Source organism: Ornithodoros turicata, chromosome 3 (assembly GCF_037126465.1).
Source record: "Ornithodoros turicata isolate Travis chromosome 3, ASM3712646v1, whole genome shotgun sequence".
Lineage (NCBI taxonomy): Eukaryota > Metazoa > Arthropoda > Arachnida > Ixodida > Argasidae > Ornithodoros > Ornithodoros turicata.
The window spans coordinates 19,035,596-19,157,491 of record NC_088203.1 but is presented as its reverse complement, the minus strand read 5'-3'; the positions used below and the strand labels follow the sequence as shown (position 1 = coordinate 19,157,491).

Genomic DNA, 121,896 nt, shown 5'->3' with positions numbered 1-121,896 from the left:
GATGATGATCGTCTGTTGACCATACCGATGGCACTTCACAAACCCAAAACGAAATCAAAACTATATGGTTGCTAGACACTACACCGCTTAATTCTTTATTCCGTCATTTCGTTCATCTCTTCATGTCAACGTTTTTCATAGCCTCTAAATGAACCCACCCATCTCCGCCATCTCCGTGGTCAATTGCCCTTGGGCTATGCGCCACCCATTTAAAGCAGAAGAAGTAGTAGAAGAAGCTGTTCTTTCGGTATCACTGTAAGGAAGAAGACGAAGAAGAAGTACAATTTTCTTCCTTGCAGTAGCCAGCCATACTTGCAGCTTCAACCGACTTAGGCTCGCAAGAGCATATCCGTTAGACCTTCAAGATGGGTAAGTCTTGCTGGTTTCACAAAGGGCGTCAAGGGCAAATTGAATGGCATTCCCAGCGAATAACATTCGCACAGAACGTCATTCGTTTGTATTGCTTCTTGCTACACGAAGAAACAATGTCATACGCAAATTACGTCACTATCGATGATTCAGACACCAGGGACGAACATACGGAGCTATATACCAAGTACATTCGCTATATTCTTATTTCTTTTTCTCGAAATTAACGAAACTATATCATTCGTAATCATATCAAACGTATCAAACGTAACTATATCAAACGTAACTATTTTGTAGAATAATAAAGTATATCCTATTATTCTACAAAATAGTTACGTTTCGGACGATTTTAAGTTGGCTAAATATGCCAAGGAAGATGTCAATCACACGGGCGTGAGAGTCGATTGCGAATGGGAGCAGTTCTCCGAAAAAGTGTTCAGTCTTCCTTCCTTCCTTCGTGTCAAAAGTAATTCAATTCGTGACAAACAAAAACGGAATACAACTTTCATTCGTGTTTAATTTCTCCGAATGGTTTATCGTTGTTTGTTTTGCTACCTCCCTACTGACGAGAGTACGCAATAGGTGCGAGAGGGTAAAGCAAATGAGTTCCTCGACCTTATTCGCTGGGCGAATGCCATTCGCATGTATTCCCATTTGGTTTCGCCGTGTGACACGGAACGAATGTCATTCAGTGCGAACGTCATTCGCTGGCAATGCCATTCAATTTACCGCGTTTCAGTGGTATAACCTATTATATCATGCTGTTTTAATCGACCCAGATTGCCGTTGTTGCGGAATGTGTGAAGAAAGTCACACTGTACCGCCACCGTTACTCACTTAGCGTTACCATTACACCAGCAATTTCTCACCATTGTTCTCAGTTCTTTCGTGAGTGATATCATGCGACTATACGTGACGCGAACGTGGAGAGGCACAAGTTCTCTCGAAACGGCGATTACTTCACAGTATAGCACGTGCTCTGCGGCTCTGAGCTTTAGCCGCTCCACGCAGTGCAGATTCTTCTTAAGTCATATTACCCTCTGGCAAACACGTAGTCCAGCGATATTGAACTGGACCAGTCCGAACGAAAACTAAAGCAAAACAGACACTAGCACACGATTCCTGGCGGCGCTCAGTCGTCGTGCTAAATAAGCATCTAAATAAGTTCGGACCCAATTATTTCTAATTGATTTTTTAGCCGGCATTTTCGGTGCCTTGTGACCCCTGTATCTTATGAATCTTTTACAGTACGCGGTATATTCATACGAGGTCAGCCAAGTTGGGCTCTCTGACGTGTACGTGGGCATACAGTGTTTGCCTGCTCTTACTTTTCCTGTGAAGGTACAAAGTTTAATTCTCTCAATTCTTTTCAGGTGAAAATCCGCATGCCAGCGCAATGACTTCTTCGGCACATGGTAAGAACGCAGTTTATGGAGCACACATTGTACTAAATGTAATGTTCATTTTCGCTCTCTTTACACAATCATCAATAAACAACGTAAACTTAAACAATGGGTATCGTGAAAGAAAAGCTGGCTTTAAACCCTTCACTTTTACTGGCACGAACCGCTTTTCCAATCTCTCCGAATGCATCAATCTACAATAACCTATTGTTTCGTAAAAGTAACTAACGCGTAAAAGTTTCGTGAATTTGGCAGCCGTGAGCGAAGAAAAATATTTTTTTTTGTGTGTGATGAAAACGTCGAAATTTTGACTTCGCGTTTCCCGCGATCGCAATTCTTTTGATCCATAGCACAACATGTCCCTTCGTTAGACCTGTCATGGAAATAGTCCTAATGCTGGGTACTGACATCTTTCATGGGTATATACACCGGCACAGCAACGAAAAAAGTTTGACGTTTCGAAACTCATTCGAGTTTCATCATCAGGATAACGTACCACAAGCTACAGGCCCCTTTTTATGTATCACGGGTGTGTAGCATTCTGGCAGGTGGCACGGATATGCCTATTGATAGCCTCTTTGGTTATCTTTATGTGCCAGAATTCCAATTGTTTCCTTACCCCCCAACGACCCCCACGAGCTAAAGTTACTAGATTATGGAGACCTAATCTATGACCAGTGTTTACCGCTTGTTCACATAGTTCAGTTTGCTTCTATGCGGCGTTATCAACATCTCATTGTGTTCCTTCATTCTGGTTTTTGTCCTTCTCCCGGTTTCCGCGATGTACATCGCCGGACATTCTTTGGCATGATATTTTGTAGACGACACCACGTCGATCGTTCAGTGTTGTCTTATCTTTTGGATGGTTGAGCAGATTCCTGAGTGTGGGTTGAGGCTTACTCTACTAGGCTACGTCCCAAGCAGCACAATGTACTGAAAGTCGAGTGCAATAAGGGTGGACGGAAGACCTGTGTCTTATCAACCCAAGCAGCACAATGTACCGAACGTCGAGTGCAATAGGGGTGGACGGGTAGGTGGAAGGCCTTGAACAGACTGGTGAAACTAAAGGTAAATTGATAAGACACATACCGTCCACCCCTATTGCACTCGACTTTCAGTACATTGTGCTGCTTGGGAATGTTCTTTAGTGTCACGGGTCTGTTCAAGGCCTTCCACCTACCCGTCCACCCCTAATGCACTCGACTTTCAGTACATTGTGCTGCTTGGGGTGTCATGGTCACGGAACACATGCTGATGCCATTGAAGACACTTCCGACGTCTGGGCCCGTTTGCATAAAAGTTGAGTGCGAGTCTCAGACTCAATCGCAATAGCCTTAGCTGCGCATTGGGCACGCGCTCGCTGCTCCTGCAGGAAGCGCTGCCAAAGCTATTGAGAATGAGTCTGAGATTCGTACTCAACTTTCTTGCAAACGGGTCCGGAAGTCACTCTGAGCGAACAAAGAGAACGCAAAAAACAACGTGGCTTGTGGATGCGGACATTAGTAGGGTGCCTGAATACGAGCTTCCTGATTTGACTCCGCACGCGGTTTGAAAGTCCCGCGTAAAAGTACTTATGCACGATGTTAAAGGGCCCATGAAGAGATCCCGAAAACTTTTGCAAGAATGTGTAATGCATTCCTTGCCGCTAACCCATTCACTATGTGGAGTATGAGCCCACCATTGGTTAGAATAACGGATATATTAACTAAAAACCACGGGCAAAAAAAGGCGACTGCTTCGATGCACACTGCTGCCGACACGACGGAGAAACTTGCTGTGACGTCAAAAGCAGGCGACCTTGGCCACTGGTGGGCTAGCTTGGTGCAACCTTGGAGTGAGCAAAGGATATGTAAGTGACGTCAGTTACTTACAGTGTCACAGTGTCACAGTCACTGTGGCGACCGCTCGACGCTTTTTCTTGTGCGTGAACTGCACCCGCGTTGAATTGCAATATGGCAAAAAATAGGATATATTTCAGATAATAAGCCTCCTTGCGAGCCGTTCTCCACTGAGAACCCATATTTTGTGGAAATCTCTTCGTGCTCCCTTTAATATGACGGCAATGTAATGGTGTTCTCTTGTCTCCTTTTCACTTGACCTCACCTTGACTTTCTTCGGTCGCGCATGCCATGGAATTCTCCGCGTCCCGCTACAGAGAATACATGAGGATCGGAATTTGGAATTGGCTGTTTATTTCGATTATGAACAATGGTACAAATACCGAACACGTGCAGACCCATAGCAGTCTGCTAGTAGTGGGTCTGCTACTATAATTTACATAAGCAATTTCACGTGCAACGGCATGAAAAACTTAAGAACGGCGAAGCATCTAAAAAAAAAAAAGAAGACTCAAGGACAGAGTTATCAACTAAAAAGAAAACTCAACAGCGAAACAACTAAAAATCAATACGAACAACAAGTGAGAGCAGGTTTAAAGTTACGCGCTCTTTTTGTGTCTAGGGGAAGAGAGTTCCTAAAGAAATGTGAGATATGAAATGATGAAATGCGAGAGATCACAAGAGAGGGAATAAGTCCCCATTCGGACTTAAGTCCATTTCGGACGAAAGGTCTTCCAGGGAAGTTGTTTGGGGATAAGCGGTCCCGCTAAACATGTTTATGGACCTTTTTCACACTCGCGCCGTATCCTAGCGGCTGTGCAACGAAACACGCTCGACGCGCGCAGTCGGCGACATCTATTGAATATGTAGGGAACCCTCTCCGCGCCGTCAGGGTCACAGAGCATGCGCAGAAGCGTTGCGAAAAAGGCCCATTTCGGTTGCACAGAGAACTCTCACTCAATGTGCAACACTCCCAGAATAATGAGTTATTATTACAGGAACTGGTTTGCCTGGAGCCCTTGAATACAGTGCGGGTGAGTGATCATTCGCCCTATCACTTCACACTGATGGTAATTCATGCGCACTTTTCCCAGACGCGACCAAAACCGACCATGGCAGCTTCACCGCAGGTAGAGCCGGTAAGCTCTGCAGCATAGCATAGATAAAGCTATGAGTGAATACTGTAGAAGTGGTTTTTTTCGCGCGGAATTATTTTTCGCGTTTTTCGCGCACACCTCCAAATTTAAGTTCCCGCGAATAACTCTGGCCATATGAGGGCGAAAATCGTTCAGCGTTCGACGCTATACCGCGACTACCTGATACGTTCTACTCCATGCAGCATAGGCAGTTTAAGCAAGCGCAGAAGATTGTTTTATCCCATCAGGCAAGTTGAAAAGAAATGAAAATTCATCGTGCTTTTGTTACTCCTATAAACGCTTTGCACTATACATGCAATATACCACTATACCACGAAGTCAAAACATGCCTTTCCCCGCATTCTCAAAACCAGCTTGAATGATAGTACCACTTCTCAACCGAACTGGTCAGTGTCCCGAGTGATAATTAATAAGAACTGCTAAAATAAACTGGCTAACTTGCACACGGCCAGTACTATGGCCTCCTACAGGGTCCCTAAAGGCCATTTGACAGGACCTTTCCTCCTATGTCTGTGAGGAGAAGAAAGGAATAGACCTAGAATGCCGCAATCCACGTGAACAACGGATGTCTTAGTACGTGCCGAAATATGCTCGAGTATTGACGGCGGCACGATATGCAAGAGCAAAGCACTCCCGGAAACCTGTGTCGCGAATTTAAGTTCTCGCGAATCAATCCTCAAAGCAGCTCTGCTCGAAAACGCGAAAATATTTTCCACGCGGAAAAAACCACTTCTACAGTATACAAAGCTGTCCGTTGTCGTGCTATATGGTGCACACTGCGCTGAGGTGTTTTCATGCGAACAGCGAATGTGAAATTTTCTTTGGGAAGGATTGAAAGCTTAACTATGGCATTTGTTTTTCGTTATTGGTGACAAGCAACTATGAACCAAGCAAGAAAAATTGTATTCTTTCAGCACATCCTTCAAGGGCCGAATTTCTCGGTCCCTGTTCTTTTCGCTGGTCAAGCACTGCAAACTTCTCAACCGGCTCGACACCGCCTCTGTACCGCTTAATAAAAGTACACAAGCGCGATTTTTTAGTTCAAATTCGCAAGAGTTAGCCTGATTTAGCGTCTGTACTCACATACAGCGCTTTGCTTCAGTGCGCTGGATATAGTAACACTTTTTCCACCTTCGTGTTCTCACTTGCAAAGCACAGAGCAGTATATAGAGAGAGTTTGGCCATGTTTTGATCCTTTGCTGCTTCGGAGGCGGAGCCTGTTTTGACCTCAGAGTCGTTGCACTGCCCAAAAAGCCTGAATCCAAGTGGAATCCGCTTTTCAGCCAGCAGGTGGGCGCCATTGTAATGCAGTCCGCCAGCTGGTCGACACGCCCTTTGTCGCGCTCAATGTAATCTACCAGTGACTCTATCTACCAGGATCAGCGACTTATGACTCACAATCGCCTGCGATAGTGGGGCCTTCGAAGGACGCATACGCACGTGGCTTCCCCCTTGCATTGTAAACAGCGCTCTGCATCAACATGGCGTCGGCGACCGGCTGACGACGGGATAACAATAGAGCGCGGCGAGGGAGGTCGTTCAGCCGTGACGTCTCATGACGCGCGTCAAGTTAGGCTCCTCCTAACGGCCCACCTCTCTCGATATACGGCTCGGCAGGCTTGGCAGCTCAAGCCTTGCGGAACCTCATTGGTGACGTGACACAGCACCGTTTGGACTGTGTTGATTTTTAACTCCCGTAACCTATGAGGACCAGCAAGCTCAAATAGCTGGGCAAGCCGGAAATAAGACACCATGTTCAATTCACCACAACACAACCACAAAACCGCAAAAACCCGGAAGCAAAACAATCCCACAGCTTCCGCGACGTCATTGATAAAACAGCCTCTTGATTCGCCATCACAAACCAGCGCTGGAAATGTGATCGAAAAACCAAAAGGGCTGCCAGGCACACGTACACAGAGAGAAAAAAAGAGGGGAACTGGTGTACCGAAGAGGGGAGCAAAGAAATGGGGGGGGGGGGGGGGGTGACGTTTCGAGCGAAACCCTTCTCCAGACTAGACGGACGGAAAGTTTTCCGAAAGTCATTCCGTCCATCTAGTCCGAAGAAGAGCCTTCGCTCGAAACGTCACCCCCCATTTCTTTGCTCCCCTCTTCGGTACACCAGTTCCCCCCTTTTTTTCTCTCTGGAAACGTGATGGTCGCTTTAAAAGTTAGAGGAGCTCAACCCTGATAGGTGCTGCTTTCTAGCGCTGTGGAGCAAAGTCGTATGTGTGAACAGGCCTTTACACCGATATGTGGGAGCAAGTGAACATAGAGGACATGTGACATACAGGAAAGCTCCCACATGACAAGAAAAAAAAAGAAAAGAAAACTCGGGATAATTTTGAATTGCCCTTCGTCAATAAAAAAAAAGAAAGAAGAAAAAAACAAGAAAAACGAAGGAAATGATGCCTCGTTGCAAAGCAGTTTTTGCGTAACTCATGATCCCAAATCAACGTAGTCCGTCATGTTCGTACGGAAGTGTCGGAAATACTGTGATTATGCTTGTATAAGCATTAGAGCGTTGAACGGTTCGGCAGCGATAGTTGAGGTATAATCGTATGATTTAACGCAAAGTGACCATGGAATTATCGAAGAACATTCCTGCTATTTCAATGCTGGATTCGGAGCTGTAACAGCAGAAAAGAGCGGGTTAATAGAGTAGCAGCGCGCGTTTACGATTTACTACTATAATTTGTTGTAACTTCTCTGTTAGACAGCCTCATGTATTGCCGTTACATGGCCGTTCTTCTCATGTTGCCTTGCAGGTAGGTATGTATGTCATATTTTTACTACGTTACCAGACTGCCCTGTTCGCTTGAAAACAATCATCTCCAGGGTGAATGAGCAAGGTACTGCTTCCGACACACTTGTCTAGAATCTGGAATTTTGGCGCGGCGATTCCCCTATAGAGCCGGGTCGCGCGCGGGTAAGCGGGATCAAGGTAGGGTGTGCTAGGGAGTGCAAGCCGTGAACGCCTCAAGCGGCACCCATCGGGGCAGCGGGCGTCATCTGCTACATGACGTGGACATGGACATGAGGTTGCTGTGGACTGTCCTTCTTCAGCACGCGTACCCATGTTGAAGCAGACATGTGTGCATGCTGCTTCATTTTGCTGTACAGTTCGGTTCCTGCTGAATTCAATGAGAAACAACGGAAAACATGGCAGTGTAATTAACAGTAAGAGATAGGGAAATAGGGGAGGGAGAGAAAGAGAGACAGAGATAGGGAACAGGTTCACCCGTGACCTGTCAACAGGAACGCTTTGGAGACATGCTGGATGTGACAGGATGTAAACGTACAATCCCAGGCAGCACACAATACTGGGCCCATATTGGCTGGGCATTAGCGATACCGGTCCAATATGGGACCAGTTTTGCAAGGATTTCCCCCATATTGGCTCAAACTTGGCAATATGGGCCCCATATTGCCAAGTTTGAACCAATATGGGGAAAATGTCGGCAGTATGGGTCCCATATTGCCCGTGTGCAACCCATATTGACTGAAAATGGAGAAAATGGGACGTACGCGTATTGCTACTTGTAGCAAGTGCCCAAGCAGCACGGCAAGATTGAACGTTGAAGCGCGTGAAATGCCCAACTCAAAACGTCGTTACATCCGACAATACGCAATACATGATACACATTATCAAACCGTGAAACAGTCAACATATCTGTCAATCCCACAGTAACATGCACTGCAACTCCACTTTCCACTTAACTTTCCACTTAACTGTAACTTTCCACTTGCTGCAAATAGCCACCATCTTGCTTCGCGATGCCAATCGGTCGAACAGACTCCAGAGCGTGGTCGTTTGAGCGAGATCACGCGTCCTACAACTAATGCGCATGCGCGACACTCGGATCGGATGTTTCATTCGGGCTAAAATGTCGCTGGTTTCTCTAATGCCAACGGAAGCTGCAGGTCAAGTAAAAAACTCTTATCTTTGATTGGAAGGGATATCTGTTCTGTAATGCTAGGTGCTTCCGGCAGTTCCGGCAGTTCCGGAAGTTCCGGAAGTTCCGGCAGGCAGTGTGAGTTGCTGAGGAGTCTGTCCGTCATTGTCACGAAAGTGTTTCGCTCCGTTGTACTCTAGGAGCGTGTTGGCAGTTACTGAGCCATATATGCTAGTGCAATCCCAATGAGGGATGTCTGCCATTGGCAGTTCTTGGGACTGCCCGGATCCTTGAGCAAGACGTGCACGGCGCCCGTTTGTGTTTAGGACGAGGCAGTGTTGTTTTTAACGCGATGCAACTGGATCAATTAAAAAATCTACAGAAAAAGAAAAATAAGACGCATAGATATTACCGTTAGCAGTGGATATTATGCCGAATAATGCTTTGTTATTACCCGGTCTCATCGTTCGCATTATCACAGAAAAATTGGTGCAGTATTGGCGTTCCAATGTAGGCAGCCAATATTAGTCCAATTGGGGCCTGGTTGCACTTTTCATATTGCACCAATATTGGCAGCCCATATGGGACCTCTATTGGCCAACCTGGCAGCGCACATTGGTCCAATGGTACCTTGAAATTGGTACCTTGAATCAAGGCACCTAGCTTTACAGAACAGATGTCCGTTTTTATGAGACATTGTGTTTTTTACTTGATGTGCCGCTTCCATTGTCATTAGAGAAACCACCGACATTTTCGCTCTAATGAAACCACCGATCCGAGTGTCGCGCATACGCATTAGTTGTAGGACGTGCGATTTCGCTGAAACGACCACACGCTCCTAGTGGTTTTGTTTTATTCTGCAGCTATGACCGATTGGCATCGTGAAGCAAGATGGCAGCTGTTTGCAGCAGGTGTTCCAGCTGAGTTATAGGGCGTGTTACAGTGGGATCGCCAGATATGTTGACTGTTTACAACAATGTGTATCCTCTGCGGGAAGCTGTTGGATGTAACGACGTATTCAGTAGGGCGTTTCACATGCTTCCACGTCCAATCTTGCCGTGCTGCTTCGGTATTTGGTACAAGTCCCCATACGGGTTCGTTCCATTTTCCTGATTATCAGCCAATATGTGGTGCACATAGGCCAATATGGGGCTGATATTGCCGACATTTTCCTTATTACTGGCTCAAACTTGGCAATATGGGGCACATATTGCCAAGTTTGAGCCAATATGGGGAAAATCCTGGCAAAACTGGTCCCATATTGGACCCCTATCGCCAACGCCCAGCTAATATAGACCCAATATTGTGTGCTGCCTATAGGGTATCTGCGGCATTCGAAGCAATCGGAGCTGCTTGTTTCGCCAACTTGCTTACAACAGAGTCAGCCAACGGCGCCAGCAGAGCAGTGATGCGCTTACGCGGTGCACATTCGCTCATTGGTCAGCTGCATAGCCGGAGGTAACCCGTACCGCATGGAGCTTGCTCATGCAGTCTGCGGTCCGTGCGCTCTTACGGTTCGTGTGCTTTTCGGTTCGCCACGCTTCGTTACCGTGACAACAACCGTGCCGTACCGCATCCCTAACGCATGAAAATGCAACATTGTGAACCAGGCATAATGCTAAATTGTTCCTTATCGTGTTTCAGCAACAACGACCGCAATGCCAAGGTTCTGGTCATTGTTATCGTGATCGTTCTACTTCAGGCACTGGCGTTCACTTTTGTCTTCTTTCGTAAGCCCGTTGTTTGCATCTTGCTATGCCTTAAGTGGGAGTCGACAGTACAGCTCGAGTCGAAGTTAACTGGAACAGTGCTCCAGCCTGCGAAGCGGGAAGAAAGCCACCCTGGCAGCCCCTAGAACAAAACGACTTCATAACGAGGGTCACCCCCTCTATCTCTAAACAGACGACTACCACGCCGTTATTTCTCCAAAGCACCACAAAGGTCCGCAGGGCGGAATGGCGTTCAAGTTGACTCTGATGCGAGCTGTACTAGTAGGGCGATGATAGCGTGGCAACTAACGCGTAAAATTCCTGGTCGCGAATGCTGCCATTGGCTGCCGGTTGGTACGACACATTGTCAGTTCAGTATTCCGCCATCTGCTTGCGTTGGTGTTCAGTCGTTAGGGCCGTGCAATTAACTACGGTAGGCATATTTACTAAAAGTGACACGACAATGTTATGTACATTATTATGTTTCGAGTTTGACAATCAGCACAAAGGAAAAACTAAACTTCAACAAACGAAAGCTTGGGAGCACAGTCGTCATTTGAGGTAAAATGCTTCGAATTTCTTCGAAGGTAGCAAAGTAAACTTTGTAATATTGTTTTCTTTTTGAAAGTTTTCGAAACTAAGCAAACTTACAGACACACGATGCTTTCCAGGCGGCTTAGGCTATTGGGCATTTTATGCAGCGGTATTTGACTAAACGCGCAACTAATTCTTCAAACTCTGCGAGGCGTTGCGACGATTTCTAGGACCAGGGCGGCCAACGAAAAACTTACAAAGCGTTCTCTTCATAATATGAAGTTTGCATTTCGATAACGTGCAGGTGGAACCCTCGGTGGGAGAGGAAGCGACGACGACGGCGACGACGATGGTCAAGAAAGTACTACGGACAGCTACGACTTTTGGGATGACAGTGGAAGCAAGACCAACGAAGAAGAGGACACTACAGGTAAGCTTCGTGAAGAATAAGACTCGTAAGCAGCCACGTCCATACGCTCTAAGCAAAAAAGGCATAATTTTCTACCCATCTCGGTAGTAGCTCTATTGCAACCACATTCCTATTCAAACCAATTTTACCTTTTGGGCATAACTGCAGAATAGAAACTATCGTTCTACCAGCTTGGGTAGGGAATTCTACCCTCTTTTCTTTTCTTTTTTCTTGGAGCAAACTTGTGAGAGAGAAACAAGGGAGAGGGATGCCGCAGCTTATACCCGCGGAGGAGAAGGCGCGCGTGGATTGACCCGAAATGGTAGAAGTATTTTCGGTCTAACAGCTTGGTTTAGGAAATTCTGCCTTTTTTTTTTAGCCCCGTTTAGCTTCAGCTGTGAAGAATAGTTGTGTTCCTCGACAAGGGAAGTTGAAGTTCCAGGGCCTGACGTCTGTGTCGTCTGCGGTAGTGTTTCCCAAACTTCGCCGCCCCGCGGCTCATAAAAATATACACGACCTCGTCGTGACCTCCCCCCTCCGCCCACCGGGTTTCGCTCGTCGCGATGCTGAACGTCTTCCGATCTCAGCGCATGAACATTAGCCAAAACGATTGACTGACATCTTATTGGAGCTACATTCAGAGCGAGTTTTCTGGGCCAAAAAGTCTTGTACAACGGCATGCTGCACAAATGCATGCTTAGCTCACCGACAAAGCACGCGAAACGTTTTTCTTGGGGTTCCGGCGTCCGCTCTAATTCGAGAAGACGCCACTACGTGGTGCACCGTGAAGGCGGGGGATCCGTGTTTGCCGGGGTAGACGCAGACGTTGTGATCTTTAGTGGGCGTGAGCAGTAGCGTAGCCACGGGGGGGCTAGGGTGGCCTCGAGCCCCCCCCCCCTACCTGCCACGGACCGACCCACACAAATCGTACAAATCCGAGAATATAATATATGTGTGTGTGTGGGGGGGGGGGGGGTACCAGTGTGACGATCGCGAAAGTTATTGCAGTTCATGGCGTCTATCTAAGAAGCACTCTTGAATGTTTTTCAAAGGGGTGGCAATCATGAGGCCGAAAAATCAAAACACCGAACAATCATAAGGCCCAAAACCAGAAGGCCGAAAAATCAACATCGAACAATCAGAAGGCCGAAAACCGAATTATCGAAAGGCCGAAAAATAAGGAACCCAAGATACGAAAACTGTTATTCCAACTGCGATAAAAAATTAGCTCTACAAATTAAGTAGGATAGACTTGTTGTGAATTAATACAGCAAATAAATTATTTCACCGAACTTCGTGTTAATAACATACATTCGATCACCTAGGGGTAAACAAAAAGGAAAAGTAGACATATGAACCACTGCGTTATTCTATGTGTTTATTGTACACAATGGCAATAAGTTAAAATGAAAATTACGAGCTATGCGATTACATTTCTTCCCATTCTCATCCCATTTTCAACAACGACTTCCACCTAAGTCATTCCTAAAACCAGTTCCCTATCATCAGCTCTGACTCAAAACCGCACCTAATTGTTCGGCCTTTCGATAATTAAGGTGAGTAGCCGAATGAATAACACTGGGACAACTGATGACCATTCTGGAAGTAATCATGCACGTGCTCCTGTGTCAGGGGGCAAGCGTGGTCATTATAGAGTTCTTGAAAGAGAATGGTACAGAAAATTGCAGGCGAAGGAATAAAGAAAAAAAAACCCTACAGATCTTGTCATAGAGATCTTATATAGGGGTAAATCAACGATGGTCATTAACTGGGTTTAAGTTTATTTTGTAGGGCAAGCGATTCAGACGGTTGCTTGTTCAAATCATGTTTGGGTCACAAAATGTAGATAAACACCATCTCCTCTGAAATTTATTCGGTGGGTGATACAAGTCATTCACTGGTATTCATCCACGAGACACTTCCTTTTTGTAGTAAACATGTTGTGTGTCAATGAAAAAATGGCTAGGAAGCAAGCGAGCTGGGGTTTTGCATCATGCATGTTGTATGTCTTTTTTTTTTCTTCTCTCTCTCTAGCCAGTCTATTTCCGAGACACCAAATGCTACGCATTCCAATTATTCGATTCCTGATGCAAGAGCCAGGAAACTTTATAATCTTATGACAAAAACAGTCCCATTCAGTATCTTCTGTCTCTTTGGCCTTTCCATTTTCCGCCTTCTGATTTTCGGCCTTTTGACTTTCGGCCTTATGATTTTCCGGCCTTTTGGCTTGCGGCCTTCTAATAGTTCGGCGTTATGATTTTCGGCCTTCTGATAGGCTTCCTTTTCAAAGTATGAGCTTTTCAAAATACTTCCAATCTCGTGACACCACCTCATTGGTCATGACAGCCTATACATGTAATCGTACTGTGAACTTCTAAATCAACTATTTTCGATCCTTTTTTTTTTTTTTGCACAGGTATGTGTGTGTTGTCGACACAGGATCAGCGGGGTCGGGGGGGGGGCGAGTTTTTGTATCGAGCCCCCCCTACCCTGGAGGTCTGGCTACGCCACTGGGCGTGAGTGGACCTCACCTCATAGATTTTTGCCCTCGTGCACAAGTGAAGGTGGGCGTGAAAGCGAGGCTGTGTGATGCATCGAAAGCGTCGCGTATACCCCGCATGCAAGCGCATTTATGAGGAATCTCCGGGCCTGCTGCCACAGGCTTTCTGGTAACGCAGAATAGCGGCTTTTTTTTTTTAGCGGCGAGGCATTTTTTTTTCAAATTTGTGGTCTGGTTGCCCCCCCTCTCCCTCCCTCCCTCCCTCCCTCGGAACATGTCACGACCCACAGCTTGGGTACCACTGGTCTTCGGGGCCCATGTCGCCACTTGTGACGCCTTTAGTGTATGAAATAAAGCGGTCGAAATGCCCGTTGCAAAACAAACTGCTGTAAATAAATGTTACCTGACTATCAAATGCGCAGTCGCGCGTGGGAAACTACCAAAGGCGAGTTTGGACCAACCTGGACATTGAAATACAAATACCGAACTTAGACTAACCTAATACTAAATTATCCAACATGCTGCACCGTCGTGTCTGCCCTGCTAAGCCTAACGGCTTGTAAAGTGTGGCTTTCGCTAAAACATCTTTGACAGACATGGAGCACCCGTGATTTTGTGTGGTTAAATAGCTATGTCTTGTTTTAAAAACGGCATACCATCTTATGAAGTAAGCGAGCAGTCCCCATGATTTCCCTTGTTTCAATAACGTGAAGATTGCGGATTTGGCAACCGGGAATGTCGTTAATCACAACCAAAAGGGGAAAACGGTACTGCGCAGAACAGTTTTCTAATTCCTGGTTTTCATGGATTTTAACATTCTTGTCGTTTTCATTCACAGTAATCATGTTCTTTAATATGAAAACCGTATCGACGACGGCATGCTCATCCGCAGGCGATTCAGCCGACAGCGGTACAACGACATGGTTAATTCCTTGTCATGTTCGTCTTCCCGCTGTTGTCATGATCAGCGGGATGTGCCATTTCGTTTTCACATTAGCAGGTCGCCACAATCTAAATCAAAAGCATTCAAACCCCTCTAAACTACACGCTAGCGTCTGCGAGCACAACGGTCTTAGTCCGAGAGAAAGCGCGTGGCCGGACAGGCACGATGTCTCCTCCGTTGTTTTTCTTTCGCCTCCGTTCTACCGACCATTCAGATCCTCGCGCCTCAATCAAATGACTCTCGCCCAATCAGTGCGAAGGAAGACTGGCGCCAGTTCTTGGAGACGAATGAGAATCCAAATATTTATACATATATAACGCAGCCAACTAGGGACCCCCAGATCAGCCGCGCTAGTGGCGACGATATTTTGGAAGCGGTGCGTTTCGCTTTATAGAGCCGGCGGCTGCGTATACCAAATCTCAAATATTAGCCTCAAACACCGCCATGTTCCGACGCTAGAGGTCTCTGAAGTTTGCGCTGCGAGCAAATACCATACTCCGTATGGAAGCGTGTCGTGAGCGTCCTACTGCACCGAAGAAGCTCCAAATTTAAACGTGTTTTCTAGAAAAACCATGCTGCCTGCTGACCGCGTCTCAGTAGTCTATCGAAAAAATTAGGATTTGGGGAATTCTGGGAAGCACTTCAGCATTTGTCCAACTTTGACATTTTTCTGAAAATAACTACAGCCTCTAACAAAACTAAATTTTGCAGGCGTAAAGTCCATGAGGACTACCTTCTACCCAAGAATTCTGAACTCTTTTCTCAGCGATTTCGGTGTAGTAAGAAACTCATAAAATATGCTAATCCTAGAAAAGTGCATATTTCCGTGAGAAAATTTTCAAACGCGATAACAAGCTAGAAAGACGTGCTTTACACAGAACTGTAGAACATCTCATTTATGCGTGGAGAAAAAAAATTAGAACGGTACATTTTATTTACTTTTTTTTTTTTTTTTGAGCGGCATACTTATGACGTAGACTATGCTGCGCGGTCACCGAGTATGAGAGCACCTTGCTCCTGCTCACCTCCAAAAACGTAGTATAAACCTGAAATTATTGCCATAGAAATGCTGGAGAATGTGCTCTAAGCTAATTAAGTCAACGTTAAAAAGTGACTTGCCTATTGACGTTTTTCGACAGTCTCAATGTCGGGGCTGAAAGAGGTCCCAAGTTCGCCCCACGGCTTTTTTTTTTTCTTTCTTTTTGGCCCTTGCCGCCATAGAACTATAAAATTTCATTCTCTATAAGTCTCGACCTTGCGCACCTTGAATTCCGTCATAGGTTTCAGGTGTCACATTTTTTCCCCTTCGTGGACAATAATGGAGCTTGGCCAATGAAAACGAGCGAATTGTTCTGCACAGGAAAATTCTATATTTACGGCGGTTTTAAGAGACCATAGTTTGAGCTCGCCTAACATGGACACGTGGACTGGCTTGAACTACTGCTTACCTTGGCAAACATAGCATAAAACTGAAATTATTGCGACAGAAATGCTGGAATCTGTTTTCTAAGCTAATTAAGACAATATTTAAAAAGTGATTTGCCTCAGAGGCGAACAGGACTCTCCAGTTTGATGTGGTTCACAAAACAAGCGATATAGAGCATCTGTTTTCTCTTTCGAAGGAAATTCCAATGCCGTTCGAAGAGCTTCATAGACTTAGTGGCCCTGGATGCTTTTATAACTTTCTATTTTTCTTACTCTGTAAAATGCCGCGTTGTTCGTTATGAGAAATGCAAGAAACGAACAATTAAAATTTAGAAACTTTCATGATGGCACGCACTTTTAAGGGTGCTGCATTTATTAAGCCGAAACTGTTGAAAATTTGCATTTGCCTAATGAAAATCAAATATCAAGTAATCATTCCATACATGATCCACATAAGTCCAGCCACATCCACGTGGTATCCCTGTAGGATTTATTACAGGATATCCACAAAATTCGAGAAATGCTATCACGTGGATGTGCTCAGGATGTCCTGTAGACGAACATGCTCAAAATGAACGTGTCCCATTGATATCCCAATCTCCCAGCACGATATCTGCTGGATGTCCCTTGGATGTCCCATGGATGGCTTTGTTTCCTCCGGGATCTCTGCCGGAGCACTCACCTAGTCAACCATCATCCCGATTTATTCCAAATAAATTATGACCCGTTTGCGCATTTCAGCGACCACGACGCGCGCATCTGAAGCAGACGTGTCCACTGAACCAGAATGGCTTCGTGACAACAGTCCTATCGTAATGTGCGCCATGGGGAGCAAGAAGCTTATCCTGGCCCTGCTCATTCCTGATGGCCTGTGCAATATCGTTGTCTACAGTGGTGGATTGCAGAGTGACAACACCTTTTACAACACACACTCACAAAGAGGCTACTTCAACTTATTCCGACGCGTCACCGGAGCTTTCAAAAGAACCCTGCTGGGACTTGACGTTGTGTGGAGGTGAAGTGCAGCTTTATAACTACCACTACGGACGTAATCACACGTCCTGAGAATCCTAGTTAGTTTGTGTCATTACAATCCGTGTCACGTACTGCTCACATGCCCACTCTCTCAAAGCACTTCTCCGTGACGCACGAGCGTCATAAAATTTATTTTTACTTTGGATGAGCATGACGTCATAGTATGTGTAAGGTATCTCCGATTTGACAACATTGGTTATCCGTCTCCTCATGACAGCTTTCGGCACTCTTAGGGGCGGTAGGGTGGAGAGCAGAGGTGCCCGCTATCCCTTGACGATGCCACAAAACTTTCGATGACGTCACCCAGTCTGGGAGAACTCGAAGCTATGAAACTTGGGGGTTCCTTGGAAAATTCCTGGAAGAGCATAATGCTCATCTGACAGTATGTCTTTCAGGTTGACCCATAAATACCGTCGGCACTGTTCCCCCTGAAGTCGGCCCAGGACGTACACTGACACCCCGCTGTCCTCCACACCTACTTGTCAGTCCACTCCTGTACGCCGCTCATAGCCACAGTTACTCGGTGGCGCTAACAAGGAATTTAAAAAAATTCCTAAAAATTTAAATATTCATAATACGAAGTGAAATAAGAGGAAATTGACGAACATCGAGATGCCCTGCCTCGACGTCCTAGATCAGGATTTCTTTAGCACGTAGTGCATGAATTAGAAAGTGTTAGGTAAGCGTACGCTGTCTCTCCGCGTACGCTATGATAACGACTGGTTCACAGTATGGGAGTTTCAGGAGAACGGAGATGTTTCGTGATAACGTTTCCGAAAACATAAACAAATCGCATAATTCCTTTGGAGTGGCTTACACAGACAAGCCTTATGTGTAACATCGCGGCGCCATATTATTATCACCTTTATTTTATCTTAATTCATTCATTATTTACTTATTTAGTGGCTGACGTCAACTTCGTGATAGCTGATTGGCGGATAGAGCTACGGAGTCGGAATCGCGGCGCGCTTACGAAACATGCAAGCGCAACCGTAAACGCACCTGTGGGAACCAGCATTAATACACTACGCGTGCACAGGACAACGGAACAAAAACGCGTTTTAGCATACCGGGTGCATGCCCGCAATTTTTTGAAGCAAGAGAAGCCCAGCTGTCGTCTGCAAACTAATCCGCATGACTTAGGCAGGCGAATTCCCATGACGACTCACAAGACGCTATTGAACAAGATGCATGAATTTGTTGTTGTACGAGGGGCGTTCAAGTCAAACCGCGACTTTACATTTTTCGCAAAAATAAAATGAACCTACAGGCGAGAAATTAGTTTTATTTTTCAACGTAACCTCCAGCTGGCACTAATGCACTTGTCCCAGCGTTTCACCAGGGCTTGGATGCTAGCAGCGTAGAAATCCTTACCGGCACGTAGCACCCATGATCGGACCGCATCTTTACCTCGTCGTCGCAGCTGAAGTGGCAGCCACCAAGGAACGCCTTCAGTGGACCGAAGAGATGGAAATGGCTGGGGGCGAGGTCTGGATTGTAAGCAGGATGTGGCAGCAACTCCCAGCCAAGTTCCTGTAAGGTGCCTGTCGTGAGATGTTCGGTATGCGGGCGTGCATTGTCCTGTAGGAGAAGGACTCCTTTGGTGATGAGGCCCGGCTTTCCCAAACAGGAGGTGTTCATGAATGATAGTGTTCAACGTTCCCACAGAAAGGTTCGCCTTTCGAGCCAGTTCGAGACATGTTATCCGTCGGTTCTTGAGGATCGGGCGCTCCACAAGTTGGATGTTCTCAGGAACTCTGACACTGGGCTCTGCGCCGTCCCGGCCGGGATCGTCCTGCACTGATGTACGTCCGTCTCGGAACCGTTTGCACCACTGAAACGCTTTGCTGCGGCTAAGTGTATCGTGGCCATACTGATCCTGAAGTCTTCTGTGAATTTCAGATGATTTTACGCCTTCATTCACGAGAAACTTCATGACAATTCGCTGTTCGATGTGCGCGCTCACCTCATTGTCGGCCATCTTGTCCAGCACGTGTCTTCTGTTTTGCACAAACTTTGGACCACCACGTCGTGAACGCGGAGGCCTGTTGCGTGTGAAAATGACGAAAAAGAAGTAGCGCGAGCCATTTCTACACTCAGGACACAGAAGGTCCCCGTTTGACTTGAACACCCCTCGTAGTATTTGATGTTACACTGCAGTTTCTGTACTTATCTATGTTACCGAAGGGAACGTGAGCTCCAAAGGGATAGCCGACACTCGCCGTGATTCTATTGTGGCTCCTGCAAAAAACCTACTAGCGTATGCACACCATTCCTGGAAAATAGCGTAAGCGCATGCGCGACGGCACCGATACTACGCTCTTTCAAAAAAAGGGTGTACTTTAACTCCTTTTCCTTTCCACATATATCACTCCTTTTTGGAGAGTACAATTCCTCCCAAAAAGGTGAGACCGTTTAACACCCTACAGAATTGTTGTACACTTTTGTACACTAATTGTACACTCCAAAGGGAGTGATACAAGTGGCAAGGGTGTACTCTCCAAAAAGGAGTTACTGTACACCTTTTTTTTTAAGAGTGTATAGAGGGTTTTAGTACATCGTACGCTATAGCCTTTGCGTACATAATGGATAACGTTGGAGGTGGTCCTGCGCACCTCTATAACAGAAAGAGCTTCGCGCAGTGCGCAGGACCACCAACGCTATCCCTTACGTACGCACAGGCGATAGCGTTGTCTTTCCCCGTTTCTAATTTTCACTGCGATTTTCAGTGACCATTCGTCGACGACAAATAAGCTCTCCACTACTGACGGACGCGCCGCAATGCTTCAATATTTCAAAGAAGGGTTCAGGAACTTCGGAACCCTGGACACGGAAATCGAAAGCAACACCGGAGACAGCTACCTGACCGACATCATCAGCTTGCTTCAGGTAAACAGGACAGAGAATTGCCTGCACAGTGTCGAACCCTATTGGCGCCGCTTTGCTGATTGTGCTCTTTCCTGTACGTTGGCAGTTGTCTACTGTGGAGGTCTTGAGCGTCGAGCGTCGCTTAGATAATAGGGATGGAACGATATTGATATCCTTATCGATATTATCTATATTTGATGCCTGCGATGTTATCGATACCTTTAAAATATCTATATTTATCGGTAAAAATATCGATAACCACATCGATCTGAATATGGATATTACATCGATAATAGACACTGGCATGCATGCTGATAGAATTATCAGTAATTCGACGGCTTCTGCAGGCGGGTAGGACATAGATAAAAGGTCAACGAATTTATTAACCAAACTTGACTGCTTTTTTCCTTCTCTCCCTCTTGATTTGGTTTTGCAACAAGATGCCGATGTTTCCTGTAAAGATATGATGCACGGAACGGGAAAAAATTGTTAGCTTCTAGAAGTTCGTGTATCGTCGGGGGCTGCATTTCGTTCCGAACGAATCGTTGGGATGTGTACAGTGAGTTCACAACGTACACGACAGCCGAAACCGAGAAATTTCTGTTGCTTGCGTGGCTCTGTATTCGCAAACATCCATTCCTCGAGGAACAGAGCAGAAGCTCGGCAAGCTGGTGTGGATCTGAAGAGGGAGACATCCTCTGCACCCACCTAAATTCTTGCCGTAATTATTCCCCAATCATTCTGGCAGGATAATTGAGGACGTATCCTCATTGGCCTTCATGATGTGCCTCAGAGGTAATACGGTGGAAGATGATAAAACAATGGCAATTTCTTTCAAGTGGTCAAGTAATGTCGGTGACGGCTTTTCAAACATCGATATATCGATATTGCTTTTTAAAATACCGATATATATATATATTGACAATTTATCGATATCAATATCGATGTCTTAATAATTTTATCCCTTATTTCGTAGGATTTTGATATTTATCGATATCGAAAATCTCGACATTTTTGCATCACTCTTAGATACACAAGAAAAGCAGGGACTTGCCCCTGGCACAGGAACCGGAACTGATGGCTAGCGATGTGGTTTTACAGGTCGTTTCCTGGCATGGGATTGAACGTTCGCCCCGAACACGATTTTGGCATTAAGACATAAATATCCCCGTATAGCGTGGACGGCTCAAACGCTTCTTCATAATTATGTATTTATAGTATTTAGCCCTGTGCTTTTAGCTTACATGGAATGACCACTAGCTCTTTCGTTGGTCGTCCCAGATTCGGGTGCATGCGAAGCACTTTCAGGCGGACGTGGACATAGACATGTTCAACTTAAGCTCAGAAGGGCACGTTTTAGCAGCGCCCTACGCTTGTTTCTATTGGCTGCAATAGCTAGCCGCATATCAGTCTACGTCCTGAAATGTATTTCGCAAAGACCGAAACTATGGAAGCCCTGTAGGTGCCACCTAGTGGCGTTGCAGACAACAACAACTGATCCGGCGGAGTAACTTAGGGCTCACGGACTACATTTTGTCAAGGGTAAAAATGGCGGTGGAAATTTAGCAGACACGCTGTACGGCATATAAGTGATCTGTTCAATAAAAGCAACACGTTTTTTCTGTACCGTTATTCCAGCGTGCATTTCATCACTGGTGGAGGTATGTGTTAGCAACGAAGTGCACTACCCCTATCGCCTGCGAAGGTGGCTGCTACAAGACAGTAAAGAGCTGCGGCTTTTGTCACCATTTCTTTGACACCGTTAGGTTAGCGGTGCAGCAGTCGCGTAAGATGACTCTTTGAATATATTTGGGGAGGTAGCACTGACAAGAGACGGTCACGCTACAGGTGAACTGGAAGAATTGGTTCATTAACAGTGTCTCTAGAGTTTCCTGTTCATTTATTCTACTATGTAGCCTTGCCGAGGTACGTGTCACCGCTGTAATGTACCTTCAGACTTGCTACAAGAAATACGACCTCATTTTGTTTCAATCTACCGTAAGAGTACTGATTGCGACACGGTTTTCTGAAACCTCCAGCCTGTGCCGGAGAAGTCCCCCATCGGCGGTCCCCTATAATACAGACTGCGAGGGGAGCATGCGCTCAGGCACCACCTGTCGTCGGGAAGAGATAATGGACGGTTGCCTAGGCGTCGTCTGCTAGTACATTTCCTTTCATGTTGTGTCCAGGGACTGCGCTCTGTCCAAATGGAAGCGCCGAACAGAACGAATATGCCGTGTTTCCTGTTTTACGGCGTAGCTTTGCTCTATCAAGGAGCCAAGGACTTCGACGCAAAAATGGTGGCAGCATTTAATAAAGTCTTAACGTAAGTGGCGCACCGTCATTCAATAAAGCAGTCTGCGACAAACCGCAAGTGCGCGTAGTAAGGTCATACACCGTAAAGAACGTAAAGTGGTGAAACCTTGTCTGTTGATTGGGATTTCCATCCATGAGAATGCTATCGCAACGCCATACTAAACCGCACTTACAACAACGTTCAACATGCCTATGTGTTCGGTGTACAGGGTTGATCAGTCTTCTGGTTGGGTTTGTTGCTAACGCCACAGGTGGATGTCTGGCGCACAATGTGCTGCTGTCTATAGTAATATATGGAGCTGCCATATGGAGCTCCATGTGGAGACATATGGAGCTGCCATATGGAGCTGTCAAGATACCTGGTCGTTCTACAGTTCCCGCCAATAGTAATTCTGTTCTCGGTTTGCGCGAACGCTCGTACCAAGGACATATCTATAGCACGTTTTCTGTCGCAGGAACACTCAGCCGGACATCGTGCTGTTCCGTACTACTTATTTGACAAATAATCATTATTCGCACAAGTGCAGAGTCACAGGCACGTCGGTGTGGGACGAAGCAGTGGTGGGAGACCAGCCAACATTCGTAAGTACACCTCTCCAGTGTCCACTATTCGAAAGCCATTTTACACGTGCGAACGCCAACCGGCCGGTTCGTCCAAGAGGGAACGAAGTGATAGTACAGGAAGTGATATGTCTGTGCGACGCAGAAGTATAGCATAATTATTTTCTAGTTTTGGGAAGTGTGATACACTGGAGTGCCCATAATCTGCTACGTCTGGCAACATTGCTCCTCGAAAGTAGAGTTCCGACTATAGTGGTACAAAACTATCGATAGCACTATCGATATTCTCTGTAGTCGCATCAGAGTCGAACTATCGATAGTGAGAAAACTATCGATAGGACTATCGATATTCGACTGTCAATAGAACAACAACTTTATTGAGAGATGATGAATAGGGAGTTTCATCGTCAATAGAAAGAAAACTATCGATGGTCGACTACTGACAAAACTATAGGGCAGCGGACAAAAATCATGATTTCACAGATTTTAATCGGCAGTTGTAACCGACAGGAAAATCACCTCTATTTTTTACGATTCAAATCCCTTCTCATTTTTAATGTTCTCTCATGGCAGACCCTGCAACACTACAGTTGTGGTAAACATGTGCCAGCCCCTGTTTGCCCTGCGCCACAGCTCAAGCACAATGCTGCTCACCCGATGAAGTATATTCTATGCGTTCGAGCGTGCTGATGCACTCCGAAAGATGTTTCTTGATCCTGACACAGCAAGGCTCTGCATTTTTGTGCCGCATGCCCTACACACGGCGCGCTTACCGTGTTTGCCTGACGGCGCAGCTCCTTCGTCGAAAGGCTTCTATATTGCGTCCCTTTTTCTACCGCACATTGCAGCAGAAGCAAGGATGTGCAATGCCACAAACAGCAACAACTTTATTTCAGGATCATGGGTGGAGAGTTTCTTCGCTGGGGGCGATACTCTACCCCATTGCTGGAGGTGAAGTGGGGAATGAAGGAATGGGTGCCGTTACAATGAGGATCGAAGTCCTGTGGCGTCCAAAAAGGCGAAGAGAGCCTTGAGGACAGAGCGTTGGTGAGCTGGATGCGGCCAGGGGCCAAGCAATTTTGTGAGTGAGAGGGGACGGGAGTCTAGCTCGTTGAGGGAGGCGGAGAGTACGGAGCGGGAAGGGTGGTAGTGTGGGCAATGGAGAAGAATGTGCTCGAGATCTTCAACAGCACCGCAGTGACTGCAGTGGGGAGAGTTAACTTGTCTCAAGGGGTAGAGCCACCGTGCTGTGAGGGCCACATCGAGGCGCATTCGATGAACTAATACGGCGTCTTGACGAGAGATATGTGCTGGCATGCGGAAAGCGAGCGCTGGGTAAAACTCTGCTCAGCATGGCGGGTGGTAGTATGTCAGCGGTCCGTCGGCGGGTAGCCAGAGGAGTCACAAGGCTTCGAAGTATTGGCGCAAAATAAAGAGAAGCAAAGCGTGGGGCACGACACGAGCGATTTCACCAATCCATGCATTCCGAAAATATGTCTCGAACGGAACATTACGGAGGATAATGCAACCAAACCGATGGATAGTGGACCACACGACATACTGTAGGGCAAATGACGTAATAATGGATACAGGTAACTAGATGACACGAATGTCGGCACAGTTCCCCCTGAGTCGGGCCGGGACGCATACTAGCCCTCCCCCCCCCACCTGTCCCCCACTCCTTCCTGCTGTCCTCTCTCCATCTGTTCACGTCTGTACGTCGCTCATAGCCACAGTTGCTTCGCGTTGCTAACACAGAATTTAAAAAAAAGTAACTGGATGGCGGTACTTCTTGTTTCCACTATAGTACTTCCGGTAGCATCCGAAAAAAAGTGCATTTTGAGTGTTAACGCTACACCCGTTACGAAGTAGAAGAATTGAACGAGAACTTGTAAATAGAATTACGACGCGTAGAAGAACGATATTACCCGTACACCCATCCTCAGGTCCTATAGGATAATGCGCATTCTAAAGGTTGTATCGACATCGCGAAAATGGGATTTGAGATTGAGAAAATCCAGTTGTGGCAGTGTGCACGGTTTTTCCCGGCTGCAACGTGCCTTTGAAATTTAAATAGCTCAGGAAAAGGTGCTGATACTAAGACTCGAACCAAAACCCTCCTGATTTCCGGGTTAGGGATATGCCACGGTTACACGTAGAATGTCACACGTACGCCTTGTTTTTTTTCAGGTGGGTGCATTAAAATTCAGAGAGAACATCACCCTACCCAGCAGAACGAGAGAGATGCTCTCATTTACTGTGTGCGGAAGATTAAGCCATCACAGAAACCAGACTCTTAGTGGCATGGGCGCCCAGTGCAAAATGGGTATCAACATCGACTCGTATCCCCGGGTAAGTCTTGGCACTCCGCTATATGCAACTTAGCGGTAGTGCAGCTGGTGCCGCGACGGTTGCCTCGCCTGCCACAAGGCTTCTGCCACGGCACACTAACCTAACCAGCGGCTTCGCCGTCCGTGCGTCTAACTCAAATTGATACTGTTAGTTTTGTACTAATACTAAATCTGTACGCAATCTATAGGCTACGTAACGTGCCATATCTTGGCCTCGATTTGAAGATCAGACTGAACCTGTATGAGATTTTCCATGCAATATTTTCACGAAGCTTTAAAGATCGCGCATAAGAGACAGATAGGCAATGGAGATAATGTCGAACAGAATGCTTTATTCTGCACGCAAAGCCATTTATGGGGAGAGTTTGGCCATTCTCACATCTTTTGCCGTATCATGGATGGAGCCTGTTTTGACGTTACAGGCGTCGTTGAGCCGCCCCAAAATCCTGAATCCAAGCGAAATCCGCTTATCAGCCACCTGCTGCGCGCCATTTTGATGCTGTCCGCCAGCTCGTCGCGCGGGGCAACAATAGATCACGGCGAGGGTGGTCGTTCAGCTCTGACGTCGCATGACCAACGCCACCTCCTGCTTATTGCCTTCTCTCTCTCCTTCGCTACGTGGACATATGTAGTCAGAATTTGCCTGCTATTGCGGTTCGCCGTTCTGAGAATTCAAGAACTCTGAAATGATTGTAGCTATCTTGGAACCTGTAGACATGACTCTGTAGATAAAAAATTTACTGGCGATTTAGCGGTAAATGCGAGAGAAATGCGTTAGCATTAACCGCCTTTTCCGGTCCATACTTGAGTACCGGGTATCTACTTCCGGTTTAAACCCAACTTCCGGTTGTCCACTTCCAGTCTAAACCTCACCTCCGGTTGTCCACATCCAGTCAATGCTTGATTCCCGGTTTGACACTTTCAATTACTATATGTAAGTTCATTTAATTAAACTTTAATTAGCCTCAATTACTTTCAATTACCCTGTAATTACCCTTTAATTACCTTAGGGAACCGTAGGTTACATGAGGCAATCTTGACTTCCCTTAATTACCATTAATTACATTTACCTGCCATAATTACTCTCAATTCAAATGACGTTGATTACCTTTAATTACATTTAATTACCTCCGGTATAACCTGCGGTTATCCTCGGTATACTTTAATTTGATTTAATGTTTCTCTTAATTACATAAAGCTTACATTCATTATCTTTAAACTCAACTTTCTTGTTTTAATTGCCTTTAATTACCTCTAAATACCTTCAATTACTCTTACCTCTTACTCTTAATTACCTTCGACTAGTTCAATTTCAAATCATTTACTTCCATTTACATTTACCCTCTTATATCCCCTTTGCATGAACACTTATACCGCCGTCTCTGTGAGGCTTCACCATCTCACACACGGACACACACACACACACACATACATACATACAGGCATCCTTTTTTCCTTTCTGACACTGCTAATGCTAACGCATTAAAAGTGCAACATGCTTTCCAGAAAATCAGTCATGAGAAAGATATGGGACCATTTTGAGCATTATTTTAAAGTTTTCCCGTTTAGCACGCGGGCACGTTCCATCACTGTCCGCAGACTACGGTGGTTCGTCTCCATGGCTACGACCGCTGAAAACACGTTCGTGGTTGGCTACCGCCGCTGAAAACACTATCCTGATTGGCTAAACCCTTAGTTGTTACGTCACGTCGACGAGTAAGCAGGCTTTCTCTATCTAGGTAGTGTTGGCATGACGAGCTAGGATCCTCCCAATGGCCAAACTCTCTCTAAAACGGCTCTCTGCTTGCAGGAGGCGCTCTCGTGCGGCTCAGCGGTTGGCGGCGGCATACGCTATCGTGAAGCCGGCGATTGGTGGAAGCGGCGGCGATTGAGTCACTAAAAAGCAATGGTCTTTTCTTTATTTTTGCTTGCACAATTGTCATTGGACAGGCTCTGGCGTAGCGCTGACGAGGGCGGGGCAAACGCGAGATTGCGAAGCTAAGGAGTGGCGAGGAACTCTCCGCTATTTGTTAATACAAGTCACGTGCTCATTAGGTCTCCTGCCAATCACAGTGAACATTTCACTTGCTGTATCCATGGTGACGTGGGTCAGCTGTGTGACAGGGTATCTGTACACTCTAAAAACAGAGCTTCACTTGATTTTACCTCGCTTTTTTTCTTTCTTTTTTTTTGCTGTAGTCATGACGATGACTACTCCTGGGTGGCCAACAACGGCAAGCTGAGAAAGAGCCCCCCCCCTCCCTTTGTGCAATTAACATAACTACCTAACTGCAGCAAAAAACAAAAAGGGCGCACGCATCCCTGAATCGTGCTTAGTGCAGAGCACGCTGTGCGTGGATTCTGGTGAACTGTGGCCTCCAGCTCATTTTAAATTGGTGGTTGATTGCAGACTCTATATGTGGGTATGTGGGGAATAAAGCGGAGGAGACTTTTAGTCCTGATAGCGCTGAAATTGCTGATACTTATTAAACGGTTTTATAAGTACATGCACAGAGTTTTCCGAAAACGTAACAGCGGTTGCGATAGAGCGATTGCAGCATTATGTGATGATGAGTCACAAAAACTTACCACTACTTTGTGCCAAAGACTCCATTCCGCATCTCACTGCACACGTTCCCTTTTAAAACAGATGCGGGTGGTGGTGGTTGTGTGTCCAAGACTGCCTTGACATCGTTGGCCTCCGGCCCTTCAGAAATCAGGAATGATCATGCAGCATCATTTTGCGCAGTGGTTTGTTTTCAGCGAGTTATGTGGTTGAGAAGTTCTAAGAGTGTGCGATTACCAGCAAAACAACGCTACATAAGTTAATAGCTGCAGACAAGCACATCAAGCACAGTGTCGCCGACCTTACGCTTGCATTGAGACCAGTCAGACAATAGCTCCTGCTTCGCGGCAGCGTTAGAGTCACTAGCGTAGCGACATTGACTTCCACAGGCAAGCACGGAAGTCACCTTGTTTTCTCGAACAAGGCCGACGCACGCTCTAAGCCAGCTCCAAACCAGCTCAAAGCCCGCTGCATACCAGAGCCATCCCCAGTTAAGGAGCAGAGAGTTGTTTAACATAGCAGTGTTGGCCGCTGGAGGCCGTGCGTTAAAGAAACGTGCGCTGCGGCTTCACCTATGTATTGTCCACAAGACCGTCCCGAAGAGGTTATACGTGAGCTCTTGGCTTTCAAGGAATCTACCTTGGTGGGCTGCTTGCAGGAGGAGCAACGTTTCGGAGCGCTCTCGATATATGGCATCGTGAGCGCCCTGCTAGGTGACGCTAGAGTTGCGCGAAAACTCGATTGGGGAAAGTAGCGATATCTTTTTCCCTTTACCGCGACCTTGAAGCTTTAATGGCGGCCATAGCATAGGCTTGCATGGTACAGCTGCCACGAAAGCTCCAAGGTCGCGGCATCCATATCAAGGGATGGCGGAAACAAAATGGCATGTCCTCGCTTCTTCTGCTCGCCCCTGGAACTGAGTGTCGCTATTGGAGCTTACTTAGTGACTCTAGGCAGTGTGCGTAAGCAGTTAGCGGTCCTCTGATAAACGGAAAGCTAATTCTGTGCAGGTTTGCCCCGGTGCCCACTACACAAAAGACTACGGTGAAGAGTTCCTCGACACAGGACGATTGGTGGCGTACAGAAAGAGTAACGACGGTCACACATGGCACGTGTACGATAATCGCCAGACAATAATGGCAAAGGTGAGATCGTGATGCCTCGTACTGGCGTAGGGCTGGCAGCAGGACTGGGGACGTATCGAATTCGCTGGCAGCTGAATGGCCAGTAGCGCAGGAAATGCTGTGATGGGTCTCTCTCCTCCTCCACCACATCTAGCTTCTGATCAGAAATACCGAAGAAAGTGGAACAACTATTCGTTCATTCGTCATGTCCCCACCCAGGTCGGGCAGATATCCTTTGCATGGCAACACCCGTACAATACAGCAACCGACGCGAAAAAAAATTATATACCATGTTCCAACAGGATTCAGTGTGGCTGGACTCGATTAATTATGTTTTCTGCATGTCGCTTTTCTGCCTGCAATTCTTTCTCTCTTTTTTTTCCGGGGGGGGGGGGGTTGTTGTTGCAGTAAAACGTTTGCACGTTGGGTTGCACGGTTGCGTCCTTACTTTCCGTAAAAAGTGCATAACCAGTAGGGGCTCATGGCATGGCATCACGTCGGCTATTAAATGCACAATTTTTTTTTAATTTTCCTATGCTGACCAGGGTTGATCCAGCGCTCGCTTTCCGCATGCCACGAAGCCCCTTTCGTCAAGATCTATTAATTCATCGAATGCGACTCGATGTGGCTTTTACACCGCAGCGGCGTTACCGCTTTAGACAGGTTGACTCTCCCACATGCTGTCACTGCGGTGCTCTAGAGGATCTGGAGCACATTCTTCTTCATTGCCCACACTACCAACCTTCACGAACCGCACTCTCCGGGTCTCTTAGTCAGCTGGACTCTCGCCCCTTCTCTCGATCATTGCTAGGTCCCTGGTCAAATCCAGCTCAGCAACGCTCTGCCCTCAAAGCTCTTTCGACCTTTTTTGGACACACTGAGACTTCAATACTTATCGTGAAGGGGCTCAGTATTTCATTCCCTTCATCCCCAGCAGCGATGGGGTAGAGTATCGCCCCTTGCGACGAAACTCCCCATCTTAAAAATAAAGTTTTTGTTGTTTTCCGTTGTTTTGGATTGCACGGCCGAAAAATGTGAGACTGCAAGATATTTATGGCTGAATCTCAAACGTGGAACGCGAGGCGCGCGCTCGGATTTCGATCTTGCAAAGCGCATCACCACCTGCAGGTGTTGTTGACGTTTCGCTCGTGACGTAGTTGGTGTTTGCAATCAGGTGACTGGCGGCGGAGTACCAACGGGAGAGCTGCCACATCGGAGCGCTGACTGTGCGAATGGATCATAGCAGATGATTTTTCTAACGGTCACTTTTCTGAAGGTCAGAGCTTCAGAGCGCAGATTACGCAGACTAACGCCATCACGACGGCGGGCCCTGCGCCTTCCAGCTGGTGGCGCTGGCGCCTCCCTTTTCGTATCGTTTTCACGAACCTTTTGTAAATTCAATTGCGCGTTGACACGACTGAATTCAACAGCAAAAAAAAATCGCATGGTGATTCATACTAGAGTGCTTGGTGACTGAAGCCCAGTTTCGAGCCATGTGCAATACCGCTTTATTGCTCCTTTAAGTGTAGAAAGCTATACATAGCGCAAGTCATAAGCATATGTAACATACGCAAGGGACTAGCGTTATAAAAAGATAAGTAAAGCGGAGCTATCTGTTGTACGTATTATAGCTGTCAATATGCAGCTGAAGCTAATAGCGAATTCAGCTGGTCGTTCTGGTGCAAGAAAAGCTGCACTGGTTCGAGCGTGCATGTTCTGCTGCACGCGTCGAACGTACGCTCGCGAGCGCTCGCGAGGATATCGGCGGTGTGGACCGGTATATGGGCTCTCATGTTGTGCTTTCCGCTTCTTCTCACCCTACTTTTCACTCTTTTCACTGGTTTAACATGGCTGCCATGAAACTGGCTGGCCTACGGCATATTGGACGATTTGGATGAGTCAAGTTCGTGGAGTTCAGACAGCACGAGCAGTAGCAGTAATTACCTCGCTTTACGCTGAGGCGTTCGACAGATTCTTTGTCAACGGGGGAAGCGTCCGAAGGTGGGGAACTACGTCGTGCACTCTTAAAAAAAGGGTGTACTTTAACTCCTTTTTTTGTCACATATATAACACCCTTTTGGAGAGTACAATTACGCTCAAGAGGGTGTCTCCTCACTCCCTCAAGGGAGTAGCATATCACCTTTCTTCCTACTGGAGAGTAATATTACTCCCCCGGCAGGGAGAAGGTGTTATGCTACTCCCTTGAGGGAGTGAGGAGACACCCTCTTGAGCGTAATTGTACTCTCCAAAAGGGTGTTATATATGTGGCAAAAAAAGGAGTTAAAGTACATCCTTATTTTTAAGAGTGTGGACACGGTTTCGCGATACTCGGACGACGAGGTATGAGTGTGGTTTGCGGTTATGAATATTGGATGGAATGATGTCGATCATATGCACTGTCAACAATACTGACTCCGCTGCTTTGCACGGACTCGTGTTGTAGGCCTTTCAGATACGAATACAAATACATTGGCCGCGCGCGGCAAATACTAACGCGTATATTATTCAAATTATGTGTCGATTAAAGGTACCGTAAAGCAGCAGGCAAATATTTTATTTATTTGCCCTTATTTTTAAGAGTGTGGACACGGTTTCGCGATACTCGGACGACGAGGTATCAGTGTGGTTTGCGGTTATGAATATTGGATGGAATGATGTGGATCATATGCACTGTCAACAATACTGACTCCGCTGCTTTGCACGGACTCGTGTTGTAGGCCTTTCAGTTACGAATACAAATACATTGGCCGCGCGCGGCAAATACTAACGCGTATATTATTCAAATTATGTGTCGATTAAAGGTACTGTAAAGCAGCAGGCAAGCTGTTAATATTGGCAGCGGCATTTGAAAGCTTATTCCGAACGAAATCCACAGTGCAAATTTTATGTGCGAGAGAAAACTCTAAATATTTTTAATCACCACTGCAATTGCGGTGAAAAAACGACGGACGACGTGTGATGTGACACAATCGCCCATTCGTCGAGCAACATTGTTACATGTCCCCAACCCTCTATCTGCTAAGTCTTCTCATGGGTTAAGTATCCGTCTTGTTGAACTTCCTTTTGAAAAATTTGTTCAAACCAGATAGTTCCTGACATATGTTCTCTCCAAAAATTCGCTTGCGATTTAGTAGTAAATACGAGACAAATGCGTTAGTATTAACTGCCTTTTCCGGTCCATACTTGACTTCCGGGTATCCACTTCCGGTTTAAGTCCAACTTCTGGTTGTCCACATCCAGTCTAAACCTGACTTCCGGTTGTCCACACCCAGTCTATACTTGACTTCCGGTATGCATTTCCGGTCCAACTCTATTTCCGGTTCTCCACTTCCGGTCTAACCTGACTTCCGGTTGTCCACCTCCAGTCAGTGCTTGATTCCTGGTTTGACACTTTCAATTACCATGTGTAAGTCTATTTAATTACCATTTAATTAGCCTCATTTACTTTCAATTAACCTGTAATTACCCTTTAATTACCTTAGGTAACCGCAGGTTACGTGACGTAATACAGTCAACCCTCGATTTATGAACACCCTCGGTTCCCCGAAAAATCGTTCATAAAACGAGGGATTCATAAATCGAAAATTCCTTTAAGTGAGTACTATCGAGCAAATGGAACAGTATTTCCGAGTTGGTATTGTGTTTATAATGCAATATATTGTGTAATTTTGCTTTCGACCATGCCTTCTGCTGTATCAATCTCACAAAGCACAGATGTTAGCGCATTCACATTCTGTTTATTATGCAATACTAAATAGTTTAACGATGAAAGATGAAAGTCACTGAAAAGGTTAGCCAGCTGTAGGGATTGAACCCACATCTTCTGGATTGCCGATAAGATCTTCTGGATCTTCTGGATAAGATGTGGGTTCAATCCCTACAGCTGGCTAACCTTTTCAGTGACTTTCATCTTTCATCGTTGATTTCTTAGGCAATTTGAGGCTTTGTTTGTATCTGTCCCTTCTATGTCGTTCCAGCCTCAGAACATCAGTTTATCTCTTGTTAAATAGTTTAATTTTGCTTTGGACGATGCCTTCCGCTGTGTCAATCTTGGAAAGAGGAGATGTCAGCATATTCGCGCTCAACTGGTCTCGGATTTCCTCTGGGGTTTTTAACCTACGTTTATTAATCTCCGGGTGACAGCGGACGCCTTATTCATGAATTGAGGTCAGGAACACTTCTGCAAAAACCCGTTTGTTGTTCGGATTTCGAGGGGTTAAGAACCGAGGGTTCTATACCTGGAAAGCGTTTTGTCTGTTCAGGCGTCATTCATAAGACCACGAATAATCCCTTTGAAGGTTTTTGTTGGCCTCGGAACGATCAGTTCATAAATTGAGGGCAAAAACGCTGGGCAACTCCTAGTTGGTTCCCAGAAATTCCATTCATTATTCGAATATCGAGGTTCATAAAACGAGGGAAAAATGCATGTAAAAAGTTTGGTTCCTTGTGCTGGTGTTCATAAAACGAGGGAATTCATAAATCGAAGGTTCATAAATCGAGGGTTGACTGTATTGAATTCCCTTACTTACTTTTAATTGCGTTTACTTGCCTTAATTACTCTCAATTCCACTTTAATTGACGTTAATTACCTCTAATTTTCTTCAATTACTCTTACCTCTTACTCTTAATTACGTTCGACTACTTAAATCTCAAATCATTTGCCTCCATTTACATTTACTCTCTTATATCCCATTTACATGTCCACTTAACCGCTGTCTCGGTGAGGCTTCATCTCACAAACGGACACACACATACACACCCCATACATACATACAGCTTCCCATTTTGACATTCCTAATGCTAACATATTAAAATGCAAGAAGATCTGCACATCGTGGAAATGGGTAACAGAACTATCAGCAGAATCACCATGAGAGTCACCTACGCAAAAATGCATACGTCCGGTGAACCGGCGTGGTGATGGTAGCGGTCCACAGATGTCGCTGTACGCTCCCATTGTTACTGACATATTTATGTTCGTCGCCGTACATGGCAGGAACTGCGGAGTTTGTTTGGATCTTAGACACAGCGTTGCCCGTAATATTAAATCTGAATTTTCTAAAAAAAAAACTACGAGGTGGATTTGATCGAAATTTGTGGCGATGTATACTGAGCAGCCAGGCTGTCAAATGTGCCAGCGGTATAAAATGGTATACCTGCTGCTCTACAGTACTTTAAAATGAGCCTACCTGTACATACAATAAAGAAGTCGTTCCGAGGCAATGGTTTGTCCTGGTGATTGGCACGTTAGCCTGCCCTCGTATAGTCGCACCTAGGGTCGGATTCACAAAAAGCTCGTACGACGGAATCTGTCGTAACTCGGTCGTACGAGGTGACGAAGTCTAGATTCACGAACGGCGCACGTCGCAAAATCCTCGCAACTTAGGCGAAATCCTGCGAGAGCTCCCTAACGGTCTTACGAGGGAAGATGGCGGCGTACTGGCTGCGGCGGATTTGGAGATGGCGAAGAAAGACCCCGTAATACGCGCGCACGCATTGCACTTTGCCACAGTCCCTTGGGAACCGTCCCCCGTAGCGTCAATGGCGCACTTGTTTGCTTGATTGAAGAATAAATTATTCTTCAATCAAACTGCCACGTGGCATACTTGCACCGATTGTGACATCACTCAGGGAACCTATTTAAGCAATATGCAACCCTTGTACCTCTTTTGTCCTGACGAAGACAGTGCCACTGTCGAAACGTCGACCATTCTTTTTTTAATCTATATGTTAAATTACCCATTAAATAAATTAGTTTTTGTTAACGTTCCTGTAACCTGTAGTCCACGTCTTATTATTTCACATATATATATATATATCTATATGTATATATACAGGGTGCGTCACGTAAGACTGATCAGAATTTTCTTAAATTCGTGGTTTGTTTTTCCTTCAAAAAAGTCGCCGAATATATCTATCCCCGATGGGGCCAACGCAAACGTGGTGGTGTGTCAGCAATTAGTGCAGCCGTTAATTAACTTTCATAATTAATGTTTATAATTAGTGGAAATAGGTTTGACCACAGAATTTCAAAGTTACAGGTCTCAACCCTGAAGAGTGTCGTCCTCTAACATTGAAACCGCAGCGGTTTTCTGTGCTGCTGAATTCGCTATAAGCTAAAAACAAAAAAAAATATTTCGATATTATGAATGGAGAGTTTCACCACTAGGGGGGATACTCTACCCTATTGCTGGTGGTGATGTGGGGAATTAAGTGATGAGCCCCTCCACAATAAGCTGTGCTATAAGCTAATCTATGCTATAAGCGATGGTATGAACAGCTAACTTTACTATTACACAAGTACGCGTTAATAATATTAATCACAATAATAAAGTAAATAATAATTCAAATTGTAATTCTCCATTCTCGTACAGCACCAACAAATACTGTTGCTTAGGCGGGGAGGTTTCTGGTAGCCTAGTAGCGAGAACGACAGTCTCTGAAAACACACACACGACGGGTCTAGAGGTCTACAAGTGTGTCACTCCAGCAGTGTTCAAAGGAATGCTCGAAATATCGGCGGCCCTCGGCCTGATGCTTTTGCTTCGATTAACCAGTAATATAGATCGTCATGGCTGTAATCATGACGGTTATGTCTTCACGCAGGCGTGCATGTCCAAAATGAACTTTGGCTTCCGTGGAGGCTGGGTCGTGTTCAACGTAGAGTGCAGCGACCTTGGAAAACTTTGTGGCCATCCCCTTTCTAAGGACGTCTTCGCCTTCGTTCACACGGTGAAACATGCCATGCGCACGAGCTTCAACTCGTGCTCTGTTGCTGCCAACTGACTGCAACTGTTCCTCCGATACTTGTGGAAATTTACGAATGAACTGTTTGGCGTCTCGTCGATAAATGTGAAGAATCTAATTGATCTATAGGAGTGTGAGAGTATGGATTCTGTTGGACGAAATGCTCTTACGTGCTCCACCTGTCTACAATAATACATGCGTAATGCAACGAAAATTACGTTCAAGACATGATACAACACATTCGTTCAGCTTTGAGCTTGACGTGCAACGTCAACGTGCAGAGGTCATGGCCAAATGGCCGCATCACTCCCTAATGATTCCGTAAACCGAAATGGACCGCCCCTTTTCCCTGCTAAATGGAGTGGAAAGAAACGCATATAAAAAGCGCGCAGGGTAATTGCACCCCTAAAAATATGACTACTGCTTTTTGGATGATGATGTATTGTAAAACATCAGTCCGCTGGCAAAGTTCCGTGGAGTAAAGCGCTGTTTATGCTACCACGTAACCACGACACCTTCGACGAGTTTGGCGACGTCCCAGCGCACGCAACGACGTTGACTGTTGCACGCAGCTCGCAAGACGTTTGTACTCGGACGCAAGAGAACGTAATTTTGAGGAAGTGGTGCGGACCAGTGTTCTCTTGAGTCGGTGGCCACGGTTTCCGCCGAAGTAGAGCGTGCTCTTCTTTTGATGTTGGTCACCTAATCCACCAAAGGATGACACCGCTCGCTTGCGCCTGCTATACCACAATCCGTTGCGCGGCTCGCCATGCACGGACGCATGTGCTCAAGGAAGAGCAGTTGCTCTGGTTTACCAGGTCGTATAGGCAGAAGCACGAGAGGTAACGTAGCGTGCCGTAGCCAGCCTTGGGAAGTAAGTGCCAGCTGCAATTATACAGTAGTTACATGTTTTAGTAACTCCATACGAACTTAGCCTGAGTCCTGGCACACAGAGGGACGACACGAACACACGACTTAAGAGTCGTGTGTTCATTTGAGTCGTGTGTTCGTGTCGTCATCTGTGTGCCCAGACTCAGGCTTTTACATTATGAATTTCAGAAAGGGCTCTTTTTTTTTTTGTACCTTTGGCCGCAAAGTTATTCGTAGCCATCACCGCTATTCAGAGATCATTGTATTCAGAGGTGGCCCTCGGCTCGGGGTTATCCGTGGCGACACCTCGCTACCCCTGCTACGCTAGGATATGCTCATAGTACCCTCGCATTACCCTCGCACAGATGTACAACGCTAGCCTAAGGGCTCAAATTAATCTGTTATATTGCTACAGTATAAGACGTTAGTTTACTCTGATATCAAGAAAACAGCTCTGTGTTTAGCGCTCAAATGCAATGTTGAAGCGTTGGTCCCATCTAGTGTTCAATTTAGCCGCTGTTCAGGAATGGTAGAGATGCTTTGAAATAAAGCTAGCGGACTTGGAGCAGCAGCTCGTGCTCCAGTACAAACTGCACAAACAGCTCACATTACTCTAGCTAGAGTCCTTGTTTCTGCCATTTTGGAAAAGTGACTGTATAGTAACTAATGCTAAGGGAAATAACGCTGGATTTTCTAATATTCTATGTAGAGTAATTTACTATTTGTGCAGAGTAACCATGGCTCTAACGTGTAGTAACTGGACCTGTAAGTCTGTTACTTACGGCACGTCGGTTAGGGTGACTTCTGACGTACGGCGCAGGGGCCCAAAGCTGTTGTTTCCATTTGTAATGCTGGCTGTGAGAACTCTGCTGTGAATACTGGGAAGGTAGAATCTTGTTCCTTGAGGAGTCTGCGGTTCCTTTGACTGCGAGGATGCCGAATCCGTTCATGCTAAAAGAAATAAATCATGTTGCACTTTAACTCCTTTCCTTGCCACATATACAACACCCTATTGGAAAGTAATATTACTATCCGGCAGGTAGAAGGTGTTATGCTACTCCTTTGAGGGAGTGAGAAGACACCTTTTCTGAGAGTAGTTGTACTCTCCAAAAGGGTGTTATATATGTGGCAAGGAAAGGAGTTAAAGGAAAGGAGTACACCCCCTTTTTTTAAGAGTGTAAGAGTAGGAAGAAGTACAAGTCCTTGGTGGGTGAGACAGAGGGAAGAATGAACGAATGAACTCCAGGGAGACAACTTCCACTTGACTAAATTTGACGCAACTAGCGGGCACAGATGACAGAGGGGTAGATAGTTGCGAATAACGGGTATATAGGGAGCTGTGGTTTGTAGCGTGAATACTATTCTCTTTATGTACACTTTTTTGTTCAGTGACCGGAGACTCATCCCTCGCAGCGCGCATGTGCATTTGGATAAAATCAATGCAAACAAATCAGCTGGACAGTGCAGCGCAGAAACTGTAGGACGCTATTTTGACTTGTTTGAGCTCACTGCATGCAATTACTCTCGACTGTGGATTGACTTCTTTTGGCTTCATATAGCTTTTTTTCCTCCCTCTTTGGTTCCGTATTTTGTGTATCCAAACGAGCTTTCTGTGTGGATCCTTGAATTTCAAGAAACTATTATGTATAACATGTGTTTGAAAAAGAACGACCATCAGATACGTTCTTCCGTGATTTCCTGTTTTTCGCACGATCTATTCGCGTTTTTCGCCAAATCGACGCCGCACAGCGGTGAAACTCGGGACTAGCCGATCCAGGTACACACGGCCGACCCCGCGTTCACTTGCGGAGAACTTGCTGCTTTTCACATAGGTCGCTCAGCTGCACCTGTATTTTGCTGTTGAAATCATGGATGAAGGAAACAGTGCAGACAACGACCAGCACACAAAACCAAACGACTTTTGTTCTATGCCACAATGCGACTATGCGCGCCAAGGGGACAGCCAGTTTGTCTTTCCACGTTTTCTTCTTTTCACACATGGAATACCGCCTACTTCGACGCATCCTCGGAAGAGGTGGATTGAGCGACGCAAAATCAGAAAACCTGTTACATCAGCAATGCTTATGTGTGTATGGCAGAGCTCTTGGAGCGGTACTGCCTACATATCTGATGAACGTTCTTTTTTTTTTTTTTTTTTCTGAAGCACACTTCTGTGCAACTCACGTCAGGAAGGGAAGCAAAACCTAGTCTAGGTAAAACAGAACAATATTTTTCAAGCTTGAGTAGCCATTATGTGCAATAAAGCGCAAGGAATATCGCGAAAACGTATACCAAGTCAGTTTTGTAACTGTGCATTTGAATCAGCGCGTCAAATCACTTGGGAAAGAATGCAGAAAGAATGTGACGTTTCGTTAAGGTTTCCCAAAAACATGCGCACCAGTGACACACGGATGAGGCAACATTACCTTGAAAATTCTAAACTACATTCGTACACGCGCTACACACTTAGAACATCTTATCTGTAAGAGAGTATCAGCACAGATATCCTGTGCTTGCGTGCCTCTGACATTCCTGCAGCACAGGACACTCGCTGCTTGCTATTTCGGCCTCGCAACGGGTAAACGTGAAATTCACCTTCACGAAGTATGGTTGGTCAAACACGCCGGAACTTCGCAAATAATACGCGACAACTATAGCCTTCTCTTTGGACAACTCTGTGACGCCTGCGAGAAGTGAGCAGCGTTTAATACTCGTTCGCCTTCAACCCAACGAGAATCAACATTGCAGTTCAGAAATCTCAAAATCGAAACTGAATGACAACATGGATACGTCCGGCATGTTGCAGTCAAGATGCGCCATCTACAGGTCGCGCAAAACGCAAGGTATTGACCACGATCGACATCGTCAGCCATACTATATGAGTAAATAAGATACGCTTCAGAGTATCGGCACTGAGGCGAAAGGGCGAGTTGGTGCCGGCATTTTGTTTCCGTTTGACCTCCAGCGCCATCTATGGAGCGCCTCCAACTCGCCCTTTTGCCTCAGTGACGATACTCTGAAGTGTAGCTTATTCAGTGGCTCTACGTACGAAGAACAGTTTCTGCAGTTCTGCGTCTTCTCGACATGCCTCTTTCCATGCAGATGGCGTTGATAAAAGTGGCAGCAAAATCCATTGGTGTGTCGCTAGGTTTATTCGTTCGCCCAGTCAATACGGGCGAGGCATTACTGTGGCTATCACCACAGTTAGTTGTCATAGTTAAGTTACCATAGTATAACTTCTGATTGACCGTAATAATACTGAACTGTATTTCGACCGGTGATTGGTTACATACCTCAAAGTAGGTGGGGCTCCGGGTATAGACAAGTCAAGCTAATGGCCAGACAGCCATGTAAACCGTCGGCAGTCGAGATTTACGATCAGTCGACTCCGTCCACGACATATCTGTTCATGTAAACTAAGCTAAAGTGTGCTGAGTCATTGAAAACGTTTAGGACGAAGAAGAGGGTAGCTCGCGCATAGGAAGCAGTGGTTATAAAGTGTTACACTGCTGGCAATAAAAGTGTTATAGAAGTGGTATGAAAGTGGTATTAATAAAAACAAATACAAACGCACTCAAATTCCTGTTACCTCCATAGGTGGTTCTCCTGCTTTGTGACAGTTCACACACACAAATTCCTGCTGGAGTCTGGAAAACTACTATAACATTACACATGCAGTATGCAGCTCCTTGAGGACTGACACTGTAGCGCTGAACAGGGACGGTCAAACTTGTACCTCACACAACTGTAATTCTGCTGGTATTTGTATAAAAGAAACACGATGACCACGGTTGAAAACTAACAACTTTATTTTGAGATTATGAATGGGGAGCTTCATCGCCAGGGGTGATACCCTACCCTATTGCTGGATCCAGGAGGATTGTGAACAGCAGCAGCCACTACAGAGTTATTCAAGGCATATCTAGTTTTCAGTGAGAAGAATGGGTGTCAACAGGTCATCCCATTTCGCGTACTCACCTTTCGTGTAAATCCACTCCCAATTATTATTATTATTATTTTTCTTTTATACAATACCAACAGGCCCTAGTGTTGTGGGGTACAAGTTTGATCACTCCCACCAGCACTACAGTGTCCGTTCTCAAGGAGCTGTACAAGGCTGTCATCAGTGATAATGTGTAATGTTATCTTACGTGTGCATAGTAGTTCCGTTCCGGCCACCAGCAGGGATTTGCACGTGTTTGCATTTGTTTGTACTTCATTATCATTATTATTATTGTATGTTTTGTACAGCTTAATCTTCATAACAGTTCGTAAACTACCTTGGATATTATACAGCAGCATCACACTTTTATTCCTACATAACTATACAGCTCAAGGAATGTGACAGTGATGTGATACTAGTCATCTTCAGGTGTGAGCCGTAAGCTGCACATCCGTAAACCCCGTAAACATGCCGTAAGCACATCTGACAGCACTGGCGTTAGTATAGATCACTGGCAGATGTGCACATGCAGCGCAATAACGATTTCTCTAAGGTCGGCTTTTTTATGGAGCCTTGTCGAGCATTCGCGTAAGTAGATTTCCTTACAGCACAATATATCGTTTCAGACAGTACGTGCAGGAACTGAGCGAAAGACCAAAAGCAGCCTATTGTTGCAGTTTTCTGTCCACCACGTAGTACCTTACCGTATAATTCAATTCCGAAATCCGCGCAAAGTGCTGCGAGCATGCCTCATAGCAGTGGCGTAACCAGTGCGTGGCGTAATTAGAGCACCAGAAAGTTTCTTGAAACTTGCTTTTCTAGTGCTCTAGGCGTAACCAGTGGCGTAAAAATCGTGCATTGCGCGGTCGAGGAAAAGCGGAACGCAGAGGAGGCTTCTCAAAATTTGTCCGCTCTCGCATACGCGGCACCGCGCGATTTTGTCGCATGTAGATACATGGCAATACAGCCGACTAAAGACAACGATGAAGACAATAATGATGGTAATGTACATGACATTTCCTCCTCCATAGCAATGCGATGTGGCGCTCCTAGCGGTAACTACCGTAACTAACCCATGGTCCGCCGTCTATACGGGCAGCTCACATGTGTGTGTGTGTGTGTGTGTGCGTGTGTGCGTGTTTGCGTGCGTGCGTGCGTGCGTGCGTGTGTGGGGGGGGGGAGGCGAGCGGGGGGAGGTGAGTTCTAAAAGTTGGCATTTAGCCTCTGGTCAGGGATGATCTTAATGACATTTGCTTCTGTATTATTCCCGTGACCCTGCATGTTTCCGTTTGACCTGTACGGATGGTGCTTGGGGATGCCGGCGTTCGAATGTTTGATTGACGGTGTGACGCGGCCACGTTTGCTTTGCCTCCATGGTTTTTAGTGTCTATCGCGTGAAAATCTGTCGGCTTCACAAACACCATACAACATCCCTTGGTTAGAGTTCCAAATTAGATTTATGTTATCAACATCTTTACCGTATCTGCTGAAGCAGAACTCAGGTTCTACAATACGATGGCAAACTTGAAGACCATTCTTCGCTCCGTGAGGAATGGATTTGCCGAAATAACAGGAGTAGCGGCGTCCTTCGTCTGCGTTGAGGAACACCTTCGATCGAGATACTCCCAGCAAAAACTCAAAGTTCAGGTGAGTCTAGATGAAACCCTGTAAGCATACCTCGCTCGTCATCCTCAACAGCCCACGTTTTGTCAAGCTGCCATAAATTAAAATGGAATGCTCCTTTAGTGTGTGAAAAATGATGCATAGACATTTTTCCATTCCTTCTTTCTGAACAAGGCCCATGCTCTTATTTTAGGGACAGATGACTTCCACGCCTCCCGGGCCTACGCTGTACTTCGAAGAAGGCAGCAAAAGTTTGTATTGTGGACATGAAGAGGAGCTTGTCCGACTAGACCGTCTTGAACCCTGGAAAAAGCACTGGTGTTGTGTCTCGTTGTCTACTACGTGAAGAACTGGTCGTACACTCTGGCCTATGGTTAGATTTTAATGCTTCTACAGAGAGCCCTAGTGAAAGATAGCCTTCCCAAAGGCTGCATGAATGCAAAGTTGAGGGACCTCATTCTACGATTAGAAAAAAAGCGCATCCTATAAAAAAATAGTGATACAATGAGTTTTGACTATATCATCCTCTAAATGTAGGAGCTCGCAAAAGGTCTGTGGCTGTGATTGTAATCCATTTCAGTTTGTGTGGTTTTCATAATTTTGTTATATGTATACCACTTGATAATATATTCTTGAATCAACTTAATTGTGCATATTCTTATTGTTGTCGCAACAAACGAGGGGGCTAATGCTGACAGCACTGTGTGCAGCGGAATTCTTCACAAAAATACCCAGGCGGAACAATTCGACACCAGTGACCACAGACCAAGAAAGTCTCCTTTTGGTAAGCTCCCCACGTTTATACGGGCTGATGGATGCGCGTGTGTTAGTGCTCACTATTTTTGTATAACAAATTTTCAAAATTATAAAATTTGTGTGAGAGGGCCATTGGTCGGGCGCATCACTTAAAAACATGCATTTTTTTTTTTAGAGACGAAGAATGTTATCGACGCCCACTTCCCTTCATCATGGTTATTTCATCACACCGCGAAAGAATCATTAAGAATGGCATATATTATTTTACTGCTTATTGTTTTAATACGTATTATTTATGTACCGACTACTACTACCGCCTTAATGAAGGTACTATCTGGCAACCTTCGTGTGTCAAAGTTTTCACGAGTTCCCAGTTTAAAGTGCGCATTTTTGTACTAGTGAGCTGTACACGCTGTCCATCCATTGGCCGGTATGCCAAGTGAACTTACCAACAAGGTAATGGCTGAGGAAATGGTTACCGGTGCCAAATTGTTCGGTAATCGGATTTTTTTCTTCTGGAAACATACTGTACAACTCTCGCCTGAGATAATTCTTTTGTACAGCTTATATCCAAAATCTGTATACAGCTCCCGTTACACTCCACAACAACACTGAGTCTCGTCCCCAAGCACAATCAGACCCATCTTGGCAGTGCTTGGAAAATATTAATTAAACAGGATCCCTGGACCTTGCCAGCAAAGGTCCTGTTTAAATAATATTCGCCAAGCGCCGCAAAGATGGCTCTGATAGTGCTTGGGGACGAGACTCAGTGTGATTGTGGAGTGTAAAGGGAGCTGTATACAGATTTTGGATATAAGCTGTACAAAAGGATTATCTCAGAGGGTACAAACAGCCTGCTAAATAAAGGCTACAAAAATGAGCGAGGAGGAAAGGTATATTTTAGAGGAAACAGTCTCCTTAATATAAAGGTAATTTTGATAGTTTCAGAGGTGATCATGTAGCCTTCCTTCAGAAGAAACAAAAGGTAACAGTTAGCACTTCCAAATACAGATATTTTTTGCCCATGTTTTTTGCATTTAAATAAAGGGGGACGACATTGAGAGTGTACGCCGGTGGCACCGCAGGAATGCGCCGCAACTGCTTTTCGCAAGCTTTTCGCAAAAGCTCCTCGCGCCACTGATGATCTCTTTGGCTGATGTGTGCATACTTGGTCCCCGCGAGGACCACCTCGGTTCAGATCGTTGAGATTTCACGCGGATGCCAAGCGCCTTCCACTGATCACTCTACAGAGGACATTGACAGACCACTTTCAACTGTCATTTCAACTTTGGCGTCGCGGTCGGGTCTGCTGCCGCCCTCAGAGTCGTTGTTGTCCATTTTGGTACATCTTACCCCGCACCACATTAGAGATATCATCATCACTTGGATTTCTGGCCATCGTGGACTTTTACGAAATCACTGACACCCTCGATTTAATGACCTTTCTGGGGAGGTATATCCTCTCCTCTCTGTTCTTGGGCGTACTTCTCCGTTCAGGTGTAGACGACTCACAAGCCTGTCTCGAGATGTCCTTCCGAGACCCCCCTATGAACATTTCTCCTTCTCGTGGAACAGTGCGGACATATGTCTGAAAGCGTCCGAGGAAAACCCAGGAAAAACCCCACACAGCACAGCCGGCACGGCCTGGCCTTAGGTGGTGGTGGTGGTGGTGGTGATAGGGCTTGCCGTTGTCGGCCTCACGTATGTGGGCAACGTCACGACTCACGCCCTGGGGGAATGTGCGTCCTGGGCCGACTTCTAAGGGAACTGTGCCGACATATGTCTGAAAGCGTCTGAGGAAAACCCAGGAAAAACCCCAGACAGCACAGCCGGCACCGGGATTCGAACCCGGGTACCTCCCTGGCCTGGCCTTAGGTGGTGGTGGTGGTGATAGGGCTTGCCGTTGTCGGCCTCACGTATGTGGGCAACCTGGCCTGGCCTTAGGTGGTGGTGGTGGTGATGGTGAAAGGGCTTGCCTCATCTCAGGGCCTTAGGTGGTGGTGGTGATGTTGAAAGGGCTTGCCGTTGTCGGCCTCACGTCAGGCCTCTCAGGGCCTTACATCTCATCACTGCCACACAGATGGCCAATCTCCCTTTGCGGCTCACTGCCATGCTTTGATTGAACGAAGAAAAAGAAGAGGCCTTCATTTGTGGATCACTGGCATTTCTTTTGTGGCTGAAGAAGAAGAAGAAGAAGCTGTGTCTTGTGGCCACCGTGCTTAGTGGTGGAAGAAGAAGAAGAAGACCAGAACAACCAGAAATTTGTTCGTTTCAGATACTTCCATATTCACCCGACTTGGGCCCGCAAGAACATATCCGTTCGACCTTCAAGATGGGTAAGTGCAGGTCTTGCTGGTTTCTTAAAGGGAGTCAAGGGACGTAGTGGGTCAGGGTACTCTTCGGTCTTGCTGTGAAATAGAGGTTCTTTTAGAAGGCTTTCATCGAGAAATGTAATTGCATTTTTGAGATGCTTCTGCAATGAGCCCGGATGAGTTAATATTAGGTTATATCCAGATTCGCTTATATTACGAGTATGTCGTCTGGTTTGCGCGCGAAGATAGGTTCACACGAGGGACGCATCCCCGGGATAAGTTCGCGGATGGTGTAAACGTGACAGCCTATGTCATCAAAATGTGCGTCTTCTCCGGGGATAGTTTAGTAACGATACCGCGGCTTCTACGAAGACAAAATCATGAAAAACACCGAAAACCGATATGCGTCCGGTCTGTACATGCACTTTTACTATTTTGCAGGCCAAAAATTGTTACTGATTTGCAAAATATGTAAATTTGCAAGATTTGCAAAATTTGTAAATTTTGATACGAAATTACCTCTTTCGACAATGGATAATGGGGACTCCTCCGTCCACGTAACGCCACCGCCAGCCGCGGACTTATCCCGGGGATGCGTCTCTCGTGTGAACCCGCTCGTATGGACGCTTGTTTCTTTCGGACTTTTTTCTATTTTTTTGTTCTCTCTGTCCTTTTGCTTTTGTATATGACTCCGCCTATCCCTCGTCTGAAGCAGATCAGTCATCCGGCCGCATCCTAACAGACGATGATTCCCGGCAGCCAATCACATGTGCTCGACTGACCTGTCGTCGTATCACGCGAACAGCTAGCAGCTTCGGGAAGTCGCCCGCGCCGCGCGCATTCTCGCAGTTTTTTTTAAAGGAAATTCTCCCTTCCCAAAAGATACATTTTGCGCGACAGTTCCTGAAGGTAGTATAATCATGTCACGCGGTAAAAAGATACACGCTTCCATACTCATTTACCCTAACGTAACCTAACCTAACCGTACTTGAATTAAGGAAAAGCGAGCAAGTTGTTGATGAATGGTCGACAAAATCCTCTTGCGTACGATACTTTTTTCTTGCTTCCTACTGACAGTCTAGAAACAGGTTTGTTCAAGCCATAGGAAACCTTTTAATCGTCAGAAGGCCTCAAGTCTCGCGCTCCTTGTTCTCTGGTGCCGCGCAACAGACCACCGTCGGTGCGGCTCGTGGGCCCTTTGCTTCGCTTGGTCACGTGACCATCTAGTCACTGGAGCCCTTCTTCCACACTCCTGACTCCTCCCCCCATGCAAGTTGAGGACCTTGAACATGTCCAGCGCCACTTGGTGGTGATTCGACCCGGGGACGGAGATAGTCCTGGACCAACACTGCGCACCAGCCAGTGCACTCAACCTGTGCACTCGAGACTTTCCTGATACATTCCGGGGATGACCAGTATTTATTCACTGCCAACTTCCCCCAAAGCAACATACCTAACAACACCACACAACCGCGGATTTGGAACAGGAAACACCCGAGTACAGAACTGCCACTGGTAATTGAACCGCGACAATATGTCAGCGACGGCGCTGTCTTTGCCGCGTATGTACTGTAATTCTATGTCGTACTGCGTTCAGCTCCTTCCGAATCCATCTCCTCGAGCTGAACTTCCTGTACCAATTCATGTGCCCCAGAACTTCTGTCTGATGGACTTTTGAATAGCTAAGATCTCAGCGGCTTCCTGTCTAGACTCAGTTCCTATTCTCCCAAATTCCTCAAAGTCTCGTGGCGTAATCAGTGCTCCCACGTTGTACGCAAACTCCTCTGTGATAGCACACAACAACCGGCTGGCTGACTTACCTCTCCTTGGTCCCCCTGAAGGCCAATTTCCACATAGCACAGATGAGCTTATACGGGCGCCCTGAAAGCTCCAGTCAAGTGCACCTTACCACCTCTTTCTAGCAAACACTCCGGCGGGGTATCTTCTGAGGGGAGTACTGTAACGTCACTTGACCCTAGCCGCTATTACTTTACAGCCTATCACAATGTCTACCGAGCTAGCGGGATCCTGGGTGTCCACAGCCGTCGTCTGCCATACCACTTTAGCAACTAACATTCGCGCACCGACGCCTGTATCACTGTCACCCCTCTGCGTCCTACGCCATTCCGGACACTCCTTAAGCACGCGCCCCATTCATCCACATTTGAAACAACGTCTCTCATTGGCACCTCACGCCTACTGTTCCTGGTCCTCTGTGAGACCTACTACTTCTCCCACCGCACCTTCTAGCCTGACCTCCTCCTAAAAACATTCATGAACCTACGACTTTCCTCGAAGTTTCGCGCTGCGGCAACAGTACCACTAATGTCTCAACAATCAACTGGTTTCTTCTTGCACCACATGTACTAACATTTCTTCAGGCATGACTTCCTTCGGTTTGTGTGCCAGGATTAACTCCTTTTAAGGCCCTGAAAAGTATCTACTTTACGACTCTCTAGGTAGTAACTACATTAAGAGTAAACTGATTCCACGTCTCCTTCCGATTTCACTGCTGTTGCGACGAGCCGCGTGTACGTAGTAGCTGACAACCTCAACTGCTTCAAAGTTAAGGACTTCACACCGGCACGCGTCAATAAATGCGTAGTGCTTTGCGAAGCCACAAAAGATCCCATCTGCTCAGTTAAAAAAGGTGGAATAACCGCACCCTGAATCGTCTGAGGAATTTCAAGGGAGTCAAACAAAGTGCCCACGTTACGGAACCAAGCAGGCACCATAGCGTATAGACTGGTCATCGGAGCCAACACTGCCCTTAATTCCGCTGCAAATTACCCCATACGTCTTCGCTCCGCTCCCACAGTGCTCCCGCCCGCACCCTGCGCCCGTGCCTGCGCAGTTACCAATCTTAATCTCTCCAACTCTACCTGCAATTTTAAAGATTCCAACTTCAACTCTTTGTCTCTCGAATCAGTGTTCGCCCTATTAGCTGCACCGCTCTGCGTAGCCAACCCCGGTGGCACGTTCTCCTGTTCGTCATCCAGATACCCTTCCGCCTGTACCGCGAGAGCCGTTAATGAATCCGACCCGTCACGCTCATGACCCCACTGCTCTGTGCCCCGTATCCTAACCATGCTGGGCAATCCGGGAGAAAGTCAAAGTCTCACTCACACTGTTGGTCAACCACATTTGGTTGTTGGTCACTGTTGGTGCTGCTGCAGGCTGACAACCACAGGACACCGCACGAAGATGGGAATTGTGAATCTCCGCCAGGCACTTCGTGTCAGAGCCAACATACATGCTGTTAGACGCTGGGACCACAGTTGTCTCGCGGCGTAAAGCCCCGAATTATTATTCTTGTTAGAAACTGGCAGAATGCTAGGCTGCGCGGCTGGCTGGCTGGCTCTGCGCAGTGCAGATTCTCCTTATCCCCTCCCTATCCCATCTTATCTCTTTATTACCCTCTGGCGAATTAACACGTAGTTCAGTAACATTCAACTGAACCACTGTGGATGAAAGCTAAAGCAACACAGACAGTGTCACACGCTTTCTATTGCGGTGCTCACCCAATTATTCCTAATTGTTTCCTCTATTTTTTGTTTTTTTCCTGGCATTATCACTGCCTTGTAACCCTTGAATATTATGAATATGGGCATATGAATATGTATATGGGCATAGTAGAGTTTTTCAGTTGAGATGACAGAGTTTGCCTGCTCTTACTGACAAAGGAAAATCCTTTAATGCTCTTCAGGTGAATCTGAGTATGCCAGCGCAATGACTTCTTCGGCATATGGTAAGAACGCAGCTGTGGAGCATACATTGCACCTTTCTCTCTCTCTCTCTCTTTCCACAATCACCAATAACCAACGGAATGTTGCAACAACGCAATGTTAAACAATGGGTGTTGCAAACGAAAAGGAGGCTTTGAACCCTTCACCTTTTCCGGCACGAACCGCTATTCCAACATCTTCGAATGCATCAACCTACTATAACCTGTTGTTTCGTAACCGCGCGCGTAAAAGTTCCGTGAATTTGGCAGCCATGTAAAATTTGGGGGCGATAATAGATATTTTTGTGTTTGTTACGAACACATCGAACGTTGACTTCACATCTTGACTTGACATCACATGAACACATCGTTGACCTCACGTTTCCCGCGATCGCAATTCTTCCGATGCACAGCATGGCAATGTCTCTTCGTTAGACTTGTCACGGTCACGAAGCACATGTACGTCTGAAGTCACTCCGTGAGCGAACAAAGACAACATAAGAACAACGTGGCTTGTGATTGCGAACACTTCAGTACGGTGCGTGAATACGAGATGCATTATTTGAATCCGCACGGTTTGAATGTCCCGCGAAAAAGTACGTACGCACGACGTTAATGTGACGGCATTGTAAGGTTACGACGGTGTTCCCTTGGCTGATTTTCACCTGGCCTAACCTTAACTTGCTTTCGTCGTTCATGGCGTGGAATCCTTCGCGTGCCGCTACAGAGATGTCAGCGTTTCCAAGTCGCCACGCCGGAGTTGGAATGGATTCTGGAATCATTCCAGATTCATATGAGCCCGGAATGGAATGGCGGAAACTGTCCTAGGATCGGAATGAGAATGGAATGGAATGGTTTGGGTTCTCAGGTGGTAGTTTTGATTTCGACCCGCTGGTTTCTGCCCTCGCGCCCTTTGCGTACCAGCGCCGGACCTGCACACGGTGAAGAGCGAAAACAACCGGTTATATCTCATATGGCTAGAGTGTGCATCAGGCCCAAGTGATCAGAACGCCCAAATGTTCGTAAGACCCCCCCCCCCAAAAAAAAAAAAATAATTGGGCCTTTTGAGCATTTGGGTCAAATGAGCAGGGCAGAGTAAGGTGTCCAGACGGCCCTAATGCCCAGAAGGCCCAAATGGGCCAGAAAACCAGGAAGGAAGACTAGGAGTGTATTTTTTCGACCGTATTTTTCTGTGTATAAGCGCCGTTATACATTTAAAAAAACGTTATCTGAAGAATTCATGCGCGTCATCTAATGTTATCATATGCGCATCATCATCCTGAGCAGGACTACTTCAGAGAACTTTTTTATATTAGTATGTCCATCAAGCAGTGCCCATTTTGGACAATTGCACTCGGCTCGGTGACTCAGTGGAATATGCCCCTTCTGCAGCGCGCATCTGACGTGAACACAAACAATGCGCTTCTTCCGCCGTGTGAAATGTAGTCTCTAAAGAATGCAGTTACAGAATCAGTTCGAAGGTGTCCGCCCATTTGATGGAACGCCATTTGGTCGAACGGCCCCGAAAAAATGGCCCCGGAAAATTTGGTGACGAAACAAATGGTCTCAGAAAAAATGGCCCCGATGGATTAGAGCAGAAAAAACGGTCTCATGCGTAGGCATGGTTTGCGACGTTCAAATCCCACCTGAAATGGCGCCTTTGGTAGCGCATTTGGGAGAGGGAAACTAGGAGTAAACCACTCTGTCTTATGCAAATTTCCTCCTGAACCCCTCCAGAAATATTTTTTCTGGCTACGCTATACTGCCGTGCCCTGCTTGGTTACCTTCGCAGAAAAATCGCTACTTATTGTGCGTCAAAGCAGTATTCTAGAGAAGGTTGAAAAGTTTTAATGTGGCAAACGAATAAGTTATTCAATAAAAATACTTCCTCCGCGACTACGGCGCCCCTTTACTGCTCTCTTCACCGCATGAGGCTCAACGCTGCCTTTACACCTGCCTTTCAACACCGTCTCAGCTCCACCTCGTCTTCCCTCTGCCCCACTTGTGGAGTGCACAGCGACATCTGCTACGTCATCCTGGCTTGTGGGCAATATCACCACGAGCGTGTACTAATGGAAGTCTCTATGCAACGCATTGACTAGCGGCCGTTCAACCTCGTGAAGATTCTCGGACCGTAGTCGAACACTGCCCACCAAATGCAAGGCCTTCGTCTTCTTGCGGAGTACTTGTGCTCCACCGGTCTGGTGACGGCTCTCTGAAAGCCCCAATCATCCCCTCATGCATGCTTTCCTAACACGCAATAGGGCAGTGTACCGACTCAGCGGCGGTGAATCGCCCACCCCATCATCATCCAATGTGTGTGTGTGTCAATAAAAATAGTAGGCACAGAGTCTACCAATCTGTACCGAGCGAAATATTGAACGCTGTAAAGATTCATATTTATTTGTATTTCACTTTGTCACATTCATATATTATTTGCTTGAGAATTTGTTTCTTCATTTCAGTACTTCTATTAATATTTTTAGTTCAGTTACCTTTTCTCCTCTGTCGCATTCCGCATTTAATTAATATTGCCCATATGTGCAAAGAAAATACAGTATCTAGGTCACTCCTGGTTTTCGGGCCATATGACCATTTGGGCCATATGATTATTTTGGCCTTCTGGGCATTTCGGCCTTCTGTACGGTATCATCTCATTTGGCCCGAGTGTGCATAAGGCCCAAGTGATCAGAACGCCCAAATGTTCATAAGACCCGAAAAGAAATTGGGCCTTTTGAGCATTTGGGTCAAATGAGCAGGGCAGGGTAAGGTGTCCAGAAGGCCGAAATGCCCAGAAGGCCAAAATAGTCATATGGCCCGAAAACCAGGAGGGAAGATTAGGAGTGTCCTAGTTATTTTCTTCGCTCCTATGCACAATATTAATTGAATGCGACAGAGGAGAAAAAGGTAACTGAACTAAAAATATTAATAAATGTGCTGAAATGAGGAAACAATTTTTCAAGCAAATAAGATATAGATGTGGCAAAAACTAAATACAAATAAATATGAATCCTTACAGCGTTCAATATTTCGTTCGGTGCATTTGGTAGGCTCTGTGCCTAATATTTTTATTGAATAACTTATGCGTTTGCCACATTAAAAGCTTTTCAACCTTCTCTGGAATACTGCTATGACGCACAATGAGTACCGCTTTTTCTGCGAAGGTAACCAATCCAGGCACGGCAGTAGCGTAGCCAGAAAAAATATTTCTGGAGGGGTTCCGGAGGAAATTTGCATAGGAGAGAAGGGTTTACTCCTCGTTTCTCTCTTCCAGATGCGTTACCAAAGGTACGATCTCGGGAGGGGTCTGAACGTCGCAAACCACGCCTACGCATGGGACCGTTTTTTGCGCCCTAACCCATCAATGCAATTTTTTCCGATACCATTTGTTCCGTCACCAAATTTTCCGGGGCCGTTCGACCAATGGCGCTCTATCAAATAGGCGGACACCTTCGAATTGATTCTGTAACTGCACTCTTTGGAGACTACATTTCACAAGGCGGAAGAAGCGCATTGTTTGTGTTCACGTGAGATGCGCGCTGCAGAAGGAGCATATTCCACTGTGTGACCGATTGCGATTGTCCAAAATGGGCACTGCTTGATGAACATAATAAATCTCAGTCCCGAGCAAAATACCAAGCCTTAGCGATTCTCGGCAAAGTGTGGAATTCCTGCGCAGTCACACCTAAAAAGCGATTTTACAGAAAAATATTTCTCGCATATAACTCGCACTGATAAAAGTACCGCATTTTTCTTTGTACAAGCTCCGTTATATATAAAAAAAAGTTCTCTGAAGAAGTCCTGCGCAGGATGATGACACGCATATGATGACATTAGATGACGCGCAGGACTTCTTCAGAGAACTTCTTTCAATGTATAGCGGCGCTTATACACTGAAAAATACGGTCGAAAATATACACTGTTAGTCTTCCTTTCTGGTTTTCGGGCCATATGACCATTTGGGCCTTCTGGGCGTTAGGGCCTTCTGGACACCTTATCCTGTCCTGCTCATCTGACCCAAATGCGCAAAAGGCCCAATTTTTTTTCGGGTCTTATGAACATTTGGACGTTTTGGTCACTTGGGCCTTATGCACACTCGGGCCATATGAGATATAACCACCCTACCGTGCTGGCTTATGTCAATCTCCTCTAGTACTGCTGGGCTAGCAAATACGATTGCCTGCCCCTTTTCTTTTATTGATGTAATTAAAAGAATGGAATCGGGTCACCAAGCCATTCCAGGAGTGGGAATTGACCATACCTTTTCATTCCGAGGAATTTAAAGGAATGGAATTATCACAAATTTCCACTCCTCGGAATAGAACTGGAATGGAACGGGAGACCCAATTCCGCAACCCTTGCTGATAACGTCTGAGGATGAAATATGTGAGAGAGAGAGGTCACTTTGGAAATAAGTCTGTTTCGGAAGAAAGGCCTCGCAGAAGAGTTGTTTGGGGATAAACGGCCCTCCGAAACATGTTTATTTCGGTTTCACTAGGGAGAGAACTCTTACTCAATGCGCGACACTCCCAGTAATGAGAGTTATTAATGCAGGAACTGGCTTGTCTGGAACCATTGAGAGCACTATGGGTAAGTGATCCTTCGCCTTTTCGCTTCACGCGGACATTTTTTCATGTGCACTCTTCCCAGATGCGAACAAAACGGATCAGGGCGCTGCAGACAATGCCGGTAAGCTCTGCAGCATATAGCTTATTATGGCTATGTAGGACCATACAAGTTTTCCGTTGTCATGTCTTATATGGCACATGCATCCACGCTGAGAGGTTTCCATGCAAAAATCGAATGTGAAATTTGGGAAGGATCTTTGAGAACGAAGTTTAACTATGATATTTCTTTTTCGTTATTTGTGACGAGCGACTAAGAACCAAGTAAGAAGAATGGCATTCTTTTGGCACGTCCTTCAAGAGCCTAATTTCTCTGTCCCTTTTCTTCTCGCTGATGAACCACTGCGAATTTATCTTTTCTCGGCTCGGCGGGTCAAGTCATTGCTAACGTGGCACAGCGCCGTTTCGACTGTGTTGATTTTTAATTCCCGTAGCCTATGAAGACCCGAAAACTCAAGTAGCAGGGCAAACCGGAAATTCGACACCGTGTTCAGTTCACCACGACACAAACACAAAACCGCAAAAACCCGGAAGGAAAAGAATCCCACAGCTTCCACGATGTCATGGGTGAAACGGCCTCTTGATTGGCCATTACAAACCAGCGCTAGTAATGATCGGTGTTAACAGGGGCTCAACTCTGGCAAACGCTGTTTTCCAGCAGTTCATAGCAGTGCGAGGAGGAGAAAACAGCGCTGTTTTCTAGCGCTGTGGAGCAAAGCGCTGCATATGAGAACAGGGCTTTACGCTGAGATGTGGGAACGTGGGAACATAGAGGGCATGTGACAGGCAGGGATGCTCCACATGATAAAACAAAGGAAAAGCACCGAAGAAACGGGGCCTTGTAGCAGAGCATATTTTGCATAACTCATCGTCCCAAATCAGCGCACGTCGGCATGTTCGTATCGAAATGTCCGCAACCTGCCTCACGCATCTGGCTGGGGACAGCCCACGGTGTTGTTGGATCCGATCCACGGTTGTACCCGATCCTAATCCGCTTTTGCTGTAACAAGTAATCATTTACGTTTCTGTAGCGTGCCAGATAATATTCAGTGTAACCGATGTAAGAAACGCTAGTAGCCATAATCTTATTGAAGGACATTGGCCCAAAATTGGAAGTCATGTACAGTCATTAGAAAAGAACATGTATGTTAAGGTGTGCGAAGATTATGCTTGTAGTATCGTTCTGCCCTTTACAAGGCACGGGTTATGTTTCTTTCTTCTGTATTCTTGTAGTGCGAACTCCTCGTCCTCTAAGCAAATCGTAGCAGTCGAAGTATCAGACCAAAATGCAGATTGGAGGCAGCCATAACATGTGCCACCCATCTCGAAGCGGGATCTCCGATGTTGACTCCTGTGCCCTCTCGAGCACACGGGTGTTACACGGGCGATAACCACAACAAGAGTCGAACTAAGCGGTACTGTAAAGCAGCAGGCAAGCTTTTAATATTGGCAGCAGCATTTGAAAGCTCATTCCGACAGAGACCCACACTTGAAAATTTACGTGCAGCAGAAAGCTCTCAATATTTTTTAATCACCACTGAAATTGCGCTGAAAAGACGCGAAGCGACCACTGATCTCTATGTATAAAGGCTGGATCGAGTTTAGGAGGGGGGGCTCGTGGAAGAGAGGTGTGGCATCCGGTTGTGAGAGGTTGTGTCCCGTCCTCTCTTTGGCTGCAAGTTTTTACGCATGGTGTGGCATCCGGCCGCGTTGGAGGGCCCAATGGCGCAGGCTACTCCCATAGGAAGCCATGAGAAGCGATTTGATTTGGAGTATTTGTTGGCGCTTTAAACCCTCCTCATTGCTGATTATCGCATGAACGAAATTTATGACAATTGTATACTTGAGCACCCACGTTGTCAAATGAGCCACCAGTATAAAAATGTATTCCTGCTGCTTTACAGTACCTTTAACACGGTTGAGTTACGACACTGTGGCAGAGCGAGATGTGTGGCTTCTTTGCGTTTGTGTTCGTTCCGTTTTCTTTTCGTATTAAACGCTTTGGATGAGCGTACCACGTGGTACTTCTTCTCTCCCCTGTGTCTTATGTAATGCCTCTGTTAAGCTTTCGCTCTCTTCTTCACTTGTAAGCTCTCTTCTGTCTGAATATGTAACTCAATGTGCAATAGAGGAAAGTTTATTTTTTCTGTTTCTTTTTTTTTTTCACACTTCACGAGGTTTATCGATCTGACGAGTTAGTTTCCCAATCATCCTGATGCGATCAGAATAATGAGCATTAGAACGTTACACGGTGCTGTAGTGATTGACCTGTGGAGGCCATGACCTCTGGAGGTATAATCGTATGCAACGTGATTTAATGGAAAGTCACCAACGAATTATCGAAGAACATTCCTACTACTACAATGCTGTATTCGGAGTTGCAACAGCAGAAAAGAGCGTCTTATCAGAGGAGGAGGAGCGCACGTTTACGATGTACTAAGATTATTTGTTGTAACTTCTCTGTTAGACTGTCTCATATATTTACTAATACGTGGCCATTCTTTCCATGTTGCCTTTCAGGGAGGTATGTATGTCATGTTTTTACTAAGTTACCTGGCTGCCCTGTTCATCAGAAAACAATCACCTCCAGCTTGAATGAGCATGGTACTGCTTCCGACACACTTGTCTAGAATCTAGAATTTTGGCGTCGCGATTCCGTTATAGAGCCGGGTCGCGCGCGGTTATCCTGGATTAAGGTAGGGGGTGCTAAGGGGTGCAAGCCGTGAGCGCCTCAGTCGACTCCCGTCAGACAAGCGGGCGTCGTCTGCTGCATGACGTGGACATGGACGTGAAGTTGCTGCGAACGGTGATTCTTCTGTACGCAAAACCAGGTTGAAGCAGATGTGTGTGCCTGCTGGTTCATCTTGCTTTACAGTTCGGTTGCTGAGTGAAATGTGAAACAACGGAAGGCATGGTAGTGTAATCAGCAGTAAATGAAGCACACGTGTCCTGTATTGCTTCCAGCAATGGGGTGAGAGTTGCGAGAAATGGGGAACAGGTTCATTAGGGGCGTGTCAACTGGAACGCTTTGGGGGTCTGTATACACGTCGGTAACGGCGTTATGTTAATTCATTTGTGAACAGTGGTGTTGTTTGCCGCGACGGGAATAGCGGTCCGTGCTACGCGCTGCAGCAGTGTTTCAGGTGAATTACGTAGTGAGCTCTGCCTATTAATTAAAAGCCTTCTATTTGATTCATACTCCAACTGCTCTCCGTTGCGGTTACGATACATATCCAGAGCGGAGACGGTTGTCGGGCAGCTCGAAGACGCTGTTCAGACGCATGCGTTCTTGGTACTGAAAACGCTGGTCTTTCACCAATCACACCACCGCTCCACCACGCCTACTTTTACAGCAGGCCATGAACGGGCGACAGTGATGTGGTTGGCGAAACCGAAGCTGAAAATGCTGTACTGAAGCGCATCTGTGCGCCGACCTCTGTGCATTACAGGGGGGGAGCGGGGGCCCCGGTCCCCTCCGGAAGATTGAAAACTCGCCGCCTATGCCACATCCCATGTGATCTCGAAATCGAGGTGGGCGGTGGTCGCTCATCTTTATCAGTGGGATGATAAACTGCAACCTATCAAACACGCTTTTGATTGCCTCTATGTATACAAAGATATAAAAATATCTATGTATACTATGTATACGAAAATAAAGTTGTTGTTGTTGTTAGCACGCAATGAAGAGATGACTTGACTATTGGCTGCTTCTTCCTGCTTTTATCAAGGGACGGTGCTTTTATCGAATACATATTTGTTTTACGCACTAAGAAGGGGGTCTCTTCAGAAACTTCAGCTCTTCTGCGCTTTTTTTCTTCCGCTGAGCCTTTTGCTTGGTCATGGAGGACAAAAAGTATGAAAGTCCCCCTTTTCCCTAACTTTCACGCCCATGCATAGGTTATGAAACGTGCACTTGTTTATTGACGACTGTTTGCGCGCTAACTTCTGAACTGGCTTATGTTGTTGTCGTACTCAGGAAGCTGCAGGAAGCTGCAGGTGCTTCTCAATGGCACAACCCAGTTCCAACTTTTTCGCCCAGTTAAGCATGAAAGTCTCCGTTCGTTGTTTTCAATGTCCACTTGTATTTTCTGTGTACAGTCAGTGCGCATCACGCCTGCTTTTACTGGATGCGTTCAAAAACGTTTAGCTTGTCGCGCTGGACAAAGAACTAGACCACGTTTATTGACAAGAATTTGGTTGCAAACACGGGATCGTAACTGCTACAGGATTCGTGGCTATTGTGTTTCAAAGAAAAAAGCACAAAAGCATCGATTATGTATCATTGCTGTTTTGATGACATGCTGTAATTACAAATTCTACTAATGAGCAGCGAATTAGCACTCAGGATTCGCGAAATTTAATGGCTGAAACTATGTCAGCTGTGTATGGTTCGCAAAAAAATAGCTGGGCGAGTGCTGCCGCACTGCATGGAGTTCGGTCAACCTCAACTCTTGCGGCGCTTGTGCTCTTCTGTTAGCCATGCTTCGTTGCTATGACAACTGTGCTGTGCCGCATCTGTAACGCATGAAAATGCAACAGTGTGAACCAGGCATTATTCTAAATTATTCCTTGTGTTTCAGCGACAACAACCGCAAGACCAAGTCTCTGGCCATAATTATCGTGATCGTTCTACTTCTGGCGCTGTCGTTCACTCTTCTCCTCTTTCGTAAGCCCGTTATTTGCATCTCACTACGCCTTAAGCAAGCGCCGAGAGCACAGCCCTCGTCTTAATTGACTTGAGCACCGCTTCAGTGCCCGAAGCGTGTGTTTGACATGTGTCTGACATGTGGATTGCTCCTGTTAAACATGGTGCTAGAAATATAGCGTGTCTGCTACCTTGCGTATTTAACTGCTGCATTTCTGATGGTGTCTTCCCATCCAAAATGCAAATAGCCAAGGTCTGTTTAATTCATAAAGGCGGAGACCTTGACGTAATGCCTAATTACCGACCAATCTTTATTCTTCCTGTCTTCTCCAAGGTTTTTGAAAAAAACTATTTACAGCAGAATCTATAGTTTTCTTGACCGCCACTCAATTTTAACATGTGCGCAATTTGGTTTTCGAAAGTCACGATCCACAGAAATGGCACTTTTGAAGATGAAGGAAATAATAATTGGGGGCATAGAGAGCAAGCTATTGGCATTTGCGCATTTTTGTAGATTTTTCAAAGGCCTTCGTTATCATTAATCATGTCATCTTACTGGAAAAATGCTACCTCTATGGCTTACGTGGCACAAGCTTATCCTTACTATCATCTTGTCTTGGAAGTCTGTTCCAGTGTGCAGTGCTAGACAGCTTTGGATTATCTTTAAAACCGATCAGGTGCGAAGTACCTCAGGGAAGTATGTTGGTTCCCTTAGGGTTAATTTAATATCCAGATAATAGTTTCGTTTTATACGCAGACCACATAAGCATCTTTATCAGTGGACGTGACGCTTTCGCAGTTTCGCAGTACGGTTTCGCAGAAGGGAAACATCGTACGTAAACTTGCAGAATGGTCTAAATTTAAAGTTAAACCCTAATAAAACTAAAGCGGTAATGTTTAAACCTAAAAGTCGCAAGGTGACTATAAAAAGCGACATAAAACTGAATGGCGTTGTTATTGACGTCCTTAACACAGTAAAAATTTTGGGCGTCTACTTATCTGACACTTTATCACCGGATGTCCGTATTAATCATGTTCCCGCAAAGGTATGCTCTGCCATCACTGCAATCAATAGGTGCAAACATTTCCTGCCTCCTGACGTTTTAAAACAGCTGTACCATACGTGTGTTAGCGCACACTTCACCATATGCTTGCTGGTTTGGGGTACCTCTACAAAGTCATCTCTGTCAAGACTGTTGGTACTCCAAAAGAAGTTTTTACACATCCTGGAAAGTACACATTATAGTACACATTATACGCATCCAACCAAGGGTCTTTCTGAAAAACATAATGTAGTTAAAATTTATAATATGTGTAGCTATCGACTGGCTTCAACTTATCAAGCAGCAGTTAGAAATATTGTAGCGGATTTCCTGAACACGATAGATTTGCATTACAAAGACCACTGTTACAATTCCCGTAATCCACTGCATTATGTAATTTCACAGTGCAGGACATCTTATGGCCGTCACACATTGCAGTATAACGCAGTCAAGCTGCTAAATGGCGCCTACGAACCTTGCTCTGCATCAAAGACTGATCAACTGAATTATTTACTTCGCCTTGAGTAACATTACATTTTTTTTTACTGCTATTTGTACACAGCCTATGCATGCAATGAGTGTTTCCACATTGTACTACACCCATAATTTAGCAATTACTTGTAAAATTGCCGAAATCTCCTCTATCTAGGACTTATTATGTTCATGTCTTTCGTAGTGGATTTATTGTTGATGTCGAGAGCCTGTGGCCGTTGTTTGTACGCCACTGCCTCTCAACTTTTTGTCCCCCCTCCCATTCACGAAAAGTGATTATTATTATTATTATTATTATTATTATTATTATTATTATTATTATTATTATTATTATTTCCAGTAAAATCAAGGCTTATCTGTTTTCGTAGTCTCTAAACCGTAGTGTATGCAATTTGCCTTTTTGCTTACATGGTACCAGGTGTTGTAATTGTGGCTGTACGCCCATGGTCTACATGTCATTCATAAAACATCTTGGTATACATTTGGATTCACATCTAAAGTGGAATACGCATTTGACGTGGGTGTTAAAAAAATTCGCTGTACCACTTGCTTGTTGTATAATGTCAGAAGTTATACACCTTATGTGATTCGGAGGATTATATTTCAGACTCTTGGGTATTCTGTGTTAAGATATGGTATAACAGTGTTCTTTAACTGTTCAGCTACTTGGAGGGAACGAATTAATAAGTGTTAAATCAGTTCTTTAAAAAACTTTATGTATTGTTTAGGCTCGGAAGATGGTGATTTGTTTCGACCAAATAATCTTCCTGACTTTATTGATGTATTTGTCAATATTGTTGTACGAAAGCATTATTGGTCTCAAGATTTAAAGTCATGAAGCACCGCACGCGGCAACTGAGAAATCCAGAAGTATATACCTTGCCCCGAATTTTCACGAATTATGGTAAAGGACAGCAGCATTATTATGTTCCAAACACATCTAACGCTTTGCCGTATGATTCCCTTGATTTAGATTCAATTGAAGCCTTGAAGGTTTCGCTGCGCTCTGTAATAGGTACTCTAAAGACTATTTGAGCTATTTCTTTGCCATGTGTTTCTGAGGGTTCGTAGGATTCTTGTGTATATTAATGGGCGGTTCATTATCTGTATCTTATTGCTTGCTCTTTCCTTTTTTACTTTACAATTGTTATTAGTGTTTGACTCTCAAGTGTTCAGCACGCCACTAACTGTTACCTGCCTACAAGCCTCAAGGCTTAGGCGGTTACTGTTATAATCGAGATCTTGTTAAACAGACTAATAAAATTTGGATTATATTGAATTATTATTATTATTACTCGGGAGGAGAGCCAGCCTAACAGAAAACAACGCCTTCACAACGAGGGTCGCTCGTCTAACTGTAAACCATAGTTGTACACGTTACTCGAAAAAAGTAATTCATTACAGTTACTGTTACTACTGTGCGAAAAGTAGTTCTTTACCGTTACAAATTACTTCATAGAAATGTAATACGTTACCGATTAAAAATGTAACGCGTTACTTTTCCCGTTACTTTTAAATTGTGGGCCATAGCAATGCCAACAAGCCTGCAGTGAACGCAACCATGCAGCTCTTGTTGCAAATTCTAATATGAGACACCAACATACATGATAAGCGCAGTTCACAAATACATTTGAAAGCAACATACAAAACACATACACGCGTTTATTACAGATTTATATACACATATAAAACAACATCGAAACGTCCGTATCGTTTTGTTACTATTGTTTCAGCCACACAATTTATCAATACAGTCACCTATTTTACTGTTGCTCCAGTTAGTCCAGTAGGTCGCGGTTGTAAGGGATTATCATAATACTGTGGTGTGCACGGAACACGTGCGGACTATAGAGAAGGCTGTCATAGTGACCTCCGCGTCATTGCTTCAGTCGAACTCGTGGTGGAACAGAAGAAGAAATTGGCTTGCTGAAAAGGGTTGCTATTGTTGACAGAAGGTTAAAAAAGTAATCGATTACTCAGTAATTGATTACCGAAAATAGTAATCAGATTACTTGGAAAATTACTTCCTCACTCAATTATTGAGTACGTTAAAAAATTAACTGAAAAAAAGTAATGGATTACTAGTAACGCGTTACGTACAACTCTGCTGTAAACAGATGACCAACACACCATCCGCCGTTATTTCTACTAAGCACCACCGGCTCCGCAGGCCGGAATGGCGTTCAAGTTCACTCTTATGACAGCTGTACTAGTATGGTGTTCATCGCGCGTGGATTTCGAAGTATATGCCGTACCCACCGCACGAATTAACGCGAAATATTCCTAGTCGCGAATGCTGCCATTGGGTCCAGTATAGGCACGATAACTTCACGCTTACTTTACCAACGGTCCACTATCACCCTCGAATGATGCTCAAGATAAAACACGGTATTTATTTCGCTCCGTAGGAAGTACCGCTGGCAGGGCAACGACGATGCTCTACATAAGTGGTGCATGGCGTGCCAAAAGATAGTTCCAGGACAAATTTGTTTCACGAAACCGCTTTTTGCTACACATTGTCGGTTCCGTGTTCCGCTATCTGCTTGCGCTGGTATTCAATCGTTAGGTCCTTGCAATTAACTCCAGTAGTGACACAACAAGGTTACGTACTGTTTTCGACACAGTTGTCTGAAACAAGCGCCTCGCGGGCCCCTTCCCCCTTTTACCCCTTCCCAAATCTCCAGGTGTTCCAAGAGTATTGAGTAATAAACACGTGCAGCATGTGGCCTACACTGACCGGTGATTTCGGACAACAGTGTCGCAAGCAGTGCTATAATAGTACATAACTTTGTCCAATGAAACTTCAATAAACGAAAGCTGGCGCGCAGAGCCACCATTTCGTAGCGTAAAAAGCTGTGTAAAAAAGCTCGAACGCGGCGAAGTAAACATTGTAATATATTCTTTTAAAAATTTTTTCGAGACTACGCGTACTCAGACACACGATGCTTTCTTTTTCTTTTCTTTTTTTTTTCGCGAAGGTGTGCACGAAGTAGACATTTTTACTTTTTTTACGTAATTTTTACATAAACTTTTAACACTCACGCGTTTTATTTTCCATTCATTTCATCTTCACCACAAATTCCGTACTTAAACTTGACTAAACGTGCAGTTGACTCTTAAAACTCTGCGGCACCTTACGAAGCAAAATATAGGGGAATCTGCGTTCTAGGACCCGGACGGCCAAGGCACTTGTGAAATTTGTTCAGAGCTCTGGGATGGACACCACGTTTTATGCATGGGCTTGTGATAATTGTGAACATGTGAATAGTAGACATCTGAATAGGGAACATGTGAATAGTGAATAGCGGACTTGCGAGTAGACCACATGAGAAGTATTTTTTGGGGAGTGGGGGGCGTGTGGGAGGAGGGTGAGAATTTATGTTAGGAGTAGCAGAACATGTCGGGAGACGAGTTCAATTTCTCCTCTTTTTGTGTGTGTTACAAACAGGCAAAGCCAGCTTCAAAACGTTTTCTTCGCAATGTGAAGTTTGCATTTCGATAACGTGCAGATGGAGCCTTTGGTAGGAGAGGAGGCGACGGCGGCGACGGCGACGACGATGCTCAGGAAGGCACTACGCAGAACTACGACTTTTTGGATACTAAAGACGGTGCGTCCGGTAATGGTGACAGTGGAAGCATGACCAATGATGACACGGCGACAGGTAAGCTTTGTGAAGAGCAAAAGACACGAAAGCAGCCACGACCACATAGGGCCTCAGGCCCCATTTAGCTCCAGCTGTGAAGGACAGCTGTGTTCCTTGACAAGGGCGGCTGTGTCGATCGTCGCCGTTTGTGACGCTTTTAGTCTCACAAAGAGCCACAAAGTACTACTGCGCCTGCACGACCTGTCCTGCGAGTCTTACGCAATTTGTCATTGTAGTCTACGCGTTTGATCCTGTATATACCCCCAAAATACTGATTCCCTATGGTTCGGTTTCGCCAGCGCCGCTTAACGTTTGAACCGAGATCAACGGCCCCGTAACTTAAATTAAGCGCGGAACTCTGCTTCACTAAAGGGAGTTATTGTCACTGATCACGTCGCAAACTGACGTTTATATAGGAGGGCTGTTCAAGTCAATCCGGGACTTTTCATTTTTCGCAAAAGTAAAATGAACTTACAGGCGAGAAATTACTTTTATTTTTAACATAATCTCCAGCTGCACTAATGCACTTGTCCCAGCGTTTTACGAGGGCTTGGATGCCAGCTGCAACTCAAAGTCCAGATACCAAAACCGTTTTCAGAACAAAAATCCGTTCGGTAGATCGTCCGCAAAAAATTCGTGAAGGAACGCCATTTTTTTCTTTATTTGGTTTATTGCGCATCTTCAAAGAAGCGGCTTTCCTTTACCCCCAGTGTAAGAGACTGAAAGAGCACAGTGCCGCCTCATGCGTCGATGATTAGCTTTAACTTGCGGAAACAAAACAAAAACACAAATCTATCGGGTGACTCTATCGCGACTGCCCTCATCTTGGGCTGCATTTTGTTTTCTTTTAATCTTTTTTCCAGGACGCAAGAGGCGATGGTGTGCTCTTTCATCCTCTCGTACTGGGGGCGAAGGAAAGACGCGTCTCTAGAGATGCGCAATGAATAAAATAAAGAAAAAAATGGCGTTCCTTCACGAATTTTTTGCGGACGATCTATCGAACGGATTTTTGTTCTGAAAACGGCTACGATATCAGGTGACCGAAAGGAACAGATGTTCTCATTGGGACAACTTTGTAGCTTTTATAATTAAAAAGTTAATTAATGAAAGTTAATTAAGACATTGCCTTTGGACTTTGCTAATGCCCTGCTAGGGAGTCCCCTTCAGCATATGCTATATTGCAATTGATTTCATCTTGGAAAAAGTGCTATATATATTTTTAAAAAATATGTTCACACTTAGCGTGGACACCCTGTATATATATATATATATCCTGTTATATATATATATATCCAGTCCTGACGAAGGCGGAGCTTCCGCCGCAACGTTGACTTCCCCCTTAACTTTCCACTAGTAAATAAATAACTCCCCCTTTTTCTACTTCCTACATCTTCGTTGTCTGCCTCATATTTTGTTAGTACCTATTTAATTTCGCGGTCGCCCGAACCCCTTTCTTCCAGTATATATATATACAAAAAATAGCCGGGGTAAATAGGGTAAATAGCCGAAGCTCTGTAGCTGCACGTTGAGCACATGTTTACAATTTGATCGTCCACTCCCTGCCAAGTACCGCTGTTTCGTCCTACTTGGGACTCGTCAGCCTGGCGTAGGGAAGTGACACGATCTTGGGTCGGCGCTAACAGTGCGTCTCGGCGAGACGTCAATGTTCCACGGTGACGGCGCCACCTGTGGAGGCCGCGCTAGCAAGTACATATACAACGTGCAGCTACAGAGCTTCGGCTATATAGCCTTTGTATAGGTACTTGCTAGCTTGCACTGCGGCCTCCACAGGTGGCGCCGTCACCGTGGAACATTGACGTCTCGCCGAGACGCACTGTTAGCGCCGCCCCAAGATCGTGTCACTTCCCTACGCCATGCTGACGAGTCCCAAGTAGGACGAAACAGCTGTACTTGGCTGGGAGTGCACGATCAAATTGTAAACATATATATATATACACACGGGGCATTACGAATCAGCCATTGGTTAGACAGCAAAAAAAGTAGGTGGAGCTTCAACAGTAAGCAGGTCCCCATTAATGGCCAAATTCCCTTTCCATACACGGCTCTGGTGCAGACATAGCACCTCTGCCAGAGCACACTCCTCACGAGTGGAGGGATGTAACACAGTAATTATAACCCGGTCCCTTAGTGGTCCTGGAAGCTTTTATAATTTTCAATTTTCTTTATTTTGTAAAACGAAGCGTTGTTCGTTGTGAGGGATGCAAGAAACGAACAATTAAAATTCAGAAATTATCATGATGGCACGCACTTTTAAGGGTGCTGCATTGATTAAACCGAAACCGTTGAAAATTTGCAGTTGCCTAATGAAAATCAAATATCAATTAAGTAATCATTCCATACATGTTCCACAAAAGTCCCGTACACATCCACGTGGTATCCTTGTAGGATTATTACAGGATATCAACAAAATTCGAGAAATGCTATCACTTGGATGCCCTTAGGATGTCCTGTAGATAAGCATGCTCAAAATGATCATGTCCCATGGATATCCCGATCTCCCAGCACGATATCTGTTGGATGTCCCATTCGTGGCTTTGTTCCCTCAGGAATCTCTGCCGGAGCACTCACCTAGTCAACCATCATCCCGATTAATTCCAAATAAATTATGACCCGTTAGCACATTTCAGCGAGCCCATCTGAAGCAGACGTGTCCATTGAATCAGAATGGCTTCGCGACAACAGTCCTATCCTGATGTGCACCATGGGATTCAAGAAGCAAGACCAGGCCTTGTTCATTCCTGACGGCCTATGCAGTATCGTTGTCTTCAGCGGTGGATTGCAGAGTGACAACACCTTTTACAACACACACTCACAAAAAGACTACTTCGACTCCTTCCGACGCACTACCAAAGATTTCAATCGAACCCAGCTGGGATTTGACGTTATGTGGAGGTGAAGTGGAGCTTTATAATTACTATTACGAACTTAATCTTGTGTCTTCAGAATTTGTTATTGCCCTGACCCACGTGTCACATGACAGCGTACGTTATACTAAGACTCAATATATATATATATATTTTTTTTTGAGTGACTGGCATCACGTTGCTCATATCTGATTGACTGGCAGAGCTACGGAGTCGGAATCGCAGGGCGCTAACGGAGCACGCAAGCGCAACCGTAAAAGCAACAGTGTGAACCAGCCTTAATACTCTACGCATGCGAAGGACAACAAAACAAAGCGTTTTAGTATATCGGACTCATATACCATAGCCCAGCGGTTGTCTGCAAACTAATCCGCACGAGGTAGGCAGGCGAATTCCAATGACGGCTCACAAGACACTATAGACGAAATGCAATACCCAGCGCCCTCCTGTAGCGCGCACAAACCTTCGAAATTCCGCAATGTTTGTGGCGCCATACCCGACCGTGGCCTACCGAGTGCTGTGCAGCAGTTCTATTGCGTGTCATGCCTCACACATGTGTTGTTCCATTATTCGTATTATTCACGTGCGAGACCAGGAGGTCAGGAAAGAATTCAAGCAAGGAAAGAGTGCTTCAAATACCTGTATGCCTTATTGCATTGGAAGCATTCGAGCGCGGTCATTTCGATTTTGGCCGAGAGAATTACGTTAACCTATAGTGCAACGCTGTTCTGTTATCGAGTCCCAGGATATGTTTAGACGGTTTAGGCCCGGTTTCAGCAACGCCGATTAATACTTGAACTGAGATCAACGGTCCCTCCTTAACTTGAATTTAACACTTAAATGTGCTTCACAAACGGTCGTTGTTATTACTGAAACATTCATCACGTCACCAACTCGTTTGCAAAAAAGAATTTAGCGTTAACTTCAATTTAAGCAACGCTTGATCTCGGTTGAAAATTAACCAGCGTTGATGAAACCGGGTCTTAGTAGAGTTCATTTGGGAACTATATAGTGCACCGTATACAGCAGAAACATTTGGTACAAAATAAAAGCTTACTGCGATTGCAACAATTATCGATGGTCAATAGAGAGGTTTAGGCGACCGTTTTGACGTTCGGTGATCCACTGAGCGCGACCGGAGCGGTGGTAAGAAAAATGGCTCTAGCAGGGTCATCATTCCGTTTTCCGTTTCGCACCGCTAACTGCGCTCCCTGCCTTTGTACACGGGAAGTAGTAGAACAAATGCAAGTGACTTGCTAAGCTTTTTTTCCAGTGAAAGCAATGCGGTACTGTTCATTATTACAATTTTCACTATTTGAAAATAATTCCAAGCCGTTGCTTTAATAAACCTGGATATTAAAAAAGACCGGTCGGCTTTCCAATAGCCAAGACTGGGTCGACTTTGGTGGAAGCTTCTTGTAAACAATAAATTTGTGCTTGATGTTGTCAGTCCCGGGTTCATTTGTGAACTTTTCGAGTGCCCTACAGGATCCTCGTCGATCCGAAAACGTTTCCGGAGCCGCTGCTGAGACGCATCGCCCTCAGCAGCAGCAACAAACGACGAGGGCCGCGCCTGGTCCTCACCTCCGGCGGCAGGCATCTTGACACCCGGTTGTGTGGACCGTCTCGCTCCGCTCAGACAGCGCGGCAGCGCAGCGGGAGCCCAGCTCCGCTCACCGGCTAACGGTCAAATGTCGCGCGCATGCGCAGTTGCGTCAGGGACTCTGTAACGGTTAGCAGCTATAACTCTCTATTCATCGCGAAACTATCAATAGTTTGCAACAGTAACAGTGTAGAGTTTTAGTGAAAGTGTTCACGATAACAGTTTCGAAAATCTGATAAGTCAATCTCTTTCGTTGGAACGAGTGACATCGTATTGCTAAGCTTGGATTTGATAACTTATTTGATTATTCGATATCGTATCGTTTTCGTAGAATTCTTCCGATGCACTAAAACTCCCTATAGTGTAGGTATGCCAGCGATAGTTTCGTATCAGTACTACATGTTCCTTAACTGGTTTTCTCTCAGGCTTCTGCTTTTTGAATGAAGAAGACTGACGGCCACCGCAAATTCATAGAGAATCCATCTTCCACATGACATGTTTGGGATAAAGTCAGTCTCTTTTCTAGTGACGTGAACGCACCTTTGCTGTGTCAACATTGAACTTATCTTTTCCCTTGACGGCTAGTTGCCACTTCTGTCTCAGGAAAGCTGTGGAAGGCGACTCTATGGTATATATTACGTGACGTGTTAGCCGAGCATGAAGTGTCCTCAGACTATGCACAGTGTGAGGCGCATACCTGAGGGGGACTATCTGTTTGGTAAACAGTCACATGAAATGCAGTGAAACCTAACGTGGCAGTTTTGTAGTTTGCTCGACTGCGAAAGCTCAGATTCACCAAGCTGAGAAAAATCGGATATCATACTAGCTCGTAACAATAATTATCATAGCGAGTTTCATGGCAACAATTGCAATCTATAAGCTTTTTATACCAAATGTTTCTGTTGTATCAAGTGTGTTAACTATAGTTCTGAAATGGGCTCTAAAAAACTGTCTAAATTTCTCCTGGGATGGGATAACAAGGCAGCGCTGCTCTAGGTTCTCGTAATGCCCTTGCCCAAAATCGAAATGACTGCGCTTAGTGTTTTCAGTCCAATATAAAGAGTCCAGACATTTAAGCACTCTTAAAGTAGCACAGAAGTCGTTTTTAACACTGTTTTCTTCCTATAAAACTGTGAGGTAGGATGAAGTAGGCCAGTAAGATGCACCCTGAGAAGTAATTCACACCACAGAGTCATAATTACGGCAGATATCGAATTTCATTACGCCGCAAAAAGCGACCGCACGCAACGGCGGCGGAGAGCAGTACCAGCCTGAGACCTGCCTGGGACCTCGAGCTGACGCAACAGGGTGTACGCTTGCTGATTGGTCCAGAGAAATCTTGTCTGCTACTTCGCTGTCGTCTGCTACTCGGCTGTTCGGGATTCTGAAAAAGCTTTTCTCCTGGCTCGTTTATGATTGGGCCGCTCCTTCTATCCCCAATTCTCCGGGAGAACTGGCAAAACTGGTTTACGGCGGCAAAGGGACAGGGCGCTGACCCCCACTGACCGGCGAACCAGAAAGAGTTCCACCTGTAACGTCGTCGGTGACGTGTCATCATACCTTCTCCTCCTCGTTAGGTATAGGGCGCCTCGAACATGGCGGAATTCCGCAGGTTTTCCTGCGCGCTACAAGAGGGCGCTCAGTTCTGCATCCACTCCATTAAACAAGGTGCACGAATTTACTTTTGTAGTAGTTGGTGGTGCACTGCTCTTTCAGTACACTTCGCTTATCTATGTTATCGAATGGAACGTGAACTCCAAAGGGGTAGGTGACACTTGCTATGATCCTCCTGTAGCTCCCGCAAAACCTACCAGCGTACGCATGCTATTCCTGAAAAACTGCGTGTGCGCGTGCGTGATTGGTTTTAGTACGTCGTACGCTATCGCATTTCCGTAGATAAGGGATGGCGTTGGTGGTTCTGAGTACCCGTCTAACACAAAGAGCTTCGCGCGGTCAGCTGAATCACCAATGCTATCCCTTACGTAGGCAAATGTGATAGCGTACCATTTACTAAAAGTCAATATCGTATTCGTCTCGGTTCTTACTCTCGCGCCTTCCAGAACGCTTCTTGTGCCAAACAATCCCTAAACCCCAAAAGAACGTGGGATATTTGGCGAATAATACGAACGTCGTTTATTCTTTTCTTGTCTTTCCTCTTTTCTAATTTTCACCGTGATTTACAGTGAGCATTCGTCGACGGCAAATAGACTCTTAACTCCTGAGGGACACGCCGCAATGCTTCAATATTTCAAAGAAGGGCTCAGGCACTACGGAACCCTGGACACTGAAATCGAAAGCAACACCGGAGTCAGCTACCTCACCGACATCATCAGCTTGCTTCAGGTAAACAGGACAGAAAATGGCCTGCACGGTGTCGAACCGCATTGGCGCCACTTTGCTTGTTGTGCTCTTTGCTGTATAGGTTGGCAGTTTGGCATTTGTCTACCGTGGAGGTCTTGAGCGTCGAGTATCATCGCATCGCACCTCAGGTCTTGTCGCATTTGCGGCTTCGTCACCGTCGCTTAGATACACCCCTGAAGCAGGAACCGAAACCGAATGCCAGTCATGTGGCTTTACGGCTCGTTTCCTGACATTGCATTGAGCGTTCACTCCGAAGACGATTTCGGAATTCCGACGAATATCCCCGTATAGCGTGGAGTGCCCAAAGCATTTGCACTGGCCCAAAGCAACTATGAACTTTTAGCTTACGTGGAATGACCACTACCTCTTTCGTTGTTTGTCCCATATACGGGCGCATGCGAAGTAGGTACTTCTGTCAGACTGGTGTTGTTTGTCCAACTATTCGCAGCGGGATCGCCATATAGGGGGCGACACCGTCACCTTACCAGTGTGGATGACACGCCGGCCGAGGTTCGGAGTGTGCATTCACCGGAAGATTACTTGTGCCGCGATGGTACGGTACTGTTCGGTTCCCCAATGCTCACATACTGCACTAAACGCAGAACAAACTAGTAAAAGTAGACGACACGAGGAAGCTATCCACACTACAGCAGTTCATCGTTTATCCGCAGCACGCAGACACCGTTCGGTCGCGGAGCGGATACACGTGTTCAACTTAACCTAAAAAAGGGTACGTTTTAGTCGCGCCCTACGCTTGTTTCTATTGGCTGCAATAGCTAGTGGCATCATTCTACGTCGTGATGACACAGGCTCGAATCCTGTCACCGGCTGTGCTGTCTGAGGTTTTCCTGGGTTTTCCGAAGACTTTCCAGACGAACATCGGCACAGTTCCTCTTGAAGTCGGCCCAGGACGCACACTAACCCCCCCCCCGTCTCCCTCTCCTTTGTGCTGTCCTCTCCCCATCTGTCCACGTCTGTACGCCGCTCATAGCCACAGTTGCTTCGCGGCGCTAACACGGAATCAAAAAAAGAAAGAGCTCCAGGTGTGTAGCACTTGCTTGTAGTGAAAACACTTGCAGCTCAAGTCGCATTCGTTGTAGTTAGAACACTTCGGCACTGTTCACGATGTGCCCACTGTAAGTAGAAGGCACTGTGTTCTGATTGGGTGAGGTGATGCATTCCGTAGGTCAGGGTCAGGTTGTCGGTGTCAATGTCGGGTAAGGTTTGTGCATTCTGCTTCATGGTGTCAAAATCAGCAAGAAAGAACGCTCCGTCATACACTTCGTAGGATCCGGTGGCGGACACTTTGAGGTATTGCGATATGGTGATAATCCTCAGTGCCATTTTAAGTTCAAGTGGAGTTGGGATGAGGTCTCTTAGACGAATGGTTGATCAAAAGTTTTCCAGGCTGTCCTGTGCGAACCTTGAAGTGAGGACGTAGTCAAACTTCAAATCTCCAAGGAGGTGCTTTTGTAGCTGGAGAATGGACGTGTTAGAAAGGAGCACCCCGCGCTGACATGGTTTGAAGTGCCCATTTCCGATCTTCGCACGTGAAAAAAAAAAAAAAATCATGAATTTCTCGAGGGCAAGCTACTGCCTCGCTGTGCTTGTCGATGTTGTGGTTGCTCATAGCCATAACGGGATGGCGACTACACATGAGGTCAAACCAATGGTTCACTTGTTCGATGAACCATGCTGTTGTCGAGACGTGTTATGGCTATTCATGCTTGTCTATACCATGTACACAGGGCCACTGCTGTCGCATGAAGGAATATCTTCATAGAATTCGAAACTTTCATTTTATCAAAATGATTTGGTTCGATTACTCCTTTTCTGAGAGATGCTCATGGAAGATCTCTTTCTGCTCTTCCCAGGCCCTGATCTTTCTTTGGTCTCTTCGGTGAGCACGTTCCTGCCACTGTATTCGCTTCAAAAGCTGCTATTTTTCAGCGCTTGAAAGGGTCTAGAAATGGTTTTCGTTTCAAATGAAGCTCTTCTATATGCCTGTGTCCATGAGGGAAGAATCCTGGAGAGCCTTACCGTTTCACTGCAGCTCACGGAAATGTTACATCCCTGTGATGTGCTCCATGCACTTACGTCAAGTGGGGATGGCACCTGCATTACAGAAATATCTTATATCCTTACCTTATATAAATACCTTATCCGGTGCAGTGTCACACTTATTCTTCGCACACATGCACTGATATGAACACCCATGACATGAGCACTTCAGATATGAAATCTTGTCACATTTGTGCATCTCAGTACGATAATAAAGTCGTAGAGTAACGCCAGTAGGTTGTGTTTCGTTCCTCTGTACTCTGCATGCACTACCTTTATGGTGTACTATGTAAAGTATAATGCGCGCGCGTAAAGCGCATTCGCGCCAGTTTTCGTCGCGCATAGATTCAGTGATCATTCAGGATCATATATGGCAACAATCCGTTTTTATTCAGGCCATTCAGTAATCATTCAGGATTCTATCTTGATGTAGTCCGATTTTATTCAGTGATCGTTCAGGATCATATCCGGCTGCAACCAGTTTTTATTCAGGCCATTCAGTAGTCATTCTGGATTCTGTCTGGATGTAGTCCGATTTTAATCAGTGATCATTCAGAATCATATCCGGCTACAGTCAATTCTTATTCAGGCTATTCAGTAAGCATGGAGGAACCTATCCGGCGCATGTCTGAAAATATTCAGGCCCTGTACGCGATCACTCTGGTTGTGTTCAGGTTTGGTTCAGGAATTGGTTGCAAAACCGGATTGATTCCTGATGCCCCATTTCTGAATAAATCCTGATTGACATTCCCGCCCAATTTTGAATTCAGACCGGAATCAGACATGATTCAGATAACCTGATTCGTTCCGGATTCCGGAATTTCCGTACGGGATGCGCACGAACCGGAATAGCTAATGTATACTGACACTGACTAGCTATTCGTTAAGTTCGTGTATATGCAAACACGTCAGCAGGTTGTACTGGACGTAGCTTCTGCTTGAAACACTATATCCCCTAGTAGCACAATTTGTTGCCGGAACGTTGTGGTAATGTTTTACTCAAACGTTGCAAAAACGTGGCTAATGTCCTCTTGAAAATCTGTTGGCGGCGTTGTGACAGTCCTAGAAGCATGTTACCCCAACACAAATACAATATTGAGGTGTCATTTCCGTTGTTTCCACAATATTGTGATACTGTTATAGCAATATTCTTCAACGCGAGACACCATTTGGGTAACGTTTCTGCTACATTATGACAGTGTGACAGTCATATCTATAGAACGCAACGCCGCATTTACACAACAGTTGTGTAACGTTCCTACAACATTGTAAAGCGTTACATACGTCAGATGAGTAATGTTGCCCGAAGGTGATTGAGGAACGTTCTGACAGAGAGAGAACACGCTCAAGCGCCACATGTCGGAAAGAAATAATCGTCGGATACCCAGGCACCGCCTGCTAAGTACATTTCCTTTCATGTTCTGTCCAGGAACTGCGCTCTGTCCAACGCGAAGCGACGAACGGTACGAATATACCGTGCTTCCTGTTCTACGGTGCAGCTTTGCTCTACCACGAGAACTTCGACGCAAAAATGGTGGCAGCATTTAATAAAGTCATAACGTAAGTGGCGCGCCGTCACTCAATAAGGCAGCCTGCAACAGATCGCAGGTGCGCTAACAAGGTCATACACCATGAAGAACGTAAAGTGGTCTCTTGATTGGGATCTATAATTTCCCCATCCGATTGTTATCGGAACCCATACTAAACGATGCCTACAACAACGTTCAACAATGCTTGTGAGTTCTATATACAGGATTTGATAGCTCCTTGTTGGGTTTGCTATTAACGCGTCAGCTGCGTGTCCGTACCACAATGTTCTACTGGCTATGTAATATATGGAAATAGTCACGGGAGTCTCACGAAGGGCTAACGGCTGAATAATTCGTGAACAGGTGGTGCCATCGATGCACTTTCGTTTTGGTAAGTATCCTTGCGACATCGGCCATGGAGTGCGCAGTGAGCGGCTCACTTGCATACGCTCACTGACTAAATAAACACGTTTAAATTTTACTTCGCACGATTACAGAACCTTTGTTTACGCATCGGAGCCTCCAGCGAAAGGAAAAAAGAAACGCGTCAACACTTAGTGATTTGTCCGAGTAATTAATCGGTTTCGGTTTACATATTTCTTGCGCGGAGCGGTGCAGCAATGCGCTCTTTGGATCAGCTATCAGGCTGTCAATTTCGTGTTCAATTTCGTGCGCCTGGTTCACACATGGGGGTGACGGAAGACTGCGAACAGCCGCAAGAGACGCTTTGGTATTCCTTCTGAAAGCCACTGGTATACAGCACTGGAGGTTCTGTCGTTCCGTAGGCGAGATAGCGTGGATTATGACGAATGCCCCGCGAACGCTATGTACTAGTTGGGTACAGAGGTTGGATGGAGAACGAGAAGGAACACCAAATTGTTGGCGATGTTGGTGAGAAACAAAAAAAAAGCGTCTCCTGCGGTCTTACGGCTGCTCCTTATCTTCCGTCACCCCCGTGTGCCAACCAGGCGGATGAACACGAAATTGACCCCGATAGCTGATCCAAAGAGCACCCTGGTGCGCTGCTCCGCGCTAGATATATATGTAATCCGAAACCGATTAATTGCTAGACAAAAACAGTGCTAACGCGTTTTCTTTTTTTTTTTTTCTTTCTTGGAATACATTTTTTTGCTGAAGGCCCCGATACGTAAAAACGGATGTTTCGTAGTCGTGCGAAGTGAAATTTGAAAGTTCGAATGTTTATTTATTTAGTCAGCGTATGATAATGAGCCTTTTCCTACTCCGTTCATGGTCGATGTCCCAAGTATCCTTTCAAAAACGAAAGTTCTTCGAGGGCGTCACCTGTTCACGAATTATTTGGCGGGGGACCTTCGTGAAACACCCGGTATAGCTCTATATGGAGAGATATGGAGACACAACATATTGAGCATTTCAAGGTGCCTGGGCGTTCTACATTTCCCGCCATTAGCACTTGTCGGTCAACGAGAAGGCCCGTGCCAACACATATGTATAGAACGTTTTCTGACGCAGGAGCACTCAGCCGGACATCGTGCTGTTCCAAACAACTTATTTTGCAAATTACCCAGATTCGCCCAAGTGCAGAGTCACTGGTGCTTCGCTGTGGGACGAAGCAGTGGTTGGAGAACAACCAACGTTCGTAAGTACACCCCTCCAAGGACTCTCCGAACGCCTACCGGCTGTCGTGTACTAAATGCAAGATTCGTCGCAGAAGGAAGGTCGCGACATTACAGGAAGTGATATGTTGGTTTGTGCGACGCGAAAGTATCGGCAACACTGCTCCTCGAAGGTCAAGTTCCGACTAGTGGTGCAAAAATACTGTCGGTACACGTATGAGAATCGAACTATCGATAGTGAGAAAACTATCGATAGCACCGTCAATAGTAAGGAAACCATCGATCGTCAACTATTCGTAAACTATTGGGGAGCAGAAAATCGTGAAAGACAAAGCGTCACTCGTACAAGTTTTACAATACAGTTCAGATCAGCTTACACTGCAACGCTACGTGCCGTTCGAACCAACCGCAAGGTCACGGGATACACGGGATACGGGATAAGCGTTGGATTGACAGGCATCGAAGTCTAATGACTGCGTACGATTTCATGGTGAGCCTCCTTTTCGCTGCTTGCAGTGCATCGAACTCGTACGTTACGACGAAACCGAATGCACTTATGTCGCACGTGATTCTGCTTACGTTGTCACTGTGCACTGAGACCAATAGTGAGAACCAAATCTGGTTATCGATAGTAAAAAGAGAGAAAAAAAGAGTACTATCGATAGTTAATTATCGTATCGGAAAACTATCAATCAAGAAAATAATCAATAAATAAATAATAGCTTTTACACTCTCGATAGTTTTGTATGACTTGTGTGGAGAAGCAGACATACCAGTCGAACGAAACGAGACCCCAAAACAAATCGCAATGTTTAATTGCCGACGTGTCTACACACCAAAGGAACATTCTTCGTACCACCGGATATTCAGTAGAAGAAAAAGCAACAGTTCCTCGCACCTTTTACTTGGCTGTCTTTGCCGTTCTTGCGATTACTTTAAAATCAAGGAAAAGCGAAAACAAGTTCGCAACAACTTGTTCCGGCTCCTCACGACAGCTGCTGGCGGCCTTCGTTTCTTTTGATATGAGACTCTTCCCACAAGCATGGACGACCTTCCTCCACTCCCGCACATTTCCTTGTCGGAAGGCGGCTGACAGTTCTGCCTGATGCCAGCACCGTGCAAGAGGAGGAGGCAAGCCATTCTGCAAGAGCTGTGGACCAGGTGGCAAACGGAGTACATCGCTGAGCTTCCCTCAGCTCATCGCCTGCAGTGTACGGTATCGAACACACCTTCTGTTAACGACTTAGTACTCCTGTCTTCACCTCCTTGCCCAGTGCTTCGAGAGTCACCTGGCAACTTGTTCGGGTTGTGGCACTTTTCCCTGGTCGGGACGGCCTCGTGCGACCATGCAGCGTCAGGCTACCGGACGGAACGTTTATCCGACGTCCTGTCCAGCACCTCCACTAGCTGGAGCTCTAGAACTGGCCATCATCTTCAACATCCTTCGTCCTGGACCAGGCCGGCCCCGGACTATGTTGGAAAAAGGCGAAGCGGCAGCGGGGGCGGCATGAGTCAGTGGGGCACGGGCTAGCGCGGATTGTTCTTCCTTTTGTATTCGTTAGTTTACCCAGTTCGGTTCATAAACATTTGTCCTCTTACGGTCTGGTGACTCGGATCTCTGAGATATTGTACAGAGAATTTTTGCACCGAAGGGCACTCGTGTCATGCGCCATGTTTGCAGTGGAGGAAGGTCGTTCATGCTTGTGGGAAGAGTCTCATACTATAAGAAACGAAGACAATGCCTGTTCAAAGGGTCCATGAGTATTTATAAGAATGCTTTCTCAATGCCAGATAAGGCATGTGACCAAATGGCAAGTCACAGACAAGACAGCCTTCCCTGTTGCGTACTTTCAGTTGTTTCACGGCGAAATAAGAAAAAAAGAGGAGGAAATCAAACAAACAATAAAAAGATAATGCGCCGCGTTGTCATCGTCGCTGTGCCCTCTGATCGTCGAGCAGATACAGCACTATGCAAGGGTGACAGATAAGAGTGTAGACGGCATGGATCGCATATCTCCATGTTCATCAAGTGGACGTGGGAGGGCGCTGCCATCGAGCGCTCTTTTTGCGCGTCGGAAACATGCTCCGAGCAAGTTTCGAAAATCCGGGCGCATTTCTGGAGACCTGGGAAAAAACAAGTCGTTAGAGCTAGATATATGAAAACCAACTGAATTGGTTTTGTCATGGCAGCGCCTACAACCTCACAATTGACATCTTTGCTGTAATCCAGGTAATTAGACAGTTTGAAAATTAATATCCACTAATTAATTAGTTAATTGCGGTACAAAAATACTCTGAAACACTTTGGGCTACTAGTAATACTATGGAGTTGATTTCGTTGTGATGCAATGAGCCGTTTTTTTTTTAACGTACCCTGTATGTGCACAAGTGGGACAACAGAAAGTTTATTCTACATTGAAATTATAAATTACCTATTAGTACACACACAAGCCATGCCCATGCTGTAAATTTTTTTTTTTTACGATCGTACCTTTACTACCAACACTCATGGTCGCTTGCGCCTCATCATGGTAGCCTTGCCGATGGGTCTGATTTAGTATTTTCGCTTGTTTTCGCTACCACTTTAGATATGCCGTGGATAAGTAAGCAATTCAGCCAAGACACTTGCTTCTGATGATGGGAGCAGTACTGTTACCGAAACGTCAAGCTTTTACTTGTTTCTGATGTTGTAGTGCCGGTTTGCGTTTTTACCAATAAATACATGACACCCCCGGCCTTTGGACTATATTCAAGGATGATTTAAATGGGGAAAAAAATCGATTTCGAATGAAATCTGATTTTGTTATCGTGATTTCTTTTCTTTTTCTTTTTCACTTTTTTTCTTTTTTTATCAACCGTGCTACGGACACGCGTCACCAGACGAAGCTTCAGTCCTGACCGGCATTAGCGGAACATCCGAGGGGGCAGACGTTCGTGGGCTAAAGCTAGGACGCTGCCAGCCAGGACTGCAGCTTCTTCTGGCGACCCGGGCTTAGTGGCTTCGACGTCGTCCACGGGCCGCCACAAAGCTCTCGGGCACTCAAATGGGGAAGATGCGACATTGAGGAAGCGTGAACTACTCGCACGAGTTCCGACACACTTTCGGTTGCATCACTGAAGCACCTATTGCAGCCGCGATCACCGCGACCTGGCCGGCCTGGCAAACGGCCAGTATAGTTGCTTGCCTCGTCAAGAGATGGTGGGCGTGTCGTCTCATCATGGTTGTTGCGCCTTGAAGTCCGCAAGCTTTGCCTGGCGCAACAATCTTTGAAATTCCATTGTTAAAAAGAAAAAAAGAAAAAAACTCAATGCATAGCAGAGCCTGGGTGTATCTCAGGCATCCAAGTAATAAGCTATGGATTTACAATTCACTTTGCAGTCTCTTTAAGATGCTGCGCATGTGCATCATGCAGTTATATCGACATCGCTAAGTGAGATTTCAATTTGAGAAGATACAGTTGTGCAAGGTCCCCAGCATTGTTTATTACCCGGCTGCAACATGCCTCTGAAATTCAAATAGCTCAGGAAAACGTGCTGACGCCCCATAATGTAAAAGCCCGAGCCTGGGCACACAGAGGGACAGCACGAACACACGACGTCAGTTGCTTGTCAGTTGCTGACGCCAATTAAGACCTTAACCTAGAACCCCGTGATTTCCGGTCAGGCATACCGCATACGCCATCGTTACATGCAGGATGTTACACACCAACTCCTCGTTCTTTCAGGTGGGTGCATTAAAATTCCGAGAGAACATCACCCTACCCAGCAGAACGGTAGAAATGCTCTCATTGACTGTGTGTGGAAGACTAAGCTATAACGCACACAAGAGCCTTAGCGCCATGGGTGACCAATGCACAATGGGTTTCAACTTGGACGCGTATTCACGGGTAAGTCTTGGCACTCCGCTATATATGCAACACCTTTCTTGGAAAAAACCCTGTGAGGTGCAGAAGAAGAACAGTGTTTGTATTTCTTTTCGATTCTAAGCGGCGTGCAGACGTCGAGAGACCGGACAGCAGGAATGAGTGGAGGACGGTGAGGGGGAGGAAGAGAGGGTTATTATACATCATCTGCCGAATTGGCTGCGAATTGTGCCCACATCCGTCTGGAAAAATTCCGATGTTTTCTGTCTAACCCTCCAGCTGCGTCATACCAGTCTGTTTTGTGCCGTCAAAATACTACGTATTGAGTTGAAATCTGTATGTAGCGCCTACGTCGAACCGCAAACTAATCTACTCCAAAGACCGGAGGCGCATTCCTCGCCATGTCGTAGCTGCGCAGGTTCGCTGTTGCCCTGCCTTCGTCCGCGCAGCGTGGGGTGGCGTTAAATGTTCATGGGCGTGCTCACAGCATAGCCGCAGGCGGGCCACATAGAACACATGTAGATACGGCACGCTCAGATCTAGCACTGGGAACAAGAAGTCGCGAATGAACTTAACCAACACCTTCGCCGTCCGTTAGCCTCAGTGACCTAACTTCACTTTGAAATTTGCGAATGACAGCGTAATCCATTGGATAGTTTTAGTACGTCGTACGCTATCGGCTTTGCGTTTAATCTACTCTTGAAGATACTTTAGCCCTTTCGGCCCTGGAATTATTTATTTTGGGCCAGATTTTTTAAAATTTACTTTTTGTTACTACTGTGCACCCATATAGTATGCTTACATCAAAACAATATTCAGTTCATAGTTATTGTGTAAAATGGCTACGTGTCGTCAAAACAGGACACCAGGGCTCAATGGTTGTTGATTGCGGAGGCATATGGGAGACTAAGGCTGCGATCTAGTGAATGGCAGGACTGACTGAACGCGTGTTTAATGACGATGGTATTCGAATACAAGCAGCATGGACATATGAAGTCTAAACCGTCTTCACGTGATACATATTTGAGGACACTGGTACGAAATCAAAGGTTTTCGTAGGGTTTACTTGATTGCGTCCTTTTCGTAGGGTTTACCTACAACGATTAGGATTTCTGTCGACGCTTTCTATGCTGCACTTATATACTCACGACAACTGGGCAATATGGATATTGCATAGTATTTGTCAGGCTTGCTCCACCGACATTGTGTAACGTATTCTTCCCAGAAGAGACAGCAGGGTGCTGTGGTTTATCCAGGATCTCAAGCATGAGGGTCTTGCAAAAAACTTGTACCGAACATTGGGTAATTTATTCCATGAGCAACACGCTTTTTGGTATGTAGATGGGTAGAAATCCAGCGAACCGGTAGAACGTAGGAAGGGAGTTGCCTCAGGACAGGTCCTGAGGCAACTCCCTTCCCGCTTTTTGGTATGCGCGCCGAAAACAAATGCATCGATATGGTGCGTCACTCTTGTAGATGGTTGCAAGCTGTCAGCTGAGAAGAGGTGTGATACTGGTGTGATACTGGCGCACATTTCTTTTCATTATCACGATGGTTCACTACGTGTGCCCTCGTACACTTCTGTGCACTTTTCGGTGCCTTCGCTGCTTTATCTTTGCTCGATCGTCCACTCGCCTCGCTCCGACCTAATCCAGCAATCAGGCATGTCCGTACCCCTCCTCCTCATGTACGTCCTTCGAGAAAGAGCTCCTCCCCCCCCCCCCCCCCGAATGATGGTCTAGAAGGCAACTATTTGAAAATCATGAGGAAGTACCAAAATGAAGAAGATGATCGCAAGTTATGGGACAAGTGCTGCGTGAACTTTCGACATACGCGCCCTATTTGCACAATCACTGAGCCCTGATGGTGTCAAAATCGCTCAAGTGGTTAACACCCCGGAATGCAAAATGAAAGCGCGCACCGATCAGTTTCTCAATGCAGTGGTGTTTCCTAGGTCTCGCTTTATGTCATAGAAAAAGATCAATGTCGTTACCCTGTAGAGAAAGCCACAATAAATGACAAAGTTCACCCATTCCGCGTTCATAACCACGGCCCTGCTCCGCCATGTTTAGCGCTTCGTCTTCGTCTCGGCACGCGACTAACGAAAAATTCATGCTGTCGACGCGTGGGATGTCCAACATACAGTTCTATGTCGGTTCCAGTGGTTTCGGTTCTGTTTCGGAGCCGCACGCGCACTTTTTCTGGCCTGTCCGATTTTGACGACGCCATGGCCGAAAGGGTTAGTGTTAGCAGTAACTGAAACGCGTATTCTGAACGTGACCATACAACTGAACATCATCCGGCATACCTAAGCATGTATTTTATTTGCAAGGTTTGTGTCCAACAACAACAGAGGAGGGGGGGAGGAGAGTGGGGAGGTTCATCGCCACAGGCGATACTCTACCCCATTGCTGGTGGGAATGTGGGGAATAAAATAACGAGCCCCTTCACAATAACGATCGAAGTCCGATGGTGTCCAGAAATGTCAGAAGAGCTTTGAGCGTTGCTGGGCTGGATTAGGCCAGGGACCAAGCAATTTCGATAGAGAGAAGGGGCGAGAGTCCAGCTGAAGAAGAGACTCGGAGAGTGTGGTTCGGGAAGGTTGGTAGTGGGAGCAATGAAGAATATGCTCCAGATCCTCAAGCACACCACAGTGGCAGCAGGTGGGAGAGTCAACTTGTCTCAAGCGGTAACGCCACTTAGCTGTAGAGGCCACATCGAGGCGCATTCGGTGGATTAATGCAGCATCTTGACTGAAAGTTGCTGAAATCTGTGTCAAGTAATGTTTGGTGAACTCAAGTAAACTTTGGTGTTATGTTCTGATCCAGAACTTCGTAGTAGTAGTATTTAAGCTACTGTATTTTGAGTACGTACTCAAGATACGTAAAAGTCTGCACACCAGCCCTCCTCTCTGTGATTGTAGCCGTTTGGAGCAGGGATTGAACAACGAAAATCAGTTCGATGTTTGACTTATGCGTTGGAAATACATCATGATGTCCTCTTAAATAAGGAAGGCATCGCTGTTGACGACCCGCTGCGCAAACATACCGGGATACTGCCGCTAGGGAAAATATTTTGAATTGATTGAATATTATGTATTAATACCAGGGTTGACAACCGAAAACAATTGTTTCCGATTATGTTTCAGGTACCTGAACTGCTCGGCTTTTCGTTTGTTTCCGTGGCCGGACGAATAGCGGTTTCCGTTTCCGTATCTCCAACAAAAGTGCGTTTCGGTTTCAGTTTAGGGTATAATTTCGGTACCTATTTTGGTAGCGATTCTGTGTCTGAGACAGAAAGATCTGGCGCCATGTCTTTTATCATCACACCACCACTACTGTGTGTGCAAAGCCGCATTGCAATCAATATTCGGCACACACAATGAAGACTTTATTGCACATATTTTTCCGAATACCCTTTTGGATTACAACTCACGGACGAAACAGAAAAAAACACGAAGACACGTATCACTCTTAAAAATCAGCGCTTGTGCGCAAAAACAGCAGGTCATCAAGAACGGTTGCACCCATCTTGCTGCGGATAAACGTGTACGCAATCCAAGTAGGCTATGCATCGCGCCATATCCTGACATATGCCTCACCAGTCTGAACCTGTATTAGATGTTCCATGCAATATTTTCGCGAAGATCGCGGACACATAGGCAATGGACGATGATGTCGAACAGAATGCTTTATTCTGCACGTAGAGCCATTTATAGTGAGAGTTTAACCATACTCAAATCTTTTGCCGCATCATGGGTGGAGCCTCAGTCCTCGCCGTCACAGTCCTCGTTGAGACGCCCGAAAATACTGAATCCAAGCAAAATCCTCTTTTCAGCAATCTGGTGCGCGCCATCTTGTTGCTGTCCGCCAGCTGGTCGCGCTGAATACAGGAATAAACGGCTTAAGGCGGGGTCCCATAGCCTAGAGGTCCCATTTGAGCAGCAGCAGCAGAGCAACAGCAGCGGAGCAGCAGAGCTGCAGCGACACGAGCGGTCCCATAGCACTGGGCGAGAGCAGCAGCGCTGCCGAGCTGCAGAAATTCCCTGCTGCTCTCGTATCCGAATTTTTGGTTGCTGTGCTGCCCTGTTGCTCTGCAGCCTGAGCAGCTGGTCTCGAATGCCAATCAGGAGGCTGGTTGGTATTGTTTTCGTTCGACGGTGTTTAGGGTTAGCAGGGCGGTGAGTGACGGCAGAAGGTTTGTTTCTGGTTGTTCTGTGATTTGATTCTGAAGACCTGGATACGCTTGTGATTGCCAGTAGTTTGGAGCGAGTGTTCAATCATCGGGACTGCGTGAAGTGCGCGTTCAGGACATAATTCAGTTCATAAAGTTCAATAAAGTGTTCGACCGAACATACGTGATACATACGTTGTGTACCAGTTGTAGCTACATGTTCGCTTGTTTTCTGTAAAGTACCTCAAAACCCGTTACCTGATAACGTACAAGCACTTTCACGTTCATGCCGTGTGAAAACCAAACCGAACAAATTTCTTGTGGTCTGTATTCCAAGACCTTGCTAGGTGGTTGTAAATGAAACTGACCCTTGAAAAGGGTTAGATGAAGATAGACAACGTTCAGACAACAAAAAAAGGTTCGATAGAGATAGATAATGAACCCATTCCTTGTGAAAACAGGCAGAAAGCAGTGAGTACTAGCAGAAGGGGCCTTTGTTTTCGTTAGACAATTTTATTTCACTAAGAGCAACGTACGCTATAGTAACGAGGCAATATTTATACGACAAAATCCCGTAGAAGAATCTCCACACAACACAGCAAGGACTGTTCTGCACAGCAGTAGGACGAACCTACGTTGAATGTCATGAAACTGACTACACATCAACGAAGAGTCAATCAGGTAATACGAGGCTCAGACCACCACCACACTCATCTCAAAGTTCACTTATGAGCTCCAAATCCACAATATATCTCTCACACAAACGCCTTTCACCTAGGATTGCGTTCCTAGGTGTGTGCACTAAAAGGCTTAGCCGCTGCGTACGCCTTCGGAATGTGCGAAATGTAAACAATGACACAGTTGCCAACACGTTTTGTGTTTCCTAAGCCGCTGCTGCCGCTAATTCAAAACGAAGCTATGGGACGCCTCCAGCAGCAGAGCAGCGGCAGCAGAAAGCTGCTCTGCTGCCATGTTTCCGTGTTGCTGCTGCCGCACCGCTGCTGCTTTGCTGCTGCTGCTCGCATAAAGCTATGGGACCCGGCCCTTATGGTCCGCGGCTGCCTCTGATAACGGGGGCTCTGTTGCCAAACTGAGAGAATTCAAGGACAAAGTACGCACGTGAATTCCCTCCTTGCATCGTAAACAATGCTCCGCATCAAAATGGCATCTGCAGGTGGCTGACGACGGGGTAACAATAGAGCACGGCGAGGAACGTCGTTCGACTTTGACATCGCATGACGCGCTCAGAGTTTGGCTCCTCCCAATGGCAAGACTCTCTCTATAAACGGCTCTGTCTGCAGGCGCTCTCGTGCGGCTCAGCGATTAGCGACGGCACACGCTAACGTGCAGCCCGACAATTGGTCGCAGCGGCGGCGATTGAGTCACCGTAAAGCAACGATACGCCAACCACGTAGGGGTACGACCAGTCCAATTCTCCATCAGTTCCGTGCCTACTTCAGGCACATCCCTTGACATACCCATCTCCCGCTCTTGTACTTTGCCTTTCCCTTTACGTATTCGTCGAAGTTGGCGTTTCCGGTTCCTTGGCCGATAACAGTGCACAAGTCGCTCCCGCTCAACAATGCATTCTAAAAAGAAAACAACGAAAACCATGTAGTCGGTTGCAGCTGAGTCTGCAGTCGAAACCACTACCCTCCCCCCCCCCCCCCCTCAACAAGGCGATTGGTCACTGTACAGCCTCTGGCGTAGCGCTGACGAGGGCGGAGGAAACGCCAGCTCGCAAGCCTAAGTAGTGGCGAGGAACTCAACCCTGGTTGCCAATACAAGTCACGGACTCATTACGTCTTCTTGCAGTCGGATACCATTTCACTTGGCGTATCCATGGTGACGTGGGTCAGCTCCGTGCAGCCACAGGCTTTCTGCACACTCCAGAAACAGAACTTGGTTTTAGGAGAGAGTGGCGTATGCGTCCTACTTTTTTTTTTTTCTTTTCGATTGTATTTTATTTTTATTTATTTATTATACTATTACTATTTTATTTTATTTTTTTGCTCTACATGTCATTTTCACCGCTTCCGGTTTGGTGGCAAAACGACATCCGGTTTCACAGCAAACAGTCTGCGCCAACCACTGTGGCGATTGATACAGTTATCGCTTCTGACTTCAGGAGAGAGAGAGGGTCCTACACGCCTTTTGTGGCAATTCTAATCGCCACAAAGGGGCGTACGCCTCCCGTTTTCAACGAAGCAGGGAAGCGAAAGATGCCGGCTGCTTCCGAGCGTCCTTAGTCGCGGAAGGACTGAAAGTCTTCGTGACACCGGAAATTGTGGCGGGGGTGGGTTTATTTTTGCCCGAGAATGTCATGTATAGTGATGACGATGACCACCCCTGTATGGCCAACCCCGAGTAAGACACCACCTCTTTCGTGCAATTCACGTAACTGCATAAAAAAGGGCGTACGTCTCCCATTTTCAACAAGCCAGGAGGGACAGCGATGCCCTCTCTGAATTGTGCTCACTGCAGAGCGCGTTGTGCGATAATTCCAGTGAACTGTTTATTTCAGAGTTCACTTTCAATCGTCTGCGGTGGTTGACTGCTGACGGTATATGTAAGCATGTGGGAAATGAAGGGGAGGAGGCTTTTAGTCCAGATGGGGTTGGAATCGCTGATGATACTTAGACGATCCTATAAATACATGCACCCAGTTTTCCGAAAGCGTCACCATGTGAACAATTACAGCATTATGTTGTGATTACTCACACATAACCTACCACTATCTTGTGCCAAAGGCTTTTTTCCGCATCTCTCGGCACACGTTCGATATTAAAAGAGATGCAGGTGGCGGTGGTTGTGTTACCGAGGCCGCTTTGAAGTTGTTGGCCTCATGCCCTCTAGATTTCAGGAGTGGTCATGCAGTGTCATTCTGCGCACTGGTTGGCCTTCAGCGAGTTATGTGTTTGAGAATTTATGTTCTAAGAGTGTGCCGGTTATCAGCAAAACAACGCTATACAAGTTAATAGCTGCACTCGTCCACCATGTACAGTGTCGCCGACCTCAGGCTTTCGTTGAGACCAGTCAGACAACGGCGACCCCTTCTTAACCCTGTGTTCACACGAGTCAGTTTTCTGCCAGCAGCAAGTCGGGAAGCAGTGAGAGGAGATCCGAGATAAACAAGGTCACTACGCGTCTGAAGACGCCCGCTCGTTCTCTAGCATTCGCACGAGTAAGGCTGCGTTCCAATACCTCGCGCCCGCAAAGCCGCCTGACTAGGCAGCTGAGTAGACCTTCTCACTATTGGAACAGGCTTGCCTAGCCGAGGCGCCTGTGGCGCCATCTCGTTGCTCACGCAAGAAATGCGTAAGGCGCAAGCGCAGCAGGACTCTAATGCGCTAAGTTTGTAGGACATCGTGCATAGACTGTCACCTTCACAACTAAACATGTGTTGCAACTCTCTGCGCAGTTTTAAAAAATATACCACTATGTGCAACTTTACATTTAAAGCCAGCAGAAACAGCGGGCACGCTGGTACCGTCAACGCGCGTCTCCATCCCGGCTGTCAGATGGTCAGGCGTATAACTAGATTGCATCGATGCGCACTAGGCGGTAGCCGACTGGCGAGATTTGGAACGAGACTTAACATGGCGGCACTTCCGGTTAGACCGCTAGGCAGTCGACTAACCGGGGTATTGGAACGCAGCCCAAGTTTCCCGGAGACTCAGTTTTCCGATCCCTTCTGTATTCGCGCTTGTGCATTTCGTCTGTGTCTAGCGTAGGATGGACCAATGAAAGAAAACTTATAGCACTTGCGCTCCTTGTGGATGACGCAGAGTGCATTCATGTGAGAAACGGGACAAGATATGGGCCAAAGAATAGATTCCGAAGAAGCGCTATGGAATGTAAAACAGCATTAACCCAAATCTCTGTGTGGACGACCCAAACGCCCTGTCGGATTATTTTAAGAATCAAGGTCATCACATTCGATTGTATTTTCCACAAATGAAGCGTATCTCGATGCTGAGCACCAATATAGGCGCAATAGCGTGCCGACAAGTGATCGATTGGCGATGACGCTGTGATGTCGAGCTACAGGTAGTCAGTAATTAATTAAATTAAATCAAATCAATTTTTATTTTCCTTTCCGTAGGAAGAGTAGCTTCCAATTATTATGTTTTCATACATGTATTGGAAGGGTGCAAGCGAACGATTATGTGTAGTCAACGTTTGTCCAGCGAAAGAAATCTCCGCAATTATAAAATTCATGCTTTGTATTCTGTGTCTGTTTCGCCGGAAAAATCTTCCTATGCAAGACTACATTGTAGGCATCTATCTATGCATTGCATAATTGTTCCGACGCTCCTGCGCCGGCGTGTCGTTGCACCACTTACGCGGTAAAGCCAAGTATCGTTAGCGTTCCAATTCAGAATTGTCCATAGTACAGTGAATGTCGTTGTATGGGACACATGCAGAGCAATCCTGATGAAATAAAAAGCAAGCGCGATAAGTATCCGTTGCGTTACGTTCTCCTCCTACCGGCAGCAGACGCCGTCGGTCGTCAGAATCTGTGCCGGGAGGACAAGATATCCGGCTGCCTCCGACTGCCGCTCCGGAGATCAGAAAGTGGTGACGTGGCGAAGAGCGCCGGTCACGTGGCACCAGAGAGCGGTGACGTTCCCTGCCGCCTGAGCGTCAGCCGGCAGAAAACTGACTCGTGTGAATACAGGGTTAGCAGCAGCGCTAGAGTCACCTGAGCAGCGACACCGAGTTCCGCAGGCAAGTACGGATGTCACCTTGTCTCCGCGAACAAGCCCGTACCATGCGCCCGCTCCGAGCCGGCTCCGTACCCAGCCCGCTGCGTACCAGCGCCATCCCCAGCTGATGAGAGAGAGAGAGAGAGTTACCATAACAATGTTGGCCGCTGGAGGCCGTGCTCCAGCTCGTGCTGGTTGGGTTAGGGGAATGTGTGCTGCGACATTATCTATGTATTGTTATACGTGAGCTCTAGGCTGTCAAGGTGAGCTCTATGCCTCGGTAAGCTACTTGATGGCATCGTGAGCGCCGCTTGGTGTCTCCTGAGCCCTGAGTGGTGCGAAAACCAGTGCCCCTGGTACAGGAAAATGGCGACATATTTTTCCCTTTCCCGCCTCGTCCTTGGAGCTTTAATAACAGCCGCAGAAAACGCTTGCATGGTACGGCCGCCATGAAGGCTCCAAGGTCACAGCGGATAGATCAAGGAATGTCTGAAACAACATGGCCTGTCCTCGCTTCTCCTGCTCGCCAGTGGAACTGAGTGTCGCTATTCCGAAGCGAATCTCAGTTAGTGCATCTAGGCAGCCGGGTCATTAGTTAGCACTCCTCTTCTAAACGGAAGCTAATTCTGTGCAGGTTTGCCCCGGTGGCCGCTACACGGCCGATTTCGGTGAAAATTTCCTCGACGCAGGACGATCGGTGATGTGGAAAAAGAGAAAAGACAAGCTCGAATGGCATGTCTTCGATAATCGCCAGACAGTAATGACAAAGGTGAGATCATGATGTCTCGTACTGCCGTAGAGCGGGCAGCAGGACTGGGGACGTACGTATCGAACTCACTAGCAGCTGGTTGGCCAGTAGAGCAGGAAATGCTGGGAAGGGTCTCCCTCCTCCACCGAATCTAGCTTCTGATGATCTAGCTTCGTTCATTCGTCATGGCACCCGCCCATGTCACACCTGATATCCTTTGCATGGCCACACCCGTCGCAATGCAGCAACCGGCGCCAAAATTAATAACATGTTCGGACAGGATTCAGTAGGGTCTTGCTCGATTAATTTGTTTTCTGGGTCTCTTCATGTATTTCTTCGTTTCGTTCAGTGCATAGCCGTTGTGGGCTCACGGCGTCGTTGTCGGCTATTAAATGAGCAATAAACGGATCCCCAATATTAGTTTTTAATTTTCCGCTGTTTTAGGTTGCGCCACCAAAAATATGATTCTCTGCAAGATACTTATGACTAAATCTCAGAGATGGAGTGCCAGGCGCGCGCTCGAATTTCGGTTTTGTCAACATCACCTTCAGGTTATGCCGACTTACTAACTATGTCGACTTACCGCTGATCGCTGATCGGGTGACTGGTAGAGGAGAGCCAACGGGAGAGCTGCCACATCGCAGGGCTGACGACGCGAATGGATCATGGCAGACGATTTTTCTGATTGTCACTTTTCTGGATGTCACAGGCGCATAGCGCAGACTCCGCAGACTAACGACATCACGGACGGCGGGCGTGGCGCCCTTCTGATGGCGCTGGCGGCTCCATTTTCGCAGACCCATTTATGGAGAGAGTTTGGTCATTAGGAGGAGCTCAACTTGAACCGCGTCATGCGATGTCAGGGCTGAACGACCTCCCTCGATGCGCTCTATTGTCGTCCAGACGTCAACAGGCCTCCGACGCCATGTTGATGCAAAGCGTTAAAGGGATAGTCGCATCCGGAAGCGTGTTCCGGAACTGTTATGATCACGTTCCCTGTCGTTCATAATGTACGCCGGCAAATTTTCTCCGCACAAATCCACTTGGTTGACTCAGAAACGATTTTTAAATGTTCGCGCTTCCGGCGCGCACGGCAATCCCCGCAAGGCGCCGACACTGGATGACGTCACCCGGATAAACCAACCATCAGGAGGCGCTCCTTTCCGCCGGAGTTCTGGGTGTGTCTGAGCGTGCGTCTGACCCTTTTCCTTGTTGTCTTGTCGCGTTTGCTTTGATGTACTTTGAACCACAGCGTGTGCCCTAGGATTTCACGCCGTTGACGTGCGATGTCACAGTCAGGAAATCGGTGCTACGTGCCCGGGTGCACAAAGACTTACAACGAGAATTCCGAGCTTACATTTCACCGACCTCGCAATGGCGAGACGAAACGAAAGTGGGAGGCAGCGACCGCCAGCCACTACTGTGGTGTGGCCCAAGGATTGAATGTTTCACGCGTCGGTTCCTGTCATTTCGCCGACGACGCCTATTTTGATGAAGATGTATTGCAAGTTCGGCTCGGGCTACGGCAGAAACGGAAGCGGCTGAAGATTGACGCCGTGCCTACCATATTAGATCAGGAACAAGGGCAGGAACCAGTAACGGAGGTAAGTGACAATCCTGCGTGGTCACAGTTACGCTGCGATGAAAAATATCAGTTGTCACAGTAAACATCATCGCGAACACCTGGCCTCGCCGCCGATTGTAACGTCACACCGGCTAGGTACACAAATTATTACAATGATTGCAGCAGCATCCTGACGCAATAGTACGCGTACTCTCGAGAAAAAATATTGGTGTGTTGTTGCTGTGCTAATGGTCGCCTGTATTATGCAGGAGTAATAACGTAACACTCCCACATGACAGCGTTATTCTAATGTTATTGCAGCTAGTGGATGTTCCTGCAGTTCATAGTGTAAGCCTGATGGCAGCATTCAGGGATGTGAAAACATCGCAAACTTCACGTTGCATCAGTATTCGACTGCAGCCTTGTTGCTAATTTCTGGCTCTATTTCAGGCTGCAGCAAGCACGTCGACGGAATCAACTGGATTTGGTATGTTTTGTCAAGCCACGAAAATATTGGAATTCTTTTTGCACGTCCCACAAAATAATGGATATGTACGAGCCCTGAAAATTGTCGAGTTCTGTGAAAGGAATCTTGTGTGATGCGGCTGCCAGTGTTTATAACGTAATGTGGACAGGCAAATAACTGTGCCAGTGAAACAGGGACTGCAAAGGGGAAGATTTATTTGCGTAGTCATTTTTGTGTTTGTTATTGTACCCGCTAGGCCCTCAACGTATTCTTTTGAGTGTTAACACTCAAGGCCATATTTCAGATGCGGAGGTCATGGCTGAAGCAAGTGCTGGGGACCCACTTCCCACTTCACGGTGCATCTCACAAGGGGGTTGTCATCCCCTGATTCCAGGAAGAGGAAAACAACTTGCATAGCATATTAGTACACCAGATATGGATCTGACAACATAAACCCTCTTAACATTCCTGTGGCAGCATACCTGTAACCACCCAGACTTCACACCACATTGATTTAGAACCACAGCACAACATAATAAAATAGCTTAGGTTTATTTGCCTCCCATACATAATGGGAGGTAAATAAACCTAAGCTATTTTGTTATTCCCACTCCGTCATACACCACTGTACAATAAATCGATAGAATTATAGGGTCATTCTTTATTCCCGCCACTACACCGCATTGACAATCTGCAGAGTTCAAAATATTCCCACCTCGGCACTAACTTAGTGCAGTACAGTCTGGATTTGATGCCAGAGCTAATACCGCCACGTGTAGTAGTTTTTGCTGTACAGACGGGTGGACAGTCTGTTGACTGCAACTGGAGATACAGAGTGACAAGACAAAACATCCCCCACACTGCAATGACGAAAAGACGAAAATTTTGCCGACATAGGCACACTACGTGTAAATGAGCCCTTGGGAGGTGGTGTGTGGTGTACGGATAGGTTTATCCGTACACCACACACCTATAGTATCCTCGAAAACCTCTGATGGGAGGCAAGGGGGATGACCAAGGGCTCATTTACACGTAGTGTAAATTTTTTCTTGATTTTCAAAATTTTCGTCTTGACAACTACAAGTCTCCAGTTCCAGCCATCAGTATGCACCAGCTTGTCTCTCTTGTCAAGACACCCAGCCTTGAACATCCTTGCCTTGATAAGACGTAGATGGGAACTCCCTCCTGATTGCTCGGACAACGCATCCAGGAACCTGTCGTCTGTTCCTTGGACCAAGGTATCCCCAGACCCATCTTGTGAATGACGAGTATGCCGTGAACCTCAGGCAGCTGGAAAAGACAACTCCACATGACATTTCTTTTTGTTTAGCATCATATCTTGTGGGCATTTGCATACCTGCCAAATCTCCCGCAGTCTTGGGAAGACAATGGCCAGAACAGACACTATCCCAACCTTGGAGTTCAACGCCTGTGCATTCCTTCCTTAGTTCCAGGGTCTCCCGCAATTTGAATGTGGAAGGTTGGCAGGTGTGCAACATAGTACAACAGAAAAATGTCTGCCTTTCAGGATGAGCCCGATTCCAACTGCTAACTCCCTCCCAAACCAGTTTCCCTCCAATTTCGGCAAAATCCATTTTCTCCCAAAATGTGTTACTCTTACATTCTTCAGTAACATGCTTCCCCCTTCATTGGCACCTCAAATGCTTCTGTTTTCGGAGTTTAAAATTCCCACTGGATATCTGTCAATCAATCAGCTGTTTTGTGTTGCCAATCAGGCCATGGCTAACTGGCATAATTGAGAGCATGTCGAGACTAGCTGAGGCGGCTGTGTTGCTTCACTTTTCCTAATGGAATTGTTGGACTAGGATTCTCTGGATCGTTCCACGGCTGTCGTCCACGGTTATGATTTATGGGGGGAAAACTTGTGTAGGCCAAAAAGCTGCTGAGAATAGTCGCCCTTTTGTATACAGCCCTTGTACACTTTATGTGCGACAATTTGCATAACCAACAACACCCGACTAGCACCCGAGTTTACCCTTCCGAATCTTGATGGGAAATTGATCCGAAATTCATTACGGTCGTAATCAAATAGCAAACGGGAGAGCACTGCAGCAGGCTTACCTGTGGTCCTGGAGATTGAGTCGCCTAAAATGTTGATCATAGCGGCAGAATTGAGGCGCGTACACCACTAGAAGCTCTCTACGGAGGCAGATGTCCCTGAGTAATGCACTGCACCTGTTATGCACTCCACGGCGGCACTGTTGCACATTTCTACAACCCTGGCAACAGAATGGCAACACAGGCGCTCGTCGGGCTCCTGTGGGTCGCAGACTCCACACAGACACCTGCCGATTTTAACATTCTAAACTGTTTCGCACATCCGACGGCAACCATGCAAAGAGATACGTCACCTAAAAATGTCATCCCGCGGGTTAGCCGCAGCCACATCTCGTGGGTGGTCGGCGGGTTCCAGAGGCATTGGGTCCGTAGAGTATGGGTCATCATCCAGCATTAACTCGTCGCCGCTACCGCTAACATGTTCGTCAGAATCTCCCCCAGACAGAGAAACATCACTCTCGTCTTCCGATCCATGTTTGCTCCCTTCGCTTCGCGATCGCCAAACAGGCGCGCGGCTCGCATTTGCCCAGGGCGCACGCTGATTGGCCTTATCCGGGTGACGTTTGCTCCCACTTTTAGAGAGCGAGGGCGCATGCATTCCGGTTTCTTTTTCATCGGATTGCGCGAAAAGTATGCCGCGGATCGAAATGGTATTTTCGGGTCCACTTAAGTGGTCGGCAAGGAATTAGAATTCGCATTAGTTTCGAAATTGACCTCGGAGAATGCGACTGTCCCTTTAAGGCTGATTCACATTACAGCGTCTACGGCTGCCTACAGCGTTTTACGTGTACCTTCGTTCTATCCTGGAGGAGGTTCCGCTGCAATGATTCGCTGTCAACGATGCAAGGGGGAAAACACGTGCGTATCGCGTCCTTCGAGAACCCTTCGCCCTTGAATACTTTCAGTTCGGTAATAAAGCCCCACATACCACAGGCGATTGTGGTAGATTACATTGAGCGCGACAAAAGCACCTGTCGACTAACCGGTGTACTGCATTAAAATGGCGCCTATCTGCTAGCTGATAAGCGTATTTCGAATGGATTCAGACATTTTGTACAGTGCAACGGCGACTCTGACGTCAAAATAGGCTCCTCCCGTGAAGCGGGAAAAGATCAAAAGATGGCCAAACTCTCTCTATATACGGCTCTGCCTTTTCGTGTCGTTTTCACGGACCTTTTGCAAATTCCATTCCGTGGTGACCCCACCGAATTCAATAGAAAAAAATGTGCATGATGATTAATAGTAGTGTGCCTGATAACTGAAGTGGGATTTTAGGCCACGTTCAATACCACTAAACGTACTGTAAAGCAGCAGGCAATCTGTTAGTATTGTCAGACGCATTTGAAAGCTTATTCCGAAAGAAACCCACACTGCAAATTTTATGTCCGACAGAAAACTATAAATATTTTTCTGAAATTGTGGTGAAAAGACACTGGGCGACTACTTATGGGAAACAATCGCCCATTCGTCGAGCAAAGGTGTTACATGGACTAAGTAGCTGGTTTATTGAACTTTCTTCGAAAAATTTGTTCAAACATTGGTACATGGTGAAAATGGGTAACAGAAATGTCGGCAGAATCACCATGGGAGGTCACCTCACGAAAATGCATGCGTCCGGCGAACCGACGTGGTGATGGTAGCGGTCCACAGATGTCGCTGTACGCTTCCATTGTTATTGGCATGTTTATGTTCGCCGCCCTACATGTCGGGAACGCCGATGTCTTAGATACAGCGTTGCCCGTAATATTACATCTGAATTTTTTAAAAACTACTAGGTGAATTTGAACGAAATTACTGAGCACCCAGGCTGTCAAGTGAGCAAGCAGCATAAAATTGTATGCCGGCTGCTTCGCAGTACCTTTAACTGAGCTAGCTCGTCCCTCGAGAAAGCTACACATAGTACATGTCACCAGCGTACGTAACCTGCGTAAGGGACTAACATTGTAAAAAGCTAATCTGCTGCACGCGTCCAATGAACAGTCGCGAGCGCTGCAGCTGTGTACGTCAGGATATCCGCGGCGTGCACCGGTACACGGGCCCAAGTTCCGCTTTACGCTCCTTCTCACCCTCCTTTCCACTCTTTTCACCAGCCTAACATGGCCGTCATGTAACTGTACTCTCAGAAGAAAGGGTGGAGCAGTTATACCTTTTACGGGGTAATATTTGTCGCATATGTTGTGCCTAAAAGGTTGCAAAGTTTTACCTGCTACCTCACTCTCTGCCACGAATGATAGGGTTACCACCTCTGATTCGGTGAGCGAGGGGGACGTACGCCTTTTCGTAGCAATTTGGATATATGTTTACCACCCTTTTACTCCATTTATCAGGCGCTATGTTGATGTAGGGGTAACATCTCATTACGGCCGAAAGTCTCATTACGGCCGAAAATCCTTTAATCCCTAAGTGTCTCATTACGGCCGAAGTCTCAATACGGCCGAAGGTAGTCTCATTGCGGCCGAAGATGTTTCATCACGGCCAAAAAGAAAAAAGAAGCGTGCACCATATTAGCAATCGCTGTGTTGTATGCTTCCCAAAGTGTCTCCGAGGCGGGTGTGCCCTCACGGCTTGTGTCACGCACAATGGTTCATGCACACAATACTGCGACAGTGTTTCATGCATCCCTCGTGAAAAATGTTTTTATTCCCATACTGTGTCATGGTTAAATCTCATATGGCCCGAGTGTGCATAAGGCCCAAGTGACCAGAACGCCCAAATGTCGAAAAGAAATTTGGTCTTTTGAGCATTTGGGTCAAATCAGCAGGGCAGGATAAGGTGTCCAGAAGGCCCTAATGCCCAGAAGGCCCAAATGGTCATATGGCCCGAAAACCAGGAAGGCATCAGATTGACCTGTGAGGTCATGGAACCGCAAACAACAGAAGCGTATTTCCCCATTCAACTATAGGCCAGCCCCAACCTTCCCTCACCTGAAAGAAAGGCTTCTGTTGCCTCAGGGTCCCAAAACTTTCACTGATAAAAGTACCGTATTTTTCTGTGTATAAGCGCCGTTATACATTTTAAAAAAATTCTCTGAAGAAGTCCTGCGCGTCATCATCCTGCGCAGGACTTCTTCAGATAACTTTTTTTTATATAAAACGGCGCTTATACACAGAAAAGTACGGTACTTTTATCAGTGCGAGTTATATGCAACAAATATTCTTCTGTAAAATCGCCTTTCAGGTGTGACAGCGCAGGAATTCCACACTTTTCCGAGAAGCCCTACACTGTTAAAACAGAACTTCACCACAAAGCACGCTCCTAGCCAACCATCATTCCGAATGGTATCATTCTGTGTCATGATTTGTTCAAAACAGGGGGGAGGCGCCCATCTGAGACAAGATAATCTGTCATAATCATTTTCAACAAATCAATGCACAGAATGATATCATTCGGAATGATGGCTGGCTAGGAGCGTGCTTTGTGGTGAAGTTCTGTTTTAACAGAGTACGGCTTGGTATTTTGCTCGGGGCTGAGATTTATTATGTTAATCAAGTTGCGCCCATTTTGGACAATTGCACTCGGTGAATCCTCGGAATATGCTCCTTCTGCAGCGCGCATCTGACGTGAACACAAACAATGCGCTTCTTCCGCCGTGTGAAATGTATAGTCTCCAAAGGGTTCAGTTACAGAATCAATTCCAAGGTGTTCGCCCATTTGATGGAACCAATTTGGTCGAACGGCCCCGAAAAAATGGCCCCGGAAAATTTGGTGACGGAACAAACGATCTCGGAAAAAATGGTTCCCGAGGGGTTAGAGCGGAAAAAACGGTCCCATGCGTAGGCGTGGCTTGCTACGTTCAAACCCCTCCCGAAATCGTACATTCGGTAGCTCGTTTGGGATAGGGAAACGAGGAGTAAACCCTCCTCTCCTATGCAAATTTCCTCCTGAACCCCTCCAGAAATATTTTTTCTTGCTACGCTACTGCCGTGCCCGGCTTGGTTACCTTCGCTGAAAAAGCGGTACTCATTGTGCGTCATAGCAGTATTCCAGAGAAGGTTGAAAAGCTTTTAATGTGGCAAACGGGTAAGTTATTCAATAAAAATATTAGGCACAGAGCCTACCAAATGTACTGAACGAAATATTGAACGCTGTAAGGATTCATATTTATTTGTATTTAGTTTTTGCCACATCTATATCTTATTTGCTTGAAAGATTGTTTCCTCATTTCAGCACATTGATTACGTATTATTTTTAGTTCAGTTACCTTTTTCTCCTCTGTCGCATTCATTTAATATTGTGCATAGGAGCAAAGAAAATATCTAGGACACTCCTAATCTTCCCTCCTGGTTTTCGGGCCATATGACTATTTTGGCCTTCTGGGCATTTCGGCCTTCTGGACACCTTACTTTGCCCTGCTCATTTGACCCGAATGTTCAAAAAGCCCAAAATTTGTTTCGGGTCTTATGAACATTTGGGAGTTCTGATCACTTGAGCCTCATGCACACTCGGGCCATATGAGATGATACCCTGTGTCATACGATATTTGTATCTGTTATGCCATTTTCTCTCGGTATTCGAGCAACATCCTACTCATTGGTTCTGTGAGCAAACTGTATGTGTGTGTTCTGAAAAGGTTACTCCACAGGGGCATGTACCAGGAGCCACATGACCTATGACCAAGATCTTATCCCCTACTAGCTGCCTTCTACAATTTACGTCCACCTGAAATTAAAAAAAAAAGTACATAAGGTGCATACAAAACAACATATGCTCTTGTTTGATGATGCCTATAAGTCATATGTTGTCAACCAGACTTCTTTTTTTTTTTCATATATTCAAGACACGTTCAAGAACATGAGAGAACTGATGTTCTGAGGCTGGAACAACATAGAAAGGACAAATACATACAAAGCCTCAAAGCTGGCCAACCTTTTCAGTGACCTCCATCTTTCATATTCAATAAATTATGGACAACAATGACAATTACGTCATAATGATGCAGTTGCATAGCCAGAAAAAAACATTTCAGGAGGTGTTTTATGAGGCCCTTACATGAGGTGGAGGAGTCCCACTCGTTCATTTTTTTGGGCCACTACATTAGTGGTTATGCCGCTGCACTGATGTCACATAAGCATGTGTCATCCTGGACTCAGAATTCGGAATTACTCATCTAAATTATGTAAATTCAGAATCAGTATTCAGAAGTTACGTGCAGGTTTCATGCTGAAACGTGTGTGCGCAAAACACTTCCGCTGTGGTGGGCGTCGTCGTTGGTTTAATCATACACGCAAGACAATTACGGGCACATGGAACGTGGAGCAGTGGCAGCAACCTGAAAACGATACATTTTCTCGTTACATATGAGTAATCAAAAACAGACCGCTATACGTTCCCACATCTTTGGTTTTGTCGTTTGTAGGAAGCGCTAGTAGGGGCACAGCACTTGGTTGGTCACATGTAAGCCACAATGCGAGAGGTGCCGATATCCCGATTACGCGGTAAAGAGAAGTCTAGAACCATGCACACTTCCCCATGCACATACATCAGCATCGCCAGACAACATACCCATATGTATCCATATAGAGTATAATGTGAAATTATGTGTAGGAATGAAAACAGATGCCAACATACCTGTAATCCAGTGTCTCATTAGTTTACTTCGGTTTTCTGGTAGCTGCCATGGAGTGCAACACACCAGTTGCGTTTCGCCATTCACATTTCGCAAGCGCCATGCAATCCCACGTGACTTCCTTTTGATCAGTGAAAATCACACTCGTCATAGACATACATGTTCATCTCAGCGCTAATCACGTTTTGCATGCTATAGAAGGAGAGGGGATCAATACGCTTCATTTCGTGTTTTGATATCTTGTTGTTTGATTACTCTCACTTCAAATGGTGTCTGGCAACGTTGAGTGGTGGTAACTCGTTTCTTGCGCGAGCGAGCAGTTGCGTGCGGTCTTTGTCGTTCGAGCAGCGCCTGTTGTTCCGGCGGAAATTTAGTTGAATGAATCGTCACAGTCCCAACGTATATCGCGCAGTGTTCACCAAGGCCAAGTCAACCAAGCATTCTGGTGAGTTATGCTTTCGTAGACTGTCTGGCTTAGCAGTGTGCTATCCACACATAGTTGCATTCTCATACAAGTAATTTGACTGAATCAAAATAGCCGAAGTACCTGTAATAGGTGTGGCTCGGTTTGTGTTAGTAGATTTGCGCCGTTTGTAGTTCGTTGCGCGTTTAGGAACAACAAATTTATTCGAAGTTAAGACTACGGATACGGATAGTGCATCACCGTACAGCAGCATTTATCATTGTGAGCTATATTTCATTTGTTAAAATTTGTCGTCATATTTGTTCTAAAATAAAAGCACAAGTCGGCGTACTTGAATTGATCTCCTTGAATTGCTTACGGCGAACATCTGCAAATGTTGTGCTTATGTGCATTCGCGCACCATACTAGGCGCAAAAACATATCTGATTAGAATAAATATTTCAAGAAGTCATTTAAATACATTGTTATTTATAGCTATTTTTTCATTCCAGTCATGTGGCAACTCGAAGGATTTGCCGGATTTGCCGGAAGGACAGTGCCGCCTCATGCGTCGAAGATTAGCTTTAACTTGCGGAAACGAACAAAAACACAAATCTATTGGGTTACTCTATCGCGACTGCCCTTATCTTGGGCTGCATTTTCTGTTTTCTTTTAATCTTTTTCCAGGACGCAAGAGGCGATAGTGTGCTCTTTCATCCTCTCGTATTGGGGGCGAAGCAAAGACGCGTCTCTAGAGATGCGCAATGAATAAAATAAAGGAAAAAAATGGCGTTCGTTCACGAATTTTTTGCGGACGATCTATCGAACGGATTTTTGTTCTGAAAACGGCTTTCGTATCTGGTGACCGAAGAGATATGTTCTCATTGGAGCAACTTCGTAGCTTTTATAATTAAAAAGTTAATTATTGAAAGTTAATTAAGGCATTGCCTTAGGAGTCCCCTAGGGAGTGCCCTTCAGCATATGCTCTATTGCAATTGATTTCATCTCTGGAAAAAGCCATTGATATATTTTTTAAAAATCTGTTCACACTTAGCGTGGACACCCTGTATATATATATATATATATAATTATATATATATATATATATAAAGAGGGGGGAAAAGCCATTAAAAAATAGGTAAATGATGCTAGACGTGTTTGAAATTCAAACTTACAGTTTAGATGGCTTCTATGGCTGCACGTAGAGAAACAGATACTTATTGAACGATGCGACAGCACCAGAGGACACGTGTTTCGCCGTGTTTGCGGCTCGTCGGCCCTGGGTAGCTGCGCATCGTTCGGGACTGGCAAACCAGGGGTCACTCAGCGAGCGATATACACCTGGGAGGGTGACCGAGCACTCCTCAATGCCACAGTGCAAGCCAGTGAATTATAAAGAGGGGGGAAAAGCCATTAAAAAATAGGTAAATGATGCTAGACGTGTTTGAAATTCAAACTTACAGTTTAGATGGCTTCTATGGCTGCACGTAGAGAAACAGATACTTATTGAACGATGCGACAGCACCAGAGGACACGTGTTTCGCCGTGTTTGCGGCTCGTCGGCCCTGGGTAGCTGCGCATCGTTCGGGACTGGCAAACCAGGGGTCACTCAGCGAGCGATATACACCTGGGAGGGTGACCGAGCACTCCTCAATGCCACAGTGCAAGCCAGTGAATTATAAAGAGGGGGGAAAAGCCATTAAAAAATAAGTAAATGATGCTAGACGTGTTTGAAATTCAAACTTACAGTTTAGATGGCTTCTATGGCTGCACGTAGAGAAACAGATACTTATTGAACGATGCGACAGCACCAGAGGACACGTGTTTCGCCGTGTTTGCGGCTCGTCGGCCCTGGGTAGCTGCGCATCGTTCGGGACTGGCAAACCAGGGGTCACTCAGCGAGCGATATACACCTGGGAGGGTGACCGAGCACTCCTCAATGCCACAGTGCAAGCCAGTGAATTATAAAGAGGGGGGAAAAGCCATTAAAAAATAGGTAAATGATGCTAGACGTGTTTGAAATTCAAACTTACAGTTTAGATGGCTTCTATGGCTGCACGTAGAGAAACAGATACTTATTGAACGATGCGACAGCACCAGAGGACACGTGTTTCGCCGTGTTTGCGGCTCGTCGGCCCTGGGTAGCTGCGCATCGTTCGGGACTGGCAAACCAGGGGTCACTCAGCGAGCGATATACACCTGGGAGGGTGACCGAGCACTCCTCAATGCCACAGTGCAAGCCAGTGAATTATAAAGAGGGGGGAAAAGCCATTAAAAAATAGGTAAATGATGCTAGACGTGTTTGAAATTCAAACTTACAGTTTAGATGGCTTCTATGGCTGCACGTAGAGAAACAGATACTTATTGAACGATGCGACAGCACCAGAGGACACGTGTTTCGCCGTGTTTGCGGCTCGTCGGCCCTGGGTAGCTGCGCATCGTTCGGGACTGGCAAACCAGGGGTCACTCAGCGAGCGATATACACCTGGGAGGGTGACCGAGCACTCCTCAATGCCACAGTGCAAGCCAGTGAATTATAAAGAGGGGGGAAAAGCCATTAAAAAATAGGTAAATGATGCTAGACGTGTTTGAAATTCAAACTTACAGTTTAGATGGCTTCTATGGCTGCACGTAGAGAAACAGATACTTATTGAACGATGCGACAGCACCAGAGGACACGTGTTTCGCCGTGTTTGCGGCTCGTCGGCCCTGGGTAGCTGCGCATCGTTCGGGACTGGCAAACCAGGGGTCACTCAGCGAGCGATATACACCTGGGAGGGTGACCGAGCACTCCTCAATGCCACAGTGCAAGCCAGTGAATTATAAAGAGGGGGGAAAAGCCATTAAAAAATAGGTAAATGATGCTAGACGTGTTTGAAATTCAAACTTACAGTTTAGATGGCTTCTATGGCTGCACGTACAGAAACAGATACTTATTGAACGATGCGACAGCACCAGAGGACACGTGTTTCGCCGTGTTTGCGGCTCGTCGGCCCTGGGTAGCTGCGCATCGTTCGGGACTGGCAAACCAGGGGTCACTCAGCGAGCGATATACACCTGGGAGGGTGACCGAGCACTCCTCAATGCCACAGTGCAAGCCAGTGAATTATAAAGAGGGGGGAAAAGCCATTAAAAAATAGGTAAATGATGCTAGACGTGTTTGAAATTCAAACTTACAGTTTAGATGGCTTCTATGGCTGCACGTAGAGAAACAGATACTTATTGAACGATGCGACAGCACCAGAGGACACGTGTTTCGCCGTGTTTGCGGCTCGTCGGCCCTGGGTAGCTGCGCATCGTTCGGGACTGGCAAACCAGGGGTCACTCAGCGAGCGATATACACCTGGGAGGGTGACCGAGCACTCCTCAATGCCACAGTGCAAGCCAGTGAATTATAAAGAGGGGGGAAAAGCCATTAAAAAACTGTACTTTAAACTGTACTTTAACTGCCACTTACTGCCACTTACTTTACTTAAACTGTACTTTAACTGCCATTAAAAAACTGTAAGTTTGAATTTCAAACACGTCTAGCATCATTTACCTATTTTTTAATGGCTTTTCCCCCCTCTTTATAATTCACTGGCTTGCACTGTGGCATTGAGGAGTGCTCGGTCACCCTCCCAGGTGTATATCGCTCGCTGAGTGACCCCTGGTTTGCCAGTCCCGAACGATGCGCAGCTACCCAGGGCCGACGAGCCGCAAACACGGCGAAACACGTGTCCTCTGGTGCTGTCGCATCGTTCAATAAGTATCTGTTTCTCTACGTGCAGCCATAGAAGCCATCTAAACTGTAAGTTTGAATTTCAAACACGTCTAGCATCATTTACCTATTTTTTAATGGCTTTTCCCCCCTCTTTATAATTCACTGGCTTGCACTGTGGCATTGAGGAGTGCTCGGTCACCCTCCCAGGTGTATATCGCTCGCTGAGTGACCCCTGGTTTGCCAGTCCCGAACGATGCGCAGCTACCCAGGGCCGACGAGCCGCAAACACGGCGAAACACGTGTCCTCTGGTGCTGTCGCATCGTTCAATAAGTATATATATATATATATATATATATAAGGGCCCTAAGGGCACACTGCATGGCTTATACCATGCTGAATGTATATCCATACCTGGCTGCAACATTGCATATCAATGAAGGTTACAATACAGATGTTGACTTTTGGCCGTTATGAGACATCTTCGGCCGTAATGAGACTGCCTTCGGCCGTATTGAGACTTCGGCCGTAATGAGACACTTTGGGATTAAAGGATTATTGGCCGTATTGAGACTTTACACTCTTTTTTTCTTAGAGTGTGGCGGGCCTACGACATATTCGATGCTTTGGATGACTCAAGTTCGTGGAGTTCAGACAGCTCAAGCAGTATAGCAATAGCAATAGTTACACCTCGCTTTACGCTGAGGCATTCGACAGAATTTTTCATCCATGGGCGAAGCGTCCGAGGATAGAGAACTTCGTCGTGCTACTCGGACGAAGAGGAGTGAATGTGGTTTGGGGTTATGAATCTCGGTAGGGATGATACTGATCATATGCATTGTCAAGAATACTGACTCCGCTGCTTTGCACGAATTCTTGTTGTAGGCCTCTCAGTTAGGAATACAAATACATTAGCCGCGCGCGTTAAATATTAACTCGCATATTTTTCTTCATTTATATATCGATTAAAATGAATCGACTTATCGAATTTACGTAGAGTTCCTTCTGATGTACTAAAATTTAGAAGTTGTCAGATCGAAGCATAGCAATGTGATGTCACCCATTTCAAAGAAACAGGGCGATTGGCTTTGTTTTCTGAATTGCTGTCGTGAGAACCTTCCGATGAGCTCAAACCCCCTATTGATAGTACTCACCGTCTTTAACGTAGACGTCTTTAACCGAGACGACCACCTTCATGCAACAAGTCTACGAACAAATGGGACTTGTGATCTAAAACGACGTCACCCATCCGACCACTCGCAACGGCACCTAAATATATTTCGTGATGACCGGACCAAACGTTGTCTCGCGCGGCTCAGCACGTCAACATCATCAGCAATCATTTTTCAGAACATAAAGCCATCATGGTGACTGTGTACATAGGTTAGTGCCGGTTTGAGCTACGATTGTTTCGATTTGATAACTTCACTTATCGTGTTGCTTCCGTAGAGTTCCTTCTGATGTACTAAAACTTCGTATAGCTCATCTATAAACTTGTCAAATCGAAGCATAGCAATGAAACATAGCATAGAAACAGGGTGATTGGCTTAACATGTTTTCGCAACTGTTATCGTGAATACGCGTATAAATACGTGAAGAGACATATGAATCAATATACGTGAATACACATATCGTGAATACACGATGATAGTTCAGCGCACGCGCAAAACAGAGGGCTCCGCGCAGTGCGCAGAGCCACTGCATTGTCCCTTACGTACAAAAAAGCGATTGCGTACGGTGCTAAAACTCACAAAACTACACTAAACAGCGTACACTATACTTAAACTCACTAATAGTGAGTTTTAGTATATTGTACGCTGTCGCCTTTGCGCACGTGAGGGATAGCCTGGGGGTCCTAAGCAAGGCGGAGAGCTCTGTGTATGTATTGTGCGAGGGCAGAACCACCGTCGCTATACCTTACGTACGCAATGGCGACAGCGCACGATACACTTACGCTATCGCCTTTACGTACGTAAGGGATATTGTCTGTAGTTCTGCGCTCGCGCAGTACATACACAGAGCTCCGTGCATTGCGCAGTACCACCACGCCATCCCATACATACGAAATAGGCGCAGCGTACGATATACGAACACTCACTGATGTGCTGATGGTGAATGCGTGGTACGTTGAAGAGAGGGTGGTTCGCATGGTCTAATTGGTAGCATGTCTGGCTTACAATCAGGGTTCGAATCCCACAGCTGGTGCCTTTTCTTCAGCTGCCATCCTTTAATTGATTTATGCTATGCGAGTAGCCGTCGCTCCCTCTGACTAGTACACTCTCTGCTTTCCTCCTCTCTGGCTCGGATAGAGAAGGGTGTTTTGTGCCACAGACACGACGATCTCCTGAACTAACTGCCGCCACGCCGGTTCAGGCCACGAATGGAGCCACGAAACACAAAAGTAAAGTGAAAAGTAACTCATATCATCGCACAGCAGCAACAGCCATTACCCGAATCGAATAGCAGACGATCATTTTCGTTTCCTTTTCTGTTTCCGGTAATGGAGGACCGTGGTATGCGTATCCGTTATCGTTACTATCTCCAATTTCAGTGATATACCGTTTCTGTTTCGGTCACCATTGCCCGCTGACTTGTACATCAGTTACATACGTCCTCCCGCTTCCAGTGTTGCCAGTGCGGAGGAGCGATGTTTGAACCCGGTTTCAATTTCCCATTTTTGGCCGACACTGGCACCACCTAGCAGGGCGGACGTGTGAGCAGCACTGGCACAGTTTTTCGACACAGACCTTACACCGGCGCACTACACTGGCCTGCACTCGAACGACCAGCTGAATTTGCCATAAGCTAAAAAAAAATATGGTCGATCCATTGGTGTATCCGACGGAAATGCGTTAGCATTAAACCTTGAAAACCCTTTCGGAACTCCCTTCACAACGCTACACAGCGTTTCACACTACCCTACACAACGCTAACGCAAGACAGCATCCGCAGGTAAACGAGCCTTTCGGGCTTGCTCCTATACAGCTTGGAGGCGCCGTCTCGCAGCCTCAGCCTTCTTTTGTCGCCGATCCTCTGCACAGCTTTCATAGTCCATGGCCAGCCCACGCAGACACATCTGAAACTGTCGACCACCACAGCTGCACCAGGAGAATGAACGTGTAGTATATTTCTATTGTTGGGAAAAACTCACGTGACCTCTGACGACGGGCCAATCGTTGGGCCTCGGTAGAGTAGCTTTTTGCTTTGTTTTATTTTGTCTCCCTGGGTGACCTGTGACGTTGGCGATGCTTTCCCTTTCTCATCTGTGGTTCTTAGTGGTTGTGGATTTTCGTTCGCACCGAGTGAAATAAATAAAACGCGGAATCGTTGGCTGTTTCTGTTACACAAGGTGCTTTATTTTTCGGGATAGATATTGCCAAATCACACACATGTAGTCTGCTGTATCTGCGCCAAACACGAACTTGACATGAACATTGTTTCTGAAGTTCGAGTAATATGCCGAAGCAACAACATTCACTGTTAGCTGATGTCTCACGTGGAAGATTTCAGAGTAGGTCAGTAGATTAACTGCACAGGCACACACATTCACAGATCCAACATGACAGAAAACATGTCCATATCCCTTTGCTGCTTGTGTAGTGTCACTTGTGAAGGCTGACCCGTCACAAAGGAACCTGTGCAGCTGCTATGCCGAAAGATCATGTTCCAACCACTCAGAGTGGTTTATCCATTCTACTGCATGCATACAGATGCTTTTCTGGAGCAGATATGAGTTGAGCAGTATCTAGTTGATACCTGAGCAAGAAGGCCAGAACAGGGATCAGAAAAGTGAGAACTAAAGTTCTACCGGCCGAAATGTTGCGTATGTGCCACAGGTGTGGTGCTACACTATGCTAAGCGGCAGAATGGAATTGGAGCGGGTGGGAAAACACAGTATTGATCCTTCTTGAATCGTTGTCGCACCAAGCAAGCGAAGCAGACCTGCCTTCCACTTATCTATCACTGAATTTACTTGCAGAAGTATCCAAGAGGTTTCGGTATAGACGGGCACTAAAAACCATCCAAAGCGGTACCGGCAAAGATGCTTTGCATGCGTCCCTGCTGCACTCACCATGTTTTGAAACTTGACGGCGAGCTGCTCCGCCATCGCCGACACGGCGGAGCCGGTTACGCGAGCCACGAAAAGTTTATAATTTCAAACCGGAGCGCTCGCATACCGGGGGAGCGGCCGCAGGAGCCAACGGGCTGCTCTCGGTAGAGAACTCGCGCTTCGACGTAAAAATTTGGACGTTTCATGACGTTTGATGACGCGAAAAGCTCGCACCGCCTCACTTTAGTCCGCAAAGGAACTCGCGAGTTTCATCCCCTTGGCTGCACCTGCCACTGGCGCCACGCCAGCGCCGCGTCGGGATATCAACGTGCCTTCCCTCCTTCCCCTCTTAGTCACTCTCTCCACTTTCGTGGCTATAGACACAGACACAACACGCCGCGATTCTTGCCTAGCGAGGATTCTAATGCTAACGCATAAAAAAAAAAAACAATTTCCAGATGATGAATGGGGAGTTTCATCGCTAGGGGCGCTACTGGTAGTGGTGGCCATTGCTGGTGGTGATGTGGTGAACGAAATAATGAGCCCCTTCACAATAGGCTGTGCTATAAGTTAAGCTATGCACGGCTACCATTACTATTACACAACTATACGCGGCAATAATAATCATCATCACAATAATAATGTTAATAATAATTGAAATTGTAGTTCTCCATTGTCGAACAGAACCAACAAATACTGTTGCTTAGGCTGGGAGGTTTCTGAGAGCCTGAACAACAGTCACAACACGGCGCAGACACGACGGGTCTAGACGTCCACAAGTGTGCTACACCTGCAGTGTTCAAAAGCCTGCTCGAAATATCTGCGGCCCTCCGTCTGATGTCTTCGCTTCGATTAACCAGGAATATAGATGTCTGTACTCATGAAGGTTATGTTTTCCCGCAGGCTTGCAAGTCCAAAATGAACTTCGGCTTCCGTGGAGGCTGGGTTGTGTTCAACGTAGAGTGCAGCGACGTGGGAAAAATTTGTAGCGATCCGCTTTATACGGACGGCTTCGCCTTCGTTCACACGGTGAAAGAAGCCATGCGCACGGACTTCAACTCGTGCTCTATTACTCCCAGCTGACTGCAAATGGTCCTCCGATGCTTGTGCAAATTTACGAATGAATTGTTTGGTGTCTCGTCGATATATGTGAAGAATGTTATTAATCTGGGAGACGAAATGCCACTGCGTACTCCAGCTGTCTACAATACTACTATATGCGTAAAGCAACGACATAACAATGACACATTAGTCTGTCTTTGGCAACGTCAGCGCGCAGAGGTCATGGCCAAATGGCCGCCTCACTCACTGCAGGTAAAGGGGTAATGGAGGGGTAAAAAACGCAAACAATAAGCGCGCAGGGTTATTGTACGCCTAGAAATACTACTACTGATGATGTATCGCAAAACATCAACTCACTGGCAAGGTTCCATGGAGTAAAGTCCTGTTTATGCTACCACATGACGCCGACGACTTCGACGATTTCGGCGACAGCCCAGCGCACGCGACGACGTTTGAGAACGCAAGGATGTGGCGTGGACCAGCGTGGTGAGCACGCTTTCCGCCGGAGTAGAATATTTGGTCGCCCAATCACCATAGGTTAGTCTCTATAGGATGACACCGCTCGCTGGCGCCTGCTATAGTCTGCAGTGCGTCCGTCCTGTTTCGTCCTTTTTTTAGTGATTTTAGCACTAGTTATAGCGATTTTACCATGAGTGACCAAAGGTGAGGCCCAAATTGGTACTGCCTGCTATACCACAATACGGAGGTTGTAAGTAGTAGTAGCAGTAAGTAGTAAGCTTCAGCTGTAACTGGGCAGTAGCTACGTTTTTCAGTAACTAGTTATGTACTCTCAGAATCTTAAGCGTTTCGCAATAATTTTAGAAAGTGCTCACTTTTAGTACCCTTTGCCGTAAAGTTATTCGTGGCTACAGGACTCCCCGTAGCCCTGATGGTATAGAGATTTGAAATGGGCTGAGCTATCACCCTCGCGTCCACTGTGTTCGGAGAATCGAGAATAGTTATAGTTATAGAATAGAGAATAGTGTTAGAGAGTAGAGTCAGTAGTTAGTTACATTAGTAACTTAGTTAGTTCGTTCTTCGCCTGAAATGTAACTCTCAGTACCTAAAAAAACTAGTTACTGGGGAAAGTTACTGGGGGCAGGTGCAGCGCGCGTGAGCAGTTGTGTTAGACCTTGAGTTGCCTGCGGTGGAGTGCAACACTCTTATACCCAGAACTCACTGTCACAGACAATCTGGATCGGTCGGCAATTCCGGTCGGCGCAATCCTGCTGGGCACGCCGTACCGTCCGCACTTCACCTTTCCCTTCCCTTTTTTCTTACTTTGCATTAAACATATTTCCCCCCCCCCCCCACTTCACGTTCATGATCTTCGTTTTCATTTACAGGCGTCTGGTGGACGCTTTGCACAATACTCCCAGAAATTTCAAATTGAAAGAAAACACGGGTCCAGGATGTCTACTTGAAATAAATTCACATTAATACAAATGCGATTTCATCTGTTTCGGTGTTTGTCGATGTTGGTTTCTTCGTGCGGGCCGCTGTCATCGCCGCCATCTTGCCAACCCGGAACCGGCAGTGCGAGTATGGTGGCTAGATGAATATTGTCTGGTGCATGGAGGTAAGAAACTAAGGAGAGGGCTATAAGATCGGACGGCCGTGGGACCCCTCTAGCGGTCGCTCCTGGGAATACCACGCCCATCTAGTTGCCCGGTCACGTGATCCCCACATGTTTCGGCGTTTTGCTCGGAGGATTGGAAGTTTAGAAAACCTCATCTTCAGCAAACGTCTTACCTTCAAGGAGTCCATTCGCACAATACTTTGAAGGTTATGGGTTGTGTCAACATTTGCCGCGTGATAAATCACGGCAAAAGTTGAGCAAAACAGAAGAGAAGCCAGGCAATGTCACGATGACGTACGTACGTCTTCTAGCGATTTGTGATCCACTGCTTCCACACTGAGATGATCTATCTTGTGTTCCAACGGGTGTGATAACTTAGATGTTATGAAAGCGGAAACAAAGTTATTCGGCCGCAGCTCGTCTCTGTATTCAGGTAAGATACGCCGCGGACATGGAGGACGCCATGTTTATGACTTCTTGCCGTGACGTTTATGGGTCACGTATGTGGGCAACTAACCACAATGCCATGCGCGGGTCACAGCACGCTCGCTTGCATTGGGAGAGGCGCTTAGGGCATCTCCTTAGTTTCTTACCTCCATGGTCTGGTGTGAGGGGCGCCGCAGCCGAGGCGGCCCGTTCGCGGAAGACGCCGTCAGGTGGCGCGCCAACACGGATGTATGCGAAGATTCTCCCGAACGCTCCCGAACGCTCCGGTGGCGCCGCGGTAACGCGTGCGCTTGGAGACTGGGAAGTCCGCGGTTCGAATCCGCGAGCCGGCTGTGCCGTCTGGGGTTTTTCCTGGGTTTCCCTCAGATGTGTAATAGGCATATGCCGGCACAGTTCCCCTGAAGTCGTCCCATGGACGCAGCTATCCTCCCCCCAAGCGGATTCCGCTCGGTCTTCCACTTCACCCTTTCCTCTCCTCCTCTCCACCACGTTTCCCTTCCCGAGAAACATGCCGCCTAATCAGGCGGTCCTCTCGGTTCCTCCCTCCTCCTCCTCGCTCCCGAAGCGCGTCTGCTGAATGGGCCGTTTTCGCTCGTGTGGCCGAGAAGTTTTGTGGAGGAATGGAACGGTGAGGGGTAAATATCATTGGAAAACAAAACGGTAATGGTCATAGCTTAAAACACATTGAAGATCGCTTATCGAATTACGTAAAGGATCAGGTACTCAGCTTTGTATGTCCCATGCGTAGCTCGGACGTGATACTAGCTGGTGGCAACCTCCCTTTTCAACTTTTGTATCTCTTCCTTTTATCAGGTTATTTTTCTTTGTTCATTCTTACGTTTAGTTTTTTTTTTTTTTTTTAATGTCACGCAACGAGACCAGTTAACCTTTCGTTTTGTTCCTCGATGTTCCTTCACTTTATACAGTGAAGACACACTCATCTCCAACTTTCAACCTGGTAATGCCAAAACCAGATTTATTATCCACAGCAATAGAACCAACCTGTTTCGTCCCCTCATCATGATATATGTGTACATACATATGCACATGAAAACAAAGAACGTCTGTACACGAGTCTGAATGCTCACGTAAGTGTATTCACTGGAGATGCGCCTCCTTTGAAAGTTTCTGCTTTTTGCTCGGCTCCGCCCGGGAACGGTTAATGCCCTTTACGAGGAAGTACATTCTCGTCACAGCATAGAATTTTACAATGCTCATTGTGAGATATTCACTATGGGTTTGACAGCCAACATTCTCAAGGCTTCCCCTAGCACATGCCATGACTTCTAGTAGGCTATCTACATGCACTTTATGGCATGAAAACAACCTTGTGAAGACATCTTCAAGTTTGGAGACAAGCCTGAAGAGTGTTTCTGAACAGTGGAGTAGGCCACCCCTGTTGAATTCTTTCATGTAAGACGACGGATGGTCTGCGCTCTGTGCAGCACTTGGCGTGGTGCAGCTTGAGGTGCACTCCTCGCAGTTGAGCGGCAAAACACATTTCCTTGCAGTGTAGCCCGCAACGTATAGTACACAAGGCGAGAGTCACTGCTTTAGATATGAGTGTTGTGGTCTTGAGACAGGACCTCTTCAGCCTTTTCAAGTTGGCCACACTCGATGTAGTTGTCAACCAAACTTGTTAGCGAAGGTCTGGCGTCTTGGCACTCTAAGAGAGCAGTTAATACACCTTGACTGACATTAGCTCCCGCTGGTGACCGTGCTAAATTGTAAAAACTAAGGCAGTTTACAGTAATTAAAAACTGTGATGGAGTTGGATGGTCATTTGGGCCAGAAAACTGCATAACTACACCAAACAACCTTTCCAACGGGTCCTGACTAATTCGGCCCGTCATTAAGTATCCAAATCCAAGAGTCGCGAGGTTGAGCAGTCCCAGTGCTGTGGAGATGGTCACACGAAGCCCTTCTGCAGTACCCTGGCTTAGAAATCCTCCGTCTTTTGTACTGGAGGAACCTGTCTAGGAATCTGGACTGGAATGTATTGTGCCTGTAATTAAAAAAATAAATATGAACAAATTTCAACTGTAAAATACTGCTAGTATATGCACGTGAAGACGTACCTCAGCGCATCCTTTGCACAACGTGATGTCATTATATCAATCAGTGTTTTCACCCAGTTCAGGAGTTTTTCTGTGGCCTGGGGATCCCCATACTGCTTCTCTATTGTGGGTCTGTACAGGATAATTCCCCTCAGTACTTCGTCAGAGGACAAGTGAAAGGCAAGGCTCACTCTCATCTTTTCAAAAGCATTCGGAAACAGTGTCTTATATGTAAGTTTTGGCATGGCCTTTAAGGTGACATTATCATTGTCACATTTCCAGGCTGCCACAACGTGCTCCTTGAACGCCCGACGAAAAAATTTTTGCATGTAGAAAACTATGTACAACAAAACCAAAAGGCTGTTTCACATTCCAATGTGTACAACAAAATAGTCACTACATCTAAAGAATGCAATCAAAGACACAATATGAAAGTGTAACTTATATTACTTACTCTGCCGTCTGGGGTCACAAATCCTTTTTGCAGGAACATGTTCCGCAAGTTCTTTATTAAATGAGGGAAATCTGATGCAAAGTACAGGTGGCGTGAAGGATCAATGGAATGGTGCCTGCTGCAGACAGTACCATTTGACTTTCCCTGCAAGAGTCAAAAACGGGTTAAAAGCCTGTACTCATTGCAAAAGGAAAAAAAATTAACACACACAGAGTGTGTTAATTATGTGTGTTAACACACCTGAATTCCAAATTGCTTCCACATGGCCCTATTCCATGCAGCGCCGTCACAACAGATACAGTCAACACGTAAGCCAGCTTGTTCACCAAGAGCTACTGCATCAAGTATGATCCGAGACAGCAGTGGTGCTTTGACATTCCCGTGAGATGCAAATACCCCTTAAAAAGGATGAAACAAACTTTGTTAATATTACTACTGAGTGCATTTTGGCAATATACACTTGGTAGCACCATCATTAATTATTTAAAACCTCACCCTTATATTCTACATTGCTCACCTACGATCTGACTCCGGTTCCCTGCACACGGCTGGAAAAGAAGAACAAGGCCGTGCTCGTAAAGCATTTCATCTACAAATATGGTGCCATGAACTTCGAAGACCTTCATTGTGGCAGTTTTCTCTTTGAGCGCTTTGAACATATTTGGGTTAAAGCCAAACCCACTTCGGTAGTTGCGAAGATATTTCTGCAGTGTAGTTCTCTCGGGAACAATGAATATCTGGTGTTTGCAAATGTGTTCGTAAAGAGCAGGACTTTTCATACTGCAATGGAAAAATCGTCAATCGAAAACTGGGCCCAACAGCAAATAATATCCCAGTGCTTTCCATGTCAGCAAGAACGTACCGTAAGATGATGCACTCCAACACCCATTCTTGTTCGTAGTGAATGCCTCTGGTTGAAGAGCGCTTTGCAGCCTCAAAGCAAGCCCTGACTGCCAGCTGCTGTTTTTGGGACTTGAGTGACTTAATCTGGAAGGTAAATTGTTGAAAAACTCAGCATGTTGGGGTACTCTGTGAAGTATTGCCTTGGCATCGAATTATGTAGCACATACAGAAAATTGGTTACAACAACTCACCTTTTCCTCAAGCACTTCAGTCTCAATCTGTGCTGTCCTTTGATGCATTTCTCGTACTTTGCTCTGGAGGGAATGGATTTTTGTGTCCCGTCGCTTCACCTGCTTCTTCAGGGCCCTGAGCGTCAACGGTATCTTTTTGCTGTGTTGCTTTTGAGCTTTACATTTCCTCGTTAGTAGCAGCTCCCTTGTGTATTTGCACTGCAAGCAAGCGGTCCCTGTAACAGCATGAAATGATGAGATCATTGAAACATGTTTCAGTTGGAACCCCACAGCGTCCACCAAGCTTTGATGTTAGTCACCAATGTGCACTTCGTGCTAATCACGTCTCCATTTCGGATTCGCACTGAGGGAATGTGTTCGATCAACAGGGGCATAAAACCTTCTGTTTTTCCACATCCACTGCACAGGTCCAAGAAAGCGCCATGCTGCAGTGTTTCTACCAGGTCGTCCGTGCTGTGCAGCCTCTCCTTTCTCAATAAGCTGCCCCTGAAGTACAGTTCATACGCAACACTCCCATCCTGCATGTCTGGATGATCAACCAGCAGCAATTTCATTGTGATGAGCTCGTTTCTTGTGCTTGCAAGGGCTGTATCGGAAAAGGCAGTGCTCTCCCCAAAATCGTGCTTTATCCACATGGGAGGTGGAGCTACAGAACTAACAGCAATGCGGCGAGGTGCAGTTTCAACCAGTTCGTCCAGGTCATCTCCAATTGCTGAATGGAACTCCGACGGCGCCTGCGTCCTTACGTCGTCGTTTTGTTTCGAATGGTGGATTACTATTTGTCAGATTTATCTCTTTTCTCTTCTTTGGAACCTTCAAGTTACAGTACTTCGGAAGATCAGGGAAGATAGTGGGAACTGTGTCATGTGCAAGCTTTTGTCGTTCACGCTTCATGCGAACAATTTCACTATTTATGACTGGGGCGTCAGCATAGTACCTTTCAATGAACTGTTCTTCGAAGTGACGTTCGCAGACAGTTGAATTGGGTTGCAGCTGCTTGTCTGCTCTCTGGAGAGTTCTCTCCCATTTCTTGAATAACTCAGGATCCTCTGGCACACCTGGTGGCCGTCTTCTGCAACGGTCCCACTCCGTCGTGTAGGAGTCTGTGGCCGCTCCTCACACCAGACATTATTCATCTAGCCACCATAGTGCGAGTAGCGAGAAGACGAAGAAGTGAAAGGAAGCCGCCACTGCGCCTGCGCCAACCCTCCTCGAAGTGTGTAATCATGTTCGCGAACGGGGGACACGTGTCTGCGTTGTTCATCTCTGTCGCCGACACTCGCTTTGTCCGCACCTGAGAACGACAACAATCGCTGCCTAATCACGATTGCACGCGATGTGGATCCTGTATCAGTGCGTTTTGAGTATAAGCTCGTTTATGTCCAAAAATAGACCTCTCCCTGTTTGTAAGCAAACTACGTCATAGTGTTCGACAGCGCTACAAATTTGGTAGAGTGGAGCTACGCTCGAAGCTAGATGTGAACAAGGTCGCGCCCGAAAGCCACGGTCTTGAGGGGATTACGATATGGTCCCTAAAGGGACGCGACCCTCGGTCCTGCTTTTCTTTCAATGGGAGGCAGCGAACAAGTGCCCGTTCGTGGAACCCAGCCCTCTCCTTCCGATTTGTTTCGATTTCGGTCTGTCTGCGCACGTGATGATGACGTTTGTCTGGTAGAGGTCTATTCGACCGCTTTGCATCTTACTCCCTGTGGGCGCACAATGGCTCAGCTTCATTTCAATGGCAGCGGTTCTTATTTCCTGAATAAAATACTGTCATTGATTGAATATCACGTTTTATGGCAACAAATGCCATGAAGGACCGGAGAAAGCAAGAAAATATGTGGACGTGAGTGAAAAGCGAGTTAGGAGTAACTTTGAACTTGACTTACTTTAGTAAAGTTACCTGAAAAAGGGACGAGCCCCTCTGAAAGTTACCACTGTGCGAAAGTACCGAGTTAAGTTACAAGTTACCAAAAAAAGAACTTGGTTACAGTAACGAGTTACTTGTAACGTGGCCCTCGGCTTTAGGTTACCCGTGGCGACACCTCGCTACCTCCTCGCTACTAAAGTGTACTAGAATATAGGGGTAGTGTGCTCACAGGCGCCGGCTCCTAAAGCTACTCATGTCGCGTGGAGAGGAGGAAAGCTAGTGGCGCTGCGTACGCCGCATTTACGGGAAACGGAGCCGCCGCTGTATGCTGCCCGTTCTGTCAAAACCATGGTCAAAACAAAGTATAAATATTTTTGCGGAGCGGCAGAACAGTGCCCTAAAATGTTTATTATGCAGTTCAATGGGCCGTTTTGTTGTGTTTGGTCTCTATAATTACCTCTACGAGTGATGCACCAACGAAAATTCTACAGTGAATGGAAAGAATATCGGAAAGTGAAACTGTGCGGCGAGTGCGGGTTCCGCTCGCGACATACAGCTAGTATTCGCGAGCATGATCACGAGCGTATCCAGTGACTGTGATCCCACCCTCCATTGTTGTTCAATTCATATTTTAATTGACCTAGAGAGCATTGGCCTTTTGTCTGCCACATCTCGGAAACATCGTGAATCCCCGCAGAGGCGCGTATCCAAGATTTTGTCTGAGGGCGGCCACACAAGTGCCATGCGCATCATCCTAGTTTATATATATCACATGCAATGATGTCCCTGCGAAATAGTGCGCTGTGCAAAATAGATGCTCAAACCTGGCAGCAACGTACTGAATCTTTTATTGGACTTCACATACGACTTAGTTTCAAGTGCTTTGTCCTTTCTCGTTTGCTCAACTTGACATATTTCACACCTTTCACAAAGAAATGTAGCCTCACGACAACATAAAAATTGATTACGTCTTCAGATAGTCTATCTGCATGGTCGTGACACCCTACATGCTTGTGTAATCTTGCCCTTACTACCAGCAGCACGTCAATAACACTTTCCGAATGTAGTTCGTTGCAACTAAAGCACTCAGTGAAGAGATCTTCAAGCCTGTGCACGAAGTCGTAAAGCTGAGAGTATGGGTACAGAAGGCCTCCTTTGTCACAGTACCTTGTGTGTCTTGCCAGCTCAAGGCTGTCACCAGGGTTCTGCATTGTGAGGGCAGACGTACAAACTACATAATTCGCCTTCAGGACACACTTTCGTGCGACGTACCCAGCAATGTAGTAGTATATGGGGCGACGATTACTCTTGACGATCTGTTGGTCGTGGTCATGATGTGGAGCACGCAGCTCTTCTGGAAGTCCATCGCTTCCACCTTTCATCAGAAGTGTCTTCGAGCTCGGTTTAGCCGTATCCATCTCATCTATGTCTAACAGAGATGAAAGTGTGCTTGACTCACAGTTTCCCTGTGAGATGCACTTAACCAGCCCGTCGAAAGAAAGGCAGTTCACAAGTATCAGAAACTGGGTTGGTGTGGGATGGTGACTGCTTCCTGAGGACTCTCTTATGATTCCAAATAAGTTTTGGAGGGGGTCTTGGCTGAGCTTTGAGGTGATTAGGTACTTAAACTTCACTTTTTCTGTCAGGTATGTCAACAACTCTAAAGTACTGAGAATTGTAACACGAAGACCAGTTGCTGTGGAGTCACTTAAGAACCCTCCAGTGCACTGGCTGTGATTTTCCCACTCATTCAAAAAGTCAAGGAATTCTTTAAGCACTCTGTGCTTTGGCGAGTTGGGCTTGAGAGCGTCCTTCAGAAATCGTGATGTCATATAGCTGGGATGAGCTCTTGAATTCTTCTGAAAGATGAAAAATAAAAACGGATGAATAGGACATCACAGCTAGAAAGGTGAAAACCACACAATCCGTATGAGAGACCCTCTCTTTAGGATTTAAGTCTTACTTGAAGAAGATTTGCGTTCCCAGAATGCTTCCCCATGTCATCTCTAGTTCTGGCTTGTAGAGGTTGAGTGCCTGGAGAACTTTTGGACCGAACAGCTGGAAAGCATAGCTGACCCTCATTTTCTCAAAATTATTGGGCTGCAAATGGCTGCTTGTAATACCAGGCATGGCCTTACGAGTCACACTGCAAGAGTCGATCTTGAAAGCTTCCTTCACATCTGTGACAGTAATCTGTAAAGTGGATATTGTATTTTGTAACATAGCACAATCCACCTACCTCTGGTCCACCTTTTGTGCAGATGTGAACCTATTGGTAAAACAGGACCATCTGGTGTGTTGAATCCCGTCTTGAGTAGGCAGTTCCGGAGTGTCGGATTCGAGACCACTTAGCAGAGGGGACCACTGGATAAATTCCATTGGTTCCACTTCAAGTGGCACCACCGTGAAACTGGTTCCACTTTTAACTGTATGGTCCCAACCAGTGAATGGTTCCACATTCCAAGTGGTTCCTGTCCAATAATCCACTTCGAAGTGGTCCCATTCCAGATTTTTGCCTGGGTAGGCTTCCACTGTAGTCTTGATCATATGTGGCGCATGTGGGTGGCCGAGATGCAGTCTCCAAAGTTGCGATGTCTGCACTGAATGGTGTAGAAAATTCTGACAGCCCCGATACTGCGACTGGTTCCGAGATGATGCTAGTTTCGTTTCCAGTAGACACAATACTGTCATCGAACCCATCGGTGTCCTTTCCATTCAATAAATATATATCCCCCCCCCCCCCATCGGTGTCATCACGCACTTTCTTCTTCGGTGGCGCTCCAACCTCGCAAGGTGTCTTCCTCTTCCTCGGCGCTCTTGCACGCGGCGTTTTTTTCGACAGGTAGGCCGGCAGGTCCGGCAAGAGCGTTGGGATAGCGTTCGCCGCCAGTGCAGGTTTCCCGCGGGGAATTCGAACTTCTTCCCCGGATACAACGTGGACATAGTGCCGGAGCACGAAATGCGGTTCGAAGTGCCTCTCTCACACAACACATCTGTCGTCGAGTCTTTTGCGTCTTTTGTCCGACCAACGGAGGTTCCTTTCCCACTGCTCTCTCAATATGCTATCTTTTGGAACACTGAAAAGAGCTACCTTCGGGCCGTTCTTGTTATGCACGTACCCCGTTCTGCAGCCAGGGAACGCGGAATGAAAACAGCACTAACGAAGACTTCAAACTACGTTGTTGACGTCGTCCGGCACGCGTTCATCCCATTGCGCCTTCACGAAAACTCTACCGTTAAAACCAGATCCCCCAAGGTCGCCATTTTCCCATGTATTTGTTCCTATCCCGATGCGTGCAATGCCGGAGGCCGCCCTTAGATACCCCATTGTTACCAGACGTTGGCTTGCGTTGGATTGTAGCGCGCTAAAGATCCAGTTGAAGCACAATCCAAGCAAGGCCAAGTCACCGAAGGAGAAATGGACGACTGCGCCTGTGGCGCCTGGTACGACAGGTACGCTATGTGATGCACGCAGCTGTGCACTAGATCCTTCCGATCGCTCAACACGTTTAAAAACGGGACCAGAAAGTGAAACACGACACAGAAAATTGTTATACGCGTTTTATTTGGACATATAAAGACTAGATTCATTCGCAGAAACAACAAAAACATTTTGCCGCTAAACTTAGCGCGCTGAAGTGATCCGGAACGGCAACAGTGGGGTATCTAGTGGCGGCCTTCTTCGTTGCACGCTTTTCCGAGGTGAGTATGGGGGACCTGGTTAAAACTATATACGCGCGCGACACCCTGCGGGGCAGTTTCAAACTAGACGCTGTCGACCTCCGCGGCGTCACTGCTCCCCGTAGGCGCCTTTGTTCAGTGAGCACACTGCCCCTATTCTAGTACACGTTATCGCTACCGTCACATAGATGTACAACGATGGCACTCGATCCTCGTAAAGGGCTCAAAATTTTAATCAAATTTTCGTATTGCCGCAGTGTAAGACGTTATCTTACTCTGAATGCAAGAAAACAGCTCTGTGGTCAGCGCTCTAAGTGCGATATTGAACCGTTGGTCCCACCAAGGGCTGTCAATCGGGATATCTCGAAATCCCGGGATCCCGGCCAATTTTTGACGTCCCGAAGTCCCGGGATTTCTTCCGGAAAATCCCGGGATTTCGTGAAAGCAAATATGACAGGAAAATGAAACACCTGTGGGCCATCAGACGCAGACTCACTCCTTCGTAAGGAAATGGCACTTTTTATGACTGGAGGTGGCAGAGGACCACAGCCTACACGTGCGTAGAGATACTTGCTGTCTGTCGTTTCTCCTCGCGCGGAAGCTGAACTGAAGCTTCAGTTTAGCAGCCAGTATTTTCACAAAAGTTCGCTCCGAACTGCGGGACACCACACTCGACGCTCTGTGCTTTCTCAGGTCATGTGTTAATCATTGTACAATGTAATAAGCACGCAGCGACGGTGTTGTAAACTGTTTAGTGTTTCGCTTCTTTCCTGTTTTTTTTTTTTTTGTTGTTGTTGTTGTTGTTGTTGTTGTTGTTGTTGCTATTGCTGTTCCTCGTTCATGTGGAATGTTACACCGTTTGAGGAAATTATAAAGTAGTATTTCCCGTTACTTCAAGTGTAGCGGGTATCGCCTTTTCACGTGCAACAGTGAAATGCACATGAATAGAAAAGGAGTGGCATTGTCATAGCAGAAAAAGAAAACAAAATAGAATGTAAGAATTTCGCCGTCACTACCACCCACCAATATAGTTACACTGCGAATTTTTGAGTGTTTTCCTTCAGGAAAAGGTAGAATTGACAAAGCGCACATAAAACGCCGATATAGTCACTTGAGGAAGGTGGACTTGGTTAGATTGTTATGACCCGCGCAGGGCTATACTTGGAAGCACCATCTGAACTCGTCACAACCCCGAAATTCCGTCCCGGGATCCCGGGATTGATAGCAAAAAATTCCGAAATCCCGGGACTTCAAAAATGGCTTGGGATTGACAACCCTAGTCCCACCTAATGTCCAATTTAGCCGCTGTTGAGCAGTGATAGAGATACTTTGAAATAAAGCGGAGTAGACTTGGAGCGGCAGCTGTTGCTCCACTACAACGAGCGCAAGTAATTCATGCTGCACTAGTAAATAATATTTGAGCTGGAGTCCTATAGTTCAGTGTACCATTTTGGAAAGTGACAGCAGAATAATGGAAGTGCTTTACCGGTTCGCTGGATTTTGTACCCTACTATGTAGAGTAAGTTAACCAGTTACTATTTCTGCAGAGTAACCATACCTCTAACTTGCTTTGTTCGTGTAGCAACTTTTTCCCAAGACTGGCGTCACGGAGGCCGAAAGCTGCTGTTTCCATACTATGCCCTGATTACTGTGAAGGTTGAATCGTGTAAGAGTCTGCGGTTCCTTGAACTGCGACGATACCGAACCAGTTCATGCTGAAAGAAATAAACCATCTTTCTGATTCAAAGTTTTGGAAGCTGAAACAGCGCTTTGACGACACCATGAGTGGAGGTACAGCTCGGGACAAAAGTTTACGGAACACGGCACCTGCGTATTTCTTCATCGGAGCGCTTCCCTGCTAGCTATCACGAAGTGATCGAATAGGAAACAGGTGGTGGGCTATTCTATCCATGTCTCAGTATGTATGTCCACTCCTTTTTGCTGCTAGGTTGTCGCTCCATTGGAGAAATGCGACACCCCGGTGTTCCGTAAACTTTTGTCCCAAGCTGTACAAGTAGAAATCCTTGGTGGGATGACGGAACGTCAGTGAGAAACTTCCATTTGACGTAACTCACACAGACAACTCTATAAGACTGCGCAGAACGGAGGGTATAGGGGCTGCGGTTTGTAGCGTGAATACTATTATCTTTTTGTACACAAGTGTACATAAAGGTTCAGTGACCGGAGTCTCGTCCTTCGCCACTTTGTAGAGTGCATCCATTTGGCGCCACCGTTTTTCTGTGGTTTATGAACATTTTGAATCGCATTTTGAGGACGTGGCAGTAATAAATAAATGGTTCGAAAGCGAGGCGACATTAGGCGATATATTAGTGAACATCCCTGCATTGGAATTGTACCGTAAACCTGTCACCTTCAGTCAACATATGAATCCTAAAGCGACAACTTTATTGTGAGATTATGAATGGGGAGTTTCTTCGCCAGCGCGGCGATACGCATAAATCTGATCGATAGAATGGGCAAGTTGGAAGCGTAGTCTAACTGAAGAGTATCTCCTAATTAGCCCTTAATTGTACTCCCTGGTATATGTTTACATTGGAAACAAAAAAAAATCAAATTACAGATATTGAAGAGCTGCTTCTGCTCTGCTCTCAACCGTGGTGATCTCCGACTGGTTGATTTTGTTAAATTCGTGCCCGTTACTGCCACCACATGCATACTTTTCTCGCGTCGCAGGGGTGCATGAAACGTGCAGTTCCTTGTCATTTCAACATACTCATGCCATGGCCATAACCATAGTCATGCCATGCCATAGCCATGTTCACGGTGAGTGCCAGTTCATGTTCTAGCAAAGCTCGCTAAGACTGTACTGCCGTCTGCAGCGACTCTCCCGTGTTTGGATTGTCCGC

General features: G+C 46.3%; 3 protein-coding genes and 2 long non-coding RNA genes across 7 annotated transcripts; 3 read left to right on the top strand and 2 right to left on the bottom strand.

Moving 5' to 3' along the window:
• Positions 1-214: 214 nt before the first annotated feature.
• LOC135388256 (uncharacterized) lies at positions 215-36,064 on the top strand. 2 transcript variants are annotated; one of them, XM_064617683.1, is made up of 14 exons: positions 215-369; positions 1,743-1,784; positions 4,609-4,644; positions 4,705-4,749; positions 7,484-7,535; positions 10,308-10,393; positions 11,211-11,336; positions 16,925-17,198; positions 19,948-20,107; positions 22,276-22,412; positions 22,858-22,984; positions 25,154-25,315; positions 28,891-29,025; positions 35,611-36,064. In XM_064617683.1, the coding sequence occupies exons 1-14, from the start codon at positions 366-368 to the stop codon at positions 35,788-35,790; spliced, it is 1,566 nt and encodes a 521-aa protein (XP_064473753.1). In that variant the 5' UTR covers positions 215-365; the 3' UTR covers positions 35,791-36,064. The 2 variants fall into 2 exon arrangements, with proteins under 2 accessions (XP_064473753.1, XP_064473754.1); XM_064617684.1 differs by lacking the exons at positions 7,484-7,535; positions 10,308-10,393.
• Positions 36,065-36,369: 305 nt separating this feature from the next.
• On the bottom strand, positions 36,370-39,935 carry LOC135388257 (uncharacterized). Its single transcript, XR_010421316.1, has 3 exons — positions 39,915-39,935; positions 37,404-37,572; positions 36,370-36,636 (listed from the first exon to the last, which is right to left on the bottom strand). It is a non-coding gene; the product is annotated as an uncharacterized LOC135388257 (long non-coding RNA).
• A 5,229-nt stretch (positions 39,936-45,164) lies between these two features.
• On the top strand, positions 45,165-53,669 carry LOC135389995 (uncharacterized). Its single transcript, XR_010421650.1, has 4 exons — positions 45,165-45,279; positions 48,962-49,003; positions 53,534-53,569; positions 53,630-53,669. It is a non-coding gene; the product is annotated as an uncharacterized LOC135389995 (long non-coding RNA).
• Positions 53,670-57,119: 3,450 nt separating this feature from the next.
• On the top strand, positions 57,120-107,929 carry LOC135388255 (uncharacterized). Its single transcript, XM_064617681.1, has 10 exons — positions 57,120-57,135; positions 58,185-58,270; positions 63,294-63,446; positions 66,077-66,341; positions 70,100-70,259; positions 73,768-73,898; positions 75,359-75,485; positions 79,188-79,349; positions 88,842-88,976; positions 107,689-107,929. Exons 3-10 carry the CDS (start codon positions 63,422-63,424, stop codon positions 107,866-107,868), a joined length of 1,185 nt encoding a protein of 394 aa, XP_064473751.1. The 5' UTR covers positions 57,120-57,135; positions 58,185-58,270; positions 63,294-63,421; the 3' UTR covers positions 107,869-107,929.
• An 8,306-nt stretch (positions 107,930-116,235) lies between these two features.
• On the bottom strand, positions 116,236-118,132 carry LOC135389994 (uncharacterized). 2 transcript variants are annotated; one of them, XM_064620023.1, is made up of 3 exons: positions 117,588-118,132; positions 117,312-117,494; positions 116,236-117,207 (listed from the first exon to the last, which is right to left on the bottom strand). In XM_064620023.1, the coding sequence occupies exons 1-3, from the start codon at positions 118,061-118,063 to the stop codon at positions 117,177-117,179; spliced, it is 690 nt and encodes a 229-aa protein (XP_064476093.1). In that variant the 5' UTR covers positions 118,064-118,132; the 3' UTR covers positions 116,236-117,176. The 2 variants fall into 2 exon arrangements, with proteins under 2 accessions (XP_064476093.1, XP_064476092.1); XM_064620022.1 differs by having other exon boundaries at positions 117,312-117,541; positions 117,599-118,132.
• Positions 118,133-121,896: the final 3,764 nt, after the last annotated feature.

Coding starts and splice junctions, on each gene's coding strand:
- LOC135388256 (XM_064617683.1), top strand. Junction 4,645..4,704: donor AGCCCTTGAATACAGTGCGG/GTGAGTGATCAT, acceptor CACTTTTCCCAG/ACGCGACCAAAACCGACCAT. Junction 22,985..25,153: donor TGGGAGACCAGCCAACATTC/GTAAGTACACCT, acceptor GTTTTTTTTCAG/GTGGGTGCATTAAAATTCAG.
- LOC135388255 (XM_064617681.1), top strand. CDS start 63,422: ATGACCAATGATGACACGGCGACAG. Junction 63,447..66,076: donor CAATGATGACACGGCGACAG/GTAAGCTTTGTG, acceptor AGCACATTTCAG/CGAGCCCATCTGAAGCAGAC. Junction 66,342..70,099: donor GGATTTGACGTTATGTGGAG/GTGAAGTGGAGC, acceptor CGTGATTTACAG/TGAGCATTCGTCGACGGCAA.
- LOC135389994 (XM_064620022.1), bottom strand. CDS start 118,063: ATGGAAAGGACACCGATGGGTTCGATGACAGTATTGTGTCTACTGGAA. Junction 117,542..117,598: donor GGTTCACATCTGCACAAAAG/GTGGACCAGAGG, acceptor TCCACTTTACAG/ATTACTGTCACAGATGTGAA. Junction 117,208..117,311: donor GGAACGCAAATCTTCTTCAA/GTAAGACTTAAA, acceptor TTCATCTTTCAG/AAGAATTCAAGAGCTCATCC.